The 144,179-nt window shown below is 35.6% G+C and overlaps 1 long non-coding RNA gene across 1 annotated transcript; it reads right to left on the reverse strand.

The window, feature by feature from the left end:
* Positions 1–58,334: 58,334 nt before the first annotated feature.
* Positions 58,335–117,066, reverse strand: LOC147827619 (uncharacterized). The gene is made up of 3 exons (XR_015451955.1): positions 116,781–117,066; positions 110,482–110,583; positions 58,335–59,529 (listed from the first exon to the last, which is right to left on the reverse strand). It is a non-coding gene; the product is annotated as an uncharacterized LOC147827619 (long non-coding RNA).
* Between the last annotated feature and the right edge of the window lie 27,113 nt (positions 117,067–144,179).

A 144,179-nucleotide genomic window follows, 5' to 3' on the forward strand; every position in this document is an offset into this window, starting at 1 on the left:
TCTGATACTAGGTGAGACATTGAAGATGGAATGAACTAGATTATCCTCAGAATATTCTTTAGCTAAGGCTGAAGGGATGAGTGTTTAGTGCTTTGATATTGGATAGAGCCTGTCCCTATCTCTCAACAATGGATAGATTCTTTTTTCCCATTAATTTTTTTTCAGAAAGATTTATCTCCAAAAAGAATTTTAAATATTTCCCTGAAATTATGATAAAGTAAGAATTGTTGGTCAGTGTTCACCAGACAAGACAAAATATGAAGATCTGAAATTTAAAAAAAAACAATTTTAGGGCTAATAAATAAGACTACACAATCTTTTATACTGTTTTATAATACTTGGAACAATAGTCCCAGCTGCACCATAAAAGGGCTTAAATCTTCTAAATCCTTAAATGAGGGACTTAAAAATGTATATCTGAACCACATGCTGTAATTTATCAATATGACTTACTCAACTAATCACATTGTTATTAATATAATTCTAATTAGTTAATTATTTCAACAGATGCTGGGTGTTGGATAATATTGTGGACCCGATCTTTGCCCTCCTAGAGTTCACAGTTTGACAAAGGAGACAAACAAACAAATAGACATGTATAATAACAAATCTTGATACACGGAAGGAAGAAAAGAATACAGCTCAGTGGGAAAGAATAACAGAGAAGATCTAGTTTAGACTGAGTAATCTAGAACGATTTCTTTGAGGACTCACAAATTCCACTGAGATCTGAAACACAACTATATTAGGGTTGTATAGAGAAACAGACTTGATACAAATGTATGTATGATTATGCAAGGGATTTGTTACATAGGCTTCCAGGATCAGACCTGGAAGAGTCTGAAAGGCTGCCTGCAGGTCAGAGATGGAAGGCTCTGAACTGGCTGTCTGCATTCTGAGAACCCTGGGAACCAGTGAAGTCACTGCTCAAAGGCCTGGAAGCGCACTGCAGAGTCATCAGCCTGAGTCTGCCTTGGAAGGCTGAGGAGTCTGCACTGATGATAATGCCCAAAAGCAAGGGTGAAGTCTGGAGAGCCTCCAAAAAAGGGGGAGGGGGAAGGAAACACTTCTTTCTTCTTTCCTTTTTTATTCTGCCCAAGCTACAAGCCTATTAGTTGGTGCCACATCTAGGGTGGTTCTTTCCCTCTCTGTTTACTGACTCACTCCTACACACCCAGAATTTACGACTCTTTTGGGTGGGTGGACACATCACAATTAATGATCACAGTGGCTCGGTTAAATGAAGCATGGGGGAGAAGAAAGGAATGCAAGCAGTTAGTATGGCTTGTGGGGAGAAAAAAAGAGGAGGAAGAGGAGAATTTGGCCAATTCAGAGTCCAGAAAATGAGTATCACTGCAGAATGGTGACAAGTAAAGGTATTGTTACAAATTTCAATTTTATTATCTCCAAATGGAAGAAAAAATGTGACACTGATAGTGCTTTTGAAAGACCATGCTAGTTACATCAAAAATGGATTTAATAAAAGCAAGAATAAAATTAGATATACAAATTCTTAGGCTATATTCTAAATAAAGCAATGTGGTAGCTTAGCTTAGGAACGATAGATAGGAGAGATGAGAAGAAAAGTTAAGATTAGAAATTTATTTTGAAGGGAGGAAAATACTGAACTTAGTGATGTATCATAGCTAAAGAGGAAGAAGTGAGAAAAAAAGTGCAATTTCTTGGCCAGGACTTGTAGGTAGACAGAATAAAGAAAGAAAATGTGAAAAAAAAAAGAAAAAAGAAAATCTGTATCACTTTTGTTCTTACTATAAAAACTCAGTTATAATTATTTTCATTGTTTTGAAAATAAAATGAAACATTCTGTCATCTTTAAAAGAATGAATAGTTCTGTCAATGACCTCATATAAAGAGAGCAGTCAAGTCAATTCTGGTGTCTTCAAAGACATTTTCCTTCGTCTTCCTGGAGAATTATCACCACAATTCTTCTGCCATTCCTCCAGCTCACACCTCTTGAGGCAAGCCAGACCTGGGAGACACTCATTGGATCCCTCAGGAGGGGAGTGGATTCAGCTGACAATACCAAGGGACTCCCATTCACCCTTCCAAACAGACACTTCTTGCCATTTTTACTTCCATCTTTGTCTCTCCCTCATTTCACTGTGATAGCAAATCCAGGAAGCAGTCTTTAAACTTTTGTTCATATGCTCCTAAAATAACATTGTGAACTATACATGTACTGCCTCACTCACCAAATTAATGTTTTCCAGCATAAATTTAAATAAGTTTATTTCTGATAATAGAGAATAGAAAGTGCTTAAAAGATAGAAAAAACTGACTTATAGAAATAAAAATAACATAGACATGTCTGATAAATTAAGTTTTAAAAGCCACAGAATCTGAAACAAAATCACATAAAATTTATGTAAAAACTTTACTCAATATATCTTGATAATTTTGTTAATCCCACAAAAGATTATAGTTACACTGAAAATAATCATTGATGCTAATCTTCACAGCTTTTGCTGTTCGAAATTCAGAACATTCCCCCAAAGGTCCCAGATATCCCACTGCCAATAGCAAGCTTTAGTCTGAATAGAAATATATTTAAGACAGAAAGATAAGAATTCCTACAGTCCTGATTATTCTCTAGAGGCTTCCTTGAAACACCTGAAACTTTTATATCCAGGAATTATGCATAATAGCAATTTATGGGAAGGGTGAGAGACATGTCTTTCTTTTGTAAAATAAAAGAACTACTGTAAATGCAAGGGTCCCCCCCTCCTTCAAAGCCTCCACTTCCTCCCAAACAAATTGAATAGCAATTTGTGTGACAAATTCTTTAAAGTTTGGGTGTGAAAGATAAGATGCATGATATACCACAAAGTGCATGGATAGAGTAGAGATTTAGTAAATAAGTGGAATAAAGATAACATATGTACATAAATCAAAGCTACACAAAGCTCTCCACAGTATTTCTGTACATAAAAATATATATGTATCACAGTAACAGAAAACAGTTGTCTACTTTGGGTGTTACATGTTTTCTGAGTTCTGTTCAGTTTCCAGAATTCTGTAGAAATTCTGGTATGACTGTGTTTTTAAGTAAGAGAAATAACATTCATTTTTTTGTTTTCTTTATTTTTTTTCTTTTTTAATTTATCAAGGCTGCCTGTCCTTGAGCTACCTAATTATGAAAATATAGAGAGAGAGAGAATTTTTTACCCTAGCTATTAAGGAAATGCAAAAACAACAAAAAGAAATAGTTTAACTTTTGTGATTGTTTGGTTTTTTACTTGTTTTCACAGGACTGGGGATTGAACCAAGGTCTTCTGGTGGAAGAAAAGCATTCTCCCGCTGAGCTGCATTCCTGGTCCAAGCGCCATTTTTTAAAACAAGTTTTATGTTCATTGAAAACAGAATATTTAAATGCATTGTATGCATGTGTGCATATAACTTTTATTTTTGTATTTTGTATTTGTTCCTTTAGAGACGAAAAGTTGAGTTTAGTTACCAATGAGATAGAAGATGACTATTAAAAAGTGGCTTTAAGTATACCTCATAGATTTAAAAATATTCTGAGTCCTTAGATTGATTATAGAAAAGTTTATTCCATACACTCTGCCAATTTGAAACTAATTCTGAATATTTTTCTAAATATATCATGTGCTCTAACTGTTCTACCCATACACTTATCACTAGATATAGATACTGAACTCAAATGCATGACATTCTATTACAGTTGCTTTGTCTATCTGGGCGGCACAATGACTTTAAAGAGCTCTCCTACCAGTGAGTATCTGACTTGAATGAGAATTCATATTTGGCTTTGCTAAAATGACCTATGGTGAAGTTAATTAAGTTTTGACCTCCTTGAACTCTTTTTCTTGGAAAAATCTATAAAACATTCAGGTTATGAACAGCTGGTCAGCATATCAACATTTATTGAGCATATGTATTTATGAATAGAATACTAGGGGCTATGGATAGTTGTGAAGGAAATAGAGGATTTAATCTCTTTCCTTAGGAAAGTTACTCATTAATGGTGAAGGCAAGCATAGTATCTATTGATCTAGATGTCTCCCACTTACATAGCCATAACCACAGGAGGCCATAGGCTCAAACCAAAATAATAGGAAACTAAGAAGAATGAAAGTTTAATGGATAACAAGTACCCCAACATAGTGATAAATGTTGTGTGTTTTCTTTTTCTTTTTTTTTTTTTTTCTTTTTTTTTCTTTTTGGTACCGGGAATTGAACTCGGCACCTTGCACTTGTGAGGTAGGCACCGGAACCACTGAGCTAAATCCCCAGCCCTGTTGTGTGTTTTCTACATTGTTAAACTTAGATTATTTTATTTGTTCAGTGTATGGAAAATTGAAAGAATCTAATTACTCCATGAAATACCTTGACACATCCTATTTATACCTTGGCTTAAGAGACACTTTCCCAAAATCATTTCTTTAATTCAGGTATATGACTTTAAGATTTCTTAAAAAATTAAGTATCTTCCATTAAGTTTAGGATGTTTTTCAAGTAATTATGGTGAAAGCTGTTCATAGTGGTATTCAATTTTAAAACAATTCTATTAAGATTATTGGGTTAAAAATGTTCTCTGCAACAACTATTACCACATATTCATACTCTTACATGTAAGGTTACCCACATTTTTTGCCTTATTTATTTAAATTCTTGAAGCTCATTTTAACCTTCTACTGCAGTCCAGTTATCTAATTTCCATATTCATTACTCAGCAAGGAGTCTGATCACATTAGATGTTATCCAACCTTCTTGACCATGGAAAAAATAACATTTTGTGTCATGATGCCTGCTTAAACTTAACTTGAAAACACTATAGGAGACACTCACTCAATAAGCATCCACTTATTTGACTAGCGGAAGGGAGACCAGAGCTACATCTAGAGGCAAAATTGCATATTTGTCACTTTTCCAAATTCAGATATCAGATGAATTTCTCAGTGTTTTTCCAAGAATCCTGTGGAGTCTAAATGATAAAAAGAAAATTCGAGGACTCCTTAAAGTTGTGAGCTTCCTTCAGCTGGTCCTTCCCTTTTGTCCAAACACCATTTTACTCAGGAGACCCTCATACAGCAGGGTAGAGAAGCAGGGAAATGTAGGTGAGTGATATGGAACAGCATGCCCCTTTTCGCATAATTTAAGGTATGAATAAAAGCCCCATTTATGCCAGAAACAACTTCAATGAAGTCAACAGTTTAATAGATTTTGAGGTAAACTAAGTAAGTTATGTTAAGGAAATCAAACTGAATATAATATTAGAGTCCATTATTAATAATATTATTTACTTTGTGGTTTTATGCTTGTATTTTTAAGGGCAAAAATTGTTTCATAAGATGAATTTCAGATATACACAAGAACTTAGGAGGTCATGATGTAAAATTTATTTCTTACTCTGCGCAGAGATATGTAAGGTTTAAAAGACCTTATTAGGACGAAGTATTATATCTTTGACACTTCCTTATGAAAAGAGTAAAATATTGCCCAATCTTGGGCCAAGAAGAATAGTTAGAGTACGTGATGCATACTGAGAAGAAACTGAGCTTGGTGCTGTACCACAGAGACAGATCCACAAGGATTCGGCCTTGATAGCCTGAGAAGAGAATCCGTAACAAAAGGAGAGGTAGAAAGATGGGTGAAATCAACCACCACCAAGGTAACCATTTTGTTCTGGGTCAAACTTGGAATGATGACATGAAGTAAGTGTTCAATAAATCTTTGTTGAATGAATGAACAAATGACTATAACCCTAAAATCTCAGGGGTTATTTTGTGTAAGACATAATTAAATTTAGGTAAACATTAGAATAGATTAAACCTAATCATATGGATTGTGAGACATATTGCCCTAGAGTTCTAGATCTCCATATGTCTGGTCTTTATCAGTTCTCTGGTAGGACAAGAGCATTTGCCAGTTGAAAATAATTTCCCGAAATTGGGTCAGAGAAATACATCCAAATTATTTGAAATAGGTTTCTAAAAATTATTTCTATAAATATATTTTTAATGAAGTATATTAACAGAAGTGGAAATAATGAATTAAATATGGTATTAAATGCTTTAAATGGGCTGGGGATTTAGCTCAGTGACCCAAGTTCAATCCCCAGAACCAAAAACAAAAAAAAAAAAACAGAAATAAATGCTTTAAAAATTTTAGAAAATCTTGACCAAAGTCACAAATACAACACAATCCTATTGTTCTATACCAAATGATATATTTTTGTGTTTTACATTATAATCTCAATTTAAAATTTATGAAAACTTAATATTTAACTTACTCATAGGTTGAATTTATTCAAGAAAAACCTAAATGCATGAGGCGTTTGTTGACCATTGAATTAATAATCAACAGTCTACATTTACCTGAAAGTAGATAAGGCTAGGAGAGTAAAAAGATTTAATTATCAGGAACTGACATTCTGTTTTCATTCACATAAGGATTTTTAAAATGAAACAAAATGAAATAACTACTCACTTTCAGCTGTCTCCATTTTCCTCTCAGCCCAGAGCCTTGTTTATTGTTTCAATTGTACTGTTAAAATCTTTCTCTTTCTTTCCTTCTTTCTTGCTTTTTCTTTCTTTCTCTCTCTCTCTCTCTCTCTCTCTCTCTCTCTCTCTCTCTCTCTCTCTCTCTCTCTCTCTCTCTCTCTCTCTCTCTCCTTCCTTCCATTATTTTTTCAATCAACCAGTGTACACACTCTCCAAAGTTGTTACTGGAATACAAATTTTTAAATACATAGTTTGCAATTTCAAGAAACCTGAGTCTTGATTAACTAAGTTAGGGAGAAAACACATAGCAGTAAAAATACAAATGTCGATGCAAGGCAGAATCTGAGAAAGTACCATCCATCACATGCCAAGACAAGCTCTTTAGGAGGTCAGAGGTGGGCACGGCACTGAGATGCTGCTGCTTTGGGCCTCAAAGCACTGATAACAACAAGAGGCTTTGAGTCAGGACAGATAAATTCTGGGCCAAAAAAGTGTAGTGGGCAAAGAACTGATGTAGCAATGCACTAGATACCTTCGGAGACTGAGGAACACATCTGCCTGACTACAGCAAAACATTCTTAGAATAGACATAAAAAATAGGGATAAGAAGGTAGGTGGAGGAAGATGAGAGCTATTGCACCTAGAGTCCTGGGCTCACAGGATCTCTGTTGCTAAAAGGATAAGGGCCAGGGATTTAGCTCAGTGGTTCCGCCGCCTGCCTCACAAGCGCAAGGTCCCGAGTTCTATCCCCGGTACCTAAATAAATAAATAAATAAATAAATAAATGGATATCACCCACCACGTGTGCATAGATGACCCAGAACTGCCCTCCTTCCTCTCTATTTCTTCCTCACCTAACTGGATTAGAGCTTGGTACCTAACAAGGGGGCAACAAATCCAAATGTCTGTTCCAGAAATTTGGAATAGAAATATTGTGAGACTGAGTCACACAGCTGTGCGAAGCAACCCAGCAAGATCACAGGACCAGGGCCAGTGATGTGGCAAACCCAAGGAACACGCAGACATTATTATTATGGAGAAGCAGAAGGCCAAAATGGAGCCCGAAGTAGAGAGCCGTCCAAAGGCAGCTTCTGGGAATGGACCATCACGTGGCCATGCCATCTTTCCCACTCACTCGCTCCTTGATATCAGGAAAGCTACAAAACCTTCCTAAAAAATAAAAGCAGTAGAAGCAATAATTACCATTTATTTGTCAGGAGGATTAAGTGAAATAAATATAAAAAGGGCTTAGAGGACTGCCAGGCACCTGGTAAGCAATGTTAGCTATTATCATTATTAAACCATCACTTCCCAGTACTGCCTATATTTCCTGTGCAGCATCCTTATGTGCTCAGAATTAATTCTGCCCTCCAAAAAGAAAAACAAAAAAAAACCTTGCATCCCGCGAGAAAGACCAGGGTAAGTAAATAAAGATGTTTGAATTTAGGACACTGGAACTTCTGTTTTTCTTTCTTCTTCCCATTTCCTCTTCAACCCGTATGTCAGAACTGACATGAGAACACTGAATCTTCTATTTGGCTAAAATCTGTGATTTGGTGAAATGCAGTGAGAAAATGTTGTACTTTAAAAGCTTTTAAGCAATTCATTTCACATTTTTGTTCTTAGTGAAAGCAGTTTGAAATGGAGATTCTAAGCTTTTCCTATACTTTTCCTTTCAAAATGCTCAGAAACAGAGAATCATAGAGCCAGGCATGGTGGTGCATGCCTGTAATCCCAGCACTCGGGAGGCTGAGGATTGCCTGGAGTTGGAGGCCAGCTAACCCCCGACTGTGAAAGAAACCCAGCACAATTTTTCTTTTTCTTTTCTTTTTTTGAGACAAGGTCTCACTATGTAATCCAGGCTGGCCTTAAACTCGCAGCCATCCTCCTATCTCAGCCTCCCTCCAGAGCGCTGGGATTACAGGCATTCACCACCGTGCCTGGGGCCAATTTCTAAGTATAAGGAACTCAAATTTTTTGAAATAGTTTGGAAGTTTGAATGTCCTTCAATGGTATACAGGGATGTGTTAGCCTTCACTTGTGTTAGTGTTCCACATAGATAGGATTTAGGGAGCATTTGAGCATTTTACTATGCAATTTTAAATTGTTTTATTAAAACAGCCAGTTTTTGCCAGCTCTGAGAAGACCTTCCACTATTAAGAAGGAATGTTTGTGCTTAATTTTGGAGGAAAATTTTTAAGACTAAATTGGTTTTTGACATCCATCTCGGATTTTCATGTGATTTATAGTCAGGAAAATAAAAAGTGACCCTTACGATCATCTGTAACAGCCAGTGGGCGAAACCAGAGTCTGCGAAGTTGATTATTCTTGAAGAGTGCAAAAACATAAAGTAGCCGTATTTCTAGTATTACAACTTGATCTAAGCTAATTTGAATTCTTATCATACATATCTGAAAGCAAGAAGAGTTTTAGCTAAACACTTTAATTTACTCTATAATACTTAATCATCAGAGAACTCCTGTTTCAAAAACAGCAAATCATATAAAGAAAATTTTTTCACCACTATTTCTAAATTCAAGTCAGTCTCTAAGTTAATGAACTGATGTTAAAATTTTTCAAACACAACTTTAAAACTTTTTAATTTTAAACTACATTTAGACTTCCAGAAAAATAGCAAATATACTTAGAGAAATTTCCTGTGTAAGCTTATCCCAGCTTTACCAATATTAGCATCTCATATAACAATGGTACATTTTTTGATACTGAAGAGTGCTCCCGTACTATTAGCTGAGGTAGAGACCTCATTTAAATGTCACTTTACTTTCTACCATTGTCTTAATCTCTTCATTGATCAAATCTAGTAAGCCATACAGTATTTACACATATGTCCACTTAGGTACCTCAAATCTGTGACAATTTATTGGTATGTTAACATTTTTCATTACCTTGACTCTTTTGAAGATTGTTGGTCAGGTACATTCAGGTAGATAGCCCTTCTATTTGGGTTTGTGTGATGTTTTCTTGTGATTAACCTGAGCTAACGATTGTTGAGGAGAACATTGCACCATACTCTGTTTGACATGGCATTAACGTGGCTTCTTAGTAATGCTAACTTTTATCACTTTGTTAAGAGGATGTTCACTAGGTCTCCCTACTATGTTTTCCTTTTTGGTCTTTGAAAGTAAGTCAGTAAGTCTGGCTCATACTCAAGGGATGGGGAACTAAGTTCCCTCTCTTGAACTTAAGGAAAATGTATTAAGTAATTTTAATCATCAATCATTATTTGATGGTAAACATTTTGAGACTTTGCAAAACATTATTTCTCCTTAAAGTTTTATCCACTAATTTTAGCATCCATCAGTAAATTTGTCTCTAACAATTATTATTATGCTATTATAATTGTGATTTTTCTCATTCTCACATTCCTTATTCATTTATTACTTGGAATTCTTTTGAGTAGAAGATATAGTCCTTCTCCAAAATTGATTTATTTAGTTAGTAATTACACCAGCATGGATTTATGAACATGTAATTTTCTTCTTTTTTTAAAAATTTTTCCCCATTAACTTTATTGGTGCATTTTAGGTATAAAATACAGTTACATTCATCATTGGGATCTTGTACCACCACATGAGTCTCTTGGTTCTCCCCGCCTCCCCTTCCCTTGCCCTCCCTTCACCCCCTCCACCCTTCCCTATTTGCAAAGACCTTGTTTCCATTTTTTTTCCTCTTCTCATATTTTTTCCTTTCCATTTTTTCCCTTCACCTACCCCTCCCAATCCCCCTGCTCTTTTAGACCTTTTCTTCCTGTTACACAATATCAGTTATACATTTTTTTAAATTATAATATTAAGATCTAGGAGACATTACCACAGATTTTGCAGAATTTAAAAGGATATAGAAAGCATATTACAAAAATCTTTTTTGAAATAAATTTGACAACTTCTAAGAAGTAACTTAGAAGACAAATTAATGAAACTAACTCTGGAGGAAATATAAAATTTGAATAGCACCTATTAAAGAAAGTATATTCCTAGTTTGAAAACCTACCTATATGACAACAGCAGGCTCCTAAACATTTTAACTGATAAATTATATCAAACATTTAAAGCAGAAAAAAGAAGGAACACTTCTCCCCTCATTTTAGGAACTCAACATTGTGCTAATCCTAAAACTGGATAAAGATAATAGAAGAAAAAAGTATGAACATAGATAGAAATTTGTTTAACCAAACAAACTCTTAGAAGTCAGATCTGGCAGGATGTAGAAAGTGGTTTTATTATAGGGATGGCAGTGTTGGTTCAGCATTGGAAGATCCACCCCCAAAAGTCATCATTTTAACAGAGGAAAGGAGAAAGCCATGTGATCCTGTTACTAGTTGGAGAAAGAGTATTGGACTAAATTCTACAGCTGTTCATGGTAAAAGCTATCAGGAGACTAGAAGTAGAACAGAACCTTCTCAACAGATCAAAGACATGTACTCCATACTTCCAACAAAAACTCCTCCTATGAATGGAGACGATACAATGCTTTCTCCCTAAAGTGGGGAACAGGGGCATATATGCCTACTCTTCATCTGTCCATTAGACTTTGAAACATAGGTCTAAATCAAAATAGTCTGGCAATAAAATGACACAACTAGGATAAGATTGGCACAGCAGAGGCAAAATCTTTATATGTAGATGCAATGATCATCTACAGAGAAAATACTAAGAAACCTCTAGGAGCCCCTAGAACTTGTACTTGAATTTAGCGGGATTAGAAAACACAAGGTATATATAAAAATTCAGGTCTGTGTATACTTGCTATAAATGAAGAACTGGATATTGAAATTTAAAAGTTATGTAGGAGTACAAAGGACCCAGAAAAGCCAAAAACAAAAACAAAAGCAAAAACAGTGTTGGAAGACGTTTAGCACCCAATTTTAAGACTTATTCTAAAGCTACAGTAATCAAGGCAGTGGTGGTGTAAGGAATGACCTATAGATCATTTGAATAAAACAGAGAATCTAGAAATAGAACCACACATATATGGTCCACTGAGTATTGAAAGATTATTTAACATTAGCATTTTATAGAATATAAACTCGATTCAAGAGCCAAGGAAGAGAGAGTGTCTTCAGCAAATGGCACTAGAACACCTGGTATCCATATATAATTAACCTCAACCCTTTTTTTCCATACATGAAAATAACTTGAAGGGATCTATGAACCTAAATAAGAAAACCTAAATGTATAAAACTTTAAGAAAAAATTATAAGGAAAAATATTTATGAATTCAGGGTAGGCAAGAACTACCTAGGATATAAAAAACATGATGTATAAAAGAAAAAAAATTGATAAGTGAGATTCCATCAAAATTTAGAACTTTAAATGACATCATTAAAATGAAAAGTAGTCCTTTAAAACCATATTTACAATGCATATAACCTATGAGCAGAATATATAAAGAATTCTTAGAGCTCATTAATAGACAATCCAATTAAAATGTAGACATAAAAAGATGATAAATAGCCAGTACAGCACAAGGAATGGTGTGCAATTCTAGAATCAGAAAAATACTAATCAGTACAATAATAAGATTGAATTATACACTCATTAGGGAGATGAAGTCAAAAGTTTTAAAAGCCTTGTCATGACTTTTTCTTTTTGTTGGATTCTCCCCCTTTGCGTTTCATTTGTCACGCCCAATGGATTCATTCTGCTGGGTTTCCTGGGGTTGTGATCCTCATTGTCTTTTCCTAGGGTATTGTCTAAAATATTTTGGAGTGCTGGTTTGGTATTCATGAAGTTCCTGAGGTGCTCTTTATCATGAAAGTATCTTATTTCTCCATCGATTTTGAAAGATAGTTTTGCAGGGTACATCCATCTGGGCTGGAGGCTGTTTTCCTTTAGGGCTTGCAATACATCACTCCAAGCTCTTCTTGCCTTGAGGGTTTGCATTGAGAAGTCTGCTTTAATTCTGATGGGCTTTCCTTTGTAGGTGATTTGTTTCTTTTCTCTCGCTGCTTGTAGAATTTTATTCTTCTGTTGGATTTCTGGAATCCTAACTATTATATGCCTATGTGTAGATTTTTTTTGATTAAGGCTAGCTCGAGTCCTACATGCCTCCTTTATCTGTATGTCAAGTCCTTTTCCCCTCCTTGGGAAGTTTCCTGCCATCTCTTCTGTGAACAGTTTTTTTATGTCATCTGCACTCTCTCCTCTTTCTTCATTGACTCCAATCAGTCTTATGTTATTCTTCTTTGGATTGTCCAGCAGCTGCTGGATTGATTTCTCATGTTCCCTTACAATTTTAAAGCAATTTTTCTTTTCCTGGTCACTAATTGCAATCTTATCTTCTATATGTGAAATTCTATCCTCACATTGGTTCATTCTGCTGCACAGACTTTCGATGGAGTTTTTAATCTCTTGGAAATCTGTTTGCATCTGTTTTATGGATTCCATTTGTTTCCTATGTTGGGATTCCATCATATTCTTCAGATCCTCTATTTTTTTATCTGTGTCCTTTCTAGATTTATTAATCATGTCTTGCACCATGAGCAAAATCTTTGCTGTTATCTGAGTGATTATTTCTGACTTCATTTTTCCCAGATCCTCTTTTGTTGCCAGTTCAGAGGGTCCAGGTAGTTGAATATCAGAGTGTTCCATCTTGTTTCCCTTTGGGGTTGCTGTAGGTGATCTGGAAGTCTGTTTTTGAGGCTTGTTTATGTGTCTTCTCATTTCCACGGGGGGGGGGGGCTTCTGGCACCCATGTGGCTCACCTTCTATGCCCTAGGAGCTTGGGATGGGGGCAGGGGAGCTTTCTTCCAGGTGCTGGGACCATCTCAGCTTCTCTGCCCTAGGAGCCTGGGATGGAGGTGGGGAGCTTCCTTCCGGGTGCTGGGACCGGCTGAGCTTCTCTGCCTGTAATTTTATTCTTTTGTTGAATTTGCCTTTTCTGCTACTGTAACAAAATATCATAGACTGGATTATTTATAAAGAATATAAATTTATTTTCTTACAATTCTCAAGCTGAGCAGTCCAAGATAACTTAGAAAGTTGACAGCAAGCTCAGTTATCTGAAAAAAGCTGCTGTCTGCTTCCAAGACAGTACCATGTTGCTTCTTCTTCCAAAGGGGAATAACACTGTGTCCTCACGTATTACAGTAGGAAGGCAAGATAGCCAAATGCTGCAAAATCTTTGCATATAAAAAGCCTTGTTCTTATTCATGAGGGAGGAGCCCTGGTGATCTAATCAACTCTTAAATGCTCCACTTCTTCATACTATCCTATTGACTATTATGTCTCAGCACCTGAATTCAAACTATAGCATAATTTGATGCTATCATTATTTATTGTTCAAAATGTTGCAGCTTTGGCCATTATAGTCTGTTTCAGGTTAGCTACATGTACTTTTAACATGACTCTATGCTTTTTTCTATTTTTTTCGCTTCTGTACTTCCTTACTGCTCTAAGCTCATCTTGTATATTTTTCTACCTCATCCATAAGATTAGTGATTTCCCTAAGGTATCTTGTCTGGAAGTGCTGAGTACTAGGTGTTCTTATTGTTACTAGGATGTTACTACTCTGTGTACAGGTCAGTGGACAGATCAGGACCATCTACATGTGTATATCAATCTATATCAATCTGCCTTTGTGATCATTTCTGTATCTATTGGTCTGCATATATTTAAAATAAAGATGAGATCAAAGTGATATCTCTGACAACATTTCCAGTTATAAATGTTGTCAGCCCATATTTCATTCTGATATTTATACATTTGAATGGGGAGGTTTTTAAGGTAATCACTGTGTCACCAAAGAGATCAGGTTCTCTGCTGCCTAATATTTTACATTTTATATGACACTGAATGTAGTTATAGCATGGTAAATATTGGATGGTAACCAGAGAATCATTTTAACTATCTGTCCGTAAGTAATGAGAGAAGCAGCATTAGAAAGATTTAGAAAGCCCCCTTTTCTCTTGAGTTCTTTATTTTGTGTTATGGTTTGGGTCTAGATGTCCCCCAAAGCCTCATGTGGTAATAGGCTTGATCTAGAATATGAAGCTGGAATTGATTCATGTTGCAATGCTAGGCTCAGGGCCGCTAGGATTAAGGGTGTGAGTGCTACCCATCCTAAGTAGCCTGAATAAGGTAAAAGGTGCAGAAAGATGCTGGTAACATTCCTTGTAACCTTTGCTACTTTGTAGGCACCATGTTGTTTCTTCTCTGTGATGCCTGTTTGTCATCTCTGCCTTGGAGTTGGCCAATTATGGACTAAAATCTCCATAAAATGTAAGCCAAATAAACCCCTTCCCCTCTAACTTTGAGTGTTGAGTTTCTTGTCTCAGCAAAGAGAGAAAAGTAACTAACACATTTAGAAAATAATTGGCATTATTTGTATTGTTTTAATTACTTATAATTTATTGAGTTCCTTTGTGTGTGGTATCACAAATGTACCTTCAAAATTCTTGCTCTCAAAGCATTGCCCTTTACAGGGACAATAAAAGGTGTTACACACACTCTGCCTTCAATATCTGAAATGACTGGTATGAAACTCAATTTTTATAGGCTCATTTTTTCCTTTTAAAATGGTTCTTTTCCCTGTCCTATTTTCTACTTTCCTTGATAAGTTCTCAATAATCAATCAAATAAAAGTTTGAAATGTTTATTAGAATAAGTATGTAAAATCATTTGTGCCTAGAAAATTGGATCAAAACTGTCACAGCAGCTTATATGATATTAAGACAGACTTTTCAGCAATCTCAGCAGGAAATGGAGCCCTACTACCTATATTTGCTGTATACACTTGGCCTCTTGGCTGCAAAACCTATGCCCATCTGCTTAGATGGCGGGTTGCCTACTTCTAAGTTGGCTGGTCTCTTATACTATGACACGAGTTCCAGCCAATGACAGCTAACAAAATGTTTCAGGAGTCAGCTCTTCTTACAGGAGGTTCTTCCTCCTGCCAGAGATAGAGAAGCAGTTGGCATTGTGCATCCATTTAAACTTTGTTACACCTGTTGACACATTCATGCCAAATGCAGTCAATGAAAAAAATGAACAACAGAAATCACAAAAGAATCTAATGAAACTTAAAAACAACCCTTTGTGCCTTCTTAGAAATAAATGCTCAATTTCACTACTGATCACTTGCAGTTGACATTTCATTAATAGTATATAAAGATTGCCTAGTAAGTGGACCAGAAAAGAATTCACAATGAGGTGTCCTACATCTTCAGTATTTGGGCTCTTACACCTCGTATTGTGTAATGCAATGAAAGTCAATAATTACACTAAATACCTCTTTTGTCTATCTTTAAAAAATATGCAGGCACATGTCAATCAAAGAACATCCTTTTTAAAGATCTTTCTTTTAATAGAGAATTAAGGTAATTATACCAATGATTGAGATTCCCAAAAGCACTGAATTACTTAGATTGTTTCTTTCCTAGAATAGGTAAAAGCTGCTGGGCGGGGGGAATTCTAACATTCCTCTAGAACTTTATTTTAACAAACATCATGTAACCATTAGAATATATATATTCTAATAGAAATTTATGTGGAAATATGATAATAGAATATCTTCATGAACATACATATTATTTCTATTACATTAATTGCCTGTAATTTATGGAATTTGGATGTATGTCTTTATCATAAACATACCTTTAGAGTTATTTCTATAGATAAAATTGATCAAGTATTGATTAAGTGCTTTAATTAAGACTATGAAAAACTCTCTCCTCATCTCCTCCACACCTCCTTGGACTGACATTGAGACCACCACATCCATTTTCTCTTCAGTATCATGGAGATTATTTGGAAAAACAGGAAAAGTATTCATTTGCAATAATGATACTAGAAAAACAGCTGAACCAGCAACACATGTCTTAAAGACTGTATGGAGAGAATGGGATATTTAGTTCCCAGCATGCCCTGCAAGAATCCTAATTATCTCTCCTCTGTTTCATAAGTCAAACAACAGCAACTACCCTTTAATAGGGACTTAGCATTTAGCAGATCCTATGATAAATTCTTTACATTCTTACCTTATTCAATATTCAAAACACCAAGTGAAATACTGTTATTTCCACTTCACAGATAAGTAAACTGATGCTCAGAGAGATTAAGTAACATCCCCCAGCACAGTAGTTATTAGGTGGTACAGTGAAACTTAAATTCAAGAGCTCGGTCATTTGAACTCTCAACCTTGACTCCTATACTACTTCATCTCTTCTCTTACTATTTTTACTTTGCTGCCTATGGTTAGTGTATAGTGAACTTTTTAGAATTCCCACAAGATACCATTCTCATTTGAACTGCTTCTTCTCTCTAATACTCCCCCTCCTCCTCCCTTTTGCTTCTCAGTGCTGTTGATGTAGCTCTCTTCCGTGGTCTAATTTCACTGCCTTCCTGATCCTTCAAATTCAGGCTCAGTGTTTCTTTTTCAAGTCCCTGTTCTACATTTCTCACAATATTTATCATATTGTATAGAAATTGAATGAATTGATCATTTCTCTCTTCAAATCTAGATCACAATTATTTTGGGATAGAAAACTCCACCTATCATGTTCACTTTGGATCTGCTGGAATCCAGCAAGACTAATGACAACTAATACATTCTCAAAAAGCATTCATTCATTCATTCATTCACTTATTCATTCTGTTACTCAACACCTGCCGTATCATGGTTCTAGGGTCAGAGGTTACAACAGGAACATAACAGATAAATTGCTTGTCCTCGAGAAGTTTGTATTCTTATTGAAGACTGGGCTAAGAAAGACACACAAATAAGCAAGCTATTCAAATCAGGAAGAAAAGTTGAAAGCAACTTTCTGGATGCAGAAGCATAAATTAACTTGTAGATTTAGCAGCATGCTGCTTGACAAGAGCAGCTGTGGTAGACTGACAGGGGTCTCCTAACCAGAGTGGTGAACTGGAGCAGCAATAACAAGGAGTTCATCTATAAGAAGCAAGAGAGAGGGGCCAGGAATTTAGCTCAATGGCACTGCGCCTGTCTCACAGGCACAAGGTTCTGAGTTCGATCCCTGGTACACCCCCCCCAAAAAAAGCAAGAGAGAAATGGCGATTGGAAAAGAAGGGAGTTCATGAAAAGAATTAAATAGAAATAACAGTGCATTTATACTTAAAATTTCTCCAGTGATGGAGAAATTCTAGGAGAGAATAAATATTTGGTGATACAGAAGAAAGGCAAGGGTTACCAGAGATATTTGCTTGAAAAAAAAAATGGAAGAGAATTACTTTAGAGAGAAGATTCCCATTAGCAGCTACTTGATAAAGATAGAAGTTCATTTTTCTTCCCTATAACATTCAAAGTGAAAGCAGATGAGAGCTATGATGCTGGAATCAAAGAGTCAGGATTGCAAGCTCTTGGTTGGTTTATTTCGTTTTACTTTGTACAAAATGTCTCATAACCACATTCTAGCAGTAGAAAATGAGAGAAGTATGCACATGCTGGTCCTCTGTGTTTAAGGTGAACACTACACATGAAATGATCCCACTCAGAACTTAGAGCCCACATCTAATTTCAAAAGCTACTGGAAAATGCCGTCCTTATTCTGGACTTATGTGACTACTTTTCCAAGATGGAAGGGGCCCAGGGATTTGGCAGGATGTGGGTAGGGTGATAGCAGTCTTTGCTTTATGAAGGAAAAAGGAAGCCTGTGTGTGCATTCTAAGCTTTGATGGAGGAAGGTCTAACATGGAAAGGATATCAAAATCCATCAACCCTAAGCTGATAAACCTATGATTTCAGTCAAAACTTTGTTTTCACACTTATCCATGTGAAAATGCAATTGGTCAAATTGTTAGGCAGTATATCGCAGTAATTAAAGCTTGGGATAACTGAAGTTTAGGTGAATAGATCCAGGTTGAGACCCCCCCCAACCCACCTCCGGTGCTTATTATTGTTTTGACCTTAAGCAAGTTACCCTATTGATTTACTCTATTTTCTTCATGTATGAAATAAAGTAAACTACTCTGGCCTCATTTGGTTTCAGAAGGTTTGGGTGTAAAGTAGAAAGTTAGTTCCCGGCACTGGGGATTTAGCTCAAGGTCCCAAATACCAAAAAAAAAAAAAAAAAGTTAGGTCCCAGTAGTTTGGATTTTATTTGTTTGGAATAACAATGGAAATAGCTGAGTCTCTCCTGTACTTTTTATTTCAAGATTGTTATGAAAAGGGTATATGACATTATGAAGAAATTCTGTGAGGTGACCATCATAGGAGTTTCCCAGTCTTCTTTCCATGAAAACTTTTGACTTTCCAGCCCACTTAGGAATTCTTACCTGAAGAAATTCATGAGCTGTTTATATTTCAAGTCATTAGCATCAATTTTGTTAATCACATGATGATTTTCCTGTTTACATATGTTCTTCCTATTAGAGACAAAGATATCATGTTTTTAAATATTGACTAAAAGATAATTGGTAAATTGTGAGAATGAGAGGGGAGATGAGAGAGACAGAAATCAATAGAGTTGTATAAGATTAGGTTGAAATTCTGGCATTATTGTACACAGATTTTTAACCAAGTACCTCATTCTCTCTAAGTGTCATTTTGCCCACTTGTAAAGTGGGAATATTGAGGATATCTTATAAGATTGATCTGATTAAATGAAATAGTAAATAATTTCTTTATTCAAATAATAGCACTTAACTCATGACTTAACAGAGAACTGCACACCTCTGAGGATAGGGAATGGACTCACTACTGCAACTCCATATGCAAAGTACTGTGCCACTTGTAATAGCTTGGCATGTTTTTGCAAAAGATGTTAAAACAGGGGATGCACCCTGAGGTCTTTTTTATTTCCATACTTCTGATATTAGGTAGCTTCTGCCACTATGCAGGCTCTTCACTTCATTATTTTTAGCTGAAAACCACCAGTGATCTCATATCTGTGTTTATTTTGTGTCAGGCTGACCTAACTGACAGCATTTTAAGGCAGTTTGTACCAATGTCACAGGGACTGAAAGTAGCTGCATAATATCCTTGTGTTTCTTCTGTCTTTGTGCTTGGGGAGCCCTGCAATTATTCATACTCCACATAACAGCCAGCACAGTCGATCTGCTTTAATCTGAATTGTAGTACATATTGCTTTAAATAGGTAGCTTGGTCAAATAGCAGCAGTTGGTGCTGGAAAACTTCCAAAGCTAAGTACAGAGATATAGGATGATACCTGACCAACTGGGAGTTTACACCAGATTTCTCCAGTAGACTGGCTGTACTGAAAGATGAACTATTGTCAATAGACTATTCATTTGATTTTTTTAAAATATTCTATTAAGCAATCAGAAATGAATTATCTTATATCTAGCTCATATTCTCTTTGCCTTAATCTGAATATGCACTCAATTTTATGAAACAATACTTAATTGATAGTAGTGCTGAAATGATAGGAAGTATTAAACCACTGAACTGAGGTTAAATTTTTTATTATAAACTACTTAAAAATTTGCCTTCCATTTCCAATCCTTATTTGTACATTTACTGCTCTTTTTGAAAACTAACACTAAGTTTTAAGTAGTAAAATAAAAATATATTTACCTTCAAAAGAAAAAAAGCCTCAAAATAATTTTCAGAGAATCTTGCAGAGACACATTTTCAACTTTTAAAAAAATTCACAGCAGTTGTAAATTACCAATACTGTATTATACTCTTGTCTGCCTTGAAAGACAGGAAGAAACAATAGAACTTGTTTATAAACTAGGATTCACGCTTAGGTTAGGAAAGAAACTATTTTAAAAGTGTATGCATTCCTCAAATTTCACTTTCACTACATCCTTCCTCCCTTATGCATCAGGATAAATCTCACATTTACCCTGAAGGGAGGCTTTACACGCCACAAAAAGGAGAAGCCTGCTGAAAACAAGTGTTCTCTACAATAACAAAGGAGTCTATATATCTGAGGGGGTTTATTTTTTTCAATGACTTTTTACTAAGAAGGGAAAATTTACTGTCTGGGTAGAGGTTTTGTAGGTATATTTTAGTCTGTATTTGTTACACTTGTATTAGCCTCCAAAATAGTTTCCATGGTAATGGCTCCATTTATATCCAATCTTAGAACTGAATTATAGAAAACCTTCCCACAGGGTTGCATACACTGCCACTGGACCATTTCATCTAGCCTATTATTTAAAGTGGGAATTGCTTTAAATACTATCAAATTGTTACATTCTATTCACAACTTTTCTTTTGTAACTCTCAAGTCAGTGAAATTCTTTGGTGTGTAATTTTGGAAGAATGGTGTTTAATTTTAATATGTATTCTTTCATAATTTTTTATGGCTTTTCTTTTTATGAGCACTTTATAAGCTTAGACATAGATGACAATTTATTTTCTTTTATATGGTAATTCTCAAAAGAACTTATAAAAAAATAATTATTTTTACATAACGTTTGTAGCACATCATAATATTAGCAACTTCGAAGGTCCCCAGATACAAGGAAACCACATTCTCTGAAAGGTATTTATAACTTATGAGAGTCATAAATAAGTGAATCATGACCATGGATCCATAGGCTTTAAAAGAACTTTGATAAACCTTGCAGATTATTTTTCCTATCCAATCCTAACAGAAATTAAATCATCATGTATACGAGTGTTCTAGGGGATATTCTGTAAAGACAACTCCTCTTCCCTCCGTGATAACATATTTCAGTGTTTTACAGCCCTTGTTTATCAGAAACCCTTCCCGGTATTTAATTGAGGTGAATTCTGCCGCAGTCTGTCTACATCTACTCGGGCTCTCTGCCCTATTTATTCGTGGACATCATAAGATATTTTTTCAATTGCAGAAAGAATTCAGAAAATCGCTGATATGCATTAAATTTGAATATTATTAACAATAGCAATCTGAATATGAAGAAATTCATTGACAGTATGTGACCACTAAGCAAGGAAGGATTAGTCTTCCCACTGCGTAGCCATTAAAAATGTTGGCTAAGAGAACTAATTACAAATGTTGAAAACTCTTCCATATTGTAATGTAAACTCTGTAATGTAGACAGTATAATTATCACTTGGTTTAAAAACGTGACCATAGAGGCCTAACCAGTAATAAAATACACAAAAGGGTAATGCTGTGTTATATCATTGAAATGTGAGTTTTTTAATATTCTATTGGTTGATTTTTAGCTACTTTTATATTTATATTCTTATTTATAAAATATTTATATTCTTATTTATAAAATATTTATGTTCTTATTTATAAAATATTTTAAGGGGGTAAAGTAAAATATGTGTTCAGCAGTATGTGAAGTCAACTCGATGTCTCTTTACAACTTTTCCTCCTGTTTTTGTCACAACTTCAGAGACGGATCTCAGCACAACAGCCCTCCACTGCCAGCCTCCAGAAGCAGGGAGGAATCAAGGACCACAAAATAGAGTCAGGGCCATAAGACAGAGCAGATGTCGGGTGGGATATAGCTGAGAAAATTATTTGTCCTGATAGAAAAAGACCTTCATCTGCTCTTCACCCACCTGTTTCTCCAACGTTGAATGGAGACTTTATGCCTAAACTGGAAGCTATAAACTTTGAAAATAACTATGGAGGCCAAGCCCAATGTCCTAGTTGATGTTATTTTGGTGCTTGACCAACATTAGTCTTATACCGAAAAAAAAGTAAATCTCTGTTTCAGCCACTACTGCTCAAATAATCTCTACATTGTTGACAAAATCATTTCTATTTTATCCAATATGGCCTGTACAATCTGAATATTATTGTGAGGCTGATATCTTTGAGTGTACAAGAAATCTTTAACAAATTTAATCTCAGAATTTAAATTTTTGGATAAGAGTAACTGGAAGACTTTTGTCTTAAATTTTTCAGTGATGTTATTTGCTATTATTACTTTAAAAAATAGATTTTCATCTAAAAGGATTAATCCTGCCACTAGATACAAACTAGCTCTCACAAAAATTTGGATGATGAAAGAATGATGATCAAAGAATAAATGACTAGCAAGTCAATGATTATATTTCTCATATGTACCACTTAGCTTTACATAGTCAAAGAAATTATTAGCTTGGCAAAATGCAATTGTGAATTGCACAACCAAGTCACTTGCATTTGCATTTTCTAGCATTTGATTAATGTTTCATTAGATTGCAAGTCTCAAATCAGCAAGCATGCATTCTAAGAGAAATTTGAGTAACTCTTAAACTGTTATAACTGGCAGGTACATCAGAAATATTCCTCCACATTATATGTGTATATTATGGATTACTAGGCCATATTACTAAGATAATTTACTTTAAGAATAAAATAATCAAGAGACTGTGTGTCATCATAGATGGATCAAAAACAAAGAAAACGTAAGCCAAAGAAATGTCCTCATTTATATATAATCCCTTTGAACTATATTAAATTTTAGGATTCCTGTTTTTAACAAGTAAAAAATGATGCTGTCAGGCTGGAGATCAGAGTAGGATCTTATACCAAAGGAGGCATTTCTAACTCCTGCTTTCAGTCCCTTCTTTCTTCCAGAGAAGCAGCAAAGATACTTTCCACATTGCTGCTGACTTACTCTTTTTATGAAGGTCATTCAGGTAAAAGATTTCCAACAGAATTAATTCTCTCTAACATGAATCTATCTACTACTGTACAGTGCCATGTGTGTGTGTGTAATCAGGATTGTGTTTCTTCCTTAGAAATTATTCACTTTTTCATCTCATGTATCACAAAAGCAATATCTTACTCTTTTTTCACGTAGCACCAATAAGAACGCTATCACCCACAGTCTCTGCAGAGGTTCAGAAGTTAGATGAAAATACAAAGAAAAGAGTCTCAATTTTAAAGCCTGTTAGTTCAGGGCATATTTTCACTAATAATTTTTGAAACCCGTTTTAATAACCCACTGATCTTTTTTTTAAATTTTATTTTATTGGTACATTTTAGGTATACAATATAATGGCATTCATCATTGGAAATTTGCACCTTTACATAATCTCTCTTGGTTCTTATTTTCTCCCCCTTCCCCTGCCCTCCCTTCAACCCCTCCATCCCTCCCTATTTACAAAGACTTTGTTTCCATTTTTCCATTTTCTCATGTTCATTCCATTCCCTTCTTTCCTTCCCCTACTGTTCCCACTTCCCCTTCCCCTTTGCCCCTTTTCTTCCTATTTCACATTATCTACTATACCTTTTAGTCCTTATTTACACTTTCAGTTGACCTTTTTTTTTTTCTCTGTAAAAAAACCTGTTTTTCTTCTCACTGTACAAAGGGCCCTGGAGGACCACTTGTCTTTCGGGTGGGAATTCACCATTGAAAGGTAATTTCTTAGCCAAGATGAAAAAATAAAAACAAAAACTTACAGAAAAAGCAAAAAAAAAAATGGGAATATTGGGAGATTTTAGTTTTATGTTCATGATTACACTTTAAAAAATTAAAATATATTAATTATTAAAATATTGTTTTACAAGTACATATTTATAATCTTAAATTTTATTAAGATAAATCTGTTTAATTTATAAGATACATGAAAATCATCTAACTCAACTACTATTTACAACATTTTAAAGACAATAATAATAGAGCAGTACAACAAAGAAGCAACAAAAGCAAGAATAGTAAAATAATATTGCATTAAATTAAAAAGCTTTCTCAAGGAAAATGATAGAGTGAGGAGAAAATATATGGACTGGGATAAAATATTTGTAAGCCGTATATCTGATAAGAATTAAATAATATAGATAAGGCACTAATAACTCAATTTCAAGAAAACAAAGAATTCAGTTAAACTATGAACACAGGACATGAGTAGATACTTCTCAAAAGAAGATACTCTATGGCAAACCAGTAATATATGCAAAAATGTTCAACATCACTAGCCATTAGGGAAATGCAATTTAAAACCTCTGAAAAATACCATCTCACACTTGTTCGAATGGTTACTATCACAATAAACAAACCAACAAAGGAAAAACAAAAGAAGTGTTAGAATATGGAGGAAAAAATAAACTCTTGTATATCATTGGAATGTAAATTACTACAAGCATTATAGAAAGCAATTTGGAGGTTCCTCTAAAAACTAAACAGAATTACAAAAAGAACCAACAGTACCACTACTGAGTATATATCTAAGTGACATGAAATCAGAATGGTGAAGGGGTATCTGCACTTCTGTGCTGAGGACATTATTTACAGTAGCCAAGGTATGGACTCAACCTGTGTCCACTAACAGATGAATGGATGAAAGGATAAAGGAAATATAAGATATAATAAATACATATAAAATATATAATATACGTTATATATGTGTGTAAATATACTTCACATTTTCAGGCCATATTTTCAGGCATATATATATATATATATATATATGTATAATTAATACACAAAAACAAAGAAAATACTATCACTTGTGGCAATGTGGATGAATGTGGAGGATACTATGTGAAGTAAGCCAGATAAAAATGACAAATACCACCCTATCTCATTCATATATGGAATTTTAAAAAGTTGAATGCATAAAAATATAGAATAGTTATTACCAGAGGCTTTGGGGGAAGAGAACTGGTGAGAGATTGGTGAAATATACACTATTGCATCTAATAGGTGGAAAAAGTTCAAGATATCTATTGTACCACATGTGGCTACAGTAAATAATGATGTGTTGTATTGTGCAAATTACTGATTTTAACTGTTCTCACCCTAAAAAGTAGATAAAATAGATTAAATTCCATAATGTATACATATTTCCAAATATCATGTGTACACAATAAATGTACATTTATTTGTCAATTTTTTAAAAACACCATAAAAAGTATCTGAGAGGCAAATGCCTCACATTTTAATATTATCTCTTTAGAAATGAAATTTTTCCTTTCAACCGCAACTGACTCCTCAATAAGATCTTCAACATGTTTTAACTATTAAGCAGTTCACACATGATCTGAAACTCTTCTCTGTAATCCTTGCTACAGGATTAGTGTCTAACCTGGGAGATGATTATGCTACAAAAGGTGTCCATAAGGTCAAGCGCGTATGTATTTCAGTAGCCGCTAATAAGCTAATCTGACCTCACTGCAAAGCAAAGCTGAAACGCTTCCTGAGGAAACATGGTCGTGTCACAAAAGGATGCTGAGTCAGCAGACTGCAAACTCAGTGGCCTCATAAGAGTACAATGGAGCTGGAACCTTTCTACGGACAAAATGATGTCCCAGTGGTCCTAACATTAGCACAATCTTTTACACAATTATTTGTGGCGATTCTGGTATAAACAACCCCACTGTGCTCCCAGGCACATAAAAATACAGCACATATAATTGTGTTCAATGCGTAACACTTGTTACTAAATGACTGTTCCTGGTTGCTTATATATTCACTATATAGTAGTTTTTATAATTTAGACAGTGCTCCTTTCACTTAAGAAATCAAGCTTATTCTAAAACAATAGGCCCTCATTTCCCTGGCAGTGGCCTCTTCCCTCGCATGCCTACCACATCTCTTGATTGCATTGAGGGGCCAAATGGAGGAGGGCTGGCTTGTAGCTCAGTGGCACAGCACCTTCATTCCAGGAAAGACCCTGGGATGGATCCCCAGGGCTGAGAAAAATCAGTGTAGAGTGATGGTGCTGTACCCTTTTAAGGTTAGGTGTATAGAAATACACATTATGGGGTTCACACAACAAGAAAATTACACACCAATGCATCCTCAGTACACGTTCCATTATTAAGTGATGCGTGAAGGAATTTGATAAATTTGACAGCACAATTCCAGGTGAATAAGAAAATAATCTAATATGTTCTTGCGAGCAGAGAGTTGGTGACAGTCCCAAGAAACAAATGAAGTACATTTTAACAAGCAGCATAAAGTATTTCTGCTAGATAAGTCTGCATCTCATCCATGAAGTAGAAAAAAATGTCCTCCCATGCAGGAAGAGTGGGAGCAAGAGGGATAAAAATTGAGATGACTTTTAGCAAGAAAAATAGTGTTAGCACTTGTGTCATCTGGCATTTTTCTCCATGCTAGCTGCTGGGATAAACTGGGGAGTAGAGTGGGGTGCAAAAACAAAACAATGTTAAGCATGCAGTATTTTAAATTTGTTCTATCCTGATTGAAAGGATTGCACAGTTGAAATAAATCACGATTAGCAATTCCAAAGATGTTTTTGATGTACCAGAAATAAAATAGCATCAGGTGAAACATACTTGGCTATGTTTGCAAACTTTATTAGAAATTAACTGTTTGTAGGGAGCAACAACGTCTCAACTGGCTCCAAAACTGCAGAAGGAAGGAGCCTTTGGATTTTGAAAGAATAATGGAACTAAGGAGTTGCTGCCAATTTTTGAAAAGGAATCCAAGTACTGTTTGGGGAAAAGATGATTGAATTACCAAGGGCTGTTTGTCACCTTCCAAGGCTCTGCCCCAGAAAGACTGTCCTGAGTAGCTTTCATAATCTCTTTTTCTTAGCTTTTTCTTTCGCATCAAGTCAAGCAGAATATAGTTAAAGGCTAAAGGCTTCATTTTCACTGAAATCTTCAGTGTGAAATTAGACCTTCTGAATCCAAATTTTCCCAGTCGTACTTTTTTTTTCTTTAAACAGTAAGTAATCAGTGTTTAATTACCTGACTTTTACACGACACAATCTTTGAGACCCTGCTGACTTCCAGAGGCTTGGCGCTGGATTGTTCTGAATGTTCTATGGCTCTGGACGCTTGTTAACACCAACAATGCTCAGCTTAGAAATGCAGAGAGTGGTGTGTTCTTGGGGTATACCTGTGCACACACTGGAAGGGCCTTAGATCATTTAATTTTTGATGTGATCTAACACAAGGTGGAAAAGGAAACAGCTCTATGCTTATGCTTTTACTTACAATTGCAGTTTCACTGCTGTGTGTGGAGTTTGAGGTTTTTGGGTAAGAGATATTGTTTGTGACTGCAGAACAGAAACTACCAAGAAGAGTTGGCAGGTGTTCTTTTTTCTTTCAGAACAGACAAATATATAATTCAGAACCAAAATATACACTTTAACATTGACTTATGTATAATTCATATGATTATAGTAAGTGAATTCCCTCTCTGATTTAAAGTTTTGCACACACAGGCTATCCATGGAAGACTAAAATGACTCAAATTAAAACTTATATTTTAAAAATTGTTTTACAGACTCTACCTATGAAAAGTTATGTTCATAAATGGTTTGTTTGTTAATTTTTAATCACATATCAAAACAACAAACAAATATACAGAAGGAAATTACAGAGGACTCTTTTTGTTTTACAGGACCACTAGATTAAGGCTATTTCTATCAGATAGTTGAGTGCAATTCATAAAAAAATTCATCAGCAGACCTTGTGTTTTAAATATATGTGGTTTATATCCTACCCACACCAAAGATGCAGGAGGAAGAGGATGAATTAAGGAGAGGGAAGGAGGAGGAAGTGGAAGTGAAGAAGAAGGAGGAGAAGGAGAAAAAAAGAAGTGGAAGGAGGAGGAGGACAGGGAGAGGAAAAAGAAGAAGAGTGGGAGCATGAGGAGGAGGTGAGCTATTTCAGATTCACTGTTGCCTTAGACTGTGCTGCTGAAAGAAAATAACATAGACTGGGGAATTTAGTTGTAAAAGGAGTTTCCTTTTCAAAAGCTAGGAAGTAGGCGATTAGGGTACCGACAGGTTTAGTGTCTAGTGAATACCAGAGCCTAATAGATGGTTACCATCTAGGTGTCTTGCATGGCCCAAGGATCAGATGCTAAAAGACAGGCAGGTGTTTTGTGTATGTGATATTTCAAATCTCCAATTAGTTTGTATTTTCACTTAAAAATCTCTGCTATTGTAAGGGGTAGATTAAGTAAATTTTTAAAAAATATGTATTTGAAGATGTAATACAAAAAAATGAAATGATTCTTTTCAAGTTACACTACAGATACTTGCTTAACTTCACTAGAGCGAATGAATCTCTAGGAATGATTTCAACTGAAATATGAAACAATATTCTTTTCATGTCCTTCATTTTAAATATGGAAACCTTCATTCTACTATAATTTTTTTCTTTTTAATTCTCATCTAGAAGAATAGCCCAGATTATGTCATTTTATTGATATTGCAATGTAAGAAAATCAGGGAAATAATGAGAAATTAAATGTACAGATTTATTCTGAGTTTTTCAACTTTATTGAATTTGTATCAGATACATTCTTTTCCATTACAATGGAAGAATCATTCTTATTTTCTGTACCTTATGACTTCCATAAGCAAAAGAATATTTTTGGCAGCCTGATGAAATAAAAGAAATTAAACTTTACTGTTCAACAACTCATGGGTAAATTACATTTGGCCATGACATTTTTAAATCACTAGGAAAATTTCTCATAGCTTATATTTATTTTCATTTAATTATATTTAAATAAATACAAATTATTTTTCCAATTAGAATATAAAATTTAAACTCCTTTATTATCTGCAATGATTTTGTAACCGTCTGGCAATTAGTTGATCACCAAATTTGGACAATTTCCATTTTCTCTGGAAAGAATTACTGGATTTTTTTTGTTTGTTTTTCAAACAAACAAATATAACTGACTGATATATTTTCTTGGTTTAGTCTAGTCTGAGGCTTGAAATAGCTGGGAAGTAAACAATTGACCTAATTATGTACACAGTGGAGGTATTTAACAAAGAGCATATGAAGTCTGTCTTGCTTGACTACAAAATAGAACCACTCAGCTGTATTCTTGTAGAAATCATTGTGATGACAGTGTATTACATTAACTATCTGCCTAACACTAATGGATCCTTACATCATACGCAATCCAATTTGGTGATAGAGGTTATACAGTGTGGAAAGGGAATTAAAGCATTCAGAAACTTCTTAATTTGCATTTTGTCTTGACAATGTTTGATCTTAGCATTTTTGTTTGTTTGTTTGTTTTGGTCTGTCTATTTCTTAGGTTTTGCTTTTTGTTTTTCCTGAGGGTTGAGGGAGAGAGGTTAGGAGAACTCCAAAAGAGGGTATATATTTACATTAAGAACAAAAAAGAATCTCTTCTAACAAAGCTACAATATAAGAATAGATATATATCAATGACTTGAGGTGGCCCACCCAAATGAGCAGAAATAAAAGTGACTGTATCTTCGGACTTCCAGGCTATGATAAAGTATAAAATGTTTCTGTTCAAAGATAATTTAATACTGTTAGCAGAGTAAGAAGTCAGCGGGGCACATCCTTTGGAAGCTAATATTCTTCATGTCTCAAATGCAGCTTTGGTTAAGGACGCCAGAAGAGCCTTTCCGAGACTGGCAGACCGCATGTTGTTGCAATGGAATTTGACAAGCGTGGCATTTCTTGCATTTCAAACTAGCCAGGTAGCATTCATCAGAAAATTCCAGTTGCTTATGGGTTTTTCTAGGTTGTGTTATTTCGAAATATACATTTGTTTTTAAGTTTCACTGTGGAATATATTTTTAAAGTACTCTCTGGTGGGTGTGTGTGTGGTTGTATGTGTGTGTTGGGTGGAAGGGCAGAAAGCAGAAAAGACCTTCTCTTTTGTTCTCAAGCCAGATTTGGAAACTTTGTTTAAAAAGTCCTTAAATTCTCATGTTAGTAAGAAAGAATTGAGTATATGTCACATAAGTAGAAGTTTTTAATCAGGGTAAATCTCTCAAATTCTCTCTTAGTACACATGCTTTATCCTTCTAAATTTCCTTCTGCCTTGGTAGAAAATTTTATCTCAAAGAAGTTCAATTTTAATAATCAGTAGTTACAGACATTTACCTTAATCTCCACTTACACTATTCTTAAAATCTTACTGTATTGTATAATCTTAATACAATCTATGTAGAATAGCTTTTCCTACTTGTGTAGGAAAAATAATATATTTTATTTTTTAAAAATTTGTGAAACACAATTTGACATTTTCCAGATAAAGTATCAAAAGAACACCCTCTAAGCAAGTTCTGTGCATTAAAATCATTAATTTTGCTTCAACTAGCTAGATGTAAAGAAAAATATTTACTGCTAAAGTATTGAAATAAGAATCAAATAATTATTTCATATCCATATAATACAATGATACAATATACTGGAGAGATATATAAAGATGAATATGAAAAACTGAAAAAAAACTTTTCCCTGAAGAATTGACAATCTGCAAGAAAATATTTTTGAAGTACAAATATTAATAAGCAAATACAGTGGAATTAAAGCTTTTTTTTTTGGTACCAGGAATTGAACTCAGGGCCTTGCACTTCCCAGGCAGGCTCAGTACCACTGAGCTACATCCCCAAGCCTAATGCTAACTTTGGGGGGGGGGTGCTGGGATTGAACTCGGGTCCTTGTGCTTGCGAGGCAGGCAGCGGAACCACTGAGCTAAATCCCCTGCCCAGCTAATGCTAATTTTTGAAAAGTATTTCTTTTCTAACTTTTTAAACCCTTTTTTATTTTTCAGGGAGAAAAAGTATGTATTACTGGACATACATGTGATAAAATTCTGTTCTGAAATATCTATTAACAATTGTCTGTATTCATTAATCTATTAAATTGTCTATGTGCCAGCCGAAAAATATTGTCTTCAATATTCCTAGGCATGGTAAACAATATCTGCTTCAGGAATAATTTAACACAACTATGTATTTGGCTGATCATGTTCAAACATTGAGTAATACCATTTAAGTCAGAAGCGATTTTGTCATTCTGCAAAATATGCATTGTTACTCAGAGCAGCTTGTTTGATGGTCAGGTGTTCTGCCAAAAGGTGCTACAGCATGGGCACTCCAGGCATCCAGTGATCGGCATCCATATGGGGACTCTTCTGCTCACTGAATAAACTAGAAGTTCTTTAGGCTATTAATGGCACCCTGCCTCCCTCAACCTCACCAAAAAGACTAACTTTCTCAGGGATAATTTTGGGTATGATTAAAATAAATGAATCTATCTAGAGAATTATTCATTTGCCTAAGACAGAGTAAATATTGTAAATTATCTTACCTGGAGGCATTGGTCTTTAGAAGTGATAGATACTAACATCAAAATTAAGTTTGCTGCTGTAAGTTCATTTATTCTTGATAATTGAAACAGTTTATCAAATCATATGTGCCTTACTTATATAGTTATTCTACATAATAAAAGGAATACATTTGGTGACTGAGTATGGTATATACATTAACAAAGTAAAAGAAAAGAATCATGGGTTAAATATTTGGTTAATTTTGGTTCTAGTCCTCCGTCCTTCCTGCTCATTTTTCTCTCTTTCTTAACTTTGGAAGGAAAGAGTCAATAGCTTTTATCATCGCTCTGTCTGTCCATCCATTATTTATTAGTCCGTATCTAGGGTGGCTATTGTGCTGATATTCCCTCCATGCAGCCTGCAATCTTCAGAACAGCGGGCCAGTCATGTGGACTAGCAGAAAACCTTGGCTTGGCAGATCCAGAGGGAAAGAATTTCCAGACACAAGGGGTTTTGTTGTCTAGTGAGATAACAGAAAAAAGAAAGTATGGATGAGTTAAGAGACTTCTGGAAAACAGGAAGAAAATAAGATATTTAAAGTGTTGTCAAGCTTCTGAGAGTAAAAAAAGAGTTAATGTCACTTCTATAAACAAAGTAGCTTCCCGAAGAAATTGCTCTAATCAAATCTTTAGTCACTTCAAAGTTGTCTTTTAAACCAATGTTTTACATTGCCACACATTAGGTAGTATATACTGTATTTGGAAAACATGCATTTTTGAAGTTTCACATTTGGGGGATTTCATCTAGATCCTTTTTATTTGAACATTTTCTATGTGTAGATATAAGTTTGTTGGAAATATCTTAAGGTAAAGATGTACCCATCATAAAATTAGCTTAATAGCTTACTGATTGAATCATTGACAAAAATTGTATAAGTTAGTTAATATATTAATGAACAAGTGAGCACCAGGTCACTGAGGCTTATGGAGCTTACATAACAGAACAAAGGTTAAACTACACACAGAGAGGTAAGATTCAGTTGCAGATCCAGGGAGGGATGTAAAGAATTCTTTACAGCAAAACTATAAGGAGTGTGTGTGTGTGTGTGTGTGCAGAATGGAGGGCGAGGGAGGTTGGAGGAAGAGCTAAACAGACAGAAATGACCCAGGTTGAAGCTAAGAAGTGAACTCTTGAACTCTGCTGCTATACAATGCATCCTCTAATACTAACCCACCCAAACTCTACAGGTAATATAATCACAGCTCTTAGAGTAAATAGTGTCTAATCCCATCACATGTAGTTCAAATAAGGACTTTGTTTTAATGGTATTAGTTCTCTATTTTTTCAGTTGTTTCTAACTCCTTTAAATATTTATTGCCATCAATAGTACTCAGGGCTTCTATGCTTTTAAAGATAAAGGACCAACAGTTTAATTTTGTAGTGAAAAAAACCTACTAATATACCAAGAGTATAGAGTTGCCTGATATATGTCTTTTAATTATAATAGCATTTTCTGCTTCTATTTTCCAAATGTAAGTAAATGTTTAATTATTTATTTTAACGTTAATTAAACCATTTTGTATGATATGAAAATTAAATCATTCTTTTTAGTTACAAAAATTATTTTGCTATACCCCTTACTTCATAGGCCACAGCTAAGAGAAAGGAAAAAAACAAACTCGTGACCTTGGAGTTCTCAACTGGTTTTGTTCTACCTAGTAAAATCTGCGTATTTATCACATCTTGTCATTTTTTTGAATCTTTATTACCACTCAAATTTGGCAACTTATACTGCAAAGTAAAATAATAATTTGCTAAGAAGCTGTGGAGTAAAAATGTATCCATTTTTCATGCTCTTGTCTTTATCCCAAATATTACCAAGATAGGAAAGAAATCACATATAAGAAATCACAATGATTAAAACCAAATAGGCATGCTAGAAAATAGTAAGAGAAGCTAATAATACTAATGTTTACCATTTACTTCCTACTTACCACAATTTGTTGTGGATTATATAATTATTCCACCCTGTATCCTTTCCCATTTTACAAATAAGAAAATTTTTAAGCCAAAAAAGCATCATTTGTTTAAAATGACACAGTAGTAACTGGCTTCTAGGAGACCACAAGACTCTACAGTGCCTTCTGCTACAAAATGCAATTCCTTGTCATTTAAAACAAGAACAAACAAATTATATATATATTATACACATATATCTTGTCTTCTCTGTGTTTTGGTTTTCTGCTTAAATTATTTAAAAGTCAAAGCAATAATAAGACTATTAAAATGTGATAAAGTAAATTAAAGAATTTATCTGTAATGCATCGCATTCATTTTTTGTTTCACAATGCCAGATTTATTTATAGAATTTAACTTGAAAGCACATTCTACATTACAAAGTTTAAAATGATTATTTAGAGGTGAAACAAAGATGAGTTATGATAGAAGAGATGCTCTATATAGCTCAAAAATATTCAAATGTAGTGCGTCAGTATCCTTATACTGAAAAAAATTGCGTTAAAGCTACTAAGAAATCACACTTGAAGAGTCTTACGAAGCATGTTCATCTTTGTGGAGCTGGGGTATATTAGTCATATGGCACACACATCAATGTGAAGCAACTTGTGAAGCATTTGATTTATAATTCTAGAAATGATATAGATGCTTTCATACACATACACCCTTAGTAATTTCATGGTCAATAATACGGATCACTTACTTACAATAAAAGTAAATGTACAGAACTTTTCACCAACACTTATTATCACAATATGTTTTTTAAAATATTTAATCTGCAGTGCTATATAGAGTATAAAATATATGATACATTTGGTTACATGGTGACTTGCCTTGTTACTTTTTCATGTATGTGTGATATGTGAATCAAACTGATATTATGTATGATGTCTATAACTAAACAAATTTTACTGTATATGATTGGTTTTATTACAACAAGTAACTGGTCAGTTCAGCAATTTTACTAGCAATATGTGTTATCTCCAAATACCTGAAGAAGATTTTAAGATATTCTACAAACTAATCAAATGCATTTGGTTATCTTCAGTTTGGTGAGGAAAGAGAAGAATTTCATCCATAATTTTGTAGAATTTTAAACTTTGTCAGATTTTACTGTTGGACTACTTGTAGAATTATTTCTGGTAACCTTTTTGTCACAGTTAGTTTGTAGAATGAACTTGAGTTTGTTCAGCTACTACCTGGCCTTTATTTAATGTTACAGTGTCTTTGATTTCAACTTGATTTAGTGACATGTGCAGGTGAATTTCAAGGATTGGGTTACATAGTAAGCAAAAGTTTGAATTTCAAATCTACCAAGCACAGTGCATAATTTTGCCATATCAAAAAAACTAAATGAAATAAAAATAGAAGCAGCCTTTTATTCGGAAATTGTTACAAGTGGTATAAAAAATTTGTGAGTTGTAAACTTTTATCCTTGTATCTTAGTATCTAGCACAGTGCCTCACTTGTAGTAAATACATAATCATTACGTATTGAATAAGGAATTTATTTTATGAGATATTAATTGGAACATAAGCACACAGAAAACCTTGTAGATAGAATGTCACTGTTGCTTGTAATGTAATCCTAATATGGTTTGAAAAAGAAAGGAAAAGTTTTACAAGCGAATAGAGAAAACGTTTCTTAATAAACTTCACCTTTTGAAACTTCTAAAATAATTAATAAAGCAATTACAAAGAATGTTAAATATTTCAAGAAGTTCAGATCCTTTGCAGTTAAGTTTAAACCTAATTATTTCCCATGAAAGACATCAAAGAATAATTCTCAAGTCAGTCAATGTCCATTATAAATCATAAATCATAAATCATAAATGAATAACATAGTCCATTAACATATATTTTCATTCCCTAACTATAAAATATTATTCATTATTACTGTACTTTATTGTATATTCTAAAAGTCAGTCCTGCATTTCTATAACCTCTTCTCTCACTCCATTATCAATATAAATTGTGAGTCAACATGATTCTTTGAGTCAAATTTCTACCATCAGACATTTGCGACTGGAATGTCAATACTTGTACATGTCCCACTACTAAATATGACACTTTTTTTTAATTGCAGAAGACATGAAAGCCAGAAATAATTATCTGGGTTTCATGTTAAGACTTTGACTTAATCCAGACATTATGTAGTGTTGGAAAAATCAAAAAGGAGTAGGTGTTTTGAGGAGGAAAAATTAATATATATGAATTAAATTCTGTTTGTGCAGTATTGCAAATTATATTTCCCTCTTTATATTTTTTCTTTACAAGTGTATTTTCTTCATATATCTAATAACAAGTTGCAACATTTTGTATATAACAAGACAATATATGTAAATTTCACTCTTCTCAGCTTTTGCAATGGGGATCTAGTTTCCATCAATAAATTTCAAATTATGAAACAATAAATAATCATAAGATAAATTAGATGCTAATTAATGAATGAGTTAATGGTTCTTCCTTTTATGAACATAGCCCCTTTGTCTCATATCTCTTTTCCTGTACTATTTTCCAAACATAATATTTTATATTCTTTCTTAGAGTGTCTTAGGAAATATTATTTTGTATTCAGGTGAAATAGTTTTTTACTGATGAACAGCAAAAATCTTAAGGAAAAAAATACTTACATACAAATTTATGCCTCTGGGTGTGTGGGTATTTTTCATAACTTTTGGGAATCAGGCTCTAAGAGACCAGTAGTAAAGTGAGTGCTTTCAAAAAGCATGTTCAGAAGGTTTTCATCTCCAATGTTTAGATTGAACACTTCTGAAGATTTTGGTTTATAGATTGTTAATACAAATCAGAGGAACTGGAAGAATTGATAAAATGCAGCCATGACCAGTACAAACAGCTATAAATACAATTCTGAAAAGTTGGATAACTGCACAGGCACAGTGTTGGTTACTTTAACAAATTAATGTTCCTATTATATTGCTCTCTCATGATTCTTTTTAGTTAATGTTAGTATAACATTAATGTTAGTATAAACTAACATTTAGTGTAAACTAAATGTTAAGACCTACTGAATAATCTGGACATGGCTGTCTCAACAGAAGACAGGCATTTTCCCATGGTTTATAGGGCATTTCACACATCAGCCAATCAGCTCTCCCCATCATAATCCATGCTGCCTCCACATGTCAATAACATTTACTGAGATGTGACTTTATTCATATGATGATATGCTCTACTCAATTAATCAAAATATTGGTTTATGAAGGATGCATTTAGAAAAACCAACTTAAACTCTTGTCTCCAGCTTTCTTATAAAGCGTCTAAAGTGTCTTGTGTCGTGTTTTCCAAAGTCTCTAAGCTTTGTTTTTTGTTTTGATATTTACAAATATTTTTCCCCAGAGTATTTGACTTAATCACTTGGAAATGTAATTATAGTAAAAATTAATTGTCTTCCATAAAATATAGTTGTTTACTAACCCTCTTAGACAAGGTGTTTTCAGAGCAGGTCAAAACCTTAGTGACATGACCTAGAAGTGCTCAGTGGCTTAAATTTTGCTTTAGGCTGGATCCTCGTGACTTGATCAGGAACTACAGTTTCAGCTTGGAAGCCTCTCACTTTGATGGCTGGAGGATGCTGTTTCTCTCCTTGGTTCAGCAGCAGCCCGCCTCACTGCAGTTCTCCAAGCCTCTTGCTTTCACCTGCCTAACTCCAACATCTCAGCAGCCTCAACCAACAGGACACTTCTCCACAAAAAGGTCCCTGAGCTGACAATGAATGGGATGTATCCTTTAGGTCCTGGCTTCCAAGAGGACAAAAACAAAGAAGGGAAAATTGTCATGCCATAAAGGGCTGCAGCCACATGCAGCATGTTCACTGCATGCTCTGGATCCCAGGGTGTGCCCAAGGGTAAGACCAGCTGAGAAGCGCAACACAGGAAGCAGTAGCACCTCGCATCAGGGACATTGCCAAAGCGAGCATCTTCAATGCTTGTGTGCTTCCCAAGCCCTACGTGTAACAGCACCACCGCATGACGTGGGCATTCATGGCAGAGTAATGAGGAACGGATCTTAGGCCTGCTGGTGCTAAGTGCTGCAGAGAAACTGGTGTGAAAATAATAACATGGAAATCATACTTTAGAAAAAAAGGATATATCAAATATATCAAAATACACCTATATTCTTACCTTCACTGTTGGGTGGAATGAAGTCAGTCTAATTCACTATTTACGCCTATTGCCCAGCTGGCATGGGGTCTGGCACTGTTTAAATTCAGAACCTTACATTCTCAAAGGAACAGTTTAAATGGAAAGCCTTACATTTCCATTAAAAATATTCAATAAAACATATTGTGGATATAATTAGCACCAAGAAGAAAAGCCATCTCAAAAGTATATTTTCCATTTTAATATATTTGAGACTGCTTACCTAACATATATCTAAAATGATCAAAGTCTATGAATCAGGAAAGAAAACAACATCCTAAGAACATGCCTACTACATATAGTTTGAATGAATGCCAGAATTAACTCTGAGCTTCTTCATGAAACTTCAGTTTTTCAAAAAGGACAACTTGGAAGGGAGAGAACACATTATAAATGTAATTTAGGTCACAAACTGTATATAGAAGACATTTAAACTTAATATTAGCTATATTTTCAAAAACATAGATGATTTATCAGTCATTTATTTAGTTGAAATATACCAAATTAATCCATATGTCCATAATAGAAACATTTTCTTTTGTACTAACAATAAAGAAGACTAAAGAAGAGGGTAAAAATATAGATTTTTAAATAAATTAAGAGATATATGTTTATTTATGTACATAGGCGACCTCATATGCTATTTAACAATAATGGACAGTTCCATAAGCCATATAGCTTAGCTTTTGATCTCTCTGATTAACTTGTCTATAAGAGTCACTCTAATTACCCAGACTGATAATTGGCATTCAAAAAGGTAGCAGAACGCACCTGCCACTCTTCCCACTGCTGACCTTCGCCATGAATTAACTAACAAATCCATGTCAGGCAACTAATTGAATGAACCCACAAACGTGTAAGCCGTAATGGCTATGATTAGAGTGTAACACGCCACATAACGGTAATGATGTAATCTGGGTCTCTAAAGACCTCAAATTGAAGGCTAAGGAATCATATTCTAAATGAAAAGGTGAATAAATGACAATAAGCAAACTTTAAATGAACAGACAGAGCTCGCTGGCTCCTGGCTCCAAAAAGAGAAATATTCCATTGGATCTGAAAGGTCAGCGCAGGTCTGCGGCACCCTTGTACTTGATGGCTCGTTAAGGTGGATGGGGCTGTGAGCACTCCTTTCATTCAGGTCTGAGGAGTTATTCTTCATTTGTGGCAGGGAGTGAGGAGTCAAATTGGAACTGCTGACTGCTGCCTTTCTTAGCAGCTGGTGAACTGCGCGTTTCAATGAGGGGCATGCTGAGCATGGCATGAGTGTGTAGACTGGCTTACCAGCTACTTTTTTGTTGTATGTTCTTAGAGCCATTACAGTAATGAGATTAGTGATGCACAAGCCGATCATGCTTCTTTACACATTACACTTTGTATACAAGTGACAAATATGAAGTGAGCAGCCAGAAAATGTCATTTGGTGAGAAAACATGATGGGTGGGTGTTCTGGCTATGCACACCCTGTGTGCAGGATGGAAGAGCTTTTGTGAACTACATGGATCCTGCTGGGCTCTCAGCCCTAGTACTTGGGGATGAAAAAAGAAAGCCTGACCTTGTGAATTGTGCTCCTGACTCCAGAGCCCAGACCATGCCTGTTAGAACAGGGCATCTCAGAATCACCCTCACTAAGACATGTTGCTGAACCCCTAAATGAGAAAAATGAAGCGTTTCATAGCAAATGTGTCAGCCCCGTGACCAGCTTACTCATGAGCAAAAACTGAACATGTGTCCAGAAACGTAAAACGAGGTTTCAGAATGTACTGTCAGTTCAGGATACTCTAAATGTGCTTGGTGCACTCTGAGTCCACAGTGTCCTGTGATGTGTAAATGGGTTGTGCTCCTGGTATTCCTTTCCATAGATGCATATATTTACTGTGTAAACGACACTTGAAGTTAATGGTGACTAGGAAACTACTTAATGGAACTCAAGAGCAGATCTGAGAAATGGCATCGGTCTACCAGTAGAGCTATTAGGATGGTCACAGATTTGCATCACAGATGCTACATTAACCTTGCAAATGCATCAACTAATTCCATAAAGCCTGGCGTGTTTATACTGTACACTATCAGTAGGTTTGCAAGCTGTCTGCAATAAAACTAAAGTCATGGTATTTGACCATTACGGGCACAGCATATGTCTACTATGTGCAACCAGAATGAAAGGTAGAAGGAATTCACTTTTTGTTTCATAGATACAAAAGGTAGACTAACAAATATGTTTTCAGTTTGGGTAGAGATATGGATGAACAAAAAAATTCAAGATCCTGGATTAGAGGGTCAGAAATATGATAATAATAAAAAACTGGAAGAGAACATTATAATTATGGAATATATCATGAGGTCAATGGTGATCTCATTAATTTACAGTGTTGAAATGTGTTTTCAATATGTGGGCTTACATTCATATAAATGATTTTGAATTTAATAGTTGGAAGGCAACTGAAAAAATGGGTTTGTCTAGTATTGGTAATGTTTAAAAAAAAAAAAAGAAGAAAGAGAAAAGAAAATTAAAGGCCAAAGAAAAGTGTCATGGCAAAAAATTACTGAAAATCACTTTAAAATATTGTTTGAAAAAACCTTCATGGAATGTATATCCAATACTGTGATTATTCATTCCAATACAATGAACTGAACAAATTTTTTAATATAAAAAGCTTCTCTGTTTATTTAGGGTATTAGAGTAAGATTTTCATAGAAACTTGTCCATATACAAAATTTTTCTTCAAGATCAGAGTTTTTTTCTAAGTTGTGTAATACCTATTTGATCAAAAACATTGAGAAATTTTAAAAGAATATATTTAAATCAGTATTTTAGTTTGTAAAATTTTTGAAATCAGCATTTATTTATATGACTAATACAAATATTTTTATTGATATTACTTCGTATTTTTCTTTTTTCTAAATTCATACCACAGATATCTACAGTCTAGAATATGCATATATGTGTCCATATAATGCAAATGAAACCTGAATATTATAACCTCGTATTCCCAAAATATCATTATTTGTCATTATTTGTCATTATTACAGCTTGTCAGCATTACTAAGCAAATTATGGAGTCATTTTTGCCATCTTTACTCATTAGAAGTGATTCAAAGCTTTAAGATATTTGTGGTGTTATAGATTACTATGATTTATATATACCGATGTAGATATTTGGCCCAAAAATACCATGTTAACTGTTGAAGTCTTTAGCTCTTTCCAATCATTTTTCAAACTTATGGGCCACAAATGCCTGGGGCGGGGAATTTAGCTCAGTGGCACCACACCTGCCTTGCAAGCACAAGGTCCTGAGTTCTACCCCAGTACTGCAAAAAAACCCAAAAAACACAGAGAGAAAGAAATGTAGGTAGAAAATTGCCAAAATATATTTAGTATTGCATTTGCCATATAAAATTCAGCATCCCATTAAGTTCCAACTATTATAAAGCACCTACAAAAAGCCAATATATATCTAAATCTGAAATTTAATTCCATTAATAACTGTTTTAACTAAGAAATTTAAGATAACTTGCATATGCATTCATTGGATAATATCTGTATTCACTGAGCTCCAGCATACCTTGCACAGAATAATGCATTGAAAATGAGTGAATTGTCTTTATATTCTAATTTGTTTATTTTATTTACACTTAATAGTTTTGGTGAAGGGAAAGAGGATCTTTAAGATGAATAAGGTGAGGACAGAAATTATTAAAAATCTAAAATAAGTTTTTAAAATAAATTATGATATTATAAAGTTTGTACAACTTTAAATCATCTAAATTACAACCTAAAGAAAACAATTTTTTAAAGTATTACTACAATCTGTATTAAATCTAATAAGGATAAGAAAACAGGAAATACTATGAAAGTTTAAAAGCTCCCCTTTCAAATACATTTATCTTCTTATAACAACTGTTTCCCTCAGCAGATTAATTTAAATTTAAGATCCATCAAGAGAATAATAAGTTTTATATTAAAGTTTAAGGAAGAAGAATAAAATCATCTCTTCTGTAAAGATTGCTTCCAGGAAAACACTTCTGAAAAGAATTGATGGCAGCAAATAATATGTAGATAAAATAATATTTCCAAGGATATAAATGCCCACCATTTAGGAATGAGTTTACACATCACATTGGGCTTTAGGAATTTACTTCTGTTACTTGGGATAAAATATATTTAAACTGCCCCCCCCATTTTGAAGTTTGAAAGCTTTCTAGAAAGAGGAATGGATGAAAAACCAATTTTGTTCTTAATTAATGAAAACTTTGTGGATTCAAGGGTGCTTATATTATTAATTTAATTTTGTTAGTATTTCATGCACTAGCATCAGGCACTCTTTAGAACACCCTAGTGTAAAACGTTAAGGAGCATAAGGAAGCCATACCAAAAAAAAAATCCACTTAAGTTACCACCATACACCTAATTGAAAGAAAAGGAAACACAATCATATCACGGGGCTCGCCTTATCACAGCCACACCTGCATGGGGGAGAGAGTACCAGTGACCAAATGATGAGATGAGACAAATCTCGCCTAGGTCAAATTTGTCTCATGTCACATTATTCATGACAAAGGCAGTAAGGCCAGTAAGGCGCTACAAACAGGTTCAGTATTCACCCCAGTATCACTACCTTAAGGGCATAATCAATTTAAATCCAATTGCATACATAATTCTTTTTTTTTTTTTTTTTTTTTTTTTTTTTGTACCGGGGATCGAACTCTGGTCTTTGCGCTTATGGAGCAGGCGGAGGAACCGCTGAGCTAAATCCCTGGCCCGTGCATACATAAATTTAATGAACTACTCTTGGTCATAGAAACATGCCATTAGGAGCTAAAACAAACAAAAAATACCAAAAAAGTAAAGTATAATCATAGTTTTGACGTGAGGTAGATGTTAACTTTGAAAAATCACGATGATCAGATGTTTGTATATTACTTTTTTAATTTCAAGAAACTGGAAATTTTGTGAGAAACTTTATTAATTTAATACACTCCAAAGTTATTTAGTGTCATAATAATTTTAGCAATCTGTCTGGGTCAGCTTGAAACCAAAGAAGTTGTTTGGTGAAGAAATCAGATTGATAATCTCCAAGGGGATTTTAAAAAGATGTTTCATTTTATTATCCAAAATTAGAAAACAATGCACCTTCTTACTGCTGACCATAGATAAAAATAGATGATATTCAAGCAGCTGCTCATATTTTTAAAATAACCTAAATTTCTAATAAGAATAATTAGTTCTTATTTCTGAATATTATTATCAAAAATATACTGAGCATTTTTCCAGGCATTGTCAACAAATTAAAATCTGTTAAACTACACTAAACAATTTGGGAGAGAAAAAAATTCTACAATTTCTATCCTTCGATGGCAATTTGCTTTTTAAAAGTTTCTTTTTTTATAACACCCTTATATAAATGTAATACATGGGATTTTGAACTTCTTAATTAAACTTTCTTGTTGATTAAGGTAATTTTATACTGCCTTGAACTGAAGCTTATGTGCTTCCTATATTTTCACTTAATCTCACTCATATTTTATATCACACATTTTGTTTGTCTTCTACAAATATACAAATATAATGTGGATAACAAGTTCAAGGAAAAGTATCAATTAATTGCAGTTTGAATGCATCTATTTAAAGTTCCATGTGTAACTATGAAAAAAGGCAGAATCATTTTGATTTCTATATCTACCAATGTATAAAGTTGTTATAGATAGTCTAAATTGCTAAAGTAAAACACAATCATTTAATTTGCTGTCCTATTTTCGCTTTTGTTTTTATTATTGTTATTGTCATTCTTAAAGCCACTTAGAGTTTTACATTTTTTTCTGTACATTTTATGCATTACTTATCAGAGTTGCTACTAAAATTGGCAAAGCTTTTATTTTTGGTTTTCTGAATGCAGATATATGTGCTGTCATTCACATCAGAAATACAGCAAAATATCTATTTTGATATTTCACCAGGGGGCCTAAAAAACCGAAATAGTGTATTTCATTGATATTATCCTCAGCTCTTTTGAGTTTGGGCCAAATATGACAAAGTACTGTTCCATAGCAAAACTCTAAAACAGGTAACCCTTCATGTTTATCTGCTAACTAATTCGCTGGATTATATCTTCACTCTTCATAGAAGTAAACCCCATGTATTATGCTTAAATACTTATGTGGATGTTAACAAAAATGAAATAGGGCATCGCTCCAAAAAGAGGGGAGGGGAGAGAAAGAAAAAGAATCTTCTCTATAATGCTGCTAGCAAGGCTTTATCTTTATGACACTAGCGATAATCCCCTGTGTAATTAACTGTAGAGCGGTTATGCATGCGGCATGCAGCCCATGACAAGCCTCATAGAAAATACATCAGTATTAGCCACAGGTGAATTCGTTTAGAAAGATTAATGACTGCACCTGAATTTTAATGTCTGAAAAGGGATGGAACGCTGAATCCTTAATTAAAAAGTTGAATGACTGGCATGGTTTGTTTAACATCACAAATTTCATCGGGAGGGTTTTGTATTCAAATACAGTATGCAAAAGGAAACTTTCCTTAGAAAGTGGAGAAGTGAGGTGAAAAGGAAAAATGTTTTATGTGCTTTACTTTATGTAAATCGATACATGGATCAGTTGCTTTGATATGGATCAAATGTGGTGTAATTATGGCTCTTTTCTGTTTACAGTGAATGTGAAGCAAAGAATTCTTGGAGTACGAACCTCACTACCCTCTAAGCAAGACAAAGTTAAAGTAGGGGAGCAGTAAAACTAAGGAGTGAACTTATTCTTTCTTTAATGGGAAGCAATTTTGTCTTCATTATTATTTTACAAAGTTTTTTAATGAACAGAAAGTAACCTTGAAAACAAGTTAGCAATACCATTCCCAGAAGAGTTTTAACTCTGCTTTGCAAATTCTTTTACAGAGCCATGTTAAAGCCTGTCACAGACAGAAGATTTTTCAATGACAATTTTAATCTCCTTTTCTTAGAACTTAGATGGGGGGCAAGGGGAAGGACGTCTTAGACATGCTTCTATCTACCAGAGGAGGAAATACCTCTGATTAATCATTTGTCCTTGGGGTAAGAACAACTGAAAGCAGATCTCTTAAGCAAAAAATAGTCTAAAATACTGTTTTGGCTCTGTGTTTACAAACATTAAATTGTTTTTGTTCTTGTTGTTTTACTGAAAATCACAGAAAGTTTATATGTTCTAAATACTTAACAAATCTTAATTTGGAAAAAAGGAGAGAGAGAGAATAATTGATCTACCAAAGATTAGTGAAATATTTGACATAAACACATGCTCAAATCGCTTTTTTCTTCTTTAAAAAATCATGATCTTTATTGTCACAATGTGGATTTTGAAAAAAATGAAATAAAGAATATATCTGGTATTTTCGTCCTAGGCAAATTTATACAAGTGTCTGCATTTTCTGCTTGTTCCTTGCTTAGAAATGGGAATTCCACTGAAATTTTAGTTTAGAAGAAGTCAGAGCACATGTGAAATTCTTTGCCTTTTTATTTTGTAGGTCAGAATGCTGCTCACATCCATGGCAAAGTAGATTTTGATGCTCCTTAGCTTCACACATAGTCTGCTGTACCACTTTTTCTGCCAAGTAAAAGCATGGCTTTTAGTTCTGTCTTCTTTCCAAGGGAACACATTTTTAATGAAATGTCATTTAGGAGTATTTGTTACTTCCTGTAAAAGCTTCTTTCATGGTTTTGTGTGTGTGTGTGTGAAGAAAAAAAAAATCAGCCTCTTAAAATGTTGTAGTTGTAACTGTTCCCAGTACTGAGAACACTAGTGAAAGGGAAAGAAAAGCCCTCTGGCTCTCACAGATGTATCAGATGTTTTTAATCATGAATTGAGAAAGCATGTGTTCCATGTACTGCAAGCATTGCTAAGATACATTATTAAGGCAAGTTATCACTGCTATTGCCATTAATTATAATTACCTGTGCCATGGTGTGAGACCAAGTTATTGGCACATGTACTGTAAATATTTTTGAGACATTGGATTTAGTTTTTAAATAAACATTGACATCTTCGAATTAAGCCAAAACCAAAATGTAAAGAAATGCTAATGCTTTGGCAGCTCTTGTCTGCTGAATTCAGTTAATCCATTAGAAGTCAATCTGTAGGATAAGATTTGAGGGGGCTTAAGGGTTGCTATTGTTAATACCAGTAAAAATAATTTACAAAGTTGTCCATTAAACCTGTCAGCAGAGTGTTGATGCAAAAACTAGGTTGAGTCCGGAGCTATTCACATGAAATGTCAATTAATAATGTCTGTTAGAATTTTAGTAAATGAATATCTGACATTACAGTGTTGGAGATTTCTTCCAGTTATGAACCTAAATCTTTGTCCAAACTTATTTAAATCCTAATCGCTAAAGTTAAGCATGTTCTCAGTGGGTTTACAAGCATTGCTGGAAGAGTCCTTGTGATTTTTCTCAAACCTCAGGGCATCTCAGTCAGTCCCACACTGGTTAAGTCAGAAATAATAAGGAAATTTCAGACTTTAAAAAATTCAAAGGATTAAGCCTGCCCCAAAATGTAAAGCTGCCTCTTAAATATTACATTGGCATTATTTGAAACAATCACTCAAAGTGATTGTGAAAGGGGAAGTTATTTAAAGAGAAGTTGATGTTATTTACTAAAAGACTGTATTTAAGCCATAATATGAAATAGGACTAAAATTTATGTTTATAGAGAGCCCATTGTAATTGTAGTTATAGATATACTCCTAAATTCAGCAGATTCTGATAACTCTAAAATGTAGATTACATCTCTCATGATAAATAGTAAATTCTTGCATTTTTAGCATTGTGTCCTGATCATAACCTTGCCACATGCAATGCCTTAGTATATAGAATTTGAACCACTTTTCTTTTTGAATGAAAGGATATGCTTAACTTTCTTCAAATTGCAACAGTAATGTTTGGCCCTAGATCCTAATGCATACACTATTTGTGAACCTAGTTAAGAACTCCTGTAATAGTTATAGTTTGATGGTATACTTACAATATATATTTTTGAATTTTAAAAATATTTATTTATATATGTATATATGACCCACTTAGTCATTTATGTCCTAAAAAAATATAAATCCAGCCAGTCGTCACTTAAAAGGACAAAATGAGAATGGAAACTAATATTGATTATCATATGCCAATCACTGGGTTAGAGACTTTAAATCTGATATCTTATTTAGACCTGCAAATTAGCTTGTAATAGGTATCACACTAGTTCGATTTTTTATAAGAAAACTGATGTTTAATGGCCTTTTAAAAAATACTCTAGTGGAGCTGAGGCTGCAGCTCAGTGGTAGAGCACATGCTTAATATTAATGCTTAATGCATGCACAGGAGGCCTTGCATTCAATCTCTCATTAGAAATATAAAAGTGCTCGGCCAGCGACTTAGCTCAGTGGTTCCCGCGCCTGCCTCGCAAGCGCAAGGTCCTGAGTTCGATCCCCAGTACCAAAAAAAAAAAAAAAAAGTGGAGAGAAATATAAAGTGCTGTGCTAAACATGCTAGGAAAGACTTCCTTAAAAAATTGTCATTTCTCTGCCCATTCTCAATTACTATCATTGATTAAATTAAGAAATATGAAGTCTTCATTCCAGACTTCTAAGTTTTTGTCCAAGAGTACGTTTGGAAGTCTGTTATTCAATTTGAAGATAAATCTCTGGCAGAAATTTCATAAATGAGCAATGGTAGAAAAGTAGAAATGGGTAGCAGATTTCTGACCATGATTGTGGTAGAAGTGGATATCAAGTTTGCAGCATCTACAACTGATCTCTTCCGGGCTGACCTGCAAGATCACAGTACATGTTGGCATGAAAAAAATACTTATCAGCAAACATCTAATTTATTTAAGAACACATACAAAGTTTTTCTGTTAGTTTGATTTGGGTTTTGTGTTGCTTTTAGCCCACAGGACAGAGATTTCAGTTTTTATCATTTCTTCAATCTGCCTCATTCCAAGTCTCTCTTCACTACAAGTCTGACATCCTCAGAGAACCAGGAAAAAGTATATGAGGCAATGTTCTTCTTGTGGAAAAATTCCTTTTCATTACATATTTTGCATGTCTGTAAAATGAAAGTTAGTTAAAGATTTGGGCATGAGACTCTGCTGTTTTATTTTTTATACTTGAAAAGCTGAAGATACAATATTATAAGCTATAATGGCAGAGTATCACTGGTAGTGCATAAGTGTTTATAATACTTTCGACTTTTCCAAAGTTTTGAAATATTTCATCATAGGTATGGGGAGCTTTAAATCCAATTAAGTATGGTTCAGAAATTGTACATCAACTACTAAAAGTTTATTATTATGAAGGATCAGAATTAATAAAAGACATTTACTCCTTCTAAATTGTTAATATGTTATGGAAAAGCTGGTGATATTTGATATGAAAAGTTATGTCCACTTTAAATGTAGAACATTTGATAAAAAACTCATCAGTAAAACTGAAAATAGATCACTAGACTACTTTGAAATCTTGACTTCTTTTGATGCAGAGTGAAAAGGAAAATGATGTACACCCTGTTGGAGAGGTTCTGTCTCTCCCTGGGTTATGCTAGTGAAATTATTTTTTTAATTTCACTAGGATCCAAATAATAGAAAATTCAAAGAATTTTCACAAACAGGATATGCTGACCTCTACTATTATATGCCATGCATTGTTGGAAACACAGGAAAAATTTACACACACACATACATACACACACACACACATACACACACACACACATAAATTTTGCCTATTTTCAAATTGCAGGCAATCTAGTTGGAGAGCCAAATTAATATAATGAAAAAAATTACAATTCAAAAATCAAACTCTCATTAAACAAAAATTTAAAGAAGGGGATATGAATAAAGAGATCAGGCACAATTAATGTAAAGAAAACTACAGGAAAGATTCTGGAACTTGAAAAATCTACAAAACCATTTAGACTAGTCATAATTAATGTTAAGATATATTTCTTTCAGCTTTTTTCCTATGGTATACTTACCAAGATCATACTACATAAGTGACTGAATCCATTTAATAAATATAACATGAGAATTTGCATGTATCACTAATTATTCTTTGATCTATAATTTTTAATTGCTGATCAGATGTATTTTATTTCCTCAATCCTTATTTTGTGGACAATCCTGTTTGGTCAGTACTTAACTAGTATTCTAAATAATGTTGAATATCTCTATTGTTATATATCCATAGAGATAAATACATTCCTCCTTTCCTTAATTATTGGTTCTTCCTTGGCTTATGTTGCTCTTTGATGTCTGGAATGACATGATTTTTATGTCATATATGAGATCTAGCAACAGGTGCTCCATTTGAGAGAAAATCATATATGGAAATCAATTTCTACAAAAAATAAAACTGTGAAAACATTCTTCATTTTATATGACCACTTTTCCATACTGTCTCAAAATACAGATATGCGCATACCACTATTTTTAACATTTTACTTTACTGCCATACTGCATAAATTTATGTTGATATATTTATTGAGCTCAGTATTATAAAATTTTGATACATTTTCAAAGGGCAAAATTAACACAAATATTGTAAACTTGAGGGTCTTTTAAATCTAATTTCATGAATAAGCTGCCATGTACTGTGCAACAACATTATACTGAAAACTATTTTAATAAGTTCACAAACCTGACTATTTGTATCCAACCAATCAGAAATTCAGCTGTTAAAGTTTCACTGGAAGATACATTATTCTTACAAATTCAGAGACTGAATATGTATTTTCATGATGAAAATGTTGTGTTGCCACTGCACTTTCTGTAGTAGGGTAAGTATTCAGTTTATTTTAAAGATTGAATATTTTTCCAAATGTAGCTGTATGAAAAAGCTGAAGTATAGTACTTCCTGCAGAACAATGTGTCATTTACCTACATTTACTGTGTGTACTGTCCTCTGTGTATTTCTAAACTTCACTTTTAATAGGGGAAAATAGGCCTTAAAAGGAAAGCAGTATTTTACTGCTGAGCAAGAAACTATTTGTATTCCTCTTTCAAAGCCTGCCTTGCGAGCATGTAGAATACCTCTTGACCAAAGGAGATGGTATGAATATTCATGTGTTTTATGAATCACAGAGTCAAGGCCGTATGGTTTTCCCATTTATCAATTACTGGTTTAGGATTATCCAGCCGAAGAGTTGAACTGATTAACAATGCTCTTTTTGTTTGCTCGGTGTCGAGGTGAAGCAGCTTGGTGACAACTGTATTATTTCTTGCCTCTTCAGCTGTCCACACTTGTGCAATAAGCTTAGCATCCTGTCAAGTTTCATCCTGTATCCTCTTTATTACCACTTTGTGAGAATTTGTATAGTTGTAAATCAGGATGACTTTTTAAAGTTTAATTTTTTGTCTCACTGAAGATCTAGTGGTTACTGTACCTAACAAGCATGGCTAATCATGCCCATCATAAGCGTTCTCAGGTATGCTTGGTATCTGCCTGGAAAATTAAAGTTTTAAAAGTTAATGCCATGAGCAGATGAAAAAAGCAGTAGCCATGAGAACTCAACTGCTATAAAGATGTTGGAATGGATCACACAGACTCACCTTGGCTGACTCAGTTAGCATGTTTATTTTAGTTTTGCTTCACATTTGTTGTTGTTTTCCTTTCCACTTTCTCTCTAACCACCTATCTTAATTCTTGTTCAAAATATTACTGGGTGATTTCTTCTGGGACTACTGCTGTTATTAAAATAAAAACAAATAAGGAATCCTTTTGTAGTTCCACAACTCTGCATTGCTGAAACTGATGGTAAACTCTTTGAAAAGGGGAAAAGAGTCATAACAAAACCTGATCTCTCTTTCTTGCTCTTTCTTTCTCACTCTGTCTCCATTTCTCTCTCCCTTACTCTCCTTTCCCACCTCCCCCATCTCCCCTTCCTTCGTGTATACTGTCATTAGTATGCCGTGGCACATTTTAATGGGATAAATGTGAAAATAGGCAAAGCCTGAAGGGGCTTTTTAAAGTATATTTTCACTTTAAATGCTGAAGTAGCTATTTCTTTTTAAAGAGAACAATGAACCTGCTCATCTGCTATTTAACAGCTTAGATTTAGATCCAAACTTTTCTTTTCGCCTGTTGCATATTGATTCCCGCTTTAGCCATTTTTCTGTTTCTTTGTGGTTTAGCTTGCTGTCTTTGACTGGGGTCATCTCTTTCAGCTTGTGAGTATATAAACCTCCACATGTTTTGTTCTCTTCTTCAGTGATCTGTAGCCAGTTTCAAATCCAAAGAATACTGTGTGGTATTTTTAAAATATATATATTTTGAGTTATTCTTAGATTCCTCCTTTATGAATATGAAGGATAGCAACATAGTGCTATCTACTGAATATCCCAGTGCAGTGTGAATTAATTGTCACTTAGTTCTTTCTTTCTTAGTATCCAACTTTTACTACTAACCTATTTGGAAAGGAGCCAGAGAGGGAAAAGAGAGACTGATTTGCACTTCATTTGTACAGAACTTATACCTCTGCTCTAGTGTGTGAGAATCTAATTTTCTCTGTGAATCTAGGACTATGCAAGAGGCAAGTTAGCACCTTCTATCACATAGGAATCTCAAAATGCTTTTTATCACAATGAGTCTCTGGGTGATTGAATCATTTATCATATTCCCACAAAAAAAACCTGATACCAAGATTCAGTCATATAAAAGGAACAGAAAAAAGGAGAGAAGAAAACTACATATTTTAAGTGGTGTAAAAGAAGTCTGTAGTTTGAGAAACAAATTAAACTCTTTTAGGGGAAAAATCCATTTGCCACATAGGACTATATCACATCAAGGCAGACTGTGTCACTGCTGTTGAATTTCTTCCCTCAGATCCAAGCATGTCATTCTCTGTGGAGTATGAAGCTCTGGCTGCCTGAGATTCTGAAAATTCTGTTTGTGAAGCAATGAACAGTGTCAAATTCTTTGTTCAACATTCTGAACACCAAGTCTCACATTGTGAATTCTGTTTCTCTGGTTTCTAAATCCTGAGTAGTTGCATGCAATATACATGTGGGATGGAGATTAGAAAGACTCTATCTGTGTAAATTCTTACTCTTCCTAAAGCATGAGCTTTTTCTCAGTGGGTATGATTCAAGTATATCGATGCCAATTTTTTTCTGATGAATTGGATAGTGTGATTTAATTTTATTAAATATACTTTCAACATATCACACACTGTGATACTTTAACACTGCATCTGATTTCTGACTTAGACTTGATTTAGTCTAGATCACTATAGGGTTTTAAAAAGACTATTACCAAAATAAAGTGAACAAAATACTGGAATTGATAAATAAATCTGAGATAGGAAAAAAAAACCAAATGTCTTTAATGTATTCAATGAGTTTGATCTCATTTATTCTATTGTCTTCCTACATTGGTTTCTTTTCCATGTTACTGTTTATATATAAAAATATCAGCAGCAAGAATCATATATTACTATTTTTATAAATTTGAAATCTTACCAATTGTCCTCACTCATTTAGTCCCTTGGACTGAAAAATAATGTATAAATTCCTTAAAGTTTGTTTCATGATTATTGAAACTTCAGAGAATGCTTCATTCAGCAATCAATAGAAAAGTTGCTTAAGGTTTTTAAATTTAGTAATTAATAAATGAACAGCCTTAAATAGATAAATGATGGTGAACATAAAATCAACCTGAAGCATGAAACCAAATCTCAAAAAATTGTAAATATGTTTTCTCTGTTCATATAAGTAGAATATTTATTCTCCTCGCAGTTTTCTTCCATACTTTTAAACATTTTATTTTTTAGAGAAGTTTCATAAAAATTGAGTGGAAAAAAACAGCAACTAGAGCAGAAAATAGAGCAAAATTGAGAAGAAAATACAGAGTTCCCATACACCCTCTGTACACACACAGAGCCTCAACCAACATCAATACTGGCACTTGCATGGTACCTTTATTACAACTCATTTTTTTTGTTGTTGTTAGTGAAAGCAGACAACTCTCAGGTGTTGATTTTTTTTATCCTTTGGATCAAAAATGCCAATTTTAGCTCAGTTTCAACCCTCCCTGGGGTGCATTATTCTGAGAGAAAAATAATTCTTTTAGTGCTGGTAAATGCATAATTCTAAATGAGTTATTGAGGACATACTGAGTTCGTGTATATCACAGAAGGGATGCTAAAACTAACAACTTAGAAAAGGTGTCAATAGAAGCACGGGTTGATTTGTAGATGTAAATTGGCAAATGCTTCACTGGAGATTAACACTGGGGATGCAGTCCAGCCTTCACTGCGAATCCTTCTCCTTCTGCTATTGGCAGTAGCTTCTACCTTTGGGTGGACAGAATTCCAGATGTAATCATTCAATACTCAAGTCCTGCTTCCTCAATCTGCTTCCTAGTGAGAATATTAAAAGTTGAAGCTCTACAGAGAAATTAAAATAAAACTTGTCATATCATCTTAGGAAGAAATAAACTTATTTTCCAGCCAAACAAATCCCAATATACTAAAGCAACAAAATAAAGAACAGAGACTTAAGAGCAGACCAAACCATCTAAAGGGGTGATAGATATGCTAATTATTTGATCGTTATATAATGTATTGGAAGATCACACTGTACCCCATAACCATATGGAATCCTGGGTGACAATTACAAATAAAGTAAAAAATAAAGAGATGTTAATTATAAGTAATAGACACTTGGAGAGCTTGGGCTTTTTCATGCATGAGATAATAATCACGTTTCGTATATAAAGACAAATGAAGGATTTTTCTAATAGCAATTCTAGGATGAATACTGATTCTGAGTATGATATACGGTGTGCAGCAGGCACTTACTTGCTAAGCCCTGAACCAGTTAAATATCTATCCTGTTTGGCTTCCCAGGCTTTGAATATTAAATAGAAAAGCCTTAAAAACCTGGGTTCCATAAGCTTTCATTATATTGGAGACAGATACAATTTTTAATGAATCCGGACTATGAGTATTGATTCTATCAAAGAGTTCTGGGAACATTTACAGAAAAGAGATTCCCATGACATCATGTCCCTCAACATAATGAGAAGGTAAAACCCATGTGGGTCATGTATATTTTATAAAATTATTGATGAGAAAGGGATCCCTTTAAGCCTTTACTCATTTAATGATGTTTCTCTACCATACTCTAATCTTGTTGTTCGGAGGCTCTCCTAAGCGGTTGCTAGTTTGTGTATCCACTCAGCATTTTCACAAGCATCTCTGCTTCTCATACTGCCCTGCAGACAGCCCTTAGTGTGATTCCTATGTTCTTACCGCTTTGTCCCTTCCTGTGCTGCAAACCAGTTACAAAGAAGTGTTATTTAAGAATCAATTAAACATTTTCATTACTCCTGCTATGCAGGGAAATTGGGAGTGAAACATAAAAGCCAATGCCATCATCAAATTATATTATCACTACTGAATGGAGTTTTCTATTTCAAGGCCAACAATAGATAGCCAAAAATAAGTTGTTATTCTTTACTTCCTAAAACTATTCTATCATTTCTCAGTATTACTGAGTGCTAGTGGTAATAAGCCATTGCTTATATCAATTCATATCCATTTTTAACTGTATCATTTTTTAAAACTTTGGATAAGCAAGACCATTAATGTGCCAACCCTTACATATAAAAAAGCATACTAGTATTAGTTTTTCCAGGGAACAAGGAAAGGGTTTTGGTCAGCATCTGTGGTTTTGTTTGCACAAATAAAGTATTTAATGAAATAAGTATGGAGCAACATTACCAAATCCTTATGTATACATACTGCAACATAGTTAGATATTACTGTTCCTTTAAGCATTAGATTTTTTTCCCAGTGTTTACATGACAGTAATAGATCTTTTATCTTGGTATAATGCTGTCAAAAAATAAAAGACAGAAGATAAGAAAAGAGGATCTTTTTTCATAGCGATGATTTGACAGAAAGGATCAGAGGTTTTAATCTATGTGCTTCTCCTTTGGAGGCAGACAGTTACTTAGGGCTCATTATGTGTAGTTTGAATGGCTAAGTATAGATATGTTCAAAGCATAGATATCAATGTCTTAAAAGCCACTGGTGGGATAGACAACAGCTTCTTCTTTAAACCACTTAATTTTTTGTCTCAAAATTAATATTTCATTATTCCTTAGAGCACTTGACATGGTCTTTAAGGTTTGAAGATGTACAGTAACCAGCATGCAAATGAATATTAAGCTGTATCTTCAAAACCCATCGAGAGAAGGTGCTGGAACTAAATGCTTTTGGACATAACTAAAGTAATTAACCATAGTAGACAGATTTAATGCCATGATGTTTTATTTTAACTAAGGACAAAGGTAGGGAGGAACAGGACAGCAGAAGAATTGGATTCAGTGGGAAAGCAAAAAATTAAATAAATAAATGTCAATGTTGCCCATGTCAGGAACAGTGTCTCCCTGCTACTTTCTGAACTATCATGTTCAAAGTTGTTGATTTAGGCTCTTGCTGGTAAACATGCTTTTTTATAACCTCAACTCATCCATATTTCACACAAGAGACTTCATAAAAGAGACAGATTTATAATTTCTGTCACTGAATTCAAGATTACCAATTATTTCTTTATTGAAATTCTTTCATCCTTTACTAGAATAGGTATTCATAGCTTTATACACCTTTTCTCTTTTTTCCTCAGTCGTTCAATTTAGATTTATGAAGCCCTAAGAGTTTTCTCCTACAGCAACTCACAAAAACATCCACTTCAAATACCCAGTGACTCAATCAGTGTAATTATTTCCAGGAACAAGCCACAAGTTCTAGAATTTATATGCTTTAGTAATTCTACATTCTTGGAGAGTTGAATGATTTTCAATGAATAGAAAATAATGATTTTCAAGTACAAAATGCATAGGGATATTTAAAGATTGCTTTGCAGATTAATGGTACATTCATATTTATGATTTTAACTTTTCTCTGTGTACAATCCAAGATTTAAAACTTTCCAAACCATATCAGTAGCATACTTTCATAACACTACTGATGTTAAAGTACACAGAAATAGAGAATTTTCATTTTGTTTTTTGTTTTTTTGGTACTGGGGATCGAACTCGGGACCTAGAAATAGAGAATTTTAACCTAAGTATTATACAGTGAAACTGGAAAAATGAAGGTAGGAGGTCTATGAGGTTTGACATTTCAACCCCGAGGACCTAAGTGCAGTGACTATGAATGGATGAATGGCTGTTATATTATCTTCTACAGGTTCTATACTCTCCTTGATATAGTTTCACTCTGGAGTTATGGTTTATACCTAGATGTTTTGTCAAAGCCTCATGCACTCATGATTGGATCATGGGGGCATGATACTTATCAGTGGATTATTTGATCTCTTCCTTTGATCTCTTTCTGTTCCCTGCCCCCATTCCAGGAGCTGTTTCTTCTCTAGTGTACCCTTCTGTCAGGCCATCCTGCCTTGGAGCCAGCTAATATTATGGACTGAAACCTCTACAAGCTCTGAGTCAAAACAAACCTTTCCTCCTTTAAGTTGTCAGTGTTGAGTACTGTGTCTCAGCAACAAGAAAGTAAGACATCTGGTATTCCTCTAATATGATGGAATTTATAGTGGTACTAGAAAATAAGATCAGGAAAATTGCCTGTATCCTGAAAATGGTTAGGACCTAGAGAAAAACTACCTAAAATAGGTCTTGAAGAAACTGGCATTTTTTTATAAGGCTATCAATGATCCTATTCAGCCTGAAGAGATGAATGGCAAGCCCAAAGGAAGAGACAAAATTATCATATACTTTGGCTCTTGATAATTGGAAAAGCAGCCCCTAGTTCTAAGTATACACAGCACTTCCTTCACCAGGATATATAGTCTAAAAAGCAGAGTCAGGGCTGGATTTACCCCAGCAGCAACAACGCAATATGTGCACCCTTGGCACAGCTTTGTCTTGCAGCCCCTGGTAACTAAGTCACAGGTAGTTCAGGAAGCTTGTAGTAATGTCAGGTGCCGACCCAAATACCTTCTCTTTGAGATACTCTACCTGTTATCCTATACCTTACCCATAAAATCATCACTCAGAATGGGATTACTCAACCAATTTATGTGTGTTATTTATGCATGTTGAACACATAAATGATACAGAAGTACATGTCTAGCAAAGCTGAAGGGCCACTGTAACAATGAAGATATATTCAGATCTAATACTAAGTGCCTAGATAATATTGCTTTTAGAAATTAGATGTAGAATGTTTATAGTTTCTGTTTGATAAACATAACTATACATAGTACTTCTGGAATTCATATAGCACATTTATAGTTTATGACAGCACTTCAGAGTTTTACTTTCAGAAATTTGATGCTGATCCTCAGGACAACCCATTGAGGTACACTAAACATGACATTTTGTAGAAATTCTGATATCGCAAAAGAGTTATGTTGACAGAGAGGTTATGAATAGAACTGCTCAGCTGGATTCATAATCTTTTTTTGTTGTTGTTAAATTCTTTTATTGTTACATTTTATGTATACAACACAATTACATTTCTCATTGGGAATTGTACCTTTACATAATGCATCTTGGTTCTTCTTTTTTCCCCATTCCTAGCCCTCCCTTCACACCCTCCACCCTTCCCTATTTACAAAGACTTTATTTACATTTTTTCCATTTCTCACCATTTTTCCTTTCCCTTCTTTCCTTTCCCCTGCCCCTCCCACTACCCCTACCCCTTTGGACCTTTTCTTCCTATTTTGCATTATTGATTATTCATTCTAATCATTGGTACATTTTAGGTATACAATATAATGACATTAATCATTGGAAATTTGCACCTTTCCATAATCTCTCTTGGTTCTTATTTTTCCCCCTTGCCCAGCCCTCCCTTCAACCCCTCCATCCCTCCCTATTTACAAAGATTTTGTTCCTATTTTTCTATTTTCTCATATTATGGATTCATAATCTTATAAGTAGTATTTACCTTCTAAATGCACAGAAAAAACAGTAAATATTATGTTAACTTATATAAGAAAAATGAAATATTTAGGATTTTGAGATTTCATAAAATTATTTTTTCACTTTTACTTAAAACCAATGATTAATAGAATTCATGGAAAATAGGGAGAGGTCTTCCACAGCTATGTAAGTAGATCTTTTCTCCAATTTTCTTCATTTTCTTGGTATTTTCAAAATATGCAAGAACTTACATTAAATTTGCCATGTTTCTCAATTTGTGCCATGTATCTGAGAATGGGACTGTAAATGTGTGAGTGTGTATAATTTGATATTACATGCAAAAATATCTAAAAATCCATCAAAGGAGCTCCAAATAGGATACAAGGATAAAGTTTTAAATGAGATTCTTTGGTAAAAATTGCTAATATAGATTATTGTAAAAAAGGTTTTAAATATGATTATAGAATCATTTCTAATCATTCTCATGGGTAGTTAAGTACTCATACAGCACTCAACTAAAAAACAATAACAAAGTTCTCTCATGTAAATGACCACAGATGTGTCAGTTAACTTTCAATTACTGTGACAAAATAACTGAATTAATAGAGAGGAAAAGTTTAATTTTGGTCATGATTTCAAAGGATTCAGTTATGATCACTTGGACTTGTTGCCTTTGAGCAAGTGGCTCCACAGTGTATTGGGCTGGAGTATGAGGTACAAGAGACTGCTCACCTCATGGCAACTGAGAAGTGAAAAAGAGGTCCAGAAAGGGACCAGTGTCCCATCCCCTCCTTTAAGGCATGGCCCCAATAACCTAACTTTCTCCCACTGGACCTCGCCTGCTAAAGATTCCACTACTTCTCAGTAGTACTTCCGCTGGATGACCAAGTCCTTAACACGTGGGCTTTTGGGGAACATTTAAAACACAAACCACAGAGTCAGATTAGGTCATTTATTTATCTTGTATTCATCCATAATGTTTAAATTACATGAATATACCAGGTTCAGTTTGGTGACCATTAAACCTATTTTATTAAGATATCATGAAATCCAGATGTTAAAATTTTGAGATTCTACACATAGCACAATAATTGTAAATATTCTGTTCTATGCAAATCACAATGCAAATGGGTTAAAATAGTGAAATTCTGAGTTCCTATTTATCCTCAAGGGAATGTTGCTTTTATACTTTAAAAATATAACAAAGTACAATAGCAGAGCCCCTTTTAGAGTCAAATTTAGAATATAAATTCCAAGTTACTGTAATGTTAAAAACACAGCATGATTTGAAAGTAACAAAACAGAAAATCAAGACAAGAAAACAACAATGTATTTTATGTAAAATATTTTGAATTAAAATCCTCAAGAGGGGAAAAAAATGCTGGTCTATAATCTTCACATATTAATGTTCAAGAGCTAACAGGAAGATAAGAGATTCAAAAAGCCCATCTGGGTCCCCATATTTTTCATCACTAAGTTCGTCCTTTCTTCATCATCTAAACAATACATTTCAAAGAGCAGACATACAATGACTGAATTTTTCAGGATTCATGTTGACAGAAACAAAACCAAGTAACCTCATTTGTATTTTCTAATGGTAAACTACATCATATTGCATTCTAGCTTTTCTTGATGTATCAATTTTATCACTTATTAGCATAGAATCCCCTAAAAACAATTTTACAAATACTTTTGAAGATCTTAAACTTACATCTCAATTTTCATCAGCTTTTGTGATGTAAGAATATGCAGCACTTTTTAAAGTACTGTTGAAATGAAGTGCAAAATGATTTTAAATGAACAATGAAAATGAAACCTGAGTACTATGAGTTTAAATGTCAATAAATCCTTGGTTTCCAAATCCTTGGTTTCTAATGCTACATTTTCAGATTTTTTTGTGAAGAAAAAAATCTCCTTTTATTGTCCTTTATTTCTTTTCTTTTTTCATAAGATTTAAGAAATCTGCCCAAGATTTTCCAAGCTCCTTTTGGGGGCTTTCCATAATGACAGCTCCAGGCTTTGACTTCAGGTGACTGTGAAATCTTCTTCATAGAAATCAGTTGAAATTATGCTGGTAGTAATTATATTGAATTTACTCTGAGAATAGATAGAGCAAATAAATATGTATAGGATCAATTTTTACATTCAATTAAATATTTGCATTTTGCTCAAATAATTAACATGAGGGTGAAATTATCTTGTGAAGCACATTATACACATTTATATAGCAGATATTACTTTGTTAGCAATAAAATATTTCCAGTATGATGATAGGCACATGTGGAAGCAAATCCTAGGAATGAAGCATTTATAGTAAACATCCATATGTTTTAGTAAACACAATTGGGAGCTTTCCAGAGTAAGCAAATTGTGAATTCTTTAAATAATACTGAAGAAGTAAAATAGTCACTCTTTTCATATGCATGAAAGGGAAAAAATAATACTGAGTAGCATTCTTTGAGATTGTAACAATTTGTAACAAATAATAATAATAAAAATAGTAACAAGCACATATATATCCATATATATATGGATATATATATCCAGAGAATATATATACACACATACATATATACATATACATATATGGACATATACATATATGGACATATATAGACATACATACATATATATGTGTGTGTGTATATATATATATATACATATATATCCTCATATTTTATGAACAGATGACCTTAGACCCATAGGCAATTTAGTAATTTTCAGGTGATAAACGACCTGGCAGCTCTTAAGACCTAATCTTAAAGACTAACACTTAGAAAATACTATGTTAAGTCATGGGGCACTTTTCTAAGTACTCTCCATACATTAATTCTCATAAACTGTCTTTGAAGGCTGATTCGATTATGACTTTTGTTTCACTGATGAAGAAACTTAGACTTTGGGTGATGCAGTAGATGAGGAAGGTCAGACAGCTAGTAAGCTTATCAGAGATTCAAATGCAGACACTGGCTCTGGGGTTTGCATTTGCAGTGCTTTGCATTACATGTAGATTCTTTAGTTTAATGGGTGAAAAATTATCTAGTTCTGATCGTTCTCCAAGCCCTAATGTAAATACTTGAGGAAAGCTGATGTTGCATGTTTCTTGAGCTACCCCATGGTACTCCACTCGACTATCCTTGAGGGGCATCATTGTCTCAAAAGCCTTCACATTTGCAGGATTTTCTAATCTGCCAACACAAGGGGGAAAATTTTGCCCTTCACTAAAGGTTACTTTGAGGGCAGCTGCCCCTAGATAAATGAGTACTTTTAAGTTAACAATTAAGTTATCTTTTTGAAAGGTAATATGCAAGATACGAGCACATGAAAACACTATTATGAAGGATAATGGAAGTACTTTCTATGAAAACTTCTTAGGAATTAAACTAGAGTTAGAGCAAAGAAAGGGAACTATTCACACTCAACTGCTCACTCAGATCTCTTTCCTAGACAGCCTTTCCAAAATACACACTCCCACTCTTCATTCCCTCACCCTGCTTTGCGTTTTTCAGTTTGGTGTCTCAGACTGGCCTAAAGGTGGTCAGATGCTCAGTGTGCTCATTCAGCAGGTCCCTACTGAAGGCTGGATTGTGGATTAATCATAGAAGAATGGAATGTAGCTCTCTCTGCTCAGCCAATGAATGGGTAGGAACAACCAATGAGTGGTCTTGAGACATTCTTCTGCAGACACTTAAGAGACAACCTACAGAATGGGAAAAAAAATATTTTCCAGCTATTCCTCAGACAGAGCACTAATATCTAGACTATAGAAAGAACTGAAAATTTAGAGCTCCCACAACAAAAGGCCCAATCAAAAAAAAAAGGAGGGCAACAGAAATGAACAGTCACTTTTCAGAAGAAGAAATACAAATGGACAATAAATACATGAAAGAATGTTCCACATCTTTGTCATTAGAGAAATGCAAATGAAAACAACACTGAAATTCCATCTTACTTCTGAAAGAATGGCTATCATCAAGGAATCAACAATAGCAAATTTTGGTGATGCTGTGGGGAAAAGAGAATTTTTCTACACTGTTGGTGGGAATGAGAGCTAGTACAACTACTATGGAAATCAGTATGGAGATTCCTAGTAAAACTAAAACTAGAAATTCCATCTCACCCAGCTATTCTTCTTCTAGATATCTTCCCAAAGGAGTTAAAGACATCATAATACACTAAAATATGCAAACTCATATTTATAGCAGAACATTAAATACCTAAATTTTTGAAGTGACCTATATGTTCATCCACTGATGAATGGATAAAGAAAATGCAGTATTTATACACAATAAAGCACTACTCTGCCCATAAAGAAGAATAAACTAAAGTGATTTGAAGGAAAATGGATCCACTTTGCGACGATAATGTTAAGTGAAATTAATCAAATACACAATCTTAAATATTGCATGATTTCTCTTATATGAGAAACCTAAAATATAAATAAAGAGCAAAATAAAAGTTAGGTAATTGGAAACACGGAGATAGATCTTTTGCTAGAGGGAAGAGATGAAGGGAAGAGATGAAGGGAAGAGGGGAAGGGGATGAAAAGAAGTATTAAGATGTATTGTGGTGCTCATTTCAGCAGTACTTATACTAAAACTGCAACGAAGCAGAGATTAGCTTTCTTATACATGAACAACACACTTACTGAAAAAGGAACTGGAGAAACAATTCCTTTCAAAATAGCATCCAAAAAAATGAAATACCTAGGAATCAGCCCAATGAAAGAAACCAAAGAACCCTACTCTGAAAACTATAGTACTTTGAAAAAAGAGATCGAAGAGGATATCAGAAAATGGCAAGACATCCCTCGCTCCTGGGTAGGAAGAACCAATATAGTGAAAATGGCCATACTTCCAAAATTGCTATATAGATTCACTGCAATCCCAATTGAAATTCCAGTAGCATACTTCGTGGATCTTGAGAAAATAATCCAAAAATTCATTTGGAACAATAGACCTAGAATAGCAAAACCAATTCTAGGCAACAAAGACAAGTCCCCAACTTGAGACTATACTACAAAGCTACTGTGATAAAACCAGCATGGTACTGGCAAAGAAACAGACCTGAGGACCAGTGGGACAAATTAGAAGATGGAGAAACAACTCCAGACACACTCAGCCACCTCATCTTTGACAAAGAAGCCAACCACCCTCACTGAAGGAAATATAGCCTCTTTAATAAATAGTGCTGGAAAATCTGCCACCTGCCTCACAATTGAAACGTGCTCAGTTCAATCCCTGGTACCAAAAAAACCACAAACATATGTATGTATGTATATATAATATATATACACATACATACATACACACACACACACACACACACACACACACACACACATCTATAGTGCTGGAAAAATTGGTTTCCAACTTTCCAAAGATTAAAATTAGACCTGTATCTCTCACCGTGCACTAAACAAGAAATGTTCAACATCACTGATCATTCAAGAGATGCAAATGAAAAATGCTGAGATTCCACCTCACCCCAGAAAGAATGGCTGCTATCAAGAAATCAACCAATAACAAATGCTGGCAGGGCTGTGAGGCAACAGGAATGCTTCTCCAATGTTGATGCGAGTGTAGACTGGTGCAACCACTGTGGAAATCAGTATGGAGATACCTCAAAGAACTAGGATTGGAGGTCCCATTTGACCCAGCCATTCCCCTGCTTGGTATCTTCCCCAAAGAATTAAAAGAATCATACCACAGTGTTATATGTACACCCATGTTCATTGCAGCACAGTTTGTAATAGCTAAAACATGGAAACAGTCCAAGTGCCTGTCAACTGGAGACTGGATAAAGAAGATGTGTTTATTTTTATGAAGTGGAGTACAACTGAGCCATAAAGAATGAGACAGTAGAGACATTTATAGCTAAATGGATGCACATTGAGGCCATACTCTTAAGTGAAATAAATAGGACACCCATGTGTAAATACTGAATAGTTTCTCTGCTGTGAGAAACTGAAAGTGTAAATATGGGTCCAAATGTATACTAGATAATGTGAAATAGGAAGAAAAAGTGCAAAGGAGAAGGGAAATTGGAAAGGGATAGAGAAAAGGAAAGGAGGGAATAGAATTGATATGAGAAAATGAAAAAAATGTAAACAAAGTCTTTGTAAATAGGAAGGGGTGGAGGGGTGGAGGGGTTGAAGGGAGGGCAGGGGAAGGGGGAAAATAAAAATCAAGATATATTATGTACAGGTACAAATCTCCAGTGATGAATGTTATTATATTGTATACTAAATTTTATTGGTAAAATGTACCAATAAAATTAATTTTTTTAAAAAAGATGTGTTGTGTACATGTACCAAGTCCCCACAATGAATGTAATCATTATGTACTGAAAACACATACTAAAAAAAAATAAAAATTGGAAAAAAAGAAAAGAAATACCAGTTTTTAAATAAAATAAATCCAAACAAACAAAAGAAATGTTCTTGATGCAAAGTTTCATCACTGGCCAAGAATACATTCCTTTGAAAAGAAAATCTGACATTGGTATTGTTCCATACAATTGAAAGAAACACTACATTATTTATCCTGCATCACATCAGTTCTTCACTCATTTTTATATCTGAAAATGACGTTTTTAATAATAAGGTACAATCAATTAGTATCACCAAAAATATTCCATTATCATTGACCAGAAAGATTTCAAATACTGTACTGTTCCAGTCATTGTGCTATAAATACTGGTAGAAATTACTATCACTTTCTATTTGATATGTTTCCAAGCACTTGATCTGTTATAAAGTTCATATAATGTGCATTATTGTTATCATTACCATCTCATTGATCCCTCACAGCAGCCTAAAGCAAAAAAAAATTATTCTAAATTACATATGAAAAATTGAAGGTATAAAGCTGAGTAATTTATCAGTAAAAAAATGACTATTTATTAGCACAGTTAAAACTGACCTGCAGGGGTAGGTTTGGATAGCTCAGTGTAGCCTGCTTAGCAGGTGTAAGGCCCTGGGTTCTATCCTCAGCATCACAAAACAAACAAACAAGCCTAACACAAAAAATAAAACCTTAATTGAATACATGGTTGATGCTAACACAGTTTTCTTTCTTTCTATTTCTGTGTTAATCTAGTAAATTTCTGGAAGAAAAAAAACCCATAAATTTCATTAGTAAAGTGCCCCCCTACAAAGAGGACTTAGAAGAAATGAAGATTTTTGTATATACCAACAGCTGTTCAAAGAAGACTACTTGATCACAGTAAAGATTCCATAATCTCTTCCTTCACCTAGATCACTTCCTCCATTAGGAAATGAATTCAATGACACAGAGAAAGTGTCATCACTTAAATTAAGGGATGAAGGAGGGAAATTATGTAGACATCTGCTTTAGAAATAGGGGGCTGAATGATTCATACTCAAATTATAGTACATTGGGATTCAATGATTTGGGAATATTACAATCTAGAAATACTGTTGGATCAAATATATAAGGCTATGCACTGAAAGCATAGTCATATATCCCATTAGAAAATAAAATGATAATGATTAACTACACCTAAAATTAATTTATAATTAAAAAGCAAGGATAAGAGCAATTAAAAATCCAGGCTAACTCAAGACAACATTTCCAGTTCACTAATAACAAATTATCCTCCCCTAAAACTGAGGGAGGGAATATTGTCAAATGTTGTCGACACTTCTGAGTATGAAACTAAATTAGTGTTTAGTAAGCTCCAGTAGCTTGACATTTTTAATATATAAATAACAAATGTTAATATTCTATGTGACTATTAAACAAAATGCAAAAACCAAAAACCTGTCTCTTGGGCTTCCCTATTCTCCCCTGCTACACCTTGATCTTTCCAAGTGGAAAGCAGTTCTGAACTCTTTGGTGATTCAACCACCCAAGGATTCTCACAATGTGGAAACCTCACAAGCTTTCCAGCCTGCTCACTACACCCCTCTCGGCCTCACCTCCGACAGATGAACTCCTCAGTCCTTCTGGGCCTTTACAACTGGAATTTTCTCTTTCCCCAGAATTGCTTTCCTAGGACCTGGGAGTATTTGTATCTAGTTCTTATGAAAGCAATTGCTCAGATCTCTTTCCCAAACAGCTTGTCCAAACTACACACTTTCACTCTTCATTCCCTCACCCTGCTTCACGTTTCTCTGCCTAGCTTCATCACAGTGTAATTTTATATGTTGTGCCCAGTTGAATAAATGTTTATTGGCTGTCTCCCTCACCTGCGATGTAAATTCTGAGGCGGGGATTTTGTTTTACCCCCAGTTCCTATAAGGGATCCCCATAGGCACAACATGCTCAGAAAATATTTATGTCAATGAACGTGTATATTTACATCTCATCAATTTAGGTGACTGTCTAATGTCTAATCACCATCAGGTGATCAATGACTGAAGAGCATTGCTAGAATTCTTACCTGTCCCTGTCGTGCAGCTAATGATTTTGCAGGCTCCCTGTCACCTATTGACAGTGTTCCAATCTAAGGAAGAGCAGTAAAATAACAGAGTAGATTTTAGCTTCTCCCATGCACAGCTGGCTGGACTTTTTCCATATTTAATCTCTTGTTCCAAAAAAGAGTTATCTTTTACAAGTTTCCCACCCCAGCCCCACATCAGAGATCTGAATCTCCAAGCAAAGTGTCCCATGTTCATAATTCTGAATGACAACTGTTGTTGCTATACTCCTCCTCTTCATTTTGCCGCTCTCAGGGAAGAAAAAAAAATGTTTAAGAGCCTGGAACTTTAACAAGTCTCTGACTTTATTTTATATGACACTTTGACTTGTTAGCTAGAAGCATTGCAAATTAGATCTGGATTATATTTTAAATGAGCTAAATTATTCCAAAGGGGGTAACTATTTAAAAGATATAACCTAGAAATATCATGGAAGTCCAAATCACAATCTTTTTTTTTAATTTTTCAAAATAGAAGAGTTTAGATTTTTAAGAGCCATACCCATATATATAATCACTTTACTGACAATACTTGACTAATTAACATTAGAAAACATCATAATCATTGAGAACATTATAAGGATATTTAATATTTTAGATTAATTCTGAAAATAATAATTGTAATACTATGTGACAGGCAATATCACAAACACTTAGTGGCTATTATTACTTCCTTCACCTATGGTCCAAGTGGCACTCTATATCTCCAGGGATATACGATTGTATGTGCCTGCAGTTAATTCCCACCTGCCTAGCTGGTTTAGCTCCATCTGCTCTTAAATCCTACAACCTATTTTCAGTAGAGCTGCCCAGTGAAGCTTTAAAGGATAAATTGTATTATCTCACTTTCTTTTTTTTGGTACCAGGGATCGAACTTGGTACCTTGTGCTTGTGAAGCAGGCAATGGAACCACTAAGCTAAATCCCCAGCCCTCACTTTCTTTTTTATTAGTACATGTTAGTGACACATACTAAATATATTCAAAGTGGGTAATTGGTACAGCATATGCATATCACATTTTAATCCTTTTTTCTAAAGTTTATTGGTGGGTGTGTAGAACATAATGTTTACAGTGCTTTATGGACTTGCTACGTGCAATAACATCCCAATTTCTTTTTTTTCATCCCTTATCCCTTTCCTTTCTCCCTCCTTCCTCCCTCTCTGGATCCCTTTCCCCTTTGCAAACAATCTATTGCCCTAATCTTGACCCTTTTTCTTTCCCTTCCCCTTCCTCCAACTCCCTCCATCTCACTTTTCTGCTCAAAACCTTGCCATAGTTTTTCATTTGTCTTGAAGTAAAATGCAAATATCTAACCATTTCCCATGAGGTCTTGCATAAAGTGCCTCTCTGACAGCAGCAACATCTCCCACTTGCTCACATTGCCTTCCTTGCTGCTAAATGAAACTTCAGCCTGGCTCCTTCTCCCTGCTGATGCCCTCTCCCCTTGCAACATTTCCCTCAGGCATTTGCATGGCTACTTTCCTTTCTCCTCCAGTCTGTGTTCAATGTTGTTCTCCTAGTGGAGTTTCCTGGACCACACAATTTAAAATGATATCCCCATCCTGACAGTCTTTCTTCCTCCATTTTCTTCAATAGTGACACATCACCTGATATATATATATATATAATTTGTTTTCACCTTCCACTCTTTTAGAATATAAGTTCCATGAATGCATTTTTTATCTATTTTATTTATTTCTGTAGCCCAGTACTTAGAATAGTATTTTGTACATGAAAGCTAGTAAGTTCACTTCAAATTCGTTTTTACGTGGACATACAAATTAAACAATGAGATACCATTATGGCCTATTAAAGAGGCTAAAATCAAACACAGCGACAATGCCCAGTATCAGCAAAATTTGGAAAAATAAAAACTCTCAATCATCTCTAGTGGGAATAAAAAATTAGTACAGGCACTTTGGAAGAGTTTAGCACTTCATTATCAAGATAAATATAACCTCAGCATGAGATCTAGCCAGTAGGCTCCTAGATAGTCACTCAAATGAGTTGAAACCTGAATATAAATGTTTATAATAGTTTTATTCATAATCACCAAAAACTGAAGCAACCAAGATGTCCTTCAATAGGTGAGTGGATAAAAAATTGTAGAAATCCATGATTTAGAATATTAAACAATGATAAAAAGAAATGAGCTAGTCACGCGGAACACACGCCGAATCAGCCCGCTGCAGACAGGCAGGTCTGTGCAGGACCTACCAAAGTCCTGAGTCATGCTGAAGAAGCCTAATCACCTCGCTGCAGACAGGCAGGTCTGCCCATGCCCTACTGAGGTCCTGAGTGGCACAGAACATGCTGAACCAGCCCGCTGCAGACAGGCAGGTCTGTACACGCCCTAACAAAGTCCTGAGTCAGGCGGAAGACACAGAATCACCCCGCTGCAGACAGGCAGCCATCTGATTCCACACTACAAAGACACAGAGGACACCAGACCACCAGACCAAGGTACTGAGTCCCACTGTTCCCGGCCCAGAGGTAGGGGCTTCTGAGCCGTCATCCCACTGCTCCTGGTCCAGAGGAAGGGCCTTCCCGGTCACCATCCCTCCCGCTGCTCCCAGCCCAGAGGAAAGGGTTTTTGGGTCACCATCCCTACTGCTGCTCCCAGCCCCTGTCCCACCTCACCCAGCTCAGAGGAGGTAATCCGTGCAGGCGCTAACAGCCCCCCGCCCCAGTCAAAACGAGAAAACACGTAAATAAGTCTCAAAACCAGACTTCCAGATCACCTACAGCAACCCCAAAGAGAAATGAGATGGAACCCTCTGATACTCAACCACCTGGACCCACTGAACTGGCAACAAAAGGGGATCTGGAAAAAATGAAATCAGAAATAATTTCTCAGATAACAGGAGAAATTGTGCCCTTAGTGCAAGACATGATTAATAAATCTAGAGAGGAGCTGAGGAACATGATGGAATCCCAACATAAGAAACAAATGGAATCCATAAAACAGATGCAAATAGATTGCCAGGACATGAAAAACTCCACTGAAAGTCTACACAGCAGAATGAGCCAATGTGAGGACAGAATTTCAGATATAGAAGATAAGATTGCAATTAGTAACCAGGAAAAGAAAAATTGCTTCAAAATTATAAGGGAACATGAGAAATCAATCCAGCAGCTGCTAGATGATGCAAAAAAGAATAACGTAAGACTGATTGGGCTCAATGAAGAAACAGGAGAGAGTGCAGATGACATAAAAAAATCTGTTCACAGAAATAATGGCAGAAAACTTCCCAAGCAGGGGAAAAGAGCTTGACATACAGATAAGTGAGGCATATAGGACTCCAAATAGTCTTGATCAAAAAAAATCTACATAAAGGCATATAATTGTTAAGATTCCAGAAACTCAAGAGAAGAACAAAGTTCTACAAGCAGTTAGAGAAAAGAAACAAATCACATACAAAGGAAAGCCCATCAGAATCACAGCAGACTTCTCAACACAAACCATCAAGGCAAGAAGCACTTGGAGTGACATATTCCAAGCTCTAAAAGAAAACAGCCTCCAACCCAGATTGATGTACCCTGCAAAACTATCTTTCAAAATGGATGGAGAAATAAGATACTTTCATGACAAAGAGCACCTTAGCAACTTCGTGAATACCAAACCAGCACTCCAAAGAATTTTACACAATATCCTAGGAACAGATATTGAGGATCACAACCCCAGAAAGCAAAGCAGAATGAACCCATCTGGCATGACAAGAAATTAAATGGAAAGGGGGAGAACCCAACAAAAAGAAAAAGTCATGGCAATGATAAGTCAATACGTTTCAGTTATAATCATCAATGATAATGGTCTCAAATCACCAATCAAAAGAAACAGATTGGCAGAATAGGTCAAGAAGCAAAATTCAACAATATGCTGCATACAAGAAACACACTTCATTCAAAAGGAAACTCATAGACTGAAAGTTAAAGGGTGGAAAACAATACTGCATGCGATAGGAACCCAAAAAAAAGCAAGAGTAGCTATCCTCTTGGCAGATCAAGTAGATTTCAAACCAACCAACACTGATTAAGAGAGACGAAGAAGGACACTACATCCTTGTAAAGGGAAGAATCCAAGAGGAAGAGATGACAATCATAAATATCTATGCAAAAAACACTAATGCACCCAATTATATAAAACAAATACTAATGGACATGAAAAGTCATATATGCACTAATACAATTGTAGTAGAGAACCTCAACACCCCACTGTTACAAATAGATAGATCAACTAGACAAAAAATAAGTAATGAAATACTAGAACTCAATCGGACTCTTGAACAAATGAACTTAACAGATGTTTACAGAGTCTTCCACCCCACAAAATCAGAATACACATTCTTCTCAGCTGCACATGGGTCATTCTCCAAAATAGATCACATACTCACACATAGAACATGTTTAAGTAAGTGCAAAGGAATTGAAGTTATCCCCTGTATATTATCAGACCATAGTGCGATGAAACTGGAGATCCATAGCAAAAGAAACTCAAAAAATTTCATAAATATGTGGAAATTGAACAACACACTTCTGAATAACCAATGGGTCACAGAGGAAATTAAAGAAGAAATCAGGCAGTTCCTTCAATTAAATGACAATGACAATACAACATATCGGAATCTATGGGACACAATGAAAGCAGTCTTATGAGGGAAATTCATAGCAGTGAATATGCATATTAGGAAAACAGAATGAGCCCAATTAAACAACCTGATGCTCAACCTCAAGCTTCTAGAAAAAGAAGAGTAGGACAACCCCAGAGCTCACACAAGGGAGGAAATTATAAAGATCAGAGGAGAAATCAATGCAATGGAGACTAAGAGAATGATACAAAAAAATCAATGAAGCCAAGAGTTGGTTCTTCGAAAGAATCAACAAAATTGACAAACCCTTAGCCAACCTTATCAGAAAAAGGAAAGAAAAGGCCCAAATCCATGCAATTAGGAATGAAAAGGGTGAAATTACAGCAGACCCAGCAGAAATCCAGAGGATCATCAATACCTACTTCCAGAACCTATACACCAATAAGATGGACAACACAGAAGAAATGGACAGATTCCTAGATACATATGAATTACCAAAGTTGAACGAAGAAGACCTAAAAATTCTGAACAACCCAATATCAACCAATGAAATTGAAAATGTAATTAAAAACTTATCAACTAAGAAAAGCCCGGGCCCTGATGGCTTCACTGCTGAATTCTACAAGACATTTAGAGAGGAACTGCTGCCACTACTGTTTAAACTCTTCAATGAAATTGAAAGGGAAGCAATACTCCCAAATTCATTCCTGGAAGCAAGCATCACCTTGATCCCCAAAGCAGAGAAAGACCCAACTGAAAAGGAGAACTATAGGCCAATCTCACTAATGAACATAGATGCAAATATCCTTAATAAGATAATGGCAAACAGAATGCAGAAGATCATCAAGAAGATCATACACCCTGATCAAGTGGGATTCATCCCAGGGATGCAGGGATGGTTCAATATACGAAAATCAATCAATGTGATACACTATATCAATAGAGCCAAGGACAAAAACCATATGATTATCTCCATAGACACAGAAAAAGCATTTGACAAAATCCAACATGCATTTATGATAAAAACCCTACAAAAAATTGGAATAGATGGTCTCTACCTCAAACTGATAGAAGCCATCTATGAAAAACCAACAGCCAATATCATACTAAATGGTCAAAAACTGAAATCCTTCACACTAAAATCAGGAACAAGACAAGGATGTCCACTCTCACCACTCTTGTTCAATATAGTTCTGGAAACATTAGCCATGGCAATTAGACAAGAGAAAGAAATAGATAGAATAAAGATAGGTAATGAAGAAGTCAAATTGTCATTATTTGCAGATGACATGATACTCTATATAGAAGACCTCAAGAACTCCACCAAAAGTCTTCTAGACTTAACAACCAAATTCAGTCAAGTACCTGGTTACAAGGTCAACACACAAAAATCAATAGCTTTCTTCTACACAAATGACAGATTCACTGAGAGAGAAATAGGGCAAAGAATTGCTTTCAAAATAACATCCAAAAAACTGAAATACCTAGGAATCAACCCAACAAAAGAAATCAAAGACCTCTTCTCTGGAAACTATGGCACTCTGAAAAGAGAGATTGAAGATACTATCAGAACATGGACAGACATCCCCTGCTCCTGGGTAGGAAGGATTAATATAGTGAAAATGGCCATACTTCCAAAACTGCTATATAGATTAAATGCAATTCCAATTGAGATCCCAGCAGCATACTTCATAGACCTCGAGAAAACAATCCAAAAATTCATTTGGAACAAGAAGAGACCCAGAATAGCAAAAGCAATTCTAGGTAACAGAGACATGGCAGGGGGTATCACAATCCCCAACCTGCAACTATACTACAAAGCTACTGTGATAATAACAGCATGGTACTGGCAAAGAAACAGATCTGAGGACCAGTGGAACAGATTAGAAGATGCAGAAACAACGCCAGACACACTCAGCCATCTCATCTTCGACAAAGGAGCCAAACACCCTCACTGGAGGAAAGATAGACTCTTTAATAAATGGTGCTGGAAAAATTGGGTTTCAACTTGCCAAAAATTAAAACTAGACCTATATCTCTCACTGTGCACTAAACTAAAATCAAAATGGATTAAAGATCTAAATATTAAAATAGAAACTCTGAACCAGTTGGAACAGAGGTTAGGTAGAACCTTTGAAGACATCGGTGTAGGAAAAGATTTTATGAACAAAACCTCAATTGCCCGTGAACTAGCACAATCAACAAATGGGATCTCTTCTTATTAAAAAGCTTCTGCACAGCAAGAGAAACCACCAGCAGTGTGAAGAGACAACCCACAATGTGGGAAAAAATCTTCACCTGCTCTTCCTCAGACAAAGGTCTACTATCTCGAATCTATAAAGAACTTAAAAAGATCAGACCTCCCAAATTTAAAGACCCAATCCAAAAATGGGCATCTGAAATGAACAGACATTTCTCACACAAAGAAGTAGAAATAGCAAATAAATACATGAAAAAATGTTCAACATCACTGGTCATTTGAGAGATGCAAATGAAAACAACACTGAGATTCCACTTCACTCCAGAAAGAATGGCTCCTATCATGAAATCAACCAATAACAAATGCTGGCAGGGCTGTGGGGAAAGAGGAACACTGCCCCACTGCTGGTGGGAGTGTAGACTGGTGCAACCACTGTGGAAATCAGTATGGAGATACCTCAAAGAACTAGGACTGGAAGTCCCATTTGACCCTGCTATTCCACTGCTGGGGATCTTCCCCAAAGAATTAAAAGAATCATACCACAGTGATATATGTGCACCCATGTTCATAGCAGCACAGTTTGTAATAGCTAAAACTTGGAAACAGCCCAAATGCCCATCAACTGGAGACTGGATAAAGAAAATGTGGGGTTTTTTTTTTAATAAAATGGAGTACTACTCAGTCATAAAAAATGAGAAATTAGAGACATTTATAGCTAAGTGGATGCACATTGAGGCAATACTCTTATGTGAAATAAATAGGACACGCATGTGTAAATACCGAATAGTTTCTCTGGTGTGAGAAACTGAAAGTGTAAATAAGGACTAAATGTCTAAGAGGTAATGTGAAATAGGAAGAAAAGGGGCAAAGGGGAAGGAAGTGGGAGGGCTAGGGGAAAGGATAGAAGGGAATGGGATTAATATGAGAAAATGGAAAAATAGGAACAAAATCTTTGTAAATAGGGAGGACTGGAGGGGTTGAAGGGAGGGCTGGGTAAGGGTGAAAAATAAGAACCAAGAGAAATTATGTAAAGGTGCAAATTTCCAATGATTAATGTCATTATATTGTATAGCTAAAATGTACCAATTATTAGAATGCATAATTGATAATGTAAAATAGGAAGAAAAGGTCCAAAGGAGTAGGGGTAGTGGGAGGGGCAGGGGAAAGGAAAGAAGGGAAAGCAAAAAATGATGAGAAATGGAAAAAATGGAAATAAATTCTTTGTAAATAGGGAAGGTTGGAGGGCGTGAAGGGAGGGCTAGGAATGGGGAAAAAATAAGAACCAAGATGCATTATATAAAGGCACAATTCCCAATGAGAAATGTAATTGTGTTGTATACCTACAATGTACCAATAAAAGAATTTAATACAAAAAGAAAAAAAAAAATAAATGAGCTAAAAAAACATGAAAAGATAGGAAAGAACCTTAATTATAGATTGCTAAGTGAAAGAAGCATGAAGGGAAGGGGAGAGGAAAAGCTTAAAAAGAGACTATTATTTTAAATAAAGAAAAACATTTATATACTAATTTGGTAACTAAATTCAAAGATGAATTTATTAACTTTTTAATCTTCACCAAAGCACTTTGATACAGGTGTTATTGTTATTTCCTTTTTGCAGATGGGGGAACCCAACTCACACAAGGTATGTGACTTTCCCAAGTTCATGGTTACCAGTTGGCAGCTGCCGGTGTGGAAGCCAGAATGGATCACGGCCAGAAGTAACACTGCCCATTACCACACCACATTATACCCTCAGAAGCCATTAAATGTACAAGGAAAACACCATGTTGAAAAAACCACTGCAACAAGGCCTGCAGGCTGGAGGGTATTTCCTGTAGTATGTTCAGAGGAGGCCTGTGCCTTGTAGTCAGGCCATGACTGCATCGGTACAGGGTGGACCAGTTGTCCAAAGAAGAAAACTACAATTCAGGAATGAAGTTTTAGAATTCTGTTTGTTGTCATTATTATGTTTGTTATTACCTTTGAAAATGAAAATGACCTAATTACTGCTAACTTATGTAGTCTTTTAGTGATAAATATCAACAGTTTTTACACTGTTGCACAGATCTCAATGTGGGTAGATTCAGAGGTACATGTTTTCTGTTTTGCTTTTAAAATCATTTATGAGGCATATATTAATATGAGTGCCTATGTGGTGGAAAGGAATGCCTGTCTAATGTTTGTAAAGGATTAAAAAATACAGCTGAATTGGCAAGTTAGGTAAACTGAGAGATATGGCCAGACGAGTCATTGGGTGTAAAACAGAAAATTCCCAGTGGTCCACCCCTGACGCAGTACAGGGGGCTCTATAGCTTTCTTTTTTAGTTTCTAGATGTTCTGTTATCACTACAATCTTTCACAAAGTCTGGATCTTCAAAGTGACCTTTCTCCAGCAGAGCTTAAAATAGAAATTTCACTCCATTTCTGCCTAAGGCAAAAATAAAACAACCCTGATATTCAGCCTCTTTCTATGTTATACAGTCCATAATAAAATATAATCATAATTTCTTTCCAAAACAGAAGATCTATCCAATTAACCTTGAATATTTTTAAGAAAACTCACAATAGAAAAGATAATTGCATGGTTGTCAAAAATTATGACTACCCAGGTACAATAGAGCCCCATAAAATAGTTCTTATCAAAAGATTAACACTTACTATGTAGCACTAATGAAACGTAATTGTGAGAGTTGTAAAAATACATAACTGAAACAATATAAAGTCATTGTACACAAAATACACAACCAAAATTAACTTAAAGTGGTAGAAAAATACACTAAATATATTTTAAACTTTTAACATAGGAATATATCCCACTATATAGAAATTACTCTCTGCAAATACTTTAAAGAAAAAAAACAGGAGAAATAAAATGCTTTCCTTACCCCCTATGGGTGTGACAAGATTATTCTATGAACAGGTTTCTAATACATACACTGTGTAAAAGTCAAAGCCTTTAATGTATAGTCCTTCGTTTACAAAAAAAGCAAGGAAAACAACCTTTCACTCATATAGAAATGAAGAAAATTGCTAAAGAAAGGGAAAAAAGCCCTGTTGTCAGATAAGCAAAATAGCTCTGCTTACACAGTAATTTATGGTAATATCAGAAAGCTTTTGATATAATTTCACACCTATTGCAGGATAGGACATTGGAGAAGATAAAGGACTCAAAAAGATAAGGAGAAATTAAACCATTTTTTTAAGAGTGGGAAGAAAGTATCTTGTAAAAAAAATTTTTGACAATTTGTTTTGATAGTCATAACAATCTATGTAATTTCTATATGCAATGAGGAACTGCTGTCTCAAAAAGTGGCAGCCTAGTATTTCCCCAATTGCTACAAAAAGTCATTTTTGAAAACAATAAACATGAGAAAGTTTAAAAATACATATATATGTATATATATATTTGTATATGTGTGTATATATATATATACATATTTATACACACCCAGTAATGTTTGTCAGCTAAACTGCTATCATTTGACTAGTTTAGCTTTTTAAAACTCTTATCTTCATTTTCTTTGATAGCAAATCAATTTTCCAATAATGTAATTTTGCCTTTTGGGGTATTATAATCAAAAAGCAATTCAAAATATATTTCTATAAATACTGAAAACTACTTTCATATTAGACATGTAGTAAATAAACGAAGAAATATTATCACAGTAGTTCCCCTTTCCTTTCTTGTTATCTGAAAACCTGAGCCTTAATTTACATATTTTTTCATCAACCTCTGAAGTTCTTAAGGTCAAAGCTTGAACATAACGTATTTGTTATTCTGCCAAATTTTGTTTTGAATTTGAAAGTACCACTTAGTGCTCAAGTTTCACTTCGTATATTGAAAATAGGAATGGCACCAATAAAGCATTTTTGATAGAGCTTTTTACCTTCTTTGCTGACCATTTGTCTATGAACTTCAATGTATATTAGCCCTCTCGTCATTCTTAAACATGAATTTCTAAACTCTGTTTCTGACAAACATTACCATGGAGCTCTTCATTTCAGGAAATAGAAGAAATTTTGTCATTCAAAGAGAACATATTATGGGAACTCTGTTACTTGCTTTTAAAGAACATTGACAAGAAATTTGGGGAGGAAAATGCAAGTCTTGTCTCTGATCTCCTTAACAAATCTCTCCTAAGGCAGAGCTGTAACGAATGGTTCTAGAAAGTTCTTAAACAGTGTGTGTCACTGGCCTGGATGGCCAACCCTTTCAAGACAGTTGATGTTATTCAATAAAGATAACATCAGGGGTGGGAATTTAGCTCAGTGGTTCTGCCGCCTGCCTCGCAAGTGGAAGGACCGGAGTTCGATCCCCGGTACAAAAAAAAAGATAACATCAGAATCTAAAGTAACTAGCTTGAGTTTCTGAAGTATTTTGAGGAAATATTTTGTGAGAGTGGGAAGTATATTTTAATGCCATTCACATGTTTTCCTGAGAATGAAAGCTGATCTCTGAGGGTGTTGAAAGCATTACAAGTTAATTTCAATGCAATTTCAGGGGCTGACAGGGAGGTGGGAAGAACCAGAAGTTGAGTGGGGGTTCAAGAGCATTGAGGCGAACATTTTTGATCCATTGGAAAAACACAAAGTGCTGGAACCTGCTGTGGAAGGTCCATGTTTGAGCCTTTATAGCAGTTGTGCAGCTCTCTTGAAAATTTACACTGTCATTTTATTTATAGCAGATGTCTCTTAAAGCAAATATTTTTACTTTATCCTATACAAATCTGATGGAAAATCACAAACATAATGTGGAGTTTTGGCCATGCTGTAGAGATCTACAGTATTTTCTACAAAGAATTATGAGCAAGGGGAAAAACTGATAATGGTCTAAGGCTGAAGGATAAAGGGTAATCAAAACAAGGCTTCTGCCGATGCCTTTATGAAATGTTTTAAAAGAGAAGGCAAAAGTTGAAACTACGGATTAAACCAACTAAATTAAATCATCTTGTATTCCAAATATGTTCCACACCTCAGAATAAAATGACCAGAACCCAGCATGAGCCAATTCCATGTCTCAGATTCTAAAAAATAATAATAATTTCATTTGAATTTTTCTAACCAAAATGTGTATTGGTTTCTTGTGTATATCCACTGGAAAAAAAGAAAATCTAAATATACATTTCATTTTTCTAGCTAGTTCTGAATTGCAGTTTCTTGAACTCAATTTTGAGTATAGTGACTTAAGTCTATGTACTATTGTTGCTCAGCAGTTACTAAACTGCCTGATGGAGAAGAGGTATCATCTAAAATTTAACTCCTCATGTAAACATAGAATGTTAAGTTTAAGGGGGAAGAGGATTCTGTCCAGAAAAATTACACTGAAAAATATAAATATAAGGAAAGCAAGATATATTATAAAATTATGTAAGTGAATATCAGCAACCTTAATTTTCTAATGAACTGGTCTATTCAGCTACAAATATTTACTCTTATATTTTATATTCTTAAGTAACCGAATTGAAAAACAGAATTACATAAATTTTGGAAATCAAAATCCAGATAAGTAAAACATACATTTCTGAGAATTCACTGTTCATTATTCATAGTTTGCAACAATACACATTTCAGAAAGGAAGTCATTAAAATAATGTGGCTGTTATGTTTTCACAGGCCTCTGTGAGAGTTTAACCAATACAACAGCATAAGCTCTCTTGTCCCTAAAAACACAAATCCATGACAATGACATGAGATTGATGGAATTTGTAATCATATATTTTCACTTATGCAATAAATTTATAATTTCAAAGACATTATTCAAAATGACCCCAGTGCATTACAATGTGTGGATTCCTTCGCTGTTTTGCATTAATGTCTGCAGAAAATTTTTACACTCTTAACAATCTGCTGTTGGTGCTTCAGTGGGTTGCTTACAATTATAATTCTGGTCACAGATGAGGGTTAAAATACCTTTAACCTTTACAAATGTATTATGTGGCACACTGACATAGCTTTTATTGCGGATAAAATCTATGACAAATTTCTGTATGACAAAAGAAGAACATGATTTCGTATTAAATTCTGATGATAGAGACATATTTCTCTGCTTGTACTTCTGAAATGTTTTGGATACAGTAACAATGGGCAATAGTTTCTCTTCTGTTACATCACTAAAAATCTCAAAATCCACTTCATTTTTTATGGGTCCAGAGCCTCAGTAAATATTTCTTAAGCAGAACTGAAAAACAAGATGAACACTGTTCAGAATTTAGCTCACTTCTAACCAGGATGATCAAAACAGCAAAACATTCAGCTAGTTAGACATAATGAGAAGCAGAAAGGGAAAGCCACAAAAGAGCATGGAACCTGAGTGTTGCCATGAAGGTGTATAAGAGCTCCAGCAAAAGTTTTTCAAATACAATTGTCAAGATAATGGTAGGTCCCTCTGACAGTCATTTAAAAGAAAGAATAAAGCTTATTATAGTAGCTTTTTGGAGTTATAAAAGCACTTGAGTTTTCAGGGAGCCACAGACTCCTAAAATGTTTCTGACATTCCCTCAAAAATTGGTGTTATGACATTGTCATAATACATAATCATATAGTCAAGGAATGATTGGAAGTAAATCCATAATAGGATTTTTTCTCTTTTACATTGCATTCCAGACACCTTTTTTCTCTCCTCCCTAAGGTTAAGAAAGAAAAGTACATTTTTTTCTTCTGATCCCTTTTCCTGACAATGTCTTGGAAAAGACAAGAACTCTGGTTGGGCCGTATTTTGTCAAATTTTGTTATCGTGAAAAATCTCAAAGAACTCCATGTGTGAGAATCAAAACTCTCTGAGAGTGTGCTGGATACCTCTTGGTTTCCTACCTAGGAGAAAGTATCCCCTTAAATTACAAGGAGGTTTCACACCTCTATCAGAAGCTGTGTAGACTCTGTTTAACAGATCTGCTGAACTTGACTCTTTTTCCACTGCATTCTCTGCATGACACCAGAGACTGCCTTATACTAGGCTTTTAATCAAAAGATCACCTGAAGTCAGACCCAAGCTTAGCATATGAAGTAGTCAAGAGTGAAAATACACCCTCTTCCCAGAAAAAAGAGCATGTGGCTTTAATTGTATTTATTTATTCTTTCCATTTATTTTGTTAAAAAAACTTCCCTCATCACCTAAGCCTTTAGGCTCATGTACATAATAAAAAACATTGCTAAATATAAATAATGCATACTGTCTATTAGAGTTCTCAAAAAAAGTCTACCAAAATAACTTTCTTTATAGTCGTGAGCTTGAAATAAAAGTCTACAGCAAAATAATACTTAGTTGGTTTTATTTAAATCAATTAATTACATTTACATCCAGCTCATAGTTTAATGACTTTATAATATTTATTGAGATTTTAATTTAGGAGAACTTGTAATTTTCCCTCAAGTTTTAGTGTTTAATGGTTTTTCCACCTTGAGATATATCTTACTGTTCTGATCAAACAATTGGTCATTTTAAACACTATCTTTAAATCTTTTAAAGTTAGCCAGTTTAATTTGCTTTGAAGCAAGAAAGAAATTTAGTAAAATAAAGAAACTAAAAGTTATTACAGAGCAATATTTTCCTTTGGCTATGCACTGTTCACATTTAACCATTTGACCAGAACTTTATTTTCAGAAATATTAGAAGAACAGTTTCCTAAGGCTAAAGCCATGGAACTACAATACTGTAATCTGATTGAAAATAGAAACTATGCCTGACATTGGTCAATAAAACCAACTAAGATGTCTATGCTGGGTCAGCAATAGATCTATTCCTTCTCTCAATGAACAAGTTTTATTTGTTTATTTATTTACTTATTGGTACCAGGGATGAAACTCGGGACCTTGTGCTTGTGAGACAGGCACCAGAACCACTGAGCTAAATCCCTGGCCCTGAACAAGTTTTACATGTGATCACATCACCTAAGAAAATAAACTGACCCTGAGATTGTCGGTCATCAGGGCCTGGGACCCGCTCCTCCCTAGGTAACCCTCAGACTTCTTTGGGACTGTTTCCACATTTATTAGACAAAGACTGATCATGAGTGAGGGAATAGATGCAAAGGGCTTAGAACAGAATCTCACAAAGTAATCAAGAAACGTTTGCTATTATTATTGTTATTCAACCTGATGTTGTTATTCAAGCTTTTCACTTTCACATTACAACCCTCACTTGAAATGACTCTTCTGTCTTGTCTTTGTATATTCAATATCTCAGCCAAGTTGATCTCTCTTTTCTCTGAAGTCATATTGACCTTTTATCCCAAAGCCCATTTTGGGGCATGTCTTATTATTGAAACATATCTTATTTCCACAGACACAAAAGTACAAGTTGTTTTAAGAAGATTAAAACATCCTATATGTCTTGTATCTAGATTTGGCATGTAGTGCGTGTTCTGTCCTTGTGTTACAATTGATGCTGCTCGGAATCCGAAGAGTTAACCAGCCACTATGTAGGCCATTCTTTTTCTTAGTCAAGTTAGAGAACCACATATTTTCATCAGATACCTAGTTTGCTTTTGAGTTTTGTTTTTGCTCTTGTTTTTGCCTTAAAAATTATTTCCTTTACACCTGCCTCACAAGTACAAGGTCCTGAATTCAATCTTTGGTACCAGAAAAAAAATTATTTCCTTTAATAGTGACTCTATGTAATACTGACTTTAAAATATATTCTTACATACTAAAATTCTTGGATTGAGGTCAAGCAAATCCAGGATTATATATTGCTTCTCTTTATAATCCAGTTTCCATAAACAGTTTTATATTTTGATGTTGTACTACAGAACCTGAATATAGAATCTTGGATATGTCTATAAGACTTTAATTCTCTACAGCCAATATGATACAGCAACTATTATTGAAAGAATTAAAGAATTAAAGGTTATAATCTTTGGCGTGTGTGTGTGTGTGTGTGTGTGTGTGTGTGTGTAATTCTCATTGTTAACAATGAGAATTTCAAGTATTTAAGATCTATGTGTGGATTTCATTTAAACCCATAAATAAATGGCTTGCGTGAAGGGAAGGTAGCTGTTTAAATGATTACATGTCTAAAAGGAGATTTTTAAATTACCACATTCTTGTTTAAAAAAATTCACTTATATATTAAAATGAAACCTCAAAAATCTGACTTAGTTTTGTTATTGTTGTTGTTAATTTTCTAAAAAAATCAAAGTCTTCTCTAGTTACCATTCTTTCCTCTTCATCATAAAACAGAGTTTTTAATTCTTCCACTATGTAGTAAAATATTCAGTAAATTCTGATTTGCATTTCAAATTCAACTTTTTTTTTGAAAAGGAAATCAGATTCTATGACAATTACATTGCTAATCTCTTTAGTACAGACAGTAGGAAGCCTAACTCAGGCTCCTTCTGATGGAAACCCAGAAAAGGAAAAGGTCATGAAATGTTCTTTCTCAGGAATAGTGAAATTTTATTTTGGTGAAATCTTTATTTCAATTTTATTAGTCAAAACGTGTTCACTTAAGTTATTTGCTTGGTTAGGCTTATAATACTGGCTCATTTCCCATTTCTTTTTTTTTCATTAAAAACAAATATCATTAGTTTTGCTATAAAAGAAAGAAACTTTTCAATGCTGATTGGTCACAGTAATATTTTGTTGTTACCCATGTTATTTTAGAAACTTTAAGAAATTATTTCTATGTAATTTGGTTTAAGTATTTTTCTATTTTGTCATTGTTTATCAAAATGAAATGTCCCAAAATGTTAAGTACTCATATATAAGAATATATGGATGTGGGCCAGGGATTTAGCTCAGTGGTTCTGCTGCCTGCCTTGCAAGCACAAGGTCCTGAGTTCGATCCCTGGTACAAAAAAAAAAGAAAGAAAGAAAGAAAGAAAGAAAGAAAGAAAGAAAGAAAGAATATATGGATGTATGGATGGATGTATATGCAAATAACATATACACATATTTTGATATCTAATGCTAACATAAATCTAACTCTTCAATAAATATCTTGTGAATTATTGCTATTGTAGATTCTACACAATACTTCCTCTGCTTTCAAAAACTTGTTAGAATTTCAGCCAATAACATTATGGAAATTGTACAAAGTTGCAAATATATTTTACAGAATTTATAAGTTGTTGTGTGTCTATAAAGAAATAAGAGAATAAACACTGTAGTATAACAATTTAGAGTAGATTTTAATGAAGTGACTGCCAAGTATACTGCTGTGCAATACTACCTGAACAACAAATAGAAACTAGAAAATAATTTTTGAAAATAACTAATATCAATTTTCTAATTATTTTCTATGGAAATAATTTTGTTTGATTTATAGAGTGGGTATCTAAATGTATGAAATGTTAGCTTATTGAATTACAATGGTACTTCAGTTCACAAATGGTTTTCTTTTTTTTTGCAAACAATTTGCTTCACAAACAGAAGCATTTGGCAAAATTTTGTCTTGTGTGCAAACTCTGCATCAGGTGACAAACACAACTATGGCCATCTTTTCCACACAAACACAAATGTGGCCATCTTTTCCAAAATCGTAGAATAATTTAAGTCCATGAATCAAGGTACCACTGTATTTGAAATCATACTTAAATCACAATTTCAAGTTGTTTGAGTTATCCAGATAACAGCTAATGATAACTAGTTAAATTATTTTCAACAAATGTGGTATTTTACATAAAAGTTTATCTTAGATGATTGAAGAAGTACTAGATCACAAAAAAAAAACTAGGTGTCATTTCTGAATTTTTAAATCAACTCAGACATGTATTTTGACTAAAGTGATTTATTTTGATCAAATAGCTATTATGGATACATAACATTTTAAACATAAATTAAGTACTTAATAAAACTGGTTAAATTATACTAAGGTAAAATTTCAAAGAATCGTTTAAATTACTGTGACCAAGAAATTTCATTATTACAACAGAATAAGCTGCTCAGTTAATCAAATAGATTGTTTTACTACTATTTCTTAATTCAAATATAATTCTATGTGTGTGAATGTGTATAGCAAAAGTACAGAAAATTTTAGAAAACTTAGTATCAGAACAAAGTCCAAATATCATACAAGATCCACTTTGTAACATGGGATATTTCCAGATCAATTTAGTGCAAATTATTTGGTCAAATTAAGGACCATACAAATACATGTAGAAGGAAGGAAGGAAGGAAGGAAGGAAGGAAGGAAGGAAGGAAGGAAAGAAAAAAAGAATAAATTTAAAAATTGATTAAAGGTATAAATGAATATCCACATGCCAAAAGTAGTGTCTTGATATTAATGATATAATAAATGACAGCTTTTCATGATAAACAGTTCTTAGATTCGCATAGGTATAAGATTAGGTAAATGTTTCTTTTGTTCTTCCTGCTTCCTGCTTTAACCCTTTGCTTTGCAAATTTCTGGAGAAGATAAAATAGTAATGCTTCAGTTACTATCTTCATCTATTACTGCATAGTAAAATAAAATATTTTGTTAGTTGGTAAAAACTGAATTTTGTGAATTGTTGGTAATCACTTTATATTTGTATTTATATACATTCGTGTAAAGGCTTATTGATTTTGTAACACAGAACAAAATGAATTCGTGTGATCCAATGACAGTATCATTTTAATTTTTTTAGAATCTAGCTACAGGATAGATCAGCAATACGCTTAGAGTGTTAATAGCATTGTAGGTGGTAATAGCATTCACAAATCTGTATCTACTGAAAAAAGAACAGCCAAATGAAAAAAATATATACATATCATTTTCTTAACAATACCTATTCATTCAGATACTAAGAAACAGTTGTTTGATATTTTCCAATTAAACAATCCAAATGTTTGGTGTCTTGTTGACCAAATAACTGAAAAACTGACTGGATTTTCCAGCAGAATGTTTGTGTGTTATGTACACAAAACCAGCTAATTAGTGTGCAGTATGTTTAAAAACCTAGCTAAAGTTCCTGGAAGTTATTTATATGCACAAAGATAATGCAGTTGTATATGACTTGGTTACCACATGTGAAGAATTTAAGTCTAGGAGAAATTAAAATGTTTTCTAATTTTCAGGGATCAAATGGATAAGCACATTTTTGTTCAAAACTGTCTCCTTTCTTTCAGTATATGTGGTTACTGGAAAAAGAGTAGAAAATGTCTCGGAGTGGAAAAAACAGACCAACACGAGTACACTGCTGGCAAGCAAGAAAAGAGGTGGTTGACAAGGCATAAACAGAGGAGATCCCAGAGGCAAGAAGTGGGTGGGAAGAGCCAGTCGTGGGTGAAAAGCTGTGTGGGTAGTGTACGGACTCGGAGAAGACAGGACTGCACTGAAGCCAGACCACATCTAGTTCTCAGATCGCTGCTCCGTATGCTCACTGGTCCTGTGGCCCTGGAATTTCAATATTCCAGACAGCTGTTACTGTGCTGCTCTGGAAAGCACAGAGAGGTAAAGTGTGAATTCCGTTTGCTGAATTAATACAAACTTTTGTCTAAATACCATTAAAAAGTTAAGAAGCTGTTGTTTCGGATGCATGTCTTAGGTGAAAGCTGAAGTGGAAAAGGAAAATCTTGGTTAAGGTACACAGTCAAAAAACTATTTTAATGCAACCCTAGATATTCATATTGTAATTTTTATACATGCGTAGATTTAGACAGGAAGATAAGTAGCTGGAGAGAGAAACTCATCAGTGTGTCTTCAGCAGAATTTGAGAGATTAGGTTTAGAAACAGATTTGAATAGATAGACTATCTTGGTAATTTCTGTTTTCCAAAGAAGAACGTTGCCATTGCATCATGTCACTGTTCTCCTCATCCGTTTCACTCTGCAGAAAGAGCTGAGAAATGAAAGTCATCTTTTAAAAACCAGAGCAGCTACAACTCCCGCCACTAGGCAAGAACCTTTTTCCACAAGTACTTTTACTGATTGGTACTTTCTAGAGTCTATCATATATTATGGACAAGACCTTTAATTGTATGTAAATAATAAAAAACAGTTTAGGTGTATGAAATAAAATATAAGACAAAATCTTTTGGGCTAATTTTTACTCAGCAACTTTGTTACTTGAAAAAATTAACGTTTTCCTTATTGTGTTAAAAACTTATTTTTGAGCTTATACACCTAGGGAAATTAGTAAATAATTGAATTTCTTACATAACACAGGGAGCAGAAAATATGTGAGAACAATATTCTTGAGAGATACTGGAAAATTTCTGAGAAAAGTGGTTTATGGTAGGTCTCAATATTATTAACATAAATAACTTAGTTATAAAAATAATAGTAATATTGAACATATTGAACCGATTTTAGTATAACAGTTTCAAATATTTTCAGCCAGGGACTTTTCTGACATTCAACTAAATTTGATAGACTTTCCTTTTTGTTTCATTTGCCTTTTGTACCCCAAGGCCAATGCTTAAAATAATTCCAGACTCAAGTTCCCTATATCATCTTCATCTGTGTTCCCCAAGACGTTTCTGCTATCCTCCATTCCACCTACATCCTTCATCTGTCAAAAGAGCTATCCATCTAGTTCTTATTTGTGCTGTATTTTCACCATGCCATCCTTGAAATCCATTCTATGGGACCATGTTCGATGTGATAGTGTTATAATTAGATCCTTCTGGTACATTTGGTTATTCACCCATCTGGATTTGATTCAATATGAGCTAGTTTTATACCAAATATGACCTATTATGACTAGAATTACAGTAGGGTTCCATTTCCACATTCTTTCTTTTCTAAATTATGAGCTGTCATCCCAGGCTTTTAAGGAGCAAACTATGAAAACTAAGTTTACATGAAGAAAACTTAGTTAAAGAACATGTTATTAGGTATAGCTTTTTGAGGGGAAAGCTAGGGATAAGGACAAATAGCCAGATTTGGAATCCAAATCTCCTGCTAATGGGAATTGTACCTCTCAAGGGACTTTAATCAGTATTCATTTTTAAACACAGTGAACACCATGACATTCACTTACTTGGCTTGTTCTTGATTTCCATCGGAAAGATTTCTCCATGATAGCAAGGAAGTGTCGCACATTATACAATTAAATTTGGGCAGGAGGGTAGGACTATGGAAAATGGATGATTCACAATACACATCTATCAGTCTAATTTTTATGAGACTAGAGGATGGAATATTATTGATGAAAGTAAGCATTGCCACCCATTAGAGGAGTAAATAGACAACACTCAACAGAACGGATGCTGATGAAACCAAACTAGAGGAATTTGTAAATCAAAGTCAAGAATAGTAAAAATTGACAATTGTTGCCAACACAAGGAAGTCTCCACAGAGTTCAAACTAGCAGCTTCCTTGAGGATGGTGGAAGTGCCATTCAGATCTATGAGCTTTTCAGGATTGCCAAGCACTATATAACAGCCAGACAAGACCATGTAGTAAAGAAAAATATAAAATCCAGCAAATCTAGGATTCTGTAAATTTTGGCTTATTGCACAGGGAATCATGGTATCTATCCTAGTCACTTTTCTGTTGCTAGGACACAATAAGGGACAGCCACAATTTGAAGAAGAAGAGATTTATTTTAGCTCACAGTTTCAGCCTGGCCACCTGGCTCAAAGGGAGAAATGAAATGGCAGAAGGACATGGTGGAGGAAGAAGTGCTTAACCCATGACAGGAAGGAAGCAGAGAGAGAGAGGAAGAGCCACGGACTCAGATTATACCCTTCTAGCTCGTACCTCTTGTGATCTCCTCCAACCAAGCCCTGTCACCTAACACATTCACTGTGTTGCTTCCATGATCCAATCACCTTCCAAAAGCCCCATCTCTGAACACATGAGACTTCGGTTGGAGATTCTAGATCTAAACCATAGCAGTAGCTGAATCAATAACATGATATTGAACTGGAAAGTAGGTCTTAATGGTATATTAGGATGAAATCCTCTGCAATTACTTATCACTGCTCCAAAAGAATCAAAGAAAGAATTTAACATCATTTCAGCAATTCAAAACCTATCAGTGGACCACGGAAATTAATTTTTTAAAAATCTACTTGAGCCCAGAGCTACTAAAAACTTTGATGTCTGGTGTGGTAAGCTAAGAGTTTGTCAATAATCATACTATGGATTATCTCAAATGCTATAACTCCCATTTGGTTCCAAATTCATATTTGTGTCCAGACATCACTGGGTCAGTCTGCATCCCTTTTATTCCTAAAGAGAATGAGAAGTTTATTTATATATAAATGAGAATACCTCCTAACCAAACGCAAACTGTGGTTGTTTGAAATCTTGATCGCTTCTTTATAGTTTGAATACAGAAAATTCTAAGAGAATTAAGTCATAGCAAGTGGCAAGATAGCTTTGGCATTCTAAACTCAAAAGAGGCTGACTGTCATTTAGGATGTGAACAGAAACTTAATTTTCACAAAACAACTTCATCTGTCCATGAAATTAATGATGTCAATTTAGGTTTTTATTAGTTTTCCAGTTTTTATTGACTTGAACTTATAAAATGTTTTTTCTTATACATAATTATTTAAAGCCGATAAGCATATAGTTTATACATATTTTTATGTTTAAACGTATTTAAGTAATACTATAATAAGAATAATTAAGTCAAAGTTAAGGCTCATTAAAAAACTTTGCTCTTAAAAGGGTCCTATGCAGTTGTGCAGCACGGAGAAGCAGCTATTTGGCCTAGTCACAGTTTGTCACAGCTAATCCCTAAGAGAACAAAGCCCTGAAATGAATGGAAATGGCTGAACCTGGAGAGAAAATGGCCTCACAATGATTGGGAGAAAGATTAGGAGAAGTTTCTGAAGTCAGCTGGGAAGATTACAGTAGGGAACTGCCTCGCAAAAACCTTCCCTATGCCTTTGAAGTCTTCTAGAAGAATACCTCTCAGGAAACTCAGTCCACTGCCCTGCATCTTGTAAAGAACTCTATAATAAAGACCCCAGAATAGCTTGCTGAAACTTCCACAAATGTTGACATTGTCAGTTCTCACATGTCTTCACATCACATCAAATTCCAAGTCCTTTTTCACCTCCAGAGCTCCCCTCTTCCCTCAGAATTCTCTATTTTGCAAATTCTCTGTGGTAGAAGAGGGGGTACCAACCCCAGATACATATAATACCACAGAGTATTACATAATCCAAGAACAAAGTTCACTGAATTGCAGCCTGGATTATGCAAGAACATATTCCCTAAAATTAGCAGCCTTCTAAATCACCCAATAAGTGAATAGAAGAAATAATCCTAAATGTACCCTAAGCTACCACCAGAACCTGAGATCTGCCAAGTACTGTATTTTTATCCCAGCATTAGTACTATGAAATGCAATCATTTGTGCACTGGGCCATAAATGTGCACTGTGGCCATAATTTGTGCACTAGGCCCTTCAAAAGGTCATTGATGAGTCTGGTTCCTGAATCTTGGAAACATTTATCTTCAACTCTTTGGAGTCTGCATACGTATGAAGGCTTTCAGTACGCTTGTCCCTTTTTGCTCATTTGCTCCAATTAGTCGTCTGTTATGATATTATGTGTGCAGATATAAATGGTCTAAATCCCTTAGTTTGTATTTTAATAAAGAACATATATATGGAGCAAGACAGTAAATATATACTCTTGCCTACCTTGTGAGAATTCAATTTCCTTTTGGTCTTCCTTATTGTTGGGGATGGAAAAAGAATGTATGCTCCAACTCAGTGGTAATATTCCATGTGCCTTAGGCTATGCTAGTTTTTAGCAAAAACAGCATACTTGGTATGGCAGGTTCCATTGGTTTGACTCCTTGGCTGAATCTGCGGACGTCTGTTTTCATCTTCTAGATTCCATCTGTGTTTCCATAGAAACTATGCTGGTGTGTTAAATGGAAAATACTATGGGCCCTATTACCCCCATCTGTGGTGATTCTAACAGTGGCACTAATATCTGCCCTTTCTTCCAGAATGAGGTATTGTTTTTAATTAACTGTCTTGGCCAGAAGTTTGAGGAAAGAAATACTTCAGAGGCTTCTGCTTGGCCTTCCTTGTGATGGCTCTTCTGCAGACAATAAAAGAACCTATGTGGATGTTTTATCCACTCCCAATCTAGCAGGTGCCCTAAATACCAAGGTCCATGAAGAATCTGATTCCACGTGTCTTCACAGGTATCTGGACAATCTCATTTTCTTACCGTACAGTGGCCATAGGTAAGCTGGAGGGAAGAACTCTGGTATTTCTTAATGTATTTACTGTACTTCCTGTGTTGTTGAGGGTCTTATTCCTGGGGCCTCTTCTTCAGCCAATTATGGCTCCAGAAATAATCTGGAAACATACTCAATTAAAGAAATAGTGCAAGTGATATGATTTATTTATGGCAGCTGCCTTTGGCTTCAATAAATAACATATTCTATTATTTTCCTTGTGCACATTATTTTCCTCCTTTTAGTTGAACCCTTATCTGCCCGGCTTATTGTTGTGAAGTGATTCTATTTATTGTGAATTGGTCTATTTGTGAGAAGAAAAGTTAGGGTTAATAAATATCAAAATCATGTATATTCCCTTGTGAAGCAGAGACCTAGGCATCATCCTTACTCAGTAGCCTTTGACTAGAAGGGGTAAAATACTTGCTTCTACAATCACCGAAAATTTAGGGAATTTAAGGACTCAAAAATTTTAACACGTAAATTCAGATGTTCTTGACCTATTCATTTTTCACCTGAACATAGTGAGCTTGCTAAGATGAAGAATTCAACTTCTTCTGGAGATGTGTTATTTATATAATTAAGCTCTGCGATGACCTCAGGTTCTTCTGCCTTCCAGACAAAAGAGATGAGAGTCCATTCTTTCCTGCTACTAGTAGGCCCTCTAGCTTTCTCACTTAGCTTTCAAATTGGTGGTTACTCTCAGTCTTCTATTGGCTTTCTCCCATGTATAGTGTAATGGTTTGGGTCTGGATGTCTCCCCAAAGCCTCACTGGCTCAGAGGTGGCTGAATCTGGAATGTGTGATAATGGGATTAAGGGCATTGATTACTAAACCACTACTTGTGACTGATTGGTTTAGCACCACCCTAATTCAGGTAGACTGGATGGGATAAAAAAAACAGAAAGATGCAGTGAAGGTTTCTTCTTCCCTTTGCTACCTTGTATATGCCATGTTGTTTCTCCTCTGTGATTCCTGTTTGCCATCCCTGCCTTAGAGCCAGCTGATTATGGACTAAAATCTCTACCAACTGTAAGCCAAATAAACTCCTTCCCCCTCTAACTTTGGATGTCATGTCAGGTATTTTAACTCAGCAACAAGAAAAGTAACTAAAACATATAGATTCCCTCCAACAGACATCCAAGGCCATGACCCTTCTTATAATTTCCCTCCAACATCTCAAACCCGGGGCAAAGCATCCATCAGAACATTCTCTTCCACCATATACAATTCCAAGTCCAATTTACCACTGGTGAAAGTTTTAACAATTGCTTGCTACCGCATGGCAGGTCAAGAGCTATCCACCTGCTAATCACCACCAGTACTGGAATTCTCATAGTCAGTTCCAAAGACCCCATTTTACAGTCTGTTTTCTACTGCAACTCCCAGTGCTGATTCATGTTGGACTATGAAAGGAAATAGACACTGAGATTGTGAGATTTGTATGCAGAGTTTTATTGGGCAGCGGTGTTGGGAACACCTGTCAAGAAGGAAAAGAAGCAAGATTAGATAGAGTGGGTGGCAAAGGGAAAAGATTCAAATGAGATATATAAATCTTATAAGTGTGGAGGAGGGGAATAGGGAAAAGTTGGTCAATGAGTACTAGTTATAGTAAGAGAAGAGAAATAAGTTCTGGAGTTCTATTGCAAAGTAGGGTGACTCTAGGTTAGAATAATATACAGTATATTCCAAGAAAGCAAGAAGAAAGGACACTGCCTGCTTTCACCACACAAAAAACATAAATGCTTGAGGAATTAGATAAGCCTACTCTGATCTTAGTGCTGTATAATGTACACACGCAGTGAAACATCACATGATAGCCCATATCAATGTATACTTTTTATGTATAGATTTTAAAATTTGGAAAAAGGTATATAATAGCCATACAATAGAAACAATCTCAATATCCATCAGCTAACAGAGGGATAAATAAAATTTGACATATGCATACAGTGGAACAAAAAGGAATAAAGAATAATTATGCATTCACCATGATATTTCAGTCAGTAATAGAACACATATATAATAGTGGCCCCACAAATTATAATGTATCTTAAAAATTCTAAATATGGTCTTATAAGTAATATATTTATAATAAAATTATTATTTGAAATATACATTTATAATAAAAATTATAAGCATGGCCTAGAAGCTCCAATAGTGAAATAATCCTTCAGCAATGACCTCAATCAAGAGAGGTAGCCAGATTTTGCATTGCCATGTTAACTAGTTTCTCAGGACTACTAGGGAGGAGGCATAAACATGATGCAGTATGGTCCTTTCAGTCCAAGCCAATCACTGCCGCTCCAATGCCTGACGCTCACAGGCACTGGAGAAATGAATATCTCAATCAACCTTAATACTCAGAAATAGTATCTTGAAGGGAGTTTTGGGTGGTAAAACATAATATTCTTTCCCACTTATTAAAGCCCACATCAAATTTCACCCTCTTCTTCCAGGCTGGGAATATTCTCATTTTCTCTCGAAAGTCATAGAAAACTTTGCTCTACCTTTCTTGTAACACCATCTTCTAGTACATTGATCAATAATTCTAATCTTTCCTGATATATTTAAAATTCCTTGAGTGATTAATTTGTGTCTGACTTTTCTTTGAGAGCCTTACCAGTGCTATTTCTGTACCGCCTCATTGTGCAATCAATATTTGTTTTATCTTGAAAACTTCTATTCATCTTCAGATCTCAGCTTACAAATTATTTCTTTAAGAAAGCTTTCCTAACCTCCCAGACTCAGGAAGATTACAGATGTTCATTACACCTTATACTTCTCTATCATTGCATTCATTACAATTATACTTAATTTATCACAGAACTAATTGTTTAACAGAACTTTATGGTTAAGAATAAATATTCATGAAGACAAGTTCTAGGTGTCCCTTTTCACAAGTTTATTTGCACAAATGACCACAATGCCAGTTGCTGGTAAATGACTAGTACATAGTTGAGTGAAAAGATGGATGAATTACTGATCAGAGATGAGAATCCACTTTAGGATAAAAGTCACTTGGAAAAGATTGGAAATCAACAGTCATTCACCAGGACCATGAATTAGTCCTTAACCATGCTTTCCTCCTAAAGATGTTGCCAGGATCCAGCGCACCAAGGGGCTATGTCTATAAGGCAATGGGAGGATCAAAGTCCTGAAAGACTAGTCAAAGTCCAGTGGAAGACTGCAAAAAGGATAACCATTCATTGGGAAGACATGTGAGGACTTTCAGCCCCTGGGGTTCATGATAGGATAAAGTGGCCCTTCTCATTCTACAAAGGAGAGTTCTAGGGAAGAAAACATTAGTGTTGAAGCCAAACTTTTATCTTGTTTACCAGTTGGCCTGGTCCCTCACCAATGGTCAGGGCATTGCATTTTGGCCATCCAGACCCTCATATACAAGCCAACTCGCTGTGCTTTTAGAAACCAAGGCAAAGAAGAAGAACATTCCTACAGCTCTTCACTGTCAAAGTTCTTGAGCAGAGGGCTCAGAAGGAAGGAAAGCACACAAGCCCTCTTTTGCCATCTCATCAGTTTCCTATCACGGTGGGCTTATTATATACACTTATATTTAGATGAGCACACTTTTCACATGTCAACGTGCAAATAGTTGTGACTTTATTTTAGTACTATTCTAACTTATGATAGATGCTGAGCTTTGGCATCACATTATATCATTGCAGATTCTATCTAAACCACGTATCAAATGAGCTGTATTTGAAAGATCACGTGGTGAGATCACTCAGTTTTCCTCATTTATAAAACCAAGGTAACAGGAAAAGCTCCACCAGAGTTGTTATAAGGGAGGAAGTGAGAAATCAATACTTTCTGTGCAGTAAATCATCCCCCATGACTAGCTGATAGGCCATGCTCGATAAAGAAGGTTCTCTCGCACTTATTAATATGACTGTGGGCTTCTTGTTGCCAAAGCTGTATATGAGGTAGGTGAAAGTCAGGTGAAAAGTACATCATAATTGAAAGAAATACTTTAAGTAAAAAATGTGCTTTAGATGAGTACCTTGTATTAGCAGGGTACGAGTGCAGGCTTTTATCTAATAACTACCTGCTAACTCATTGATGTGAATTAGATCAGATTTCCATAATGTGGAGATTGGATCAGAAATTTTGGAGGAATTTTTGTTGTTGTAGACTAGCAGAACTATGGAAATTAGTATGGTAATTCCTCAAAAAGCTAAGAATAAAAATTTCATTCCACCTCAATATCCCCCTTCTAGTTATCTTCCCAAAAGAATTAAGGGCATCATATTATAATGATACATTGCCACCCAGGTTAATAGCACCATAACTTAGAATGGCTAAATCTTAGAAATGACCCATATGTCCATCAACAGATGACTGAATAAGAAAATGTAGTATTTATACATGATGGAGTACTGCTGTGCTATAAAGAAGGATAGATTTTAGTCATTTACAGAAAAATAGATGCACTTTGAGATCATAAAGTTATCATAAGTGAAATAAATCAAACACACAAGCTTAAATATCTCATGGTTTCTCTTATATGAAAAACCCAAAGTATATATAATTTAAACAGCAAAATAAAAGATAGGTAACAGGAAATGAGGAGATGGCTCTTTTGCAAATGGGAAAAGAATGAAGAGATGGGGGAGGGGCAGATAGAGGAGAAGGAAGGGAAGTAAAAAGGATTAAGATGTATTATGTACGCGTATCAATTCCCCAAAAGGAATGTGATCATTACATACTCCAAATAAGTACTAATTAAAATTTAGTAACAAAATGATTAAAATAAACACACAGATGCAAAATCCAGATCATTATTAAATATCACTTACAGTGCCTCCTGTAATCAGTTTCTCCAGCCCTCACTGCATATTTAGACACACGACCTATTAATATTACTAATTTTCCCCACCTTTCTGTGTAAGAGTTGTCGATCAGGAAATTAGGAACCCTGTGGAAAGTTCCTGCCCATACCAAGGAGGTAGAAATTCTACAACTGAGGAATCAGGGAGAATTGGAACAGATGGATCTCGAGTGCTTGGTACTCAGTCTACTTACCTTAGATCACACCCTTTTGGAATAATCAGAGTGCTAGGCAGTTGTCCCTGCTTGCCTGATACTAAGCATAATAGTAGATAATCATAGCGGCTCTCTAAGATCAGATGTATTACGTTATAATGTATACATTATAAATGCATTCTGCTCTTTTATTGCTAACTCGTCTTTTGTCACAGAGGTGTCTGCCATAACTGTTTACGGTACACAAGGAAGAGTTCACCCTGACTCCTTCCCCTCCAACTCAACTTCTGGTTTTAGTGTTTTTAATATTCAAATATAATCAATATTTGTATGTCATCTATTTAATAGGAAATTTAAGGTTAACAGCTCTGATTAAGTTTCTGCTAAAGGAATCTTTTGTGCCATTGTGCAATCACGAGGAACCCTCCTCCTTCCTGACAGGAAGACTGAATCACAGCCCAGGTTACAGCAAAGTTCTCTTGCAGCCCAGCTCTGAATGCTGAATGTACTGTGAATCTGAGCAGCCACCCAGCAATCCAGACCTGTGATCACACATATAGAATTTAAAATTCCCACTAACATTTATTGACCATTTACCACAATCAAAATGCCATGCAGGGCACAGGAGGTGATTCTAGAACAGCTTTACCAGGCTGGCCTCAAACTTGGGATCTTTCTGCCTCAGCCTCCTGAACATGGGGATTACAGGCTTGGGCTGCAGGGCCCAGCTTCCAGGATGACTTTGGACAGGAGCATGGAACAACCTGTGCTCCATTTCTTTTTTTTTTTCTTTTGGTACCAGGGATCGAACTCGGGCCCTCGTGCTTGCTCAGCAGGAGGTGAAACCACTGAGCTAAATCCCTGGCCCCTGTGCTCCATTTCTGCAACTGGGATGCTACTCACTCTGCACATTGTCTGAATTTCTCCTTCTTCCCTTCACTCCCTTGGATGTGAGTATGTATATGTGTTTTGTCTCCCCCTCAAGTCACAGCCCCTTGTAGTGCAGGGTCTCTATTATGATCTTTGTACTCTTCTAACCCTCTCTCATGACCCATAGCATTCTAGTGACATATAGAAGACACTGGATGAAATTTAATGTATATAAAATTATTAATAGCTACTATGAAAGGAGGGGTCTGGTAAATGTCATAACAAAAGTTGAAAGAATTGACTTCAAACCACTTGTTTTTCTTTTACTTTCTAATGTATTATCTCACAAAGAAACTCATGAGGCAACTAATTGCTCCCATTTTGAAATTAAAAACTCAAAGTAACCTGAAGCTATGATTTAGACTTGTTTTTATTATTATTTCAATTATAAGCGCATATTAATGGGTTTCATGCTGACCCTTCCATACAGCGTGCCATGGTCATATCCAACTTTTCTTCTGCCTTCCCTTGCTCTGCCCTCTTGACCTCCTGGCCCTGATATCTATTCCCCCTTCCCCAAAAGAAGCCCCTCTTCTACTTTTAGTACTCTCTCTCTCTCTCCCTCTCTCCTTCTCTCTCTCTCTCTCTCCCTCCTTTTCTCTGGATATTATCTTATTCATGTGTTTGAACCTAGGTCCTAGGTTGGAAATATTAAAGATCTGTGTTTGAAATTTTATCCTCAGTGTGATGATGATAACAGGTGCTGGGACCTTGGAGAGGTGGGGTCCAGTGAGACACGGCTAGGTCATCTGGGGGTGCTCCCCTAAGATGGAATTAATGTACTTCTCATGGGACACTGAGTTTGCAGTTCAGAGAGGGGTTTTCTAGCAAAAGCAAGAGTGGCCTCTCTCCAGTCTGGTTTCCTGCCTCATCCTGAGTTGTCCCTCAAACCCATGCTCCTGCCATCATGTGGTGTATCCATCAGGGCTCTCACCACAGCTGGCACCTTGGACTCTCAGCCTCCAAAACTATAAACTATAAACTTTTTTCTTTATAAAATATCCTGCCTCAGGTATTTGACTAAAATAACACAATAAATCTAATAAATGTGTCATGGAAGCCTAGATTCAAACATGAACCATCCAATTCTAAATTCTGTATTTCCATTTAATCATATTTTCTAGCATATTACACTGATTAAAAAAATGTATCCTAGATAGGAAGTTTGGAAAAGTTTTCTTAAAAGTGATCCTTGTGGTAGATTTTTTTATATTAGAAAGGATAATGACAGAAGTAACAGAAACATATCCTGCAAAGGAAATATTAATAAATGCCACAGTTTGGGAGCTTGAAATTTGAATGGAAAAAGAGCAATACAGATCAGCTGTAGGTTATGGTATATGAACAGTAATAAAAATGTTATGATAATAACATGATATGGAATTATTTATACATCTCATTTCTATAATGACGCATCAAGAACTTCCCATTTAATTCAGGCTAAAATCTATGACTGTCAATCCTCCTTGATACTTGTTAAAATCACCAGGGTCCCTCTTCAGGACCTCAACACTGGCATTTCTTAGCTCTAGAAATCTCCTTTCATAGCTAGTTTTATGGCTTGATCTCTCAGTATATTCTGGTTTCAATTCAAATGTCATCTCAAAAAATAGCTTGCTTAGCCATCCTATCTGAAATAATACCCTCCTTTTTACTCTCTCTCTCTTTATCCAGCCTTATTTTCTTCATATTGCTTGTCCATATCCTACATTCAACAACTATCAGTGACATCAAAAAAAGAACATCTGAGAAATTCCAAGAGTTGCATTTTGAGACTATCATGTCCAAGAAACATGACCAGTGAATATACTATCATATCCTTTATAGGAGCTTTAGACTGGAAAAAGACTCCAGATAAGAAATAAAGAAATCTGAATAAACTGTAAGGTTTAGTTAATAATAACATCTCAAACAAAGTATTTATGATAGGCAAAACTTCAAGTGAAGAAATTCTCTGCACCAACTTCATAATTTTTCTGCAAAATCGAACTAATCTAAAAGGACAAGTTTGTGAAGCTGTGTATGTGTACGTGTGTGTACTGCTTGATTATTATCCATCTCCCTAGGAACTCCTTTTCTATTTTATTACCAATCTTAGAACAATGTCTGACATACAACACTTAATACATATTTGCTTAATTAATTAATTGTGTTAGTTACACCTCACAAGAACCCTATGATGGGTTCCAAGATTTTAAATGACATTTGGTAGGTGACAGAAAGAGCAAGGCTAAACTATAGCTCAGTGATAGAGCACTGACCTGTCATGTGTAAGTCCCTAGGTTCAGTTCCAAACTCTGCCAAAAAAAAAAAAAAGGAAGGAAGGAAGAAAGAACAAAGAAAAGAGAAAAAGTCAGAGTCAGAACCACAAGTCAAATTCAATTCAATCCATTTCATTTTTGGGTATTTAACCACCATTTAAAACTGAAAAAGGAAGTTGGAATACTGAGTTTGTAGGTAGTGTGACTGCAAAAGGGAATCATGAGATTTGAACCAGGAATAGTTATGAGAATGGCTGTTTAAGTATGAAAACATAGGAAGGAGAGCAGATACAGTGCTAGGAAGGCCACTTTGAAGATTATGATGATGATGTGGCCATAGTGGGAAGAGAAAGAAATAGATAGTTGTGAGAGATAAGAGTTTGATCTTGGGATACATAGGACCAACCACTGATTCCAGGTAGCAAACAAGAAGGAAAAAAATAGTGAATAAACTGAGATTATGAATCTGGCTGACTAAAAGCACATGAACACCATACCATTAAGTGGAATGAGAAATTTGCAGTTCTTCTCTGGCCTTTCTATATATCATGTATTTCATTTGGTTTTCATAAGCAGTAAATGAAGTGTAAGCATAGAAAACCCTTTGAAAAAATTAAAAATATTAGATAATATGTAAATTAATTTCAAAATGAATGTTACTTTTAAGATTTCTAAGTAGAAAAACCTACAATAGGAGGATATTTATGCCATCTTGGATAATGCTTAGCTTTATTTGACAGATCATCAATGATGGTTTTCTTATTTTTCATGTTTCAAGTACAAAACTTTGATAATAAAGAATCATTATCCCACAGAAAGCTTTCTGCTCTCCACATCAGTCTTGAGGCGATAAAGTGATAATTATGACTATGGCTTAATATCTATCCAAGACTAACATACATACAACCTACAGAACAAATGAAAGGTGGTACCTTAGAGCAAAGTAATTTTTTTATGATCAATAGCCTATCATTAGCATAATGTTTATTTTATGCATTTGCAGACTTTGTATCACCTGAGTTGTGGTTTATAAATATTAACCTATTGATCTCTGCTGCTCCTCCTTCCACCACAAGAGTTTCTGATAAACATCATCCCTTCCATTTTTTGTAGGTGAAGGACAAGACAATAAAACAGACCTCTAGTTGTCTGATGATGGCCCATGATTATGGGAAGTTCAGAATCCAAGGTTGTCTAACCACACAAATCCTTCGAGCTTTTCTACAAGTTTACATCCAGCTTATTTGTAAATTCTAAACAGATAATATGTTCTCTTTTAAATTAAAATGTACAGTAGAATGAATATAATAACATAACATATATATTTTTACCCAGCATTGTAACTTGCATATGCTTTACAAATTATCAAATAGCATGCTAAAGTGGACTTGGTTTATTTCACAACAACCCAGTCCCATTTATTTTACTTTTCACATTTTAGCTATAGTAATTTAATAAACAGGATTTCCTGAATTTTTCCCAGAAAATATGTCTTTTCATTCTTTTGGGAGTTTCTTACAGTGACTACTAATCTGATTTAATTTAGGTCGTGAAAATCAGTTATTTGATCTTTCTATATATTCCTATGTATAATAATAATAAAAGAATATACTCAGAGGATTCTAAGAAACACATTACTTTTTTTATACTATTTTTACTCAGATTGTGTGGATTTCTTGATAGAAAGCTTTATTTGATCCATTATTTCTTTAATTCACTTTGCTAAAGTAAACCTGACACAGGACCGAAGCCTAGAACCAGCATTAGGGTTATATTTAATGAAAATCAGGAATACAAAAGCACTTCAATTATTCATGTTTCCTGATATGTACTGAAAAATGGGTGCACACATGTGTGTGTTTCTTTGATAGGGTTCAAATTAGCAATGAGCTTTTAAAAATACAGCCCTTAGTACCTTCAACAAATGTCTTTTTACCAGCTTATCTTGAGCAAAACAGAGACTTTTAAATCAAACTTCTATTTCATCTATTTCTTTCTTTATTACTGATATGAATAAAGTAATTTTGCATGGTAACTTAAATGCTTATCAAATTGAGAAGCAATAAGTATAACAATAAGACCATTTGTTAGAAGCTTAATATATTATTATATTACATTATTATGACTGGGGTGATCCATTTGTCTTGTCATGGGGAGTTACATGGATTTCTGAAGCTGTGAACCTAGGCATAGGTTATATGTGTGCAAGACAAAAGGACTAAAAATTATGTCCAATCAAATGCAATGAAATTTGTTTATGCAAAAGAACTTTAGAATTGGAAACTAATAGCCCTCATTTCATCACTTGCTGTACAGAAAAGACTCTCCGTAACAGGTCTGACAAATCCACATTCAGCTCTGTATGGTCATTTATCCTCCCTACGTCTTAGAAAGTAAAATACTGTGAAGGCTGCATTTGAGTTTTTGGTGACAAATTACTTTTCTCAATGGAGTCAAAGGCTGTGGCCATCTGCAATGAAATAGATGAGCCACAGCTGGCTTTCATAATAATCAATCCTGATTGCAGAAGAGCTGTGGCATTTCCAGATTGATTGTGAAGTCCTGCTGTGACAGACAATACTGACCAATTCAGTCATGTTGACAACAAGTTATTTCTCATGTTTAGATACAGACTCTACTTCATGTCATTGAGGGAAGGAAGGGGCTGGAACTCTTCCAAAACACTTAGTCAACAGTGGAAACCTAAAAATTCACAAAATCCTTAAACTAGATTTAAAGAACTAATTACCCCCATGACATACCAATACTGAGAGTACATCTATATCATATCAGTAAAATCTGGCACCTAAGTTTAATAGAGATTTCTAACATGAGTAGGGATTTCTGTACCTATACATATATCCTAATGCAAACAGACTTCCTAGTTGCTGCTAAGTGAACTGTGAACTTTGACACCATTATTTTCTCTCTCCAGGGAGAATGGATTCTACTAGGGAAAGACACCTGGTGGAAAGGTTGCAGCTTAACAGGCATTGTAATGCCTTAGGACTTTGGCCAGAGCCAACGCAATTCCACCTTTTGAAATTTGGAATTGAGAATCTAGCACATCGATTTAGTCAGCTATGGAAGGGTAAGCCTAGAAGTTATCTCTCCATGACTGGGAAACTAATACAGGCCAAAAAAGAGATGACAGAAAAGGTAACGCAATAATGAATAACATATGGAATAATTTCTATGTGCTAGACATTACCTGCTATTTATTTTAAACCTCATATTAACATTCTTGGTAAACGCTGTTATTATTCCTGTACATCGGATGAAAAATCTAAAATTCGAGGCAATCTTATCATACAGATATAAAATGAAGGAAGAACTTAAGACTCCATCCTGCTGAACTTCCTCGTAATTAATCAGCTATAGAGTTGGAAACCTAAGAGAGACGTGGGGGAAAGAGGAGCAAAGCAGATAGAAAAGGAGATGACTGCACTCCGCAGGCCAGAGCGGGGACTCTCTTCTTTGCACTGCTGAGCTGTGGTTTCCGCAGGTCTAAATGTTCGCTGATTTTTGTCTTCAGAGCCTCACAAACCCACCATGTCTTCAGGACAGTAGGTAGTATCAATGATAATAGACATTGTGAGATAATTAAGAAAAGGTAACATTTTTCTCGATTTCTTCAGACATTCCTCTCAACATTTAATAATTCACATTGACTTCACAGATTTGACCTTAGCCTCCGTGTGGTCTTCTAAGTATCTACTGACTGTGACTAAATGTGAAATTTTGGTTTCTTTAAAATAATTTCTTACTTTTCTGTTTATAAGGAACACCCAAGACTAAATCAGGTAAGGCTTATTGATTATTAATAATGGTCATGATATTTAAGAATATATGTATTTCTTCCCTTCAGAATCATTTTCATTTGTGACATTTTGAATCTTTTTCAAATAACTAGGTCACTTATGTCTTCTGCTCATTATAATACTTCAATCCCATACAAATCTGCATTCATGAACAGCAGAGCTGGTTCATTTCCCACACTTTAATGACTAGTTGAACTCCAATTCTAAGGACAAAGCATTGAGAGAATTGGACCAAACCTTCCCTTCCCAAGGCCTACAAAGATGAAGAGTAGCCCCAAATTTCTCAGGATTGCTGCTTTCTTATATAGAAGACCTATTGAAAGGAGAATAAAATTTGATATCATTTTACAGCTTATCTGTTTTGTACATATCAGGGCCCTGTGCATTATTTTCCCAGCCTTTGTTTTAGTGTAAGAACTTAACTCCATTGCTAAATTGGCAAATTCAAATTTCCACTTGCCCACTTCTCCCATTTTCCCAAAGTTCCAAATCTCCAATGGTCCAGTCTCTGGTGGTGTGGCTTAGTCTAGACCTGGCTCCTCTACTGTTTGCACATCCATCAGCCTTCAGTGTGTTCCACATTCCTCAAGCAGCCAGTATGCACAATCAATGCTTCTTTTCCAGAGAATATGCTACTGATATGTTGGGAGGTAGTTAACTGTTTAAGCAAATCTAGGATACTGGAACAGCAATTTAAAATGTATAATGAGGCACAGAAATAGTTCTTTTGCATTTTCAATTACTTTCATAATGCTTCTTCATCATTTTCCTTAAAATTGTTTCTCTTTGTTTTTAAAGGGGAGGGGCAGAAAAGGTTATTTATTGCAAAAATATAAAGACTCCTTAATTTACTTTGATATTGTTCACAAATTCTGTGTCATTATAGAGAAATTGTTGAAAAGATTTACAGATAATCTTGTCTCAATTGCTTTAAACATATTCTCCTGTATTTTTCTCTTTGAATAATGCCTTCACTATAAAGGAATTTCAAATGTATTAACAGATACTACAATTGATCTTTCTTCATTTTGAATAGCTATTAAATCTATATGTTGCCTTCTTATAAGTAAAATATGTAAACACCATTTAAGTTTACATACTTTTACATGTTACATGACTCTACTCATTTCTATAACATATTTTTAAGGATTAATGCATTCATTTTGCATTACTTGAATTGTAGAGCTTTTCCTGTGCCAAATAGAAAAAATAGGCTACCTTCTTAATATGATACAAATATAATGTATTAATTATACATTGAATATACCTCTGGTATAATGCCGAATATAACATTCTCTTTTTCCTTAGAGTTTTGTCCAAGTTTGCAAAGGCCAAGATCAATAGATGCTAGATCCTCTACACAGGACACAGTAAAAAGTTGTAAAACTAAAAATATAATAATAATAATAAGTCAAGAGATTTATAGAAAAAGGATTTTTCTGGAGCCAAATGAAAGAACTTCTTGATACTATTAAAATGAAAAGTGCCTGACACATGTCTTTTAGACGTTCAGAACAGGTACAGGAAGCATAAAAAAAGAGGCTGGGTTGGCAGAGCAGGAAGAGTAGTAGTGCCAAGCAGACCCATAGAGGGTACCTAGTCTTAAGTCAGTTTAAGGAGGACCTAAGGAAAAAAAGTGGAACTGAATCACCATATGCAGAGGCCACTGGGGAATTTTAGGCATTTGCTCAGAGCTGACAGTCCAACAGGAGCCATCCAGATAGAGGATTGCTGAAGAACCTATAAAACTCCATTAAAGACATAGTTAATACCTAGGCATTCATCATACCCAGGGAGCACCTGTTCTGGATTACAGTCGCACCTGAAAAGGGAGGAATGGAATTCTGGGTCAGGAGAGCTGAGAAGATGTGTAGACTGGGGAGATAGGGAAAGAAGAAATAGGTTGGCCAGGATCCTCTTCCATTCTTCAGTTTACTCAACTGAGCGAGCCCAAACTAATGGTTCAGAACAATGTGTACATTAGAGTGGAAAATAAAACTAGGTTCTATCCGGAAGAATATTATGTTATTTGAAGCCAGTGGCCTGAAATATAAGGAAATATCCCCAAGAATTCATATTGAGTGAAGGAACAACAGTTCAACAGGTTTTGTTTAAAAGGGAGTTGAAGGTGGCAATACTGTTTCACACTTAAAACCCTACAAATGGACCAGGGATTTAGCTCAGTGGTTCCGCCGCCTGCCTCGCAAGCACAAGGACCTGAGTTTGATCCCCGGTACCAAAAAAAAAACCTACAAACCCCAGGTCCTTCGGTACACACCCTTCTAATAAAGATTAAACCAAGTGTCTCTGGTAAAACACACAGACACACAAACACACACACACACACACACGAGTGAGAGAATAACTATAATGAAGTAATACTGCATATCTGCTTCAAGTGTTTTCATAAATATTAAGAAGTGTGGTTGTAATAACTATAATAAAGAAAAGACAGAATAAGGGAGGGAGACAGAGCGGTGTCAGGGGAAGCTTCTGAAACACTGCCCCCCATGCCAGAACTGATAAAAGTTCGCATTCAGTTTGGAGGAAGACTACTGCAAGCAAAGGGCACAACAAGAACAAAAGCCTGGGATGAGAACACGAGAGTTAGAGTCAAGGAACAGTGAGAAGGCCAGGGGCTGGAATGGCTGGAAACAGAAGACGGTGCTAAAATAGGGAGAGGGAAGCAGCAGCAGGTCGAGTAGGGGCTGCACAGGCAACCGGAGAGCTCTGCATTCTTCTTCGAGACAGCCAGGGTCCTGGAAGTTTCTACACAGAGGAGCATGAGCTGATGTGCATTCCTAAAGGCTTGATTTCACATCTTGTTGTTGGGTACTGTGTACATTTCTCAGGCAAGCAGGGCATGTGTACACTGTCCAGTTGCCATGGCTCGCTGTGTTTGCTCCATTGTCTATGACAGGCCTACTTTAGCCATTCACTTTACCCTCTTGGCCCTCGACAACTCTTAAATTTGCCACCTTTATTCTAAACTCATAACGTCTGCCTTTTACACAGAATAAGAAAACACTCTTAAAATACAAGTTCAAGCTGCTACCCTACATGATTCTTTCTTTCCTTTTGATGCATCCAGTCTCTCCAGACTTTGCCCTCTTCACATTCTGAATTGTAAAGCAGTCCTAAACTCAGACTTCTGGGACTTGTGGTGCCTCTCAGAACACTTTAGACCCAAGAAACTAGGTGTTCCAGAGGTCTTGAATTTAGCAACAGATAGAAACAACATTGGTTCTTGAGAACTTTTTAATTTCTCTTGAAGAAGAGCCAGGGAACAGGACTCATGTTTAGACAAGGTCATCTCTAGGGACAGAGGACCACAGCCACAATACATCATCAAATGCACTCCCTGACTCCACAATGTAGTGTTACAGAAATAAAGTCAGTGGAAAATTCACTTCCAAGACAGACTTTAAGAGGGAAAGAAATCTCCAAGGAGCAGCCTAAATATGTTTAGAAGTGGAAAGAAAATAGTATCCATTTGTTCTGGTAATGGCACATCTGAGGACTAATTTAAGAAGGGGACAAAGGACCTCAGGTTTCACTTTCTTACAGTATTCCCTTCCTTCAGTTGGCTCCTTGAGTTCAAGCATGGCAGAGTGGCTCAGAACGGTCACTTATCAAACACAGGACCTCTTAGACACCCCATTTTAACCCTGCATGGAAGATCAAGTCTGGCATATTCTGACATCTAGCTTGCTGTCTTAGGAAATTCCCAGCTCCTCCTCAACAATGCTCCAGAACTGTGTTCCTAATGTTCCTCCAAGCAAATTTAAATCATATTTCCTCTGCTTAGTATGCATTACCAGTTAGATTTATTAAGTATGTACTATGTGTAAAGCACGCTGGGTCTGGGGTATTAGGCTGTGGGTATCATGAGATTAATAAGAACTCTCCTAGGCCTGATGAGTGCATGTTCTCGTAAAGCAGGCAGAGCTATAAATACATAAATGTGAAAAAGGTAAAAAGAAGTGTGAATGCATAGAAGATACTATCTTACAGAAGGGAAAGAATCACATGCAGGATGGAGCACTTCACTTTTTTGTTTATTGCTTTACATTTTAATTCATATTAGAATCTGGGAAAAATAATTTTGCATATTACTAATTCTATAAGGCATAGATAAGATAACAGAGGGGCTTTCCTGGTGTCTTAAAGACCCCAAACCGCAGGCTATAGCAAAGGAAATCCACTGAGGCTGTTTAAGCAGAGAAGCCACTCATCATAATTGCATTTCCTCGTCTGTATCACGAGGCTGGGCTTCTTCCATGAGCACTTAATTTAGATATTTGACAGCCTGGGTTCTTCATGTCTCCACTTGGACGTATCATGGTTCTTGCAAACATAATGTGTTCAAAATCCTTCCTTCTTATCTAGCTTTCCATCTCTGAAAGTGACTGGAACATTTACCAACAGTAAAAGTCAGAAATGTCAAAGTCATCCTGGAGACTTCCTTTATCCTCCTCTCTCAGCAAGTCTTTTTTTAAATTTTCTGCTTCCAGGTTGTATTTCAAATCTGATCTGTTCACTCCGACTCATTTCCATTGCTACCACCCCAGGCCCAGCCGCCCTCCTCCTGCACCTTTAGTGTGTCAATGACTTCCTACAACTGTTCTTTGTCCTGAGCCACCTTCTACAGCAGCTCAGAGTTGTGTCAAAGTGGAAAGTGGATGAAGTCACCCCCATGTCATCCGGGAGTAATATGCAAACCCTCTAAGGCCTTCCTTAGAGGCCAAGGCCTCTAATATCATGGTTAGGAGAAAAGACAGAATCTTCACCTCAGTGTTGTGTCCCAACATGCTCTCCCATTACACCTCCTGACACTCCTTTCCACACTCTCTAAGTTCCAGCCCCAACCATCTCTTTACTCCTAAACATGCCACATATGTGCCCGTACCAAAGCACCATATGTAATACTTCTTCCTGCAATGTTCTCTTCCATATCTGTCCTATGATGACTATTTCTTCTAGTTTCTGCTTAAATATTAAATCTTAAATCTTACTCAAGCTCTCTCTGTGACACTGTCTGGCATCCTACTCATTTCTAATATATATCCTTCACGGAATCATACTGCAGTTTCTAATTAAATAGAAGATGATGATACAGGACAGACAGACAGGCAGATAAAAGCTTTTACTTATTGAACTTTTGCATTCCCACCAACCCTTTCACCTCCGAGTGTGTTTTGCCCACTGCATTTTCAACATCAAAGGACTCTGTATGCTTTTGTTGAATGAATAAAATATACATTTCTCTCTTTTAACTACTTAACTTTGAAACTATGTACTAATTTGCATATATTTTTCCAAGTTATTTTACTTAGATGTCTATAACTTCCCTGTGCTGACCACTTTCTATCAGGCGCAAAAAGCAGATAGCAGGTAACACTCTATCCACCCTGTTCTCGTGGCAAAGCACTAAGAGAAAATTATTAGAGGATATTTTTAAATGTTACAATGAATTTTTTTAATTCCCATTGACCATTAAATTTCTTATATTCCCACATATTCCAGATTTAGTGAAATTCCCATTTAAATATAGATGTGTATATATTATCTTTTGTCATCAAACTGAAGCACATATTTAAGTCTGCTTTGTATAGTTTGTGTCTTGAAAAAACAAAACATATAATAATTTCACTCAATCTTTGTTTAATATAGAGTAGGTAACTTTTCATTGTGAGTATACATAAGCATTTTTCTTATGTTATTTCACCCCAGCTTCCAGCCAAAGCAGTTCTTAAAAAAAAGGCTGTTCTTGCAATCATTGCAGAATTTCCAACCTTAGTCAAAGAAGAAAGTCCCAAGAATCTTTTCAGAAATCCTGTTTGGGCTCCATTCCCAGCCTAATTTCACAGACCAAGATGTTTGGGCAGTCCTAGTATGCTGGGGATAAGCAGTGGAGGATTTTTATCTAAATCAAACCCCAACTCTTACTGTAATTAAAATACCACAACATTGTTAACTCCTTGACTATGTTAGACATTGGTTTAGTTGAACTAATTCCACTTCTGGAATATAGCCTCTTATTTATGTTCCTGCTGATTGCTTATATTTTTATTTCAGCTTTCCTCTTGCTTTTCAAAGGATAGAAGTATTGTCCCACTTTTGTTGCTATGCAGACATTTTTGGAGTTGCATAAAGAAAGCAAAATTACCAAAGCCAAATAACACAGATGTGGTGACAGGAGCATCTGAAGTTTTCTGTTTTATCCATTTTCCCTCTGATGACTAAGAGCGGTACAAAAAAATGCCATATGATGCTTTTTTAAAATGATCTCATGGATTTTGGAGAAAAGAAGACTATGTATCCACACAGGCAAGCATACATATATAAGTAAATATATACATTTTAATTGTTAATGCATCTGATGTTGGCATTTGAGTTCATAGTCCCCTATAGCAATCACAAACTATGAGACTAGTGCAAATCTGGTGTGCAGATTTTTATCACCAAACTACCAATTTGTAAGAATATGGCATAATTTCTTTGAAATCCCATCAAAGAATATCAGCAAAGGACACATGTTCCCTGTCCTTCATGCCAAGACTGCTTTACATGGGTATCCACTTTTGATCCTTTTGCCTTCAAACCTTCTTTAAAAAACCCCAAATTTCAACTTGCATCACCTGTTGCTAGAGCTCCTGCTATGCCCTCAGTACTATTTCAGTCAAAGTTCTGGAGCCTTCTATGAAATCGAATGTGAAATGGCAAGTGAAAACCAAGGGGCTTCAAAGTACAAATTGTGTATGATCTTCTCACCATAACAGAATAGTGTCATTGTCCTGTAAAATTAGAGCATCTTCTACTTCAGAGAATTAGCAATGTTGGATTTAATTCAGTAGCTAATGGCAATTCCAGAGAGATTCAGGGAAGATTCCCAGAAGAAATAGGGGAAGTAGAGAGTTTCCAGATTCCCTACATAAATACTACTTTCTTTAAATTATAAACCTATAATTTACTAAATTTAATAATTATTTAGTGGGGATCTATCCAAAATTCTAGGCATAAAATAGTGAAAAAAGTAAAAAAAAAACCTCTGTCATAGGGTTCACATTGTAGCTGGAAGACAGTTAACAGGCAAATGAGAGAGAAGAATATACATGAGGTTAGAAATGGTGTTTTAGAGAGAAGAATGTAAACAGGACTGGGCAGGGAGGGCAGAGCTTTGGGTGATGAGTGGGATTTTAATAGAAGATTCAGGGAAATTTTCATGCACGAAAGACATTTTGGAAAAATCCTGGAGACCATCATATGTTTGGGATACAGAGAAGAGCAAGCTAAGCAGGGGGAATGGTAAACACAAGGACTCTGAAAAAAATATGTGCCTTGTGTGTTGGAGGGACAATGTGAAGGCCAAAGAGGAATGTTAGATATGGCAACTGAGAAGGGAGTGTCGTGGGCAGGAAGTCGCCATAGGGCCTTAGAGGCAATTTAAGGACTTTAGCAGTTACGTTTTACTACAACTGAGATAAGAAGTCTTTGGAAGCTGTATTAATTTCCTAGGGCTTCTGTAACAAATTGCTATAAACCAAGGAGTTGAAGGGAGGTTAGGGGAATGGGAAAAAAAAGAATCAAGATATATCGTGTACAGGTACAAATTTCCTATGATGAATGTGATTATTTTATATATATAGTACCAATAAACTTAATCAATTAAAAAAATAAATAATAAAAATTAATTCTCTCACAATTCTAGAGGACAGTGTCCAAAATCAAGTTATTAGCAGCAATGGTGCTTCTTCCAGAGGCTCAAAGGAGGGTTCTGTCCTCGCCTTCTTGCCTTGTGCTGGGTGTAGTGGCTCCAGGCATAGCATGGCCTCATACCATACTACTCCAGTAACTGCGTCTGTGTTCTGGGGTCTCTTCAACGTCACTGTGTGCTTCCTTCTTTTTCCAACAAGGAAACTTGTCATTGGACTTAAAGCTCATCTAGATAATACAGGACGATCTCATTTTGGGATCCTTAATTGCTCCTTCGAAGATCCTTTTTTTTTTTTGTCAAAATAAAGGTGCATTCTCATGGGTTAGAACATGGACTACCTTTTGGGGAGCTGCCATGCAACCCCTAGAGTTCAAGCAGAGTGGCAAGGTCTGAATTAAGCCCACTCTCATTCCTCTTGTAAAAATAAAGCTTTAGGAAAGCAGGTTGCACAGTAGAATCACACAGTAGAATCACCATAGGACACAAGTATCTCAGGTGACTATGTGGCTTATACCTGAACAACAGTAGTAGAGATGATGAGAAATGGCCAGATTCTAAATATACTTTAAAGGCAAAGATAATAAAATTCACAGATTTTTGATAATGTAAGAATAGACTCAAATGTCATTCTAAGGATTTTAGAACTGTTTCCATAGCATCAAGTTTCCAAGAGCGTAAAAGTGGAACCTGCAAGGCCCCCTGAAGCCTCCTTATTTAGGTGGTACAATTTAAATTCCATCAAATTCTTTTGGCCAAAACAAGTGGCAAAACCAGTCCAGAATCAGGAGATGAGGAAAGAGATTCCTTCCATCTACAGTAGAAGTTACTAAGTATTACTGCAAATTTTGCAGTCTACTAAATCAATATAATTCCTTATTCCCTGTTAGGTAAGAAACCCCATGAGAGAAGAAAATAAGACTTTTTTATCCACTATTGTAACCTCAATTAGCAGTCACAGAATATGTATCTGCTAAAGTGAATGAAAAATGCCAGGCGTGGCTGTGCATACCTGTAGTACCAGCTGCTATTTGGAAGTCTGAGGCACAAGGATTCGTTGAGTCCAAGAATTCAAGAGTTCAAAGCCAGCCTGGATGACATAGGAAAATCTCATCTTAAAAACAAAAGAAAAGTCAAAGAAATAAATGATTAAAATGACAGGAAAAAATTAATTAGAAAACAAAATAAAATCCACTTCAGTCTATAAATATCATAATCTCTCGATGTGCCTCTGTTTTCTGGACTTATGCATCATAATCCTTATAAACCCAGTAACTATAACTTGTATTTGTAGATGGGTCAACTATTGGTTTGAATGAAAGATCAGAATTAAAATGGTCATATGCAGAAAATGGTCAAAATGAGCATTATTTCTTAATTTTTTTAAAATTACAAATATTTGAGATAATTTGGGGGAGACAGAGTAACTCATTTGCTTTACATTAGCTTAGACAAAGAATTCATTTTCTTTGGAATCATGTATATATTATATATAGACTTATGTTACATATAGTATACACATATAAGTCTGTATGTACACTATATATATATATATAAACTTATTTTCCATTATGGTTCAGAGTTTTGACAAATATCTTCTATGCATAAATCATTTTGGATCTCTTTAGGAATGCCTTCCAGAAGCCTGTGTTTTTCAAGTAGATTTTTTACTTATTTAGTGATATTCATAATAGAACTAAAGTATTCATTACTGAAAATACACTTCTATTGTGAAACTGCCATTTTTCTGGAAAATTTGGAGTGTTTAGAAACAGACTGCAGTGGCTTGTTATTATCCTTTTTGCAGTGGAAATGTATAAGTGTCTTGGTGATAAAGATAAGAACTGAATATAAAATCTCTGTGCCTAAACATTTTCACTAATAACTTCATTCCTAAAGCTCCATCTCTTTTTCTTTGTTTTTCCATGTATCACAAGGAATTCATACTACCTAGCAGCAAGCTCCTTTCAGACTCTTACATCTTTCAAATTCTCCTTAATGTGAACTTCTTTTCAGCAATGAACCTGAACGTCTTCCAGAGCTTTATTGATCTAAGTGCATCAACGTGTTGTTTGTGCTGCTTGTCTGTCTGCTGCAGTTAGTCTAATAAGTCTATTGGACTACTCAATTCTGTGTTGGTAGTGTGCCTATGTTTTGTAGTCAGTACACCAGAGAAGTGGAAACAAAGGAGTAATCAGTGAAACAGTTCAGTGAGAGCAACTCCTATAGAACCTTTAGCTCTTCAAATAATATTATTCCCAGAATAAAAAAATCTGGGAGTTAAAAATGTAGTAAGGCACTATCTAGGAGTCCTATGGCTATATGAGAACATAAGACCAGTTCTTTTTTTAATGAAGGAGAAGAACAAGAAAGGAAGAATTTCTTCTATTTCAAGTAAAAATTGTAAATGTTTAGGAACTTGTGTCTGCTGTGAAATAGGCACCGAGAGGAGGTAAAGGCATGGAGCCCAGGAGCTTTCCCTGAGAACCAAGTCTATGAAAGAGAAAGATGGAAAAGCTAAGAGTTTGGAGAGTTTAAACCTTAGGCCACCATGCAGAGCTAACAGTCTTGACCAGTTCAAATGGAACTCAAAGCAAAGCTTGTGCCTTGGAGGAGTTCTGCTCCTAGCAGAAAAGGACAGAGCCCCATGGTGCTTAGTCATTGTCTATGTGCTGGCTGAGAAGATAAATTCTGAGGGTGCTACTAGCTGAAGTCTGTTAGCCAGATGCACTTCTTGACACAGAACCACTAAGTTTTTTTGAAGAGAGAAGCAAAAGCCACACTCCCATGGCTGCGATGGAATGCCCAGTTAAGTAATTTTAAAATACTGGAGAAAGGGTTCAATCTTGGATGAAACCAGTCTTGGTCCCTCCATTGAGGCACTGTAGCACAACAGCAGTGGAGAGAACTACAGTCAGAAGATAATTTGAAAGAATCCTAATGTATTCACTCATTCCGTTGATGAATATAATTTCTAATCATTTGTAGTATGGGTGCCCTTTTTGGAGGTTTTACTTGTCATTGTGTTTATGGGAAATTGACAGTTACTAATTGTTTTTAAGCTTAAATCAGTCCTTATTAGAATTCAAATATATTTCCCACTACTGGGTCAAATATCTATGTAATCATTTATCTTATAGTGAATTTTACTGTAAGCGTAATAGTTACAAGAAGCAATTTGTCATTCCTGGGTTAAGTATAGCAGCTTCAATATTTTCTGGATAAATATGTCAAAATAGCTAAGATTCAAGCAACAGAAGAGAGTGGGAAGCTTATAATATAGCATTTTATAATAGAACTGGGAGTTTTGCTATCTGGAGTTAACTCCATTTCATTATTGTTTTTATAAATATGATTTTCCAATTATTAACCATCATTAGTATTAATGGCATTAATGCTGGTAATCCGTCTCACTAAGGATTTCAAAGTGCTGTATTTTTCAATGCTAAATGAGTTCCAGGGCTACATCAGTGATTCCTATCCTGATTTGCTCCACCCAAAGTCTCTAAACACAATTAATTTTAATTTATATATAAATAAGCCATACAGCACTTTGGGTTGGTGAATTGGTTTTCAAAACAATTTTGAAATATTTCCACTCCCTGAAGACCTACATCTCTAATCTAATTGGCATTGGAACCCCCTTCTCACCAGGAAGAGTGATCCTTGCCACTCAGACACTGATGTGCATGCTTGTTCCCTGGGCCAGGGAGCCCCGGTGAACTCACATGCTAGGTGTGCAGAGAGAGGAAGGTCAGAGGAGCAAGGCACAGTCCCTGGAAGTGCAGAGCACCTGTTATGCTGCCATCCCACATCTCCTTCCAGCAACCCGTCCTCTATGTGCTGGCAGCATGCCCAGCGCATCTCCCTCAATGTTTTGCTCATCTTCTACTTTGTGCTTTAAGCACAAATGAATGACAGCCCCAGCTCCTGGTGATTGCTACTGCTGCCCTGACTCCCCCGTACAATCTCCTCTCAGACACGAACATGCTACAGCCTTCTGTTCCCACATCCCTGACTTGTCCAGACAGCTCTATTCTGTCTGCAAGAGCCATGTAGAGCACCACCTCATCTCCAAGAGCCTTATTATTTACCCCAACTGTGCTTTGACTTCTTTTCCTTTGTACAGTTTTCTGATATTTGAATCTGTCTGTTTCCAACAATTCTGCTAAAATGCGAGGAGGAACAGCATTTATTTTCACCTATGTGGCCTAGGTTCTTGCTAACAAAACCCTCAGTGCACTTTGTTGAGTGATTGAATGAAGCCTTGAGCTTCACTGCATACACTAAGGGGCCAGAACCTCCACTGTCCTTCCCCGGGGACCAGCTGCAGGGTCTCTCCATGCTCCCAGGCACAAGTGCGTACAAGCACAGATAGCAAGCCCTTCTGTTTGGGGCTTCCTCCCACCCACCCAGTGTACCACACACCAAGTAAGCTTCTCTACCTGAACTGAAGTCTGACTTCATTCTGGCATGCTGATCTTCAGCTAGTTACTAGAAAATTAACTCTGATGGAATCATTAAAACTACTATAAATTCATGCATTCCTGTAAGTGTAAACTTGTTAATGTGTTAATTCTGCCAGTAGGATGTGCATTGAAAGAGAGAATGGAAAGCCGGTGAAGCACAGAAATGAGCCCCTAATGGTGGCATTTCAGGGCCTAGGAGAGGACAGATGGGGAGATATTTCTGGACCGGGAACTTCTGGGTGTCCTTCACGTTGTGCCACACAAGCCATTTCCTATTCCTGTGCAGAAGGATGGATCTGCTGCCACAACACTCTCTAGCTCTCCTGAGAACACTATTTCTATTTCTGTCTTTTATAAAAAGGTACCAACATCATTCCCTCTGGTTGGCAGGGTCCAGGAAGGAGCCCTCCTCTAGCAATTTCCAGAAAAGGCCAAGAACAGACAGAGAAATTATCTTTTTAAATATCCAATGGCCCACATAATAACACTTCCCAGTCCAGAGAGATGCATTCACATTCAATGGAAATGGATTTGAAATAATTACAACATAAGTGTTTACCTAGATGCAATTCTAAGCCTTACCTTTATTCTTTATACAAACCATATAATGGAGGTCAATTTCTTATCCCCTGGTTATAAACAAATTGAGTAACTGGCCTAGGGTCACAAAAGCTGATAAATATCTAAGTCAGCACTGGTGCCCAGAAAGTATGACTCAAATCCTAAACAAAATCCTAAACTCAAATCCTTACTGTCTCTTAAGCACTCCTGGTATTAGAAGGAACTCCATACAGGTCAATACATAGTCTAGCACTACTGAGACTGTTATCACAATTCTATCTGTGGTAAGACACTTTATATTTTTTTTCTTTTTATTTCATGAGGGCACAAAAGACAATTTCTGAATCCAAGTTTTGCATGAAACAATATAGAAAATAGACAATATGTGCTGTTGTTTTCAATATCTTTTCTGCAAAAAATGTCTGAAACATGCAAAGGACACTTTCAAGCTATTCAGGGAAATGTTTTAAAGGATATTGTACAGTCCCTGACTTGAAAGAATTTGTAACCTAAAAATAGTATGAAGACCTCAATAACATTACAAGTCTGACCTGTGTACAAACTGTGTGTAAATTGATATATTTTTTAAAAGCTGAGAACTCCATCATCCACGCTAATAGCAATGAGACTATTGGATGTCACAGATGTAAAATAACTATTGTCTTCACCCTTTTACTTTCAAGCAAATGTTTCCTAAACACTGCTAGAGTCACTGTGTCTGCCTACCTCAGGAATTCCAGATCTTCAAAAAATCTCTTGGAAATGTGTTAGCATTTTCCTTGAGATTTCTTTTAAAATATCATTCTGTCCATCAAGCTGGAGTTTCTGTAAGTGCAGTGTGTTTAAATTCTTTATCTTTCCTGACAGCATGTGAGTCCCAACAGCAGTGGAAATCTAACTGTATTCTTTGCTACTCTCTGCAAATTTGACTCACGTGTATGCTGAGAGTTTTAATGCCATTTGCTGTAACATATTTAACCAGAGTCATTTGGTTCACACCATGTCGAAGCTGGCTTCCAATGCTATGATCAGTTCAATCAACCAGCTGGTTTGACTGATTTTTCATTTGAATTGACCTAATTGCCTGGCTGTTGGGGTGTCTGCAGACACCTCTACCCAAGGGGAAATAAGGCTTCTGGTTAACTTCCTAAAAAGGGTCATTCTAGTCTGCTGAGAGCAGCTATGGGCTTTTTGAGTGGCTGTTAGCAAAAGTTACAGTTATAGTCCCTTCTCCCTTTTCCCATTTTTCAAATGAGAATACTAATATATAACAGCCCAGAAATGCTCTGAAGATATTAAATGGAGAAGTAAATAATAATTGTGTGTTTAACGATACCTCTGCATTGTAAAAAAAAAAAAATTCTTTTACTCTGAAATTCCAGCAAGAAGTAATATGGAAAAAATAGCAATTTAAAGAAATTTCTTTAAAAATAATCTTACTTTCATAGTATATTTCAGTCCTTTCAGGTAATTAAACATTAATAAATAATCAAGTATTATTTTCTATTATTTTCTATTTACATGGCAGAACATAGCACTATTTAAAAGTTAACAGGGATCAATTTTCTTTCAAAGTAAATATTCTACTTAACAAATTTGCTGTGTTCTTTCACTCACATCTATGCCATTCAAGTCAAAGCACTGATCACCTTCAAAGCTCAGTTTTATCCACATTTGTTTACCTATCTACTCATAAAAGATGTTTTGATGTGCTGTCTAAAATCCTAATGACAAAACGGGAAGAATCCTAACTTCTCCATAAAATTCGGATCGGATGGAGCATCGGCTGATCTGGGTATATTTTTCCCTATGATTAACCAGTTCTTAATGACAACATTTCTTATCTTACAACTGTGACATGAAGAGGGAGCTGTAGCTCTTCTGAGACACAGTTCTGCAAGAACCAGTTTATCCACGCTCTCCGGTCTGGCGTTTGCTTCTCTCTCTCTCTCTCCCTCTCTCTCTCTCTCTCTCCTCTCTTGCGCTGTCCCTCATTCATTCACTCTTCCATCTTTTTGCCATTGTGCCAGCTCAATTTAAATGTATCTGCTCTGTATCTGTTCAAGTGGAGATAATCCATGCAAATCAGGAGCAGTGCCTTTCAGTGCTTGGTTCAGAGAGAGGACTCAGCTTGAGGAGGTCACTCGTTCACTGCCGCTCCTCCCATTATATTTTTCCCCTTATTGCAGAACTGCTGTATGTATACAGTGACTGAAAGGACTCAATTTACTGCAACTGCTGCCTGGCTTTACTTACAACTTTTTGTTATAAAGGAACTTACCTCCATCTGTCTTTTCAAGGTAGGAAGTCTGATTCTTCTAAAGACGTGTGTAATGCCTCCACTGTCTGCTCATTATCAAATGTCACTTGAATGCGTTATATTGTTGCTGGCATTAGGAACAAATGCTGTGATTTCAGGTGCCTCACGCTTTTGTTACTTAACCGTATAGGTGCAATTGTTTAAGTGCCGGGTATTATAATGTTTATTTTCCCTGCAGCTAGCTTCAGTTTTACAATGCCAGGAAGATTATAGACCATCTACTCTCTAATGTAGGATACCATTCTCTATCAAGTTTACCCTCTTAAAAAATAACAACCTCTCTGTTGTATGTTTTAACTTATCGTGTATCCTAGCCAATAATAGCCAAGTGTAAAATTCAACCCTGTGAAGATTTTTTTTTTTAACCCGCAACCTTCTTGCCGCATTTTCTGTGAAAAAGAACTAACTGTTGAAATATTTCTACAACAGCAAGGAAAGGATAGATTTTAGTTCATTCTGCTGCAAAGCAAAAGCTGAAGGCCTTATTGCTAACTGGCCTGTCAAATAGATTTATTCTTCACAATTCATAAATTGTTACTAGGCTCTGCAGAAGTATTACAATTAGCTAGGATTTAGTTACTGTCATTATACATGCTACTATGTATTGGGTGGAAATTAAAATTGTATTATAAAAAGTTTAATGAAACAAAGCTTAAACAAAACCCTTCTGTTTGTGCAGCATTGCTTGAGATTACTGTTTAAGAATGATTTCAATAGTCAAATGGTTAAGTTTGGATTAAAAATGCATGCCAGAGGCTAACAAGTTTGACAATGTACATGCTGATTTATGAAAGCAATTCCTGGGCTTACATTATTTCATCTGTGTTATTCTGAAATTACTTATAGTAATATTTGAATCATTGCAATTTTAAAACATACTAAAATGTCACAAAATTACAGACTCAATAATCTTTTTGATTAGTACAAATATAATTAGAACATTCTAGTTAAAATTTAGATTTCCATAAATGTCATGTGTCTTTGAAAGTACTCCTTATTAATATCATTTTGCATTTATTACCTCATTTTTCTAAGGTTTTGACATGCAGCTATGACAAGGCTATTTAAGCTCTTGTCTAAGACAGAATTGAACATAAACAGTAAACAAAGTTGACAGTCCTGAAAAGAAGAAAAAATGATCCTCATGTCTCCAGAATAGTTCTGATGTCATAAATCTTCCATTTCATCTTCTAGGTAGATACTTGTAGTTAGTGGAGTTTGAGGGGAAAAATTTATTATCCACATAAAATATCTCAGTGGCAAAAATGTGCAGTGCTTTTTCCTTTTGATACAAAGTCTTCTATTGGAAAAAAAATGCACTGTGATTTTTGAGTACAGCACAAGGCATGGAGCCCTGTCATTGTTAAGATAAAGAAGACATCTACACAAGTATTACTGTGTAGAGGGCGATCTTTCCGTCTCTGGCATTTGTTAGGTTACTGTACATAGAATTTAACAGATAAATATGTTCTGCTTCGTGGCATTTTAGTGATCCTATTGGTATGCAGGCTACTCTGCTAAGATAGCAACAGGAAAAAAATATATATGTTTTAAAGCAGTGAGTAATAAAAGCCCTTCACGGTGAGAGAAGAAGAATTTGACTTATTTCTTATGCAGTAATTAGAATTTCTTTAAAACTCTTCGAAATACTGGGTTGTAAAGTAAACTGAGGATCACCGGGAGGAACTAATCGAATTTATCTATTTGAGCCATGTAGTTGCTCATGAATATCTCATTCAGCTTTACAGGAACAGAAAGGACTCCTCACTAATGGTAAAGGGTAATTCTTTTATATTCAAAACGAGTTTCAGGAGAGTACTGTAAACAGGAAAAACCTCAACAGAGGGAAAGGTGTAAAGGACTGCCCGTCTGGGTGAACTTGAGACTAGTGCAGAACTAAAGGATGCCCTTTCAGAACGAAGGGAGGCCATGCAGTACTCTGTCAACAGGCAAGCTGAGAGCAGGTAGAAAAAGTGGCCAAGAAGATCTTCTGGGGACAGAGAAAATGCAGACGACCAAGTATTCTCTTGTCAACTAAATTACCAGGATGTGACAGGCATGCAGACACGCCCCCGGAACGCCCAGCGGTCATTTCACAGGGTTATTTCCAAAGCACACATTCTATAGATGCTCACGTTTGTTTGCAAACCTCAGAAAACTCTCCAAAGACCTAAGCTGCAAGCCTTTAATTAGGTTTTACTGTGCATCTAAATAAAATGGTCACGGCCTTCAAGTCCCCTTGGTTTTTTTGCTCCATGTATAAACTTGCTACTCCTCTGGTAACTCATTCAAGCAACCGTTCAAGATAAGTTACATTTACTCCATTTTACTGTGCCCCACAGCAGAGCCTGTAGAACAGGTAAACCTTGTGGCTATCTATAATACCAGGTTGTTATTCCCACCTGGCTCTTTTCTGTTGGTTTTACTGAGTACAGTTAAAAAGATAAATTATCATCTTAAAAGGGTGATACGGAGGTTGTTAATAAGTTGTCTGTAATTTCAGGGGTGTTCAGTGGGGTCATAGGACCTTGCGACCCTCTGGAGGGAAACCGATGTGCTTCGTGGTGGCAGACATTCAATGTCCACATCATCTAGAGACTTTCACAGTGTCTCAGGAAGGGCTCTCCCACACCATGAATATGGGAGCTGATGTGCATGGATGGCACTGCTGGGACGCTGAAAACTCATCAGACACTTCCAGCTTTGTCTGTATTAACTTGAACCCGTACAACAGCACCATGAGGTCAAAGGGACCATCATCCACATTTCTTAGATAATAACAGTGAGGTACAGAGAAGTTAATTAACTCAGCCTTGGCCACATAGTTGTGTCAGAACTCGAATTTGAGCCAGTTAGTTGATTACTGGCTTTGAAATATCATGCAATAAGGCCTTCCTAGCTAATTAGCTCAATGACTAAGTACAGTAAGGACATTTCCCTCAGTCCTGCCATAGCAAATGATTGCATTTACCCATTTGTTACCTTGATTCAGATATCTGATTTTTACTTTCATAGCTCTTCACCTCAATCTGTATTACTATGGGAGCACACTTTTTTAAAGTTGTTTCATTTAAGGCATGCCGGGAATGGTTACTCCTGCAGAACATTTGTCTTTTACCTCAAGGAGTTAACTAAATCAGCTCTGTAATTGACTGACTTGTCTACTGACAGCCTTTGAAACACCACCACCCCCAAGATTTTTTTCTGTCTAAAGAACAAGATTGACATCTCTTTATATGTTTGGAATTCTTCGGTGGTGTAAAGTGCTTGGTAATGACAGAAATTAACCTGAGGCTTTATCTAACTACCTTTCCTATCAACTCCATTGAAGTTCTGATAACAATTAAAATTTTGATGCAAACACATAGCATCAGAAAAAAATTTTTTTTTCTTTTTTTTTTTTTTTTTTTTTTTTTGGTACAGGAGATCGAACTCTGGACCTTGCACTTGGAAGGTAGGCAGCTAAACTAGTGAGCTAAATCGCTGGTCCCCCCAAAAAATATATTCTTCTATCTTGTGGTACCTTCCTTTAAAATCCCTTGGAAGGCGAAAGGTGACCCCCTTCCTTACCTTTCTTCCTACTGGGCACAGCTGTATGAAAATTTCCCCAGATGAAATATACTAGCATGTTAGAAAAGTAGATAATGAACACAGTGGCCGTACATCTTTGAATGGTGTGTCTGAAACGCTGAACATAATCATCTGTCCTTGCATCAGGGGGTGTTATCTCTCCAGGAGCAGTACAGAAGAACAGGTCCCTACGGGGACACGTTGGTGGCCTTACTTCTGTCTGTTTATTAAAGGTAGCTTGGACAATCTCCTGCTGTTTTTCCTCCCAGTGTGAGAAGATGAACTATTATACATGTAACCCATAGGAATCAGATTCAAAGATTGTGTTTGTTTGACCTGTGGATATCAGATGGCCAATGTAAACAAACATCTGAACAGCATAGACACATCATCAAGTGGCAGAAATGTGGAGAGCATGGGTCAGTGGCAATTGACCAAGCTACACATTTCCCGAGTAACGAATGGAAAACAATTTTGATGGCTTTCTGTGATACCAGCATTCTTTTTAGATCTTATTCGAAGTATCAAGCAGATGGACTGCCCTATATATCCAAAGCCTCTATCTGTTGGCAGGCAGAAAGCCCAAGAGTCTATCTTTATAGTTATTTTAACTCATCCATTTTGCGGGGAGTAGAGAAGTTAAATGTTGACCATTGGTACAGGAAAGGTTGGGAATTGGTTTCAATTGAGCTCCCCCTGCCATCATCTCTTGCTGAGTTCCTCAGCCTGCGGGACAGTCCTCTTAGATTTTATTTCACCATTCCTTGGCAGATATGACTACCTTAACAGGAAAGGGGGAGGTGGGGACAGGGCGATGGATAGGGGCTGTGTGATGATAGAAAGGATTTAAAACTGACCAAAAACTATTTGAAGAATGTGCCTCTTATTGCTAAATTCAGCCCGTCATTAAATTACCTACCTAATAAAAAGATGTCCATTTCTTCAATTTAAAAAATAAAGTCTGATGATTTTTCTCACTGAGGATGCTTTACAAAAATCTTCAGACAACCTAATTCTCAAATGTATTAGCCATCAGGTCAAAGTGACAGTTACCCATACATCTAAGCTCAAAACTCCATTCTCTAATGTAATCTACAGTTTTTGGGGGGAAAAGCCCAAATTTATAGTAATCCTTAAACCAGGATTGGTTGTTGCTATGGCTACTATCTTTGTAGTGGTGGTGGTGGTGGTCCTATGGCTATTACATTATGTGTATCCTATCCATTTTCTGGCAGAATATCAAGAGCTTTTCCACAATTGAGACCTCTTTCTTGCTTATTCACCATCGTAGCTTATATTACACAAGTCAGCCTCTAATTGTATTATTTTTTTTCAGTTTTATGTGTCATATCTTGAATCCCAAGTAGCTTGTAAACTGCTTGAGGATAAAAATCATACTTTTTCTGTCTGGTTTTTGTGCTAAAATACGAGCCTGTATCTGACTAATATTTGAATGATTGATTGATTGATTGATTGAATTCTACATGTGGTTAGATTAGGTTATATAATTTAAAAAATTTGTTTCAGTAGCAATGAGAACAATACTCAACAGTTCAACCCGCTCCTTGAGATCTAGCTGTTCTCCAACACTTGGCCTTATTACTCTGAAATAATGTGAAAGTTTACATGTGCTCAACTTGAAAAAAAATAGCAAAAGGAAAAGAGATCATACCGATGCATAAAATGATGGATATGATAGCTTCTCATTTTGGAAGTTAAAGGGAGAAGCAATGCTGAGAACATTAAGAAAAAAAAGTTAGAAGAGGAAAACATGAAAGAACAAAGAAAAATGTAGAAATGTGGAAGAAAGAGGAGTGAGAAGGAGAGTTTGGGAGACGAGAGGAGATGGGTTTAGAAATTTTTTAAAAATTCAGACCTTGACATTTAATAACCACAGTTTATAGCTTTTTAACATCTATCACAAAATCTTCACATACCTATTTTTTTTTGGTACTGGGGATCGAACACGGGACCTTGCGCTTGCAAGGCAGGCAGCAGCACCCCTGAGCTAAATCCCCAGCCCTTCTTCATATACTTTTAAATAGAATAGAAATAGTAATTCATCTTACAGAGAAATTATTCTTTGTCTTCTTGAAGCTTTAGCTCCCTGGGATTGAATATGGTGACTTGAGGTCCTCAAATAAAAATGAAAGCAAAGGAAATATAAGGTAGCTTCTCAAACCAACTATGGAAGAGTCAGCCCTATAGAATTCCCACAGAGAGAGCTTAGTAAGTTCTAAGAGAAGGTTGGCAAACCCAGTCTTACCCGGCAGCATCTCCCAAGCAGAGCGGAGATGGAGGAGGACAGTCCATGGGGCAGCGTCAAGGGTTGGAAGGACTGTCGGCCCATGGCCTCCTGGAAACGGCTGAGCTGTGTGGAAGGAAACACGGCCTTGGGAAGCAGCCGGGCAAGAGCAGCCAAGACAGGCAGTTGGAGTCCGCAAACCTGGGCAGAGCAGGCCTCCCTTTCCTGGTCTGGGAGCCACAGCCCAGGGGAAAGAAAAAGCTCCCAGCTCCCCCAAAAGATTCAGAGCAGGTAAAGGATGTGACTGGATTTCCCTACCCACTGCGGTACTCTAACCTCGTGTTCCGGGCATTTTGTTTTCTCAGCTCTAAGTCATTTCATTTTTCAGCCTTTAGCTATGGAGATGTTAAGAACTATTTGTGAAATCCTTTTGATTAGCCAGCAAAAAGCCATTACATACTGGCTACTGGGGTTTTATTGGATTCTGAGAGTGGTACAGCAGCCTGCAGGTGACTGGATGCTTATTTCTAATTAATGTAAGGGATACATGACCACAGTTTGAAGTTGCACATCCTTGATGGGGGAGGGGGCATTTAAAATCACGCGAACTGGGTTTGCAAAGGAAGCCTAAGGAAGGACCGGGGCGCTAGCTTCAGACAAAGACCTGAATTGGAGGTGTAGCTATTAGGAATATTATTTCACGTCTTTGAGCCTTAGCTTCCTTCTCTGTAAAATGGAAATTAAAAATACTCACTTCTCGGTTGTTCAGCAAAAAAATGAAATATCTGGGCCTGGGATTTAGCTCATTGTTTCCACCTCCTGCCTTGCAAACGCAAAGTCACGAGTTCAATCCCTGGCACCAAAAAAAAAAAAAAGAAAAGAAATGAAATGTCTGCTATATACCCAAACCAGTGCTGAGCTTCAGGGAGACATTTTACTTACAGTACTCTTCTTCCCTCATTTTGGTTTCTGCCCAAAATTAAATTTATATTACCCCCCAACCCCACTCATAGGCATATAAATTTAGATGTTTTAGGGCTTCATTTTATTTGTACCTAAGACATTTATGAGACAACAAAGCAGTGATCCTGACATGTTAACTACCACAGAATCTGAAAACAGTTAGACTTAAAATTCCTAGGTCTTCTCATTCTTCTCCTGGGCAGTGAGGTGGCTGGTGGCCATGAATAACATAACCTTAAAGAAAAGTGCTTCCTACACTGGGGGGTCAAATTCATAATTTTTATTAAAATTAATATTTTTCATCTAACTCTGCTCCTCCAGTTTTGCTTTAATATCCTGAAGGCCTGAGGTCTAGGATGGACCAGCATCTGTTAATTTCTATGGCTCTTAAAATAGCATGCCGGCCCTGCTCCAAGCCACTGGGGGATCTGCACAGGCTCCTCGGGGAGCTCAGGCTGCTTCTGAGAGTTATATATGTGCTGGCCATGACGAGTTTCCAGGACACAAATTCAAAACCCAGGCTGATAACTTTTGAAAAACTTGACCACAAATCACTCACTTGTAAAATTCATCCTAAGAGGACTCTTCAGCTTCAGTTTTCTGTGTGTGTGTGTATGTGTGTGATGAGCAGAGCATATATCAGAAAAATAGAAGTATCAAGGCCTGAGAAAACCAGGAGGGCATTTCACAGCTTTGTAGTAGCGTGCTTCTGATTTCTTTGGAAACTATGTAAATGAGCCCCTTAAACACAGACTGCCATTGATTTCTCCTGATGTTCATTGATCCCCTCATTATTGCTTCATGTATGTGTTCTCCCAAAACACATGTATTCTATTTCTCTCCTTCAAACCCTGTCCCATATCCTTTATATCATTGAAATATGTTTAATTTCCTATGAAAGATTACATTAAGTGAACTTTTAGTGTAATTATGTCAATGGTGGAAGATAAACATGTATTAGTCAGTGTGAAGTGCTGATTATCTGTCAGGGTAAATCTGTTTATTTCAGATAGAGCAATTTGACAACCTCTGACATTAATCGTGAAAGTACAAGCTTGTGCCAGGTGAATTCTGGAAGGGAAATGTCCTCGACGGCTTCCTGATTTGTCACAATCTCTGTCATTTATAGCTCACACACCTGTACCTATGTAATAATATACAGACTGTGGATATGTGCTCTGAACGTGTATGACATACTTATATTTTGGTAGCTTTACACATAAAGGAAACGAAGTAAAATTTCAAAAGCAACAATGTCCTTCCATTTTGTGGAAACAGCTCGATGAAATTTGGAATGGTTTCAGAAAGGAGAGAATGGATTATAGGATGTCCAGGACTGGGTTAGCCCTCTCGGCCTACTCAGAACCATTTGTGCTATTTCACAGAAAAAAGAAAAGAGTCAATGGGGAAAAAGAGAATCAGGGAGTAGGGCTGGTACTGCATGGTCACCTGATTCTCCTTGCAAACACACTTCTGACTATTTTTCCTTGAGGTAGTAGTTTCTAAATATATCCCAGAAACACTGCTAACTGCCAGCTGCTATTGGGCATGAAGTTCCTCTTTAATGAGATAAAACAGTATCGGGAAGTCAACTTGCTACACGTGCTGTGGCTGAATTTCACCAGGTTTCTTTGCAGCAGAAAATGGTTTGAAATGAAAATGCATTGAATATTCAGGCACAGTTTTCCAAGTCCTCTGAAAAATAATTTTATCTGACTTTATTACATTGTGATCATTTCCTGAATGCCATAAAATGCTGAGCAGAATAATGAAAATTGATATGGATATTGACATTTCAGTTTTCTAAATAGAAACCAAGAAAATATAAACATCATTTGGTCTTTGCAACTCTTCCGACCAAACCATTCATATGCTGACTAACTCACCTAATCTCAAGTACCTCACTCAGCCCTAATATAAATGTCTTTTGAAATAATTTCTCACCAGTAGATTATGCACATCTTTAGTTTGATTCAGAATTTACATGTGTAGTTTGCATAATTTCGCATCAGAGCCTCTGCTTTAAATTAGGAAAAGGTCACTGTCATTCATAATCAAGAAGAAGGTGGATTAAAGGTCACAATTCAACTTAAAAAACTGATTAGATGTAAAGCTTTGTTCATGTGATTCAATATCATTGGATAAGTGGAAATCGTGAGTCAACAAATTAACCTCAGTAGAAAGGGTGACTCACATGACCGTGATCAGAAATCAAATTCACACATTTTCCCCTCAATGTATAACATGTTTGTCTCTATGTAGAAGTGACAGTTACTTCAGTGAGCACTTTTCCCATTGGGTGTCTTTTATAATGTAATTTAATTTTCAGAATGACATAAATGACAATTTTATCTCCAAAATAAAGTAGGAAGTGATAATGAATCAATAATGGACAGATGTGGACTGCCACGTCCCTAAGGCGTATGGTTATGTTGAGCATTCTTTTGTTTCCTGAGGAAGTCCCCAGTTCTCCCATTCCTTTTAAAGAGTGGAGCTGTCACAGCAGATTTCTTCCTTACATAAGTATTTTTTTATTTTGGTACCGGGGATCAAACTCGGGTCCTTGCGCTTGTGCAGCAGGCGGCAAAACCACTGAGCTAGATCTCCAGCCCCTTACATAAGTATTTTATACTTCTCATGGACACTTATAAGCTCCTATAAATCTTCAGAATCTCGACATCTACTCTGAATTTCTGTCTATGATTAGAAATAGAAAAGTCTAAAATAATTGTGGCTAGTAGCAGGCAATTGGATTTTTCCATTTGTTGAACTTCTTAAGGTATGTTCGACAATGACTTGAATAAATGGAAAGCAGTTAAAAATAAACAATTCCTAAGTTGCAGTATACATTCATTTTGTCTATAAATTAATTTGAATATCTAAGGAAGATAATTGGTGTCATTTTTATTTATATGTGGAGATCTGGCATATGTACTGATGTATTAATCATCAGTACTTATTTTAACAATCATTACACTGTTGTTGCCAAAATGTAGTCTGATTCCTAATATTCTAATTTTTTTTCTTTTTTCACAAATGCTTTGTTTCATAAGGGGAAATCTAATTTTTTCCCCTTAGTTGTTTGTTTCTTTTATTTGTTGGAATCTTAGCATCGGATCAACTACCAGAGAGAGAGACACAGAGAGAGAGCGAGAGAGAGACAGACAGACAGACAGATAGACAAAGTTCGACACGGAAGCATTAGCTTTTTAGGGTAGATTGTTTATTTTTCCAAAGAAAATCAAACATTTTTAAAGGGACTATAAAGGTTAAATGGTTTAAGGAGATTATAATTAGTTAATTTTGTTCAACATATACTGGATCAATTTTACATTATTTTAATTACTTTTCAGAATAAATGGTTTGGTGAACAAATTCACTTGATGTTCAGGATCAAACACAATTACCTTTCCTCTGGGTAGGCTTAAGTTTCACAAAATGATTTGGAAATGACCTCCTTTGCTTTCATCTAAAAATATCTTTGGATTTAGAAAATGATTAAAGTTGGATACATTGTGTTTTAAGCCAATCATATTTTACCATTTTCATAGCTTATTCTTTCTTTAAAGTGGAAAATAATGAAACTTCACTAGACAGATGTTCTTCCTTTAAGGAGACTCTTGGAATTCATGCAGTAAGATTAATTCAGCTTTTATTTCTGCCAGAAGACATATATTGTATTCTGGTAAGTTCATGAAGTTTTTTTTTTCTGACAAGACGTAGGAATTAAGCTAGGCAATTATTGCCCATCATGGCCAAGTCAGAGACATTCTGATTTATGTCCCTATACTGTGTGTGGGGGGTGGGGTGGGGTGTGTGTGTGTGTGTGTGTGTGTGTGTGTGTGTATACTATAAGTAAGCAATATCTGAATTACAAACACCAGTTCCCAGGTAATTAGGTGATACATAAGAAAACAACATCACTGTCTCTCCCTTGCCCCAACTTCAGGCATCTAAAAGGCAATGTTGAGATGGTGCAAATATAATTTGCCCCTTTTGTGTTGGTGGTGGTGGTATAGAGTCAGCATATTGTTCCAGTGCCCACTGGTATCTGTCTTTTTGCTTATGGCCAGGTAGGGTAGACTTTTCCTTCCAGGGGACATTTGATAATGTTTAGAAACATTTTGGGCTTGGATTGGGGATAGATGGTGCCTGTGCTGTAGACATATAGTGGATGAGGGCCAGCAGGCCGCTCAACATTCTGAAATTCCCTGAACAGCCCCACAACAAGGATTTCTCCTGTGCAAAAAATGTCAGTAGGATTGAGGAAAAAACCAAACCTGGCTTTTAGAGCAGGAGTATAGATATTTCTTCATCCTCAATCAATTCTGTACTCCCTCTCCCTCTACCTCAGCCCCATATCAGCCCATTTGCCTGCGGCTGACTCCTCTTCATCCCTCAGAACCCTCATTTGGGAAAGCTCTTCTGACAAGTCTTCTGAGGGTGACCCCACTCCTTTGAGTCATGACACCATTGCATCCTTCTGAGCTCTAATGATTTATCTGTTTTTCTGTATCTCACACTAGCCTGTAAATCTCCTGGGAACTGTGCTTTGTATTGCTAACATCTCAAATAGTTTCTAATGATATATGTAACAACTATTCTACTAAGATTTGCTGTTGAGTGAAGTCAAGTTTATCTCTAGGAACAACAGTATACAAGGTTTAGACTAGCTTAAATAACACTCGAGATATTGTTTCAGGCATTGTTGATTAAATACGTAAATTATAGTTGTTGGCTTGAAAGCATAACTCTTTCTAAAAAAAATTCAAATACTACCATTTCTAAGTAGGGAGTCTGCTTACATATTTTGGAGTCCGCCTGCATATTTATTGATCTCTATACAACTGAATATTTTTTAAAACATAATTATGTGTTTATGAAATGTGACATGATTATGTATGTGTGTGTGTATATATATAAATATATATATATAATTTCAGTAAGATATATTTTAATGAAGATACTCCTTGATAGTATCATAAATATACACATACACCATTATGGAGCATATTTTCATATCTACATTACTGATTTTCCAAACTCTAATGGCTGCTTATATTTAATGTACCAAATATAACATTTGTAATAAAACAGAAAATAGCACTCTTCACCTTTAAAGAACATAGATGTCTTTAATGAAATTAATGTTACTTCTATATTTTATGTTTTCTTGATTTCTATGTTTTGCATTATACTTATGGTCAATAATTGTATCAGATTATGAAGATCTATCTTACAATTGAATAATAATAGATTAACTTTTTGATTGCTGTTAATCAATGTAAATCTTCTTTATATATCTCTCGTTACATTGTTGAAAGTAATAATTCATAACTCTGCTGTCTAGCATTATTATTCCCCTTTATAATATCATAAAGAAAAAGAAAATTCCAAATCTGGCGTGATTCTGGTTAACAAAGGCCAACATAAGCAGCTAAATTGCCAGAAAAACAAAAATTTACTTCATCACAGCATAGGAGTTAAGAATATAGCTTCAGAACCAGAAAGATTTATATTGTTTCATCCTTGGCCAGTTAAAAGTTATGCAATTTTAAACAAGTTATTTAATTCTCTAAACCTCATGTTCATCTATAAAATGGGGACAATACTGATATCAACTAAAACTACATTACATCATCAATGTATAGATAAATGAAAGGATAGATACAATGAATTCATACCTGGACACATGAATTAAGGCTATAAGTGGTGCCTATTGCTAATATAGGAGTAGTTACAGAACTAAGTGAGGTACTAATAGCAGCAGTGGTAGGGAAATATGAATCCAGTGTCTCTATTATAATTTGGGAAATAGGCATATTTCTATACCTTGAAATTAGATTTATATTGGAAAAATTTTATAGGAGGTACATTTCTTCTTCTGCAGTCATAATATTCAGCATTATTCACACTCTATGAATCAACTCATTTCTCTTTTTTTTTTTGGTACCGGGGATCGAACTCGGATCCTTGCACTTGCGCAGCAGGTGGCAAAACCACTGAGCTAAATCCCCAGCCCCCAATTCATTTCTCTTCAATGGACCCTTTCAACTGCTTTAATCTTCTCTGCCTTCTTTCTTCTACCTCCATTCTTCTACAGCATGTAACATTCATTTTATGGGCCACCCATACGGTGATGCTGCCTGCATTTCTGTTTGAAAGAATTTAAGATTGGGTCTCAGATTTATACTTGCTTAGTAAATCCAATGTTTTTCCCACTTCTCCATGTCCTGCCATGATTCACCATCACAACATAACCTTAAATACAGGTGCTGATTTTTTTAACAGGATGCATCTTAGATAAGAGAGGCTATGGGACATCCAAATTTCCCATTAAACCAGGAGAATTCCATATCGTTCTGCCTTGCCCACTGATCCCAGAAAGTCAGTGTGACAAAGCTGTCTTTGAGAATGCCATTTCTGCAAAGCTGACCATAAAGGAGGGGGCTCCAGAAATACTTTCTGAATAAAACTTGGGTAATGAACATTTCTAGTCAATGTTTATACAAAGGCTAAGTTGTCAAAAGTCAAATTATCATGAGTTTAAGTTGTTTTCACTGAATTTATTTCTTAGAATAAGGCAATAATTGTAGAAGAACATAAGACTCATGCATCATTTTGTCTTTGAGGCCTTCTGAGCCAATGCTTGAATTTTTTTATCTTTATATGATATTTCTATAATTCTATTATAAGACTTCAGTGATTTTAAAATTAATTTTCATTAATTTTAAGATAAATAAATGAAGCACAATATTTCAAACTTTAAGGAAAAGCTTCCTATGTATTTTAATAGATCACCATGGTTTACCAACAAAAAACTGCAAATGTTGAAATTTTTTTAAATCACTCAAGCTTATTTAAATAAATACATATTTTATGTGTATACTTTGTGTATATATGTGTTGTAAACAAAAGAGTGCGTATACTTACTCCTACCATGGGATGAAATATAAATTTCTGTCTTTGGCCCCTGTCTTTTCTACACTATATGTGCATAAATTAAATATGTGTACAGAAATTACACATGAGATAACCTGGAAAAGATAATCAATACCACAGATGACAATTAGCAATAAGCACAACCTAGAACACGAGTGGATAATCTTGTTCCTAATTAAAAAATATGACATTCACAACTTTAAGTGGGATTTTCTAGCAAGAAATTTAGTATGGGAGAAAAAGATTTATGGGCTTTCGGTTAATCATAAGTTTAATATATTCCAATGGTGAGATATGGCTGCTAAAAAAGAATACCACCACCTTAGGCTAAATTAATAGACACTGCGAAAAGAAGAGTGGAAAGAAAGGTCCCATTACTTTCTCCAATTATTAGATCACATCTGGCATACTGCAATTAAAGGAGAACACTGGAAAACAGAGTATGTGAAAAAAATTGAAGCCACATTGATGATCTGTTTAAAAGCCCTGTCCAATGAAGAACAGAAAAGGAACCAAAGTGATTGTCCTAGAAAAAAAGAAAAGTACATGGAGAAATATTAAACAATTGGTATGATCACTACAGATCTCTTTCAGCAAATATTTATTATTAATTACTCTGTGACAAGCACTTTATGTACAACACAGAAAAATGAGAAATTCATCCTTTGCTCTTTCATTAATGTTTATATTCAAGAGAAGGAGATAAACAATAAGTAAATAACGACACAAATAAACGCTTGATAGCAAATAATTACTAGAACAGGCCACTGTGAAAAAAATAAATAAAAAGGATCGGATTTAACTGGAAGTCTTCTCTGAAAGTGACATTTAAATCAAATAAAGGCGGATGGGAAAGAGGCTCATCCCAAGCAAAGAGCACAGCTCATGCAAAATCTCATCCTCAAAGTCCTAAAGATGGAAAAGAGTTTGGTGACATTGAGGAACAGAAAGAGGACAGAATAATAGAGCATAACAAAAAATGAGGTGTAAGAAGAAAACAAGACCACATTGTTGTAGCTCTTTGGAGCCACTCTAAGGCTTCAAATCCAAGGGCGAGGAAAAGCTGCTGAAGCAGTAAACAGAGGAGTAAGGCAGAGAAACTCACCTTTTGCAAAGAACATCCTGGCTCTCCTTGAATAATGTATTGGAAAGGAGGAGCTAGAGGAAGTTAGGGATCCCTTCCAGAGCCACTGCCTTAGAAGAGGCAAGATATAATGGCCATTTCATCTCCAGTGGAAGACATGGAAATGGAATGAAAAAGACTCAAAAACATATTTTAGAAGTCATATCAAGAGACTAAAATGAGGAGTAACTACATTAATCACTTCATAGGGAAGAGAGGTGTTGAAGCAATTGTTTTAGTTACAGTATATTTGAGGTGGATCAATTATTTTTTTTAAAGACAAAAACTGTGAAGACCATGTTCACATTATCTGGGTGAATATTTGGTGAAGTATTGGGCAGAAGAGACCAGAATTTCCCTGTGTTCTTGCAGAGAGCAGATCTAGAACCATGAAGGTCAAATTTGTGTGTGGGAGGGACAACTCCAACTTGGTCAATGAAAGGACTATGCTCCATTACACTGTCTTGGAGAGAAGTTTCCCCTCCTAGCAGTTCTGCTGGCAGAGATAAGTCTATCAGAAATATTTTGTTTGTGAGACAGGGTCTTGCTGCATAGTTCAGGTTGACCTTAAACTCACTATGTAGCCCGAGCTGGCCTCGAACTCACAGTGATCCTTCCACCTCAGCTTCCTGAGTTCTGGGGTCACAGGTATGCACAAGAGTGCCTGGCCAGAAACGTTTTTAAGATGTCTGTGCCTTGGGAAAGACTGGACTCCCTTCAACAGTATTTTTTTTTTCTTTTCAACATTATTGTGTTTAATTACAGATACCAAGCTTCAAAACCTTGAGGAGGAAACAAAAAGATTCTCACTTAGTCACTGCAGGTGTTTGATAAACCATTTAATAGCTGATTGCTACTGGGCAAGTAACTATTGCCTTCTTAGAAGAAGGGTTATTGATTGCATCAGGGAGCTATTGGCTGTTTTCTGATATGCACATGCTTTCTCTCCCAGGCAAGTGAAGGTCAACCCCACAGCAGAAGTGGGCTGCCAAAGTCAGAAACTAAGAGTTCTCTTGCAATAGTCTCATGCAAGTCGCTAATTTACTACGGCCTGCTTTCTTGCTGTGCTTAAACATAGCCTCCAGCTTGCTTCTCAACCCAGCACTCCAGACAATCAATACCCACTGATTGGCACTGTCATTTGAGATGATACTTTCAGCCTAGCCATCATCCCTGTTCAACCCCATGACTCACAGCTCTTAAGGCCCTCTACCATCCCAGACTCTCCTGGGAATCTGGATCTGTGATGGCTCCTGCCAGGCTCAGAAAGGCTTAACTGAGGATTCACACCACTTGCCACCCAGAGAAATCTGTTTTTTCCTCTCATTGATAGTACTTCATTTCCCTCCTTAAAAAAGCTTTGTAAATTTAGTAAGAGCCTTTAGTGTGGTCTATGCTGATATATGCAGGTAGAAAGTTTATTGTAATACCTTGGTGTTGGATTGCACCTTATGGAGAATGGAGAATGAATTAGCCACCTAATCAGATGGGCCAAGGCACACACTGTGCTGGATCAGACCCAGTCCTCAAGAAACAAAAAGCAAACAAAGAAAAGGCTTATTTTTCTTTCCATAGATATTAGTCTCCGGTAATAATTGTGTGCTTTGTGATCGTGGTTCAGGGATCGTGCCTATCATATCAGAGTTCAATTTTAATATATCTAGAGCTCTTTAATAAGATAGTATGTTAAGACCAGGGCACTGACTGATTAATAAGTTGGTTCAAGTAGACTTTCATGTGGGTCTCAGGAATAAATGCTCTGTCTAGTTGATGAATTTCCACACTGAACACAAACGTTGTTATTTGTCATATACTAACTGTTTTAATGGGCCATTCTTCATGATCTTTAACAACTATCAATTGATCTCTGGGACTCAGATGTCGCACTGCAGTGCAGCTTTGTTCAAAGAACCTACATGTAAGTGAACTAGAACATAAAAGAAGAAAAAACTATTAATTCGCTCTAGAGACAGAAATATATTAGGTACCATAATGAAGATGTGAACAAAAAGCAGTTACTCGGGGCTGTGATTTTTCTGCACAAGAGAAATACTGTAATCAATCCAGACAGTTATGTCATCGGTTCCTAAGGTTTTTAATAAAGGTAAGTCCAAGAATTCTATTCAGACTTTCAGACAATTACATCTTGAACCATCAGAAATAATCAGATATGTTTTAAATCATCTGGGAGATAAACTGATCGATTTCGAACTTGTAAAACATAAACTCTAGAGGTAGCTTAATTTCTACATTTATCATTTGTGATTATTTTTCCATTTCTTCCTTGCGTTAAAAACTAGATCAAATTCAGACTTCCCTTTAGCAACTGGCAGGCCCCGGCCACTTAATACAAATAAAATCCAGGCTACTTAGAAATGAAATGAGTTGTTTTTAAGGAGGTTCAGGGCAAACACTTATGTCCCAGGAGTACAAAGGAGATGGCTATTTCTTTATCTGATAGTCTCTGGTGGCAACATTAGCACTCTGATGTTTTACGCATTTCATACATAATGAGATTGTAAAATCCAGGCTGTAGAGCTGAATTATGTTTGCTGAGAATGGAATGGGATGGGAGGAAGGATATGAGGTGCTAAGAAAAATCATCCCATTCCTTTATCTTCTAGGAGATCCAGGGAAGCCTTTCCTTTAGAAAGTGCTCAAAGACAGATCAAATGTGATAATAAAGGTTCACTCTCTGAACACGTCTGCCCTAGAAATCGTGCTTTGGAAATTTGAGGTGGGAAAGAAAGGCAGCCTATGCCAGAAACTGATTAAATTTCAGTCATCTATCCAAAGCAGTCCCTGGTTGCTTGTAAAATGCTCCATATAATTACAGTAACTACGGGTTTTAAAGGAATTTACACATTAGCCTTTATCATGGGACTTTCTTTGTGGGTGCATTTCAACTTTAAAATCAATATCCCTAAGATAAACTTTAATAAGATTTATTAATTTTATCTATGTGGACCTTTTAAAAGTCAATATCCAATATCTTTCTCCGGATTCCTCTTGGCATTTGAAGAAGCTTAGATGTAATCAAATGTCATGCCTCTGTACATTACATGATCATTGTTCTATGACTTTGCTCTTGTATACAACTTAGCCCCATTCCAAACTTTCAAAGAGTTGCAAATCGATACTAAAGACTGTTTAGAATGTGTGGGTCATCTTGATACATGATCTCAACCACTCAGATGAGGCTCATTAGTTGCTTCTTGGGCTATTATCTTGCTCAGTGTTAGATTTGAATAAGCAAGGGAAGTAGTTTGACAGCTTTCAGCTGACCTTGCCCTGTGGTGGCAAAACTCCCTTCTTTGAAACAACCTACAGGATCAGGGGACAAAAAACAAAGAGATTTTTAAAGAATAAGACTACTACCTTTCATTCAAAGGCAGTAAGGAGCATTTATTTATAGGATACCACAAATTTCAACCTTTTTTGTTTTTGGAGGAGGCTGAGCGCCACAATTTCTTTACGGTGAGCTTCAAAGGGAAGGAATCCCTGCCAACTACCCACACTCAGTGGCTTACTGTGAACAGGTTACAATCTGAAGCCAGGGAGCCGCTGTCTTAGTCCATTTTGTCCACACCTATTACTGGGTGCTTTATAAAGAAAAATGGTTTCTTTTGGCTCACAATTTTGGAGGCTTAAAAGTCCAATCCCAGGCGTTCACATCTGGTGAGGGCTTCACACTGCATCATAACACGGCAGCTGGCGTCCTGTGGTGGGGACACATGTCAGAGTGGTCCTAGAGAACAGCCAAACCCATGTTTGAACTGGCTGTGTGACAAGTTTGCTCTCACAGTAACTAATGCAGTCTCCAGAGACATAACTCAATCCCAAGAAAGGGCACTGATCCTTTCCTAATGTCGTGTCCCCTGCCCAATAACCCCCCACAGGGTCCCCAGCTCCTAAAAGATGCAACCTTCCTGGCTTCCATTCCATTAGAGGAACTAAGCTTCCAGCACATGAGCCTTTGGGAGACAAGGCACCTCCAATCCAAGATGCAATGAATTTATAATTTTTGTTGGAAGAAGGAGCTTTGAGATAGTCAGATTTTAAGATCTTCATTCATACCAGAGAAATTCTCCCAGTAAAACACAGAGAACATCAAATTTTGTTACCCTTTAAAAACCAAACTGGAATTAGTGTTAATCTCCTTTGTAAATGTAAATGTCAAGCCAACCCCCATCCATTAAAAAATAATAATAAGGTCAAATAGAAGACTCAGTACTAGAAGTTTTCTGAAAACAAGGACAAGTTCTCTGTTTTTGTTTCTACCCTGACCCCATGATGTCTAGATGCTTGAATTAATAGTTTTTATGCAATAAAAATTTTTGCAATATTCTAGGAAAATTGTAAAATTAATCATAAGAGCAAAACTGAACAGCACTGATTAATCATACCTTAAAAAGATAATGTAGTTAGCCGAAATAAATAGTGCCTTTCTCTATTTGGTCAATGAAGACTGTGAAGAGAACAATATTCAGTTACTTTAACATGGCTAACCACTCTCAGCTAAAGATCACCTCAATTTCAAATTCTTTATTTACCTAATACAACAGTAAGCTACCTCCACGTATTGTACCCCGCACACACACACACACACACACACACACACACGATGTTACTTGACAGTACATCGACTCAAAACATCAAAGGGCACAGAGGTACTTCATTATACTTTGTAGTCTGCCCCTTACCTGGACTATTTACGAGAATTTTTCATTTCTATTGTTATATTGCTAGTAAAGGATATTTTACCTGATCTGCAGAGGATTTATCTGCTTGTTTAGGGTTGGGTTTGCCTGCTTTGGGTGTAAGACCCAATCAACAATACTTTTAACCAGTTAGTATATTTTCTCTTTCATGCAAAAGAAGCCTGAAGGAGTCCAGTCCAGGACACTCTGTCAGAGTCATACTGTGAGCTACCTGGGTTCCTTCTGTCTCTCTGCTCTGCCACTGGACATGAGCAGTTTATTTCTTTAAGGTTGCCTCCTCTTTGCAAGATAGCACAAAGCTGGAGCCGTCATGTTCATTTTGCCAAACAATAGACAGGGTAAGGGGAAAACAGCCTGCAGACTCATCATACTGTGTTCTGGGAAAACTCCCACCCTGCAGACCCAAAGACTTCAATTTATGTCTCCTTGTCTACTCACTTCCCTTTGAAAAGAGGCTGAGAGATAGTTTTGTAGACTAACATATTGCTGTTTCTAACAACATAGGAAATCTGTTACTTAAGAAGAAAAGAAAAATAGAGTATATACTGTGAACAATTAATAATCTCTGCCACGTGGCCTTTAAATTTGCTCCTTAATATGCTTCCAGGGTGCCATATTTTGGGTATCTGTAACTTCACATTGAATGCAGAATATTTTCCCTAAAACATAAATGGAGACTTTGTTAGCTACGATCTTTTGATTTCATATGATTTCCTGAACAGCTTCATGTTTTAGAAGTAAAGCTCAAAATATAAAGTGTAATTTTAATATAATTTGATTTAATAAGAACTGCTTCAAACCACCAACTGGTTTTTTAGGTGTCAATTTATTTTTCCCTCCTGTAACTTTGAGATGATAGGGATTTAAGGTTTAAGCAACTATTATTTTCAAAGCTTAAGAGAATCAGAGAGAAAAATTACTGGTTCCTATCATCAAATGCTCCTGTTCCGCCTCACCAGAAATACTGTAGTCACTAGTACATTAATGTAGTTCTGTGGCAATTGGGATTTTTATGGGCTAATTGTTATCTGACAATTCAGCCAATGCAGATATTTTTCTTTTGCTTTGTGTGTTTTGAAGATCAGTTTTTTGTTGTTGTTTTTTTTTTTTTTTGGTCTAAATATCAAAGTTTATTGAAATAAAATGTAATCTATAATAGAAAATACTAACGCTGTTATTCACTGGTTGCAGTTGGAAGTATATTAACAAAAACATGAAACATCTGAATCCAACAATGACACCATACTTGTGGAACAATAACAAATATGAATTTAAATGTTGAATAAAACTGAATAATTTTGTCAGAAATATTTTATACTTTCCCACCTATATTCAAAATGCCTTTTTAGGAGTATCTTCCAAAAGCGAAACTTCTGAAACTTAAGACACAGTTTTTAGAGTTAAGTAGTTGAGCATCCTTAGCATTTAAAACAATAAATTTATTTTCTAGAAATCAGTCCAACCCTAAGCTGGGTAGATGCGATTAGGCGTTTTTGTTCAGTGTGTTTCAGTGCTCTTGCCTGCTAGTCACTAGGGTTGCTACTCTTTTTTTTTTTTTTTTTTTTTTTTGTAGCAGGGATCGAATTCTGGACCTTGTACTTGAGAGGCAAGCAGCAGAACCACTGAGCTAAATTCCCGGCCCTCCTACTATTCTTTAATTGGAATTAAAACTGGCCATAAAGCAGAACACATTAATTATTTCAGAAGTAAAAGGGGTATTAAAATGGACAGAGTGGGGAAAGGCACCCAAACACAATCTATGTATTTAAACTCTTGGAGAATTTTCGGTTGGCCAGTCCTGGCCAGTCCTAGCCAGTCCTGGCACAAAGAGATCTACATGTTATAGCAATTCTTCACCTAATTACCCTGACATTAAAGAGGAGGAAGAAAATTTGTTTCTTGCTGTATTGCAAGATTACTTTCTCTGCAGTCATTATACCATTTTACTTGCTATTCCTCAAAATCCAGTGATTCTGCACAGTTCAAGGGAAAAGATTCACTGGTACCAGCTTAGGGAGTGGCTTTCAGGGTGCCACTGAAGTTGAACAAGCCAAGGTTGTCCTTTCTGCTGTTAGGCAGCAATTGAGGATCAGTTTTTAATTTGAGTCAAAGTAAAATAGAATTAAAACTGTTACTTTGATCAAATTGTGCCTAAATAACAATATTTTGATCATTTAAGAGGCTTTTTCATTTCTAGTCGGTATGCGCCATATGCTAATCAACTAGATCATTGTGAGATTAAAATCTATTAAGATACGAGTTCTCCTGACTTAGCATCTCATCAGCATGATGAGGATGACCAAAAATATCTGAAATATGTTGATGTTTTACAGAAAAATGGAGTAAGAAGATAATCTCAAATACTGACCCAATTGGGATTAATTCAAACAGGTTCCTAAAACTGTCACATGTTGCCGAATGGAACACATGTGATATACTGCATGGCTCCTGATATCTATGGGTTATGTTTGATTAAAGAAAAAGGAGGCCACAAATTTTTATATTCACATATATGCAAGCTTCCCTGAGAAATGTTCTGCTGCTAGGGAAGATACAAGGCATGAAACTTTAATTTATTTAGCTACAATCCAAAAATATCTAACACATCTCACTTGGTCAGAGTCAAAGTGCACTGCAGGGGTTAGTCATCTGGAGAATTGGGATGTTCTTAGATCAGGAATTATTATTTTACACTGGAACACCTTTAAAATTCAGTGAAATGAATGGATCATTCCTTTTATACCATGCCATCATCATCTAAGTACACAAAAGCTGTTAACACATGGCATGCCTAATCACCATTACTACCAGCTGCCAACAGATGCATCAGTCAACAACAAATGTATTCTAATCGTGTCCTGGAAAGAACCGTTTCACACCTTCCGAGGCTGACATCTGCACCTTGTAGAAGTGCAAAAAAGTGTTTAAAGTCTGCATTTATTGACATCTGCTATGTGCACTTGAGAAAACATGTAAGTGTTGCTCAAAGGATGTTTCTGAGGAGCTCAGAGCACATATTAATAACTGTCACTGCTAACATTTTAAAATTGAACAGCAGATTCATTTGGTTCATAAAGACAACATACGTGACTGAATCATAAATTGCATGAGTGCTGGAACCACTTCTTAAACATATTTGCATGCCCATAGTGCCTGGCACCTTGCCTGGTTTATTTTATGCTCTCAATAAATATTTGATGATAATGAGTGTTTTACTTCACTTCTACATCAAAGCAAAGTATCAAGCTGATAAAAGGGGGAGGATTTTTCACTTTTAGATCCCTTTACTTCCTTATACTCTTACTCCATTTAGCTGCTTTAATGAAAAGCAAGTAGTATGGAACTGCCTTGAATAATGAGAAATATGTGTGAACCCCAAGGACAAGAGATAACTTAGAGAATGATTTCACATTTGCAAGTAAAATCCATAGCTTTGGAAATACTTCGTGTTACTACTTAAGCTTTGAAACAATGATTAGGTAAATTTTAACCCTTTGGGAGTAAATTTTTTTGGGGGGACCCTTGTATCGAGGCAGTAGAACTACAGAAAATTTTATATCAAGTCCAGGCATGATAAAACAATGAGTAAGTGGTCATCTTTTTCATGATTACTGCCTCTATATTTATTTTCCCCAAATAATTATTAGCTTCATATAAATAATACACTTTATTCCCTTGCTAGTGGAAAATGATGTTTGACATTAAAGAAAGGTCAGGTATCGTGAGTAGGAAACCACAATGTGCATTGCCTTTATGGATTATGAATTAAGAGGTACATATATTTGACAAAGTATAGAAATCAAATAGCTACCACGTTAGCAGTGCCCTTTTACATGTCATAGATTTATTGACATTTACTAAACATAAAAAAGTTAAAACTGTGCATGCTTAATATGCATTATGATGTAAAACCTAATATCACTTCCCTGAAGATTATATGAGAGCATTTTGATTAGAGTAAAGTCATCTAATTGATTAGACATTAGCTTGGAATACAAGTTAAACAAAGGTATTTAACTTTTAAAGCACAGGAAATTTAAGATACGTATGTTGGTGAAGTTGTGTCTGTTGACTTATATATAAGTGAAATCTATATTACACCCACATACAACCAACACAAACTCTTTCCAGGGGCCCAAGTTGTGTTTGTTTTTTTAACGTGACAAACAGATTCTGCAATTCACAAGGATGCTTCTTGCTGTCATAGAAGTAACTTTCCAAGAGGGAAGATCTTGTAGCACAATTCTATGAGTTTTATTGAAATACAATGTCACAATATTGGATTTATATTGAAAACTACCTTGGGAACAGTCTAAATAAATATATGCACTCAGGTTCTAGAATATGTACTCTCACGACCTCATTTTTCTCCTCTGATAATTCCACAATTTCTGCTCTCAATTCTGGAGTCCACTATTTTATTTTCAGTAAATTTGATAATTTAAAAACTATCACTGTAAGAATCGTAATGTTACAATTTCTTTTTCAGCAATTTAAAAACAAAATAAATTTTATAGAACTTTCATAATGTTTTTCATAAACTATTCTAATTGGGTGAATTCTTTATGCAGGCAAACTAATTTATACTCATCAGACTTAGTGATATCCATGTTTTAAGAGTTTTAGAAACATTAAGTTCAAACTCTTCATGGAAATACAGTGTAATTCCAGGTAAATGCTCTTGTTTGCCATTACGTGAATGATTAAGTGGACTTTGAAACTTATACAAGCTTGAAATATACCCAAAGTGTTGGACTTTTCTGAGGAAACATATATTTAAATGTATAACGATAATACTTTTATATGAAATTGAACCAAATACCCGTAACGAACGTGTCTTTCACCTTATTTTCTCTAGTAATACATCAAAGCAAGAGAGATGGTTTTTTTTAAAAAAAGGGAAGGAGGTGGAATTTCATATGAAATTTGGAAACACCTGAGTTCAGGAGTTTTCGTGGATGTATTTTTTATGTTTTAAAAGTATATGTTTGTCTTGCTCTATTTTTCTCTTAGAGGAAAATGTAGCATTATGGGATTGTATTCTATAGTTAAGTGAGCTTAAAGCTCATATACTAGCAAGACAAGTGGTCTGAGAATTAAGAGTCAAGATTGTGACGTGAACACCCCTCTCCAGCAGTGTAACTTTGATGTGCAAATCAGGAAGCCTCTTTAGGCCTTATAGACGCTGTCCGTAGTGATGGAAAGTGACAATTTGTGAATAAACCATTTCAAAGGTGTTTGCCTTTGCACCAGCTAGCATTTAACTGCAGAGAAAGATTCCCGACACATAGTTTTCCTTACCAACCTGGCTTTCCACCCAGAATCTGCTCTTCTACTTAAGAACAAATAGTCTCAAACAATGTAGACATATCAGAGACAGGTTTGTTTGTTTTTTTTTTTTTTTGGTGCAGACTCAAGCCCTTTAGCCTTCTTTACCCTGGGAGCTTATCTCACCTTCTTAGCAGTTCACAGACCAGGGTCCTCTAAGACAATACAAGTCGCTTACAAATCTATTGGGAAGTATTAAATAAGATATTGTTCTCTGGTCTACCATCCCTTTGGGATGTTTTAACTCTGAAACCTATCAGGAATCTTTACTATTACCAAGGCCTATTGGAGTTATTTAAATTTGGATATGAGTTTCTCAATATTTACAACTCCAATGGCATTTTCATACATACCAAAATTAAAACAATGATTAAATACACAGCTCTAGAGTTAGCCTGTGTCCTTGTCTCATCTTGGCCATGTATTAGCTCTGTAACCAAGCATGTCACTTGATTTCTCTAAGCCAATAAATAAGATCTTTACTTATTTTCTTTTAAGTCACATACAATGCATGTCTAGATGCTGGCCCTAACCACAATGGCTTGCAAGGATCACTTCTGCACCAGATAGGTTGGCCACTCACACAGGCAGGAATGCAGTAAGGTAGACCTGTTAAAGACATTGGCTTCTAGAATTCATGAAATAGATATTTATGGTGATATTATTATAGGACAGTGAACAAACAATAATTTGCTTTGATAGACATTCTAATCAGGGGAGAAGCAAAATAAAGAAGCAAACAAATAAAATAGTTAACATTGAATAGTCATTGCTTAAAAGAGAATTTTTAAGGGACAATGTGGCAGAAAGCCACCAGGGTAGAATAGAGGGCTATTTCAAGGACTCTGGAAGGTCTCCCCGAGGAGGTGACTTTCAACTGAGATCTCCATGACATGAAGGAACAGGTGTAGGAAGATCTCAGGATGGAACATCACATCCCGAGGACCCAAGAGAGAGATGACTGGGAGAACGAAAAGATCCACATGGCAGGTGGTCAGAGATACAAGGAGGGCAGGTGTCACCAATGACAGCAGACCAGAGGGTGGGGCAAGACCTACCCAGTAGTGGCGGGAGTGGGAAGCAGAGAAAAGACAAAGATTGGGTTGAACAAAGTGTCTAACGCCACTTTTGGCAGTTATACAGCTTTGCAGAGTTGGTTACACTCCTTTGCTATGTTGAGTCCTCAGACAAGTTGCTCAAACTCTCCAATCTTTCATTTTCTTCAGTAGAATGGAAGTGATGATAACTATTTCTCCTCACAATTCTTGGAAGTGTTGAATGAAATTAGAAATGTAGAGTCCAATCCTCTCTACAATGATTACTTAACAATTTTGGGACCATATCTTCAAAATGTTTATTGGAATGATATTGCCATAATAGTGAGATATTTTCTTTTTTTTCAGTTTAATACATATTTTAATGAAATAAGGTAAAATTTTCATGGCAATATAACCATCCTACAAAGTTACTTCAATGGATTTTCTTATATATTTTCAAATATGAAAAATAAACTGCTTATACATTAACTACATTCTGGTCACTAGAAGAGTATACCACATATTGTTAGTAACCCCATCCAATGTACCTGGATATGAGTTTGTTTGCAGACTCAACCTCCAGATCCAACTTTTATGATAGCAGCAAGTAAGGGACCTGCTATGGTTTAAAAGTTGTGCACCTCCTCCCAAAATATCATGGATAGAAATCTAACCCGGAAGGTGACAGAGACAAGGGCTTTTGAGTGAGTGGGCCAGGTGAGTTTCGGCCTCCTGAATGATGTCAGTGCCCTTTTAAGAGAGTCCTAAGGGAGTTGGTTCACCCATGGGCTATGTGGGCACACAGCTAGAGGGCGCCATCTGTGAAGCACCGTAACCAGGCCTGGAATCTCCTGGCACCTTGGCCTTCCAAGCCACCTGAGCTTGAGAAACAAAGATTTCTTATTTATAAGCCACCCATGTTACTGATTTTTCTTAAAGCAAAAAAGCAAGGAGATGAAAACAGGAACTTTCCTTGTATCCCCAAAACAGCATGATTGTGACAAACATGCTCTGAAATTAGCCATTCTGGATTTCACTGGGCTCTGCCTCTCTTGAGCTGGGCGGATAGCTCATCTTATCTTTTCCTCAATTTCCTCATCTCTAAAACCATACCTATCCAGGACTGGTGGGGCACACCTGTAATCTCAGCACTCTGGGAGGCTGAGACAGAAGGAACACAGGTGCAAGCCTAGCCCAGGCAACTTAGTGAAACTCCGTCTCATAATAAAAAATTTTAAAGGGGCTGAGGATATAGCGTAGTGCAAAGACACAGTGCTCGTGCTCCAGTTCCACTAACTAAATAAGTAAGTAGGTACCCATGTTTAGGGTTCAGCTGTTTGGTGAGCATCAGCTGGATAATGCTTGTGAAGTGCACATTACAAGTTTTTACAAAAATTAAATTCTCAAAACTCTAATTAATAATAACTATAA

This window comes from Heterocephalus glaber, unplaced genomic scaffold (genome assembly GCF_053883595.1).
Source record: "Heterocephalus glaber isolate CG9 unplaced genomic scaffold, H.glaber_assembly_v1.0 deba00001442, whole genome shotgun sequence".
Taxonomy (NCBI): Eukaryota; Metazoa; Chordata; class Mammalia; order Rodentia; family Bathyergidae; genus Heterocephalus; species Heterocephalus glaber.